The sequence below is a fragment of the Hevea brasiliensis genome, chromosome 17, assembly GCF_030052815.1.
Source record: "Hevea brasiliensis isolate MT/VB/25A 57/8 chromosome 17, ASM3005281v1, whole genome shotgun sequence".
NCBI classification, from domain to species: domain Eukaryota; kingdom Viridiplantae; phylum Streptophyta; class Magnoliopsida; order Malpighiales; family Euphorbiaceae; genus Hevea; species Hevea brasiliensis.
In genome coordinates this window covers 54,107,624-54,251,802 of record NC_079509.1, presented here as the reverse complement: position 1 = coordinate 54,251,802, position 144,179 = coordinate 54,107,624, and the positions used below count along the sequence as shown (strand labels likewise).

General features: G+C 34.6%; 3 protein-coding genes, 1 non-coding gene and 5 pseudogenes across 7 annotated transcripts; 7 read left to right on the top strand and 2 right to left on the bottom strand.

Moving 5' to 3' along the window:
* The first annotated feature begins 64,910 nt into the window (after positions 1–64,910).
* LOC110661983 (BTB/POZ domain and ankyrin repeat-containing protein NPR1) lies at positions 64,911–66,958 on the top strand. Its single transcript, XM_021820849.2, is given in 2 exon segments — positions 64,911–65,900; positions 66,103–66,958. Coding segments are annotated over 2 exon segments (1,425 nt in total). The 5' UTR covers positions 64,911–65,216; the 3' UTR covers positions 66,844–66,958.
* Positions 66,959–67,057: 99 nt separating this feature from the next.
* Positions 67,058–68,383, top strand: LOC110662029 (pentatricopeptide repeat-containing protein At3g14330-like; annotated as a pseudogene).
* Positions 68,322–70,175, bottom strand: LOC131175415 (BTB/POZ domain and ankyrin repeat-containing protein NPR1-like; annotated as a pseudogene).
* Positions 70,176–88,563: 18,388 nt separating this feature from the next.
* On the top strand, positions 88,564–88,671 carry LOC131175639 (small nucleolar RNA R71). The gene has a single exon (XR_009145832.1). It is a non-coding gene; the product is annotated as a small nucleolar RNA R71 (small nucleolar RNA).
* A 3,370-nt stretch (positions 88,672–92,041) lies between these two features.
* On the top strand, positions 92,042–94,255 carry LOC110651454 (BTB/POZ domain and ankyrin repeat-containing protein NPR1-like). Of its 3 annotated transcripts, none has more exons than XM_058140020.1 (3): positions 92,045–92,730; positions 92,896–93,141; positions 93,343–94,255. In XM_058140020.1, the coding sequence occupies exons 1-3, from the start codon at positions 92,458–92,460 to the stop codon at positions 94,093–94,095; spliced, it is 1,272 nt and encodes a 423-aa protein (XP_057996003.1). In that variant the 5' UTR covers positions 92,045–92,457; the 3' UTR covers positions 94,096–94,255. The 3 variants fall into 3 exon arrangements, with proteins under 3 accessions (XP_021662497.2, XP_057996003.1, XP_021662498.2); XM_021806806.2 differs by having other exon boundaries at positions 92,047–92,730; positions 92,947–93,141; XM_021806805.2 differs by having other exon boundaries at positions 92,042–93,141.
* Positions 94,256–121,163: 26,908 nt separating this feature from the next.
* Positions 121,164–123,521, top strand: LOC110661982 (BTB/POZ domain and ankyrin repeat-containing protein NPR1-like). 2 transcript variants are annotated; one of them, XM_058139898.1, is made up of 3 exons: positions 121,164–122,067; positions 122,284–122,478; positions 122,684–123,521. In XM_058139898.1, exons 1-3 carry the CDS (start codon positions 121,795–121,797, stop codon positions 123,404–123,406), a joined length of 1,191 nt encoding a protein of 396 aa, XP_057995881.1. In that variant the 5' UTR covers positions 121,164–121,794; the 3' UTR covers positions 123,407–123,521. The 2 variants fall into 2 exon arrangements, with proteins under 2 accessions (XP_057995881.1, XP_057995880.1); XM_058139897.1 differs by having other exon boundaries at positions 121,168–122,478.
* Positions 123,522–124,502: 981 nt separating this feature from the next.
* On the top strand, positions 124,503–125,998 carry LOC110662027 (pentatricopeptide repeat-containing protein At3g14330-like; annotated as a pseudogene).
* A 32-nt stretch (positions 125,999–126,030) lies between these two features.
* LOC110662026 (BTB/POZ domain and ankyrin repeat-containing protein NPR1-like) lies at positions 126,031–128,059 on the bottom strand (annotated as a pseudogene).
* A 3,248-nt stretch (positions 128,060–131,307) lies between these two features.
* Positions 131,308–133,979, top strand: LOC110661981 (BTB/POZ domain and ankyrin repeat-containing protein NPR1-like; annotated as a pseudogene).
* Positions 133,980–144,179: the final 10,200 nt, after the last annotated feature.

The window sequence follows — 144,179 nt, the reverse complement described above, 5'->3', positions numbered from 1 at the left end:
TTGAGCCTCTCTGTTATGACCCTCTTCTTTTGATCTCTCTCATATTGGGTCCCTCATTGCTTCTCGATCTCTCCCATTCTAGAACTTTCCTCTTTATCAGGCTGCCTTAGTCAAAGTAATTAATTCTTGATTCTGATGCATTAACCGGTTTACGTATGTAATAAATGCTCAGGCCCCTATATATATGCACCAGCGAGAAAAATTCTCCACACTTTATTTCTCTTTCTTATTTCTCCACTTCTCTTGTTCTAATTTCTTCGGTAACAATTCTGACCATGGTGACTATTTTTGATCTTTTTCCGATTGTTTTCTTTGCCCCTCGCCTAAAAATTTATGATCCCGGTGATCGGATAATCATGAGAACCATATCTGATGATAGTGAGGAACGGACTAATTCTGACCAAGATCGAAAATGATGATCATCGATCTCGAATCGGTCCACCAATATAATTGGTAGGCGATCTCGAGCAAATCTTCTGAGTTCGATCTTAATGTCGGTGACCGCCTCTTGAAGTTCATTGGGCCCCTCACCACATCGGGCGTCCCGACTGCAGCTTGGTTTTGGTCGATGACATCGACGATGACTCCACTCACCATCATAAGAGTCATAGTCACCCCATCTGAGTTGCACATCTATGTGATGCCTATAGGCGCTTTACGATCAAACACATCTTTTGATTCAACTACAAGACTAGGCTTTGACATAGGTCCTTACTAGGTAAGATGTAGTCTTGATCTTTAGAGATCGCCGGTGATGTCGATCTTTAAAGGTTCTATGATGTAATCGATCTCTTGAGATCGCCCAAATGATATGTCGACCTTTTGAAATGAAATGAAATTTATTTGAAGGTTATTATTTAATTATTGCATTAGTTATTTTCGATCTACGATGTGCATATTGATCGATCTCTAACTAAATCGTCATTAGCCGATCTGTGACTCGAATGTTTGCCCAATCGACCTAGCTAATTGATCTCATTTTATTGATTTTATTTATTATGTTTGGAACCTTCCCATGGCGTGTCGAGAAGCGGGTTGATTAGCTAACGATCGTTGCAGGACTCGTGACCATTGAATGCTCAAGCGGGTATAAATAGGGAAGGCTCCATCGGTTGCTCCCCTATGTCACTTTTAGCGCTCTGCTAGCTACTTCAACATTTTCGTTTCTTCAAGTTTTTGAACTTATCACATTAGGTAAGGTTTTGATCCTTTTCTTAGTTAAACCTCTTTTGTTTTTACTGTGAAAATGAGTGGTGCCAAGTCGAGGCGGCGAGCCCCCTCAGTCCATATCTCATGGATATCGAGGGCGAAGTTGAGGTGGTCGGGCCAAGTGGGCGACTGAGCCTCCTATGACCTCTGCTTGACCACGGTCGAGTGGCCCAATCAAAGCAGACATCTTCCTGCAGTGAAAATCTTCCGTGGATGAGTTACCATCAATCCTCGAAGCCGATATGCAATCCATTAGTCAAAGTACAACCTTGGATCGACTCTTATGAGCTTATCGGATACCATGGCGATCTTGGGCGATCACTTCTTTGAAGAAAATGATGCGATCATGGTGTATGAAGAGTAATTAAAAGTTGGGCTTGGTTCCCCCTTGATGACTTCTTTAAGGATGTTACGAAGTTCCACCACATATGTGTAGCCCAAGTGCATCCAGAACTCATGGCGGTCTGGTGGCTTTTAGAGGCTTATGCCGGGCCAGAAGCTCGAGCCTACGTGAAGGTTTTTGCAGGTTGCATGGGCTTACTCGTTGAAAGGACAACGAATCTGGTTCTTCCAAGCTAAACCGCACTATGGGCTTTTCTTGACCTCCCCTCTTCCTTTGAAGAATTGGAAGAATCGCTTCTTTATGTTGAGAGCAAGATTACGAATAGTTTTGAGGTTTCCCGTAGTTGGTAATATCTGGTCCCATCAATTCCAAAGAAGATGCATACACAGTAGGGATGAGGTGCCATGATAATGGAATTAAAGGATCGCAACCACTCACAAATATTCATGCTTATACGCCGTTATGGCCAAAGCGAGATGGTGGTTGATCGGATGATCGCCAATGAAGATTATGAGCTATGACTCTCAGACTTAGGACCGGAATCGGTATAACCTAAATCTTTAGTCTCCCAACAGGTAATCTCACTAATTGTTTTCTATGCGAGAAATGGTTGGAGGTGAAGCGCGAAGGAGAGCGCAAATAAAAGAGAAGTCTCTAGAAAGGTGCGAGAAATGAAGATCAGTGACATCCACGGACACCAAGGTGAGATTTGGGAGAAGTCTTGGGAGACTCGTCTGACCTTGAGACAGCCGATCCAGTAGAGGTAACTCCTTCCCCTCATCGACAAGAAGAACCACCATCACCACTGTTTCTTCAAGTGCGGAAGGGGGTCTTCCCAACCTACTATGAGGACCCTTTTTGTGGTGCCCAAGTCCTCATTCACTCTCTAGAGAAGAACCAATCGATTCGGGAGAATCGGGCTTGGCCAAAGTTACAGGTGCTACCATATGCCTCGGGAGGACCAAAGCAGTGACCGGATAGCGTGCGATCTCTGGCTCGGGCGATGAGTTTGAGCATAGAGAGCACTGGTGAATCGACATATAATCGGGAAAAGGCTCATCTTACGGCGAGGAAATTGCGAAGCGATCGAGGATCGGCTTCGCGAGCCCAACTTTCGTCGCGAGGACTATATTCTTTGAAATCGAAGGTCGAATGAAATCCTCTGAGGCTAAGTTGGCGAGCAGGCTCGTAAACTTGGAGAAGCTCGGGCACTCTGAACTCGGCGTTGCTCGCCTTGCAGAAGAACTCAAGCGAAAGAAGAAGAGGTGTGACGAGGAAGGCTGGTGCTTATGTGAATACACGGTGATCTTTTGGCAGAGCTTGAGAGGTGTTATCTTGGGAAGACTTCTCTTAGATGGTGGATCTTGCTCCTAGAGGCGAAGAGGGGGCGAGGAGAAGCAGAAAGAGAGAGAGAGAGGATGAGTGAAATGAAAATGTACCTGGAGAATAGGCTTGGGGTGACCCTCCAATCGAATGATTTGTAACTTTTATTTTAAGATGAAATGAAATCCCTTTTGTTCAATTTCTTGATGAGATCGAAAAGTGTCAAAATTGTATTATTGCTTGATTGTTTGAACACATTATAACATCAAACTTAAAGCGACTATTAATCTAAGTATAAGAGTCGGAAAAACATTATAAGCATAAGATCGGACTAAGCCATGACCAAACACCAGGTATAACTTTAGAACATTAGAATAGGAAAGACTTGACTCGAATTCATAAGAAAAGAATCATAATTGAATCAGACAGAAACCTTATCTTTATTTTAAGGAATATCTGGAACATACAAGTGAGGAATCTGGTGTTAGTATTATGCCCTAGAGCATATCATTTAGTATGTATCTTGTACATATTTTTATTAATAAAGGCATTTCCACTTTTAGTTTACATAATATATTTATGTGTAATAGAAAAGGTCCATTGATATTTTGTTAGAAATATTATTCTTAAGTTATTAAGAATATGAGTGACAATATTTCTATGCAGTATCATAAATAGGTTCTGTCGAGGATACTTCATAATAAGGACATGACTTATCGAGAAAGATTGTATTCATGTTTGTTTCCAAGTTATTTATATGAGATATAAATAAGATGGAATGGTGAGTCTCATGCCATATAACAAACATGATAGGCACTTATACATGATAAGTAGGCGAACCGGTGACACTTATGACAAGCACATGGAGTTTACTCTTGTCAATGTTTGTCATAAATCATATCGATGCATATAATCTTTAGACTGAGATATACGATTATCTTGTATATAGGTAGTTTGAGTTTGATCTGCTTTCATACTTGTCTGTGTATGGGTATATGGGCATGTGTTGGCTCCTACTAGTTATATATGGAGGTAGGTGTTGATCAAGATGGAATCTGTTCCTCTAAGTAAATAGAGATAAAATCCTATGTTCATTTAATTGTTCTTGATGTTTCAAGTTCTGGCAGGATAGATAGATTTATTGAAAAGAGTTTACGATGAGAAAATCTTTTAATCAAGCTGGAATTAAAGAACATAATATTCATAACAAATGGAGTTTGACCTTCATGCAGTTCTAGCATTAGCTAAACAACTTTCCATAATATTTATAAAGAGAGAGATCGGGAGGTAAGAGTGGAGGGTATGGAGACCTGAAATTAGTTTGAATCCCTCTGATAAGATATCGGAAAACAATTTATTAAGTGCAAGATCGGTTTATTTCACGATCGAGCAATCGATGTGTTTGGAAAAGTCATTTGTTGATCGAAGGACGTCGACTGGGAGTCAAATTAAAGTTCCTTGACCTCGGTGATAGTCCAAAATGTGGTGTCGACAGCTGCCCCTCTTTACATAATTTCTATTGAAGGAAATAAAATTTTCCTGTATAGGAATTATGTAAAGATTCAAACCCATATTTTTTGCGATTGGGGCATGAAAAATTAAAAACAACGAGAATCAAAATTTGACTTGGAAGTTAGCAGATTAAGGAACGAGAGGTTAATGGCGGGAATTTAAATGCAAGAATTTAAAATTAACTTGAATCAAGGAACGGAGGTTGATGACAAGAATTTAAATCGAGAAATTAAAATCAACTTGGATCAAGGAACAGAGGTTGATGACATGAACTTAAATGCGAGAAATTAAAATCAACTTTGATAAATGAACAAGAGTTTTATGAAATGAATTTAAATGCGAGAAATTAAAATCAACTTTGATCAAGGAATCAGTGGTTGATGACATGAATTTAAATCACGAGAAATTAGAATCAACTTGAATCAAGGAACAAAAGGTTAATAACATGAAATTAAATGTGAGAAATTAAAATCAACTTGGATTAAGAAACGGAGGTTAATGACATGAATTTAAATGTAAGAAATTAAAATCAACTTGGATCAAGGAACGGAGGTTGATGACATGTATTTAAATGCGAGAAATTAAAAATGTTGACAAAGCAAGCCTAACTTTGTACGAGAAGTTCTTCAGCGTCGAAGTGTACTTAATAGGATCGAACATAAGCGATTAATGGAGGACAAGTCTCAAGACTTAACACGCAACTTCCATTTCTTACTCACTTCTCGGGATGCCATTTGGTTCTCAACTTTCTTTTTATTTCCGAAAAGTGCCCTTGCAGGTTTTCACTTTCCTCTGCATATTTGACTAGAAAGCGCCCATACAGGTTTCACCCCTAGTTTTTTTGTTTTTGGCCTATCGATCATTTCTGTGAATCTCATAGCAAAGTACATGAGGTCATCGATATTCAAATCTAATCTTATGATAAAGTTTTATGATTAATAGCGCATAAAATAAAGATGTAGAAGAGAGATAACATTGAAGCATGGATATACGAGTGCAAGTATAAATTATACTGTAGGAAGATAAATTAAAGTGAAAGAATGATTTTATTATATCTTGAGAGAAAAAGGTACAGTCTCAAAGAAGAAGGGTACAAGAATGGATCTCACAGATTGCTTGTAGTTAACTTTGAAGTGCTTTAACTACCATTATTTCAAGTATTTTGTTGACAAACATTAAATGCGATGGTGGCTTATTTCCTTTCACAGTCAGTATGCCCTTCCTTATTTCTCCATTTTACGATTCTAAGGGTGCCCTTTCAGGTTTTTACCCTTATATTTTTTTTTAAGCTCGCTTTTTCAGGATGCCTTTTTGGGTTTTAACCATTTACTCATTTTATAGAAAGTGCCCTTGCGGGTTTTCGCTTCGCACAATTTGCTTGGAGCGCCCTTTCGGGTTTTCAGCTCTACCCCCCCCCCCCCCTTTTTTTTTAGGCATAATACCTTTTGACAGCATCTGCATTCACGGGTCGATTAACCGTCCAGGCCAACGTGCAATAAGTTTTCTCTAGGAACGAGTACCTTGACTCGCAATCATTGAATTTCTTGCTCAAGTAATAAATGGCCCTCTTCTTTCGACCTGTGTCATCATGTTGAACCAAAACACACCCCATTGAACCCTGTTGGACTGCAATGTATAGAATTAATGGCTTTACTGCCACTAGAGGAACCAATATCGGCGGGTTTGATAGGTACTGTTTAATTTTCTGGAAAGCCTCTTGACAAACTTGGTCCCATCGAGTAGTGTTGTTCTTTTTGAGTAGCTTAAAGATGGGCTCAGCTTTAGCGGTGAGGTTGGAAATAAATATCGATTGTAGTTCAGCTTTCCTAGGAAGCTGCGCACCTCCCTCTCTATTTTTGGGGATGGCATTTCCTGAATGGCTCGAACTTTGTCCGGATCCACTTCTATTCCCTTCTCACTCACTATGAATCCCAACAACTTTCCAAATCTAGCTCCGAACACACATTTGGCTAGGTTCAACTTCAGCTGATACTTTCTGAGCCTTTTGAATACTTTCCTCAGCTCTTGTACATGACTTTCTCCCTCCCTGGATTTAATGATCATATCATCCACATACATCTCCACTTCTTTGTGCATCATATCATGGAATAACGTGACCATAGCGCGTTGGTAGGTAGCTCGGCATTTTTTAACCCAAATGGCATGACCCGATAACAGAATACCCCCCATTAAGTGATAAAAGCAGTTTTCTCTTTGTCATCTTCATCCATGGGGATTTGGTTGTACTTGGATGCCCCATCAATACACGAACATCTACCCAATTTTGCAGCATTGTCTACTAGCACGTCTATGTGTGGGAGAGGGAAATCATCCTTTAAGCTTGCTTTAATGAGATCCCTGTAATCAACACACACCACGACTCTCCGTCCTTCTTCATTACGGGACAACATTAGCTATCCATTGAGGTACTTGACCACTTCCAAAAATTCAGCATCATCTTGCTTTTGACTTCATCCTAACTTTGAGCAAGGTGTGGGACTCATTCTTCTTAACCGCTTTACTAGAATTGTCAGGGAATTAGGGGAATCTTGTGCGTCACTATCTGAGGGTCTAATTCGGTCATATCATCGTAGCTCCATGAAAATACATCCAAGAATTCTTTGAGCAATCTGACCATATCTTCTAATTCTCCACTTCTCATAATCTTAAGTTCCCTCTTTATTTCTTCAATCCCTAGGTTTATGGTGTGAGTTTAGTCCCCGTAAGGCACCAGAGAAGGTTCATCTCTTTCACCCCATTCTTCTATAGGTTCTTCTTCAGAATCACTTGAAGCAATGGCAGTTATGGGAGTTTCAAAATTAACATGAGGAATTTCTAATTCTATTGAATTATTAGGCATTAATTGATGAGTGGTCCTGAAGAAATGAAAGTGGAGTATATTATAAGAATGGATTTTAAGAAAAAGAGAATTGGATGCAAAATGCGCTATTAATTCATTAACACTTAGATCATAAGAAGAGGGTCCATTTATAGCATTACACTTGTCATCATGGATAGAATGATCAAGTGTAAATAACAAAAGTACTTTACTCGAGATTGAGCACAGGAAGGTCTTCTTCTTTCCAATTATCTAGCTCTTTCCCCTCAGCAATTGGCGAGATCAGGGCTTCATATAGGGAGTCCAGTTGTATGACATCAATAGATGGTTCTTCAGGGAATTCTTCACCTTCCTCCCGATTCTCAATGGTTGATTTGGTGAAGATATCTGTGATTTTCGGGACAACCTTCATTTTCCCGACTCTCTGGTCAAATCTCTAATCCCGAAGGATATTCCTCCTCCAAAATCATCCATCCATAAGAGCATCTTCTTCAAATCCCAGGCCAAAATGGTCGATCTTCTGAATAGCTGGTATGGATTCAACAATTCCTTGCAATGCAGCACCCAATCCCTTACCTACATCGTATTCGCTCTTAAGCATTACCTTTGCAACTATAGCTGTAGCCCCTTCATCCCTCAGGGTAGTTTCTTGCAACTCTAGAGCCTGGAAAGAACTTTCCTAGGACTTTTTAGTTATTTACACATAAGGAAGTAATTGCGGCTTGGTGACCAGCATGGCTTCTTCCCCCCTTACAGTGATGATCCTACCGCCCATGATGTATTTAATTCTCTGGTGCAAGGTCAAAGTCGACATTTCTTTGAATGGATCTGAGGTCTCCTAGCGGCATGGTGTATGCGGGTTCAATGTCCATCACTTGGGCGTGGCGTTGAAAGTGCATGCCCCAATTTGGGCGGCAAATCGATGTCTCCCAATACCTCCCTCCTTGTGCCATCAAGGCTCTTACCACCATGGCACTTTGGCGTATGTTTGATCGGTCGACGGGTAGCCTTGCCAAGGTGGTATTGGGCAAGGCGCTAAGAGCGAGATCTATTGTCGATTAGAACCTTAGCAACTATGCACCCTTTACATTTATTTGTCACATGCAAAGCTTTGGTGTGCTTAAAGCGGTAGAGTCTATCTCCTCTTTCGATAAAGTGATGGCTGGATACTGTATTTGCCCAACTATTTTCTCGAATTGCCCGGCGTGATATCGGGGTTTACAAAGGCTGATCGAGGATCTTTTGTAGGGCTTGGCGATGCACTTAGAGCTCAAAATCGATGTGACAACAAAATCGAGCGGCGTCTTCCTCGGTTGTTTGAAAACATCATATTCACTCTACTTCATTATACGAAGCAACAACTCCTCTTCTTCCCTCGATTGATGGTTCTCCTTTCTCAACTTTTCAACCCCTTCTTAGTGTTCTCTTGTGGCTCTCTCATTTTACTTTCCCTTTTTCTTTTCCCTCTCATCATTCCAGTAACATCTCCGCTTGAGGTTATGAATTCTACCTCTTGCTCGGGTGGGGAGGTTCTTTGGCTATGTGAGTTTTAGGTTTGATTGGGGAGTAGCATCGCCAAAGGTCGGTATAAGTCATTTTGAAGTGCTCGTAGGGAGCGAAGCACGGTTTAGGAGGGGTCATGGGTGGAGAATAGGTAAGGTTAGGAGCTGATGTACTACTGGATGCTTCTTGAGTGAAGACTTGGAGATTGTAGTTCCAAAGCACTGCATGAGTGTTTGTGACTGGGAGTTGAGGCGGGGTTCGGATGACTATTATTGGAGGTGGTGGTGTTGGTGCATTGGGGGTAGAGGCATTCTGGCCAAATCTGGTTGTGTTCACTTTGCCCTTACCTTTGACCTTTTTGGCATCTCAAAATTTTGAGGGCGGCAAGTTACAGACCTCTTAGGAATCCCTCACGATTCTTGACTCATGATCATTGCTCCTCCATGGTAGGGGCATCCCGTATCACTTTCTAATCCTAATACCTGAGGGAAAAGGTAGCCTTCCCTTACTGCCATTATAAAAATTTCCTCCAAGTGAGGAATCAGTCAATCTACCTCCACAGTTGACTTTTCATCCTCAGGCTCTATCATGTTCACACCACTGCCCGTACCATGATTGGGCAGGGGTTGAAAATGACATTGGGGAAAGCTGTTTCCTTCAATCTTGACCACCCATTTCTAATTAGGGCTGTACTCTTCCCTAAGAGCCTGCGATTATCAATTGCGTGCTCGAGTGCCTCCATGATACTCACATGAACGCGGCATCATACCACAGGGTATGGTGGCTGAATCGGATGAAGGAGGAATTTGCACTATCTGATTTATACCGAGGAGGTATCGGTATATTTCGCTGAGTGGGAGGGGAAGGGGTGGATCAGGATTTCTCTGTGGTCTAGAATTATTTTGGGGTGGTCTTGATTGAATAGGTTGAGGAGGCGGTCGGGGTTGGTAAGGCATTTGTGGCGAATCACGGTGGGCGTGGATGAGGATAATTTGGAAAAGGGGTAGAGCGTTTGCAATTATCGTAGTGAGCGAGGATGATATAGTCGAGAAATTATTACGAGGAAGGAAGATTGGGTTTGTCGGGTGATGGAGTGCACATCACCTTCTTTCTTTACCAAAGCGGTAGTCTTCTTTGCGAGATTCTTAGTCAACTCCTACAATCGTCCTAATCGAGGTTAGCTTCAATTCTCTACGGCTTGAATGATGTGCGAGAAGTTGTTGGAGTGTTTCCAATCATCAGTTGAAATATGGAGCCTTTAATGTTTCAATGAACAAGAAGCGAGTTCATTGTTAATGTAGGAGGATACACCTCATTGCTTTCTCTCTCCACCTCTGGGCATACTCTTTGAAGCTTGCCCTCTCTCTCTGTACCAGATTTTAGAGGTCTCTCCTTGTAGAGAACAGCGTCACGATTGAATTTGTACTATTTGAGAAAGCGTCGGCCAAATCTTTCCAAAACCTGACTTGCTCCTATCTAGCCAGATGCACCATCTCGAGTACATCTGGAAAGACTCTCGTGGAAGAAATGGACCGAGAGTCTATCATCTTACATCGAGGGTGGACATCTTGGCGATGTAAGTAGCGGTGAATGCAGTCTAAGTTCGGTATATTTATTGAAGTCAGGGACTTTGAATTTGGGTGGCACTACCACATCGGCACCAATCTTAGTGACAACATGTCATTGAACTATACATGTTGAGCCCTCTGTGCCCTTAATCTTTCTTCAAGAGTGAAAGCTTCTCATTCTCTCTTGCTTTGCTCTCTCCACCTCTGCATAAGCTATTCCCCGATCGGAAATAAGGGAGGTGGTGGAGAATCGAGATTGAAGGGTGTGGCTCGGCATTTGAGGCAGTAGGGTAGTAGGGAAAGGTAGGTCATTACTTAGGGAGGTTGGATTAACGGTGATTGTTGGATTGAAATAGGTGGTGAAAAGTAAAAGAGGTTGAAGCTTGGTGAGAATCAGCGTTATAGGAGGTGGGGAGGTTGTGGCAAGTTCGGTTACGATGCGAGGCTTATTTTGGGAAATCTTCCTCATCGGTTTCATGAGCTCTAAGACTTGGTCTTTTAACTCAAAAACTTGTCCTTGTAGATTACGGACTTGCTCACGATCTTCCATTAGTTTTTAAGCTCGTGATCTTGTTAAGTACACTCGACTCGGTCGAGCGCCTTACTCAGTCGGGCTTGCTTTGCTTGAAGCAATGTTGATTTCCTATGTGAGGAATCATTAAATAAATTTCAAATTTTGTTAAAAATTAAAGGTCCTAATTTGGACAAAGGATACTATGGCATCTGCAAGCGGGGAATGGGATCGTAGAAGGATAATTGCATCAATTTTATCATGGCATCGCTCGATAGTCTAACGGTGAATGTTGGATCGAATGCGTGTCAATGATATTTGTCCATATGGCGCATTTGTCTTTTCGCATAACTCTAGCGGGGATAGTTCCTCACGAGTCATACTATTCATTCACAATTTTGCTAAACAATGGCCCAAAGTGATTTTATTAATCGAATAGTTCATACATAGCGATCTTTACATTGGCCTAGGCTCGGGAGACTTCTTATAATGCAATGACATCTTTTGAGATATTCATAGTGTCTTTCTTCTTGTCTAGCGGGGTTGAATGTTTCAAGGCATATTGATCGGCAAAAGCTCTTGTTTCCCTTGTGCCATCATTCTCTCGGTGGTCAACATTTTTCTCAACTCTTGATGGAGAGTAGCTTGTCTTTCTTTTTCCTTTCTTTCTTTGCACACTCCTTCAAAATATCGTTGATAAGTTGTGTTTGCTCCTTGATTCAAGCTTCTTCTTTTTCCCCACCTTATACTCTTCCATGAGTATCTCACAGTATTCCATTTTCTCTTGCGACTTTAGAACTCCTGCCTCTTTTATTGTAGCTTGGAGGAGATCTTTCCCTTTCCACCACGTTTCTTGCTCTTTAGACTCTGCTTTTTTTCAGTTATTACCTCTTCCCTGAGCCTTTTTACCTCTCTTTTGAGGATCTGCTATTGGTTTTCTAACTGCCTTATCCGTTCTTATAATTGCTGGTTCTCGATATCCGATTTTTGTAGGGAGCCGACCAAACGAGCATTAGCTTCTTCTGTAAGAATGTTCCAATGAGGGATCCTACCTTCAAGTTCTGTTGGCTCGGCAGTTTGGTGTCCTTGATCCCTGCTGGCCCTCCATTTAAGATAATCTTCCATGGCACCCGAACCTTTAGGCGATCTTTCCATCATAGTGATGTTTTTCCAGGATTTACGGACTACTTTCAATTCTTCCTTGCTACTGAGCTCATGATAGAAACGACCTTATTGGTATTCTTCACTACTGAGTGCGGACTGGGTTGAGCCGAACTACCTCATTACCAATGCTGGGATGTAACTCGTATATCTGGTCACTCTGATTAAAGATACTGAATAATTACTCCCCGTGCTGAACAAAATAGGTTGACTTGGCGCCCACAATTTCCTCCAGCAGTAGTTATGACTATTGAAACTTAGAATCCGCTCTCACCACTGCAGCTCGTTCTTTGGACTAATTACTAATCTGGCCATTTTCTCAATAAGAGGCTGATCGGGGTACCAAGTTAACCCCTTTGTCTCCAGAGGACACATGTGACTGAGGATCCAGAGGTGTAACAATTGAAACGACACTTAATAGATCCCATACTGTTATGCGACAATAAGTGCGAGTTAATAGAGTCTGCAAGGATCGCGGTATTTGGTTGACCTTACCTTTTCTCACGAGAACATCTCGTGACATTGCGGGTTATAATTCGAAGGCCAGGGGAATAATATCAATCCATAGATCCCCAAAGCTAGTGCTAATGAAGCTTGCTCCTATTGTTCATCCTGGATGTACAAGTCCAACCGCTTCATGAGGTAGGTCCACTACCACCCATGTGTGTTCCCTTTGATAGTTTCTCTTGCCTTTGCTTCCTGCAGGGGATCCCAATATATCGTGAACCGTTTCCAAATGCGCCTATGCTCGCGGTGTAGGTAGATCAGGTCTGTGGCTGATAAGGAATTTCTAGCTGCGCCTGTTATTCTTCCATAGTGGGAGTCGTTTCGATGTCGTTTAAGGAGAACACCCCATATTTGGGATTCAAGCGTGACATGACCTTTAGTCGAAATTTGGACTTTGATCCATATTAAGGTCGCAATCTTCCCATATTTTCCTCGAACTTTGCCTTAACGTGATCGGGAAGCGACATCCAACAACTGTATAGACCCTCGAGAACGATCAATCTGACTTCAACTGTGCTTAGCTCAAATGGAGTTAAGAGGCTCTTGTCTGCCCAGGTGACATCACTTTGCGGGGACACTGAACTATGAGTGATGCGGACCACGGTCTAGCATTACTGTTCTTGTCTAGGAACTTCTTCCGCAGTGACTCAAGGATGCCATGTTAAAATTGATGATTATTCTTTTCTGGACCCTAATTACGTGGTGCTGTGGGAGAAAACTTCGTTAGCAGGACAAATTCAGGTAATTTCGAATTATACCGTTAGTAGGGCGATACCTACACATCTATCAAAGTAGGAAGATGTGTAGATCGTTCTAACAGTATAATTCAAAATTACCCTCAAAATTAATAAACACAAGAAAACACAAACAGAGTAGGGTGAGAGCAAGTATGTCCCTTTTGTCCTAAAATAGGGAGAATCCTAGTACCGGGTAAGTGCTTCCTAGTTGAATAGTTCTATCCTATGAGATAGTTTGCTACGGCTTCCAGTTACTGTAATAGTTTAGCTCAAGGTCTAATTTTCTAAAAGCCACAAGTTCCCAAATTGCCCCCACTGTAAATAGTAGAGCCCCATTCCATCACCATGATACTAACGGGAGAATTCCACGGGTATCGCAGTAAATGGAACAAGTTTCAATCTGAGCAGAAGCCTTCACATATACTAATAGGGTAAAACCCACGGGTACCACTAAATGACTCCCTCCTACTTCCCTAAAGAGTCAGAAAGCCCGGGTATAGGGCTGAAGTGTGTGAGGATATTATATAAGTACTCAGTGTGTGAAGGGACATATTTACCTCTTCCCTTCGTGGGGGGGTTTATATATATATATATATATATATATATTTACGAAAGTTGCTGTGGGAAATAAGACATGTCACACCCTACTCCCCTGTACGATGTAACATGATCCCGTAGTACACCTAATGATTTATCGTACTTCACCTACCGATAACCCATTAGATATACTACAAGGGATTTTAAAATAATTTTAAAAAATTTAAATCATCGATTAAAATCGATGTGATAAATTTTTCAAAATTTGTGATCTTGTATTTTGAGAAAGCAGTTCTTCAATCTGCTAAGGAAAATACTCCCAATATGTTTTCTCAAATACAACTCCAATAAACTTCATTTCATCTCATTACTCAAATCTTAATAATCAAATCAATTCATTTTCAAACCAACCTCATCAAAAAATAAACATTTCATTGATTACAAGACTCAAAATTAATATTACAAAACTATTCAAGTAAATGAAATCTCAAATTTACATTTACAATAATTTACATTTAATTATATACCAAAATATTTTACAAGATTTTTTATACAAATGCTAAAATAATTTACATACATATTATTACATGCATAAATCAAAACCTTTGTACATGGGTATACCTATGATAAACACAGGTGATCTGAATGTGTCTTCAAAAGCTTACTCAATTGCTATATGCTCTTTTCACCTATGATAGCATACAAAGCTATTCTTTGAGTAGTGAACTTCGGTGGTGCACAACTATAATTTAAAATATAGTACAATATACATTGATAAAATTTACAGCAAATAATTTGGAAATCTGAATACTCATCAAATTCCAAAACTCTAAATATTCATTGCCAATAACATAAATCATTTGCATAAAATGAATTTGATCACAAATTTCAATTTATTAAATTACAACTAAACATTGAAGGTAATTCCAACAAAATCAATTATACATAATTCATAATTGAAATCAAAATTCTTTAATATTAAAAAACCAAAATTTATCTCAAAAGCCATTCTTTATCTTAAAAACAATTATTTAAATCAAAAACCATTCATTATCTCACTAACTATGCAAGACTAATCCAAAAGGGCCATCTTGGGGTGATTCTAACTCCCTATGGTGGGAGGTCGAATCGGTTTTAACTCCTATGGTCGAGGAGAATTCGAATCATCGTGCACAATACACATCAAAATAATGAAACTTCCGTAAGGGCCAAAACATAAAAAACTTAGATCTAACCTCTAATAAGAGGAGATCTAAGCCTATTCTCATACTATGGTAATCAACACACACCTATCTCCATTGTCTTCTCAACAAATGAGAGAGACGGGTAATAACCTAGTCAAGCATCTATAGTGAGATATAAAACAATATCACAATCCTTTTAGTGAGCATAAATCACAGTATAATTCGATTCAAAGTCAATTCTAATATCCAATAATTTTTATGCTCATCACAATTCAAACCATGAATTTGCATTTTCCATGCAAATTGCCCATCACAATTCAAAACATGTTCTATCATAATTTTTCAAAACATAATTTGTTCAATTCACAATAATGCTTAATACTTGTGGAAATACCATTTTACAAAGCTAAATTCATACATACTATAACAATTGCAATAATCATTGAATTAAATCCAATGCTTGTTAAACATAATACATAAGAAAAATATGTCATTTAATCATATGAAATATTCAAAAAAAAATCAATTAAAAACTAGTTATGCACAAACCTTATTTGATTCACTCCTAGGCCTTGACTCAATGTTCTTTATGCTTCTCAATATCCTTATCAACTGAAACACACAATTTAAAGTGTTTCAGTACTCAATGAATTTGTTTCCAATCATAAAATCCAATATTTAAATTTTCTTGGTACTATTCCCTTCAACTCATTTCATTAGTCAACCTATAATGTTGACCCTTGATGTACTCTAAGTGAGTCAATTCCAATGTTACCAATATGTCACATTTTATAGCCCTTTAGTATTGGTATATGTTACCAACTTCATTTTCAAGTGTATTGCATTTTATTGCAATTTACCAGATTTCGGTGTACTATTTTGACCTAGTCGGATGACCTAGTTCCCTTGGTTTTGGGTTCGGTCCAAACTACAAACTTGTGAGTCTATGTCTTATTGCATGCGAGGTAAAATTTCAGGTCATTCTGAGTTGTGTAGTCCAAGATATGGTCAATTTACCAATGCTGGACAGAATGCACTAAAATGGTAGGCTTAAGTCATTTTTAGGTCACTTTTGGTTCGGCTAGTTTTGGTACCTGAACTTGTGCAAGATATTTGGCTTAGTTCTGATCATTTCTGGGCTTTAGTGTCCTCATAAGAATTGTAGATCTATTTCTAAACTATTCATGGTAAAATTTTCAGGTCAATTGGACTTATTTTGAGTGAGTTATGGCCAAAACACTAACTGCTGCCCAAATGGTCAATTTTAAGGCTTTCAAATCACTAATCCGAATTTGGTCATTTTTCAAGTCACCTTATAGGCAGAATTTACGTAAGCTTCCTTGATGAAAGTTGACACTTTTTGTGCCTAGTTACACCTCAATTGGTCTCATACTAATTGAAGTCACACACTTAAGGTTCTAAGCTAAAATGTACCTTTATACTGTACATTATTCAACACTTACCAATTACACATTCAATACTTACCAAGTTTACCTTTAATGCCAATTCTGATTTGGTACCATAACATTAACACACTTTACATCACATTTTGGTCATTTGGGCGGCTTGTAACCACTCTCAAAATACACATTATAACTCAAATTTTCAAAGTCAATTACAATAATTTAACCACATGAACATACCCCATTTACATGTCCAAATCCAAACAATTATTCACATACATGCTGCCACCATAAGCAACATAATTCAACAATATTTCATGAACTTAGACACTTCAATCTTCTTCATGAGGCTGCCATAAGTTTACACATACCCATCAACTTCCACTTTCAATTTTCAAGCTTACAAATCAAACTTTACACATGGAATTCAACTTCAATACAATTAAACATTTAAATCAACATCCAAACAACCATTTACATGCAAGGACAAGCTGTTCATGGTGAGGTTCGTGGCTGCCAAAATGCTCTATCATCAATAATTCATCAAACCTCAAATTTCTCCCATAATTCAACTACCCACAACCTTAGTTACACTTTTAATGAAACAAGAATTGAAAATAACCACTTACCTCTTTTGGACTTCTTCAAAACTCGACCAAAACTTATCTTTCTTACTCCTTATTGCTGCCCAAGGGGTATACACCACTTTTAATGAAGGGAGTTTGAAGAAATATGGCTTGAATCATGGTAGATTTGAGCTTATGCATGAATAGCCATGGAGGAAGCTTGGAGAAAAATCACATTTGGCAAAGAAAAGAATGAAGAAGAAGATGAATCTTTTAGTGGAAAAATCTGTCCTAGTGGTCCTTATATACTCCACTAATGCCCCACTAATCATAATTAAAAATTTGATTAATTTAAGATTTTCTTTAATTGCAATTATGCCCTCAATTCCCTTAAATTACATGTTATCTTGAACTTCATTTTTCACTAAATTTTCAAAATATAATACCACTTATTTTCATGGACATTTAGGTCAAAAAGTCAACTTTAGGTGTCAAATGACCAAAATGCCCCTCTTGAGTCAAATTGAGACTTTTTCGATAACACCAATTTAATCCTTGTCCGTCGATTTTCTTAAATTTCGTTTTTATTTGTCTTGACTTACTAATTTTTCTTTGATATTTTCAAGGTCAATTATGCCTCATTAGACCATTAATTATGTCGAAAACATTTTCGGGTTCCATGATCCGAGGAGCTAGTCAGCGGTCCTCGTAGTAACTTCCGGTGTAGTCATATCGCTACGGGTTCGGCTCATTTAACTTAGTCACATTTATCTCTTTCATTTTTCTTAATTTTTCTCATCACATATTTCATTATTTTATACTTCTTCTTTGTCATTCTGTATAGTTCGGACATTACGACTTTCGGGGTAGGCATTGGCCGTTGGAGCGATGGGACGTACTCACAGAACATAGGGTGTTACAACAAAAGCAAAAATAGTTAGAACAATAACAAATCAACATATCAAGATTTTTGAATTTCGCAATTAAACCCCCTAAATTACAAATTCAATTTATATGAGCATATAACTAAATCTATTCTTGGGCCTCTAAATGATGGTAAAAAAAAAAATTGATCTCCCGATTGGGTGACAAAGGTATCATGAGTTATTTGCGTGCTTTGGATGAAACTCTTCAGAAGTGGGAAAAGTGAAGTCGCCACTTTAATTTTGAGGAAATTAAAGAAAACCATTTTGTGAAAATAAATTAAAAACCACTTTAAAGAAAGCAGAGATTCTAGGTTCGAGGTTAGTAGCAGGTGGGGAAAGGTGTTAGGCACCCACCTGCGTCCCTCAAAGAGGGTAAACAAAGTTAATATTATGCTCTTTCATAAATTAAAAGGGTAATTAGGGGATTGGGATAGTGATGATGTTAGTCCTTTGTGCAAAAATAAAGGAATATTTGATATTTCACTTATTTTGGGTTGCCCAAGAACACGAGTTTATGAGATGGCCCTTTAGTAAATAGGTGTTTGAGTGAAGTTGTCTCGTGTATTGGGGTTGTGTCGCTTGGTTTGGATTTTGCTAAGAGAGCTCGGGCGGGGAGCTTCTCTCGATTTCTAGATATTTTTTATCAAGGGTTGTAAGCAGGAGATTTCGGATAAGAACTCTCCTCTGATCTCCCTGTTTGATTTAAGCGAGAATCGGTAAGAACTCTCCTAGATCTCTTAAAGTGTTAGGCTTAAAATTTGAGGAAGGATCTGAGATAAGAACTCTCCTTCGATCTCAGTGTTTTAATTTGAATGAGGATCGGGTAAGAACTCTCCCAGACCTCTGTGTTTGGTTCAAAAATTTTAAAGAAGGATCTCAGTTAAGAACTCTCCATCGATCTCCATGTTTTTATTTGAATGAGGATCGGGTAGAACTCTCTCGACCTCTGCGTTTCGTTTAAAAATTTTAAAGAAGGATCTTAGATAAGAACTCTCATCCGATCTCTGTGTTTTTATTTGAATGAGGATCGGGTAAGAACTCTCCCCCAACCTCTGTGTTTTAATTTGAATGAGGATAGGGTAAGAACTCTTCACCAACCTCTTTAAGTGTTAGTGATAAAGAAGCAGAACTTTTCACGATCTAAGTATATGACTACCTTATGCGAACTCTTTGGTGAAGCTATATCAGATCTTTTAGGTTACTAATCTGAGGTCCAATCTTATCTTAATTCAGCTCTATTATGCTATCTTACGGGCTCGTTTAGTAGCCCGACCTCATAACTTTTCCTCTATTCTACTATTTAACCTTTTGTTATTTTTGTTTATTCGAAAACTTTCACGTTAAGATACTTCTACAGATATTTTTAGTTACCTACAATTTGCCACAACGAACACCTATTTTCAAAGGAAATGAAAACTAAGAAGAAATGAATAAAGTTTACAAATGAATAGAAGAAGTAAGCTCAAGGAATATCTATCGGCTGAATAATATATGTTGGGATTTTTAGTGCAAGAACTTAATGGAAATTTCGAGAATAAGCGGAGAAAAATAAAACACAAGCATTCGGTGAAGTGTGATCAAGACACTTACAATGGGAGCTTGAGGCTATTAAACTAATTTTGGGACCACAAATATTGTAGAGTTGAAAGTGATGGTCGGGGAACTAATGCTTGCTTCAAAATAACAAGAACAGTCGAGAATGCGGTTGGCCGGCGATGGTGGCCCAGGTCGGAATAAGATCAAGCTTGGAGAATAATATCTTTGATATCGAGGGTGATGAAGACAAAAGCTGAAAAAAAATGGTATCACGAGAATAATGAGCAGTGAAAATGAAGAATTTTAGGGTCCAAAACTCTTTCAAAGGAGATACTTAAGAAAACTAGTTTACGAGTTTCTCGATTTTATACAAGCTTAGAGCAGCGAGTAGCAAAATGAATTAAATTTGAGTCTTTCCACTATAATCACCACCACCTTTTTTTATTCGTCCCCTTTACGATGTGCATGCGGGTATTTATAGGGAGCGAGTGCTTCTAATGAAGGTCAAGATCTCTCACAGGGAGGCGGAAGGTTTGGATTCAAGGACACAATCCGATGTCAGAAATTAAAGAGAATCAAAATGGACGGCTGGGATCCTATTCATAATATCTGTCATTTCTCTTCTTAATCCAGCTCGGGATCTTGCCTTACAAGATGGATCAGAAATTTGGGAATGGCGCCGAACACATCGTATGCTTTTGATCCAAGGAGCTCTGGGTTAAATCCTTACAAATATGATCAACGGTGGAGATTGAGATGTACAGGCTGCCATGCTTGTTTTGGCGTGCATCCGACAATATGGGCGGTCGTAAATGAGGCATCGGTGAAGATTTGATCATGCTGCAGCGCTTTAACTACCTCGGCTACGATTATGTAGAGAGTTATTGGAAGCCACCTCATTTTCTTAGTGCTTCAGATCTCTATTCCTTCCAACCTCTTTGTTATGACCCTCTTATTTTGATCTCTCTCATATTGGGTCCCTCATTGCTTCTCGATCTCTCCCATTCAGAACTTTCCTCTTTATCACTGCCTTAGTCAAGTAATTAATTCTTGATTCTGATGCATCCCTTGGTTTTTGTATGTAATAAATGCTCGAGCCTATATATATGCACCAGCAAGAAAAATTCTCCACACTTTATTTCACTTTCTTATTTCTCCACTTCTCCTGTTCTAACTTCTCCGGTAACAATTACGACCATAGTAAGCGCTTTTGATCTTTTTGGTGTTTTCTTTTGCCTACTTTGAAAATTTATGATCCGGTGATCGAAGAATCATGAGAACCATATCAGAATGTGGTGAGAGCCAGGACTAATTCTGACCAAGATAAAAAATGGCGATCCGTCGATCTGAATCGGTCCACCAATATAATTGGTAGGCCAATCTCGAACAAAATCTTTGCTAATTTCGATCTTAATATCGGTGATCACCTCTTGAAGTTCATTTGGCCCCTCACCACATCGGGCGTCATTTGCGGCTCGATTACGGTTGATGTAGTGAGGGCCAAATGAGCGCAGAGGTGATCACCGATATTAAGATCGAAATTAGCGATTACTCTTGCGAGATTGGCTACCAATTATATTGGTGGACGATTCGAGATCGGCGTGATAAATCATTTTTATCTTGGTCGGTAAATTAGTAAGTTCCCTCACTTTGTCATTGGATATGGTTCTCATGATTCTTGATCAAGGATCATAAATTTTTCGGGCGAGGGCAAAGAAAGCAGTGAAAAAAGATCAAGCGATTACCATGGTCGAATTGTTACAGAAGTTAGAAGCAGGAGAAGTGGAGAAATAAGAAAGAGAAATAAAGTGTGGAGAATTTTTCTATTTGGTGCATATATAGGGGCTTTGAGCATTTGTGCATCTGGCAAAGTGGATGCATCGATAGCTGAAGAATTAATTACTTTGACTAAGGCGAGTCGGATAAAGAGGAAAGTTACGGAATGGGAGAGATCGAGAAGCAATGAGGACCCAATATGAGAGAGATCGAGAAAATAAGAGGTCATAACAAAGAGGTTGGAAGGAATAGAGATCGGAAAGCACGAAGAAAATGAGGTGGCTTCCAATAACTCTCTACATAATCGGCGAGGTAGTTAAAGCGTTGCGAGGCATGATCAAATCTTCACGCATGCCTCATTTCTGAGAATCGCCCATATTCTTGTGAGCCTTAAAAGCGATTATGGCGATTTTGTACATCTCAATCTCCGCAGATTGATCATATTTGTAAGGGCGAACCAGGCCCTTGGATCAAAGCATCTGACGAGTTGGCGCTTTTCATTCCGACCCTCGGATCCATCTTGTAAGGCAAGATCTGAGCCGTTGGATTAAGAAGAGAAAGGGCGATTTTATGAATAGGATCGGTAGTCCATTTTGATTCTCTTTAATTCTCGGACATCAGTTGTGTCCTTTGAATCCAAACCTTCCGTCTCCCCAGGAGAGATCTTGACCCTTCATTAGAAGCACTCGTTCCCTATAAATACCTGCATGCAATACTGTAAAGGGGACGAATAAAAAAGGTGGTGGTGATTATAGTGGAAAGACTACGAAATTTAATTCGATCTTGCTACTCTGTAGTTCTAAGCTTGCATAAAATCGAGAAACTTGAAACTAGTTTTCTTAAGTATCTCCTTTGAAAAGTTTTGGACCTAAAATTCTTCATTTGATCTGTTCATTGTACGTGATACCATTTTTTTGATTTTGTCTTCATCACCTGACACTTTGACATATTATTCTCAAGCTTGATCTTATTAGGCCGATTACCATCGCAGGCTCATTGCATTCGACACAGTTCTTGTTATTTTGAAGCAAGCATTAGTTCTGGACCATCGACTTTCAACTCTACAATATTTGTGGTCCCAAAATTAGTTTAATAGCCTCAAGCTCCACAGGTAAGTGTCTTGTTGTCACTCTACGAATGCTTGTGTTTTATTTTCTCACTTTTATTCTCGAAATTTCCATTAAGTTCGGTTGCACTAAAAATCCCAACATATATTATTGGTGATAGATATTCCTCGAGCTTACTTCTTCTATTCATTCATAAACTTTATTCATTTCTTCTTAGTTTTCATTTCCTTTGAAAATAGGTGTTCCAGTTATGGGAAAATTGTAGGTAACTAAAAAATATCGGTAGAAGTATCTTAGCGTGAAAGTTTTGAATAAACAAAAATAACAAAAGGTTAAATAGTAGAATAGAGGAAAAGTTATGAGATTGGGCTACTAAGCGAGCCGGAAGATAGCATAATAGGCGGGAATTAAGATAAGATTGGACCCAGTTAGTAGCAGAAAAGATCGGATATAGCTTGACCAAAGAGTTGGACAAGGTAGTCATATCTGAGATCGGTGAAAAGTTCGTTCTTTTATCACTAACACTTAAAGAGGTTGGTGAAGAGTTCTTACCTATCCTCATTCAAATTAAAACAGAGGTTGGGGAGAGTTCTTACAGATCCTCATTCAAATAAAAAACAGAGATCGGATGAGAGTTCTTATCTAAGATCCTTCTTTAAAATTTTTAAGCGAAGCGAGGAGTCGGGAGAGAGTTCTTACCGATCCTCATTCAAATAAAAAACATGGAGATCGATGGAAGTTCTTAGGAGATCCTTCTTTAAAATTTTGAACCAAACACGAGGAGGTCGGGAGAGTTCTTACAGATCCTCATTCAAATTAAAAACACGGAGATCGAAGGAGAGTTCTTATCGAGATCCTTCCTCAAATTTTAAGCCGAACACTTTAAGAGATCGGAGAGTTCTTACGATTCTCGTTTAAATCAAGCAGGGAGATCGGAGGAGAGTTCTTATCAGAAATCTCACCTTACAACCCTTGATAAAACATATCTAGAAATCGAGAGAAGCTCACTTGAGCTCTCTTAGCAAAATCAAAACCAAGCCACACAACCCCAAGACCCGAGACCACTTCCCGCAAACACCTATTTACTAAAGGGCCATCTCATAAACTTCGTGTTCTTGGGCAGCCCAAAATAAGTGAAATATCAAATATTCCTTTATTTTTGCACAAAGGACTAACATCATCACTATCCCAATCCCTAATTACCCTTTTAATTTATGAAAGAGCATAATATTAACTTTGTTTACCCTCGTTGAGGGCGAGGTGGGAGTGCTAACACCTTCCCCACCCGTTCTGAACCTCGAACCTAGAATCTCTGTTCTCTTTTAAAGTGGTTTCCTTTTAATTTATTTTCACAAAATGGTTTTCTTTAATTTCCCTCAAAATTAAAGTGGCGACTCCTCACTTTTCCCACTTGGTGAAGAGCTTCATCAGACTACATAAAATAACTACGATGACTTATGACTCAGGAGATCAATTTTTTTACCATCATTTAGAGGCCCGAGAATAGATTTAGTTATATGCTCATATATTTTGAATTTGTTATTTAGGGGGGGGGGGGTTTAATTTGCGAAATTCAAAAATCTTGATATGTTGATTTGTTATTGTTCTAACTATTTTTGCTTTTGTTGTAACACCCTATGTTGGTGATGCGTCCTCTTTGTTCCAACGGCTAATGCCTACCGGAAAGTCGAATATGCGGAACTATCTTGTAATGTGATGAAGAAGTATAAAATAATGAAATATGTGATGAGAAAAATTAAGAAAAAATGAAAGAGATAAAATGTGACTAAGTTAAATGGTAGAACGTAGCGATGGGTGACCACAAGGAAGTTCTGGCGAGGACCGTTGACTACAGATGCGGGAACCGGAAAATGTTTCGGGACATAATTAATGTTCTACTGAGGCATAATTGACCTTGAAAATATCAAAGAAAAATTAGTAAGTCAGTACAAATAAAAACGAAAATTTAAGAAAATCGACGGGACAAGGATTAAATCGGTGTTATCGAAAAAGTCTGAATTTGACCCGAAGAGGGGCATTTTGGTCATTTGACACCTAAAGTTGACTTTTGACCTAAATGTCCATGAAAAATAAGTGGTATTATATTTTGAAAATTTAGTGAAAAATGAAGTTCAAGATAACATGTAATTTAAGGGAATTGGAGGGCATAATTGCAATTAAAGAAAATCTTAAATTAATCAAATTTTTAATTGTGATTAGTGGGGCATTAGTGGAGTATATAAGGACCACTAGGACAGATTTTTCCACTAAAAGATTCATCTTCTTCTTCATTCTTTTTCTTTGCCAAATGTGATTTTCCTCCAAGCTTCCTCCATGGCCATTCATGCATAAGCTCAAATCTACCATGATTCAAGCCATATTTCTTCAAACTCCCTTCATTAAAAGTGGTGTATACCCCTTGGGCAGCAATAAGGGAGTAAGAAAGATAAGTTTTGGTAGAGTTTTGAAGAAGTCCAAAAGAGGTAAGTGGTTATTTTCAATTCTTGTTTCATTAAAAGTGTAACTAAGGTTGTGGGTAGTTGAATTATGGGAGAAATTTGAGGTTTGATGAATTATTGATGATAGAGCATTTTGGCAGCCACGAAACCTCACCATGAACAGCTTGTCCTTGCATGTAAATGGTTGTTTGGATGTTGATTTAAATGTTTAATTGTATTGAAGTTGAATTCCATGTGTAAAGTTTGATTTGTAAGCTTGAAAATTGAAAGTGGAAGTTGATGGGTATGTGTAAACTTATGGCAGCCTCATGAAGAAGATTGAAGTGTCTAAGTTCATGAAATATTGTTGAATTATGTTGCTTATGGTGGCAGCATGTGTATGTGAATAATTGTTTGGATTTGGACATGTAAATGGGGTATGTTCATGTGGTTAAATTATTGTAATTGGACTTTGAAAATTCTGAGTTATAATGTGTATTTTGAGAGTGGTTACAAGCTGCCCAAAATGACCAAAATGTGATGTAAAGTGTGTTAATGTTATGGTACCAAATCAAATTGGCATTAAAGGTAAACTTGGTAAGTATTGAATGTGTAATTGGTAAGTGTTGAATAATGTGTAGCAGGCGGTGTACATTTTAGCTTAGAACCTTAAGTGTGTGACTTCAATTAGTATGAGACCAATTGGAGGTGTAACTAGGCACAAAAGTGTCAACTTTCATCAAGGAAGCTTACGTAAATTCTGACTATAAGGTGACTTGAAAAATGACCAAATTCGGATTAGTGACTTGAAAGCCTTAAAATTGACCATTTGGGCGTGATTAGTGTTTTGGCCATAACTCACTCAAAATAAGTACAATTGACCTGAAAATTTTACCATGAATAGTTTAGAAATAGATCTACAATTCTTATGAGGACACTAAAGCCCAGAAATGATCAGAACTAAGCCAAATATCTTGCACAAGTTCAGGTACCAAAACTAGCCGAACCAAAAGAGAACTAAAAATGACTTAAGCATACCATTTTAGTGCATTCTGTCCAGCATTGGTAAATTGACCATATCTTGGACTACACAACTCAGAATGACCTGAAATTTTACCGCATGCAATAAGACATAGACCTACAAGTTTGTAGTTTGGACCGGAACCGAAAACCAAGGGAACTAGGTCATCAGGCTAGGTCAAAATAGTACACGAAATCAGTAAATTGCAATAAAATGCAATACACTTGAAAATGAATTTGGTAACATATACCAATACTAAAGGGCTATAAAATGTGAAATAATGGTAACATTGGAATTGACTCACTTAGAGTACATCAAGGGTCAACATTATAGGTTGACTAATGAAATGAGTTGAAGAGAATAGTACCAAGAAAATTTAAATATTGGATTTTATGTTTGGAAACAAATTCATTGAGTACAAACACTTTAAATTGTGTGTTTCAGTTGATATAGACATTGAGAAGCATAAAGAGCATTGAGTTAAGGCCTAGGGCGACTCAAATTAGGTTTGTGCACAACTAGTTTTTAAGCGATTTTGTTTTGAATAGTTCATATGGTTATATGACATATTTTTCTTATGTATTATGTTTAACAACCATTATATTTAATTCAATGATTATTGAAATTATTATAGTATGTATGAATTTAGCTTTATGAAATGGTATTTCAACAAGTGTTAAGCATTATTGCGAATTGAATAGATTATGTTTTGGAAAATTGTGATAGAACATGTTTTGAATTGTGATGGGCAATTTGCATGGAAAAATGCAAATTTATGATTTGAATTGTGATGAGCATAAAAATTATTGGATATTAGAATTGACTTTGAATCGAATTGTATTGTGATTTATGCTCACTAAAGGATTGTGATATTATTTTATATCTCACTATAAATGCTTGACTAGGTTATTACCCGTCTCTCTCATTTGTTGAGAAGACAATGGAGTTAGTTGTGTTTTGATTACCATAGTATGTGCATAGGCTTAGATCTCCTCTTATTAGAGGTTAGATCTAAGTTTTTTATGTTATGGCCCTTTCGGAAGTTTCATTATTGTGATGTGTATTGTGCACGATGATTCGACCTCCTCGACCATAGGGAGTTAAAATCTGATTCGACCTCCCCTACCATAGGGAGTTAGAATCACCCCGAAGATGGCCCTTTTGGATTAGTCTTGCATAGTTAGTGAGATAAAGAATGGTTTTTGAGATAAATAATGGTTTTTAAGATAAAGAATGGCTTTTGAGATAAAAAATGGTTTTTGAATAGTAAAGAATTGTGATTTCAATTATGATTTATGTATAATTGATTTTGTTGGAATTACCTTAAATGTTTAGTTGTAATTTAATAAATTGAAATTTGTGATCAAAGTCATTTTATGCAAATGATTTATGTTATTGGCAATGAATATTTTGAGTTTTGGAATTTGATGAGTATTCAGATTTCCAAATTATTTGCTGTAAATTTTATCAATGTATATTGTACTATATTTTAAATTATAGTTGTGCACCACTGAGTTCACTACTCAGCAATAGCTTTGTATGCTATCATAGGTGAAAAGAGCATATAGCAATTGAGTAAGCTTCTTTGAAGACACATTCAGATCAGCTCCAGGTTTATCATAGGTATACCCATGTACACAGGTTTTGATGTATGCATGTAATAATATGTATGTAAATTATTTGGCGATTGTATAAAAACTCTTGTAAAATATTTTGGTATATAATTAAATATAAATTATTGTAAATGTAAATTTGAGATTTCATTTACTTGAATAGTTTTGTAATATTAATTTTGAGTCTTGTAATCAATGAAATGTTTATTTTTTGATGAGGTTGGTTTGAAAATGAATTGATTTGATTATTAAGATTTGAGTAATGAGATGAAATGAAGTTTATTGGAGTTGTATGTGAGAAAACATATTGGGAGTATTTTCCTTAGCAGGATTGAAGAACTGTTTTCTCAAAATACAGTAAACACTCTGCGAAATTTTGAAAAAATTTATCACATCAGATTTTGTCGATGATTTAAATTTCTGAAAATTATTTTAAAATCCCTTGTAGTATATCTAATGGGTTATCGGTGGGTGAAATCGATAAATCATTAGGTGTACTCTGGGATCATGTTACATCGTCTGAGAGTAGGGTGTGACATGTCTTATTTCCCACAGCAACTTTCGTAAATATATATATATATATATATATATATAAACCCCCCCACGAAGGGAAGAGGTAAATATGTCCCTTCACACACTGAGTACTTATATAATATCCTCACACACTTGACCCTATGCAGGGCTTTCGACTCTTTAGGGAAGTAGGAGAGTCATTTAGTAGTACAGTGGGTTTACCTATTAGTATATGTGAAGGCTTACGCTCAGTTGAAACTTGTTCCATTTCTTTGCGATACAGTGGAATTCTCAGTTAGTATCATGGTGATGGAATGGGGCTCTCTTTTCTGATGGGGCAATTTGGGAACTTGTGGCTTTTAGAAAATTAGACCTTGAGCTAAACTATTACTGATGGCGGAGGCCGTAGTAAACTACCTCATAGGATAGAACTATTCAACTAGGAAGCACTTACAGGTACTAGGATTCTCCTATTTTAGGACAAAGGGACATACTTGCTCTCACCCTACTCTGTTTGTGTTTTCTTGTGTTTATTAATTTTGAGGGTAATTTTGAATTATCTTTGTTAGAATGATCTACTCATCTTCCTACTTTGATAGATGTGTAGGTATCGCCCTACTAGCGGTATAATTGAAATTACACAATTTGTCTGCTACTTGAGTTTTCTCCCACGGGCACCACAGAATTAGAGTGCAGCAAAGAATAATCATCAATTTTAACATGGCATCCTTGAGTCGGTCGGTGGAAGAAGTTCCTAGACAAGAGCAGAATGCTAGGCCGTGGTCGGACCGCCTCATAGTTCGGTGTCCCATGAAGTGATGTCACGGGCGGACACTAGCCTCTTACCTCCATTTGACCTAAGCAAAGTTGAAGTCGAATGATCGTTCTCGAAGTCTATCCGGTTGTTAGAGGTGGCTTCGATCACGTTAAGGCAAAGTTAGAGGAAAAATATGGGAAGATTGCGACCTTAATATGGATCAAAGTCAAATTTGGCACTAAAGGTCATCTTTGTCGGTTTGGAATCCCAAATATGGGGTGTTCTCCTTCAACGACATCGTCGACTCCACTATGGAAGAATATCGGTATTGCTAGAAATTCCTTATACGCCCGCAGAATCGGATCTACCTACACGCGAGCATGGCGGACTTGGAAGCAGTTCGCGCATATATTGAGGATCCCAGGAGGAAGCAAAGGCAAGAGAAACTATCAAAGGAACACACATGGGTGGTATTGGACCTACCTCATGAAGCGGTTGGACTTGTACATCGGGATGAACAATAGGAGCAAGCTTCATTAGCACTAACTTTGAGGATCTATGGCTTGATCTTATTCCACAGGCCTTGGGAATTATAACTGCAATATCACGGAGATGTGCAGGCGTGCAAGCGAGAAGGTCAACCAAATCTGGCGATCCTTGCGAGAGACTCTATTAACTCGTACTTATTAGCCGACAGGAGGCGGGGATCTATTAAGTCTTTGTTCTCAATTATTACACCTCTGGATCCTCGGTCACATGTGTCCTTTGGAGACAAAGGGGTTAACTTAGTACCAGACCAGCCTCTTATTGAGAAAATGGCAGATTAGTAATCACTCCAAAGAGCAGTGCGATGGTGAGAGTGGATTCTAAGTTTCAATAGTCATAACTCTGCTGGAGGAAATTGTGGGCGTTAGGTCAACCTATTTTGTTCGGCCACGGAGTAATTATTCAGTATCTTTAATCGGAGTGATCTGATATTCGAGTTACGTCCCAACATTGGTAATGAGGAAGTTCAGCTCAACCCAGTCCGTATTCAGTATTGAGGAATACCATCAAGGTCATTCCTATCATGAGCTCGGTAGCAAGGAAGAATTGAAAGTAGTCGCAAATCACAGGAGAGCATCACTATGATGGAAAGATCGCCTAAAGATGCAGGTGCCATGGAAGATTATCTTAAATGGAGGCGGTGAGGATCGAGACACAGCTGCCGAACCAACATAACTTGAAGGTAGCATCCCCCATGAAGCATTCTTTTAGAAGAAGCTAATGCTCGTTTGGTCGGCTCTCTACAAAGATTAGATCTGAGAACCAACAATTACTAGAGCAGATAAAGCGGTTAGAAAACCAATAGCGAGATCCTCAAAGAGAGGTAAAAGGCTCGGGGAAGAGGCAATAGCGAAAAAGCGAGTCTAAAGAGCAAGAAGCGTGGTGGGAAAGGAAAAGATCTCCTCAAGCTACAATAAAAAGCGGGAGTTCGGAAGGCAGAGAAAATGGAATACCGGGAGATACTCATGGAAGAGTATAAGCGAGGGGAAAAAGAAGAAGCTTGGGCGGAAGGAGCAAACACAACTTATCAACGATATTTTGAAGGAGTGTGCTAAAGAAAGAAAGGAAAAAGAAAGACAAGCTACTCTCCATCAAGAGTTGAGAAAAATGTTGACAGTGGAGAGAATGATGGCACAAAGGAAACAAGAGCTTTTGCGAGAATCTGAATATGCCTTGAAAACATTCAACCAGCTAGACAAGAAGAAAGACACTATGAATATCTCAAAGATGTCATTGCATTATAAGAAGTCTCCACGAGCCTAGGCCAATGTAAAAGCGCTATGTATGAACTATTCGATTAATAAAATCACTTTGGGCCATTGTTTAGCAAAATTGTGAATGAATAGTATGACTCCGTAGGAACTATCGCTAGAGTTATGCGAAAAGACAAATCGCCATATGGACAAATATCATTGACACGCATTCGATCCGGTCATTCACGTTAGACTATCGGCGATGCCATGATAAAATTGATGCAATTATCCTTCTACAGATCCATTCACGGCTTGCGGATGCCATAGTATCCTTTGTCCAAATTAGGACCTTTAATTTTTAACAAAATTTGAAATTTATTTAATGATTCCTCACATAGGAAATCAACATTGCTTCAAGCAAAGCAAGCTGACCAGTAAGCGATTCGGCCAGAGTCAGTGTACTTAACAAGATCACGGCGAAAAAACTAATGGAAGATCGGGAGCAAGTCCGAATCTACAAGGACAAGTTTTTGAGTTAAAGACCAAGTCTTAGAGCTCATGAAGCGATGAGGAAGATTTCCCAAAATAAGCTGCATCGAGGCAGACTTGCCACAACCTCCCCACCTCCTATAACGGTTGATTCTCACCAAGCTTCAACCTCTTTTACTTTCAGCCACCTATTTGAATCCAACAATCACTGTTAATCCAACCTCCTAAGTAATGACCTACCTTTCCCCTACTATGGTGTCTCAAATCTTTGAGCCACACCCTTCAATCTCGATTCCTCGGCTCACCACCCTTATTTCAGTAGGGAATAGCTTATCACGATGAGTGGAAGAGCAAAGCAAGAGAGAATGAGAAGCTTTACGCCCTTGAAGAAAGATTAAGGGCAATAGAGAACTGAACATGTATAGTTCGATTGACATGTTGTCACTAAGATTGGTGCGGATGTGGTAGTGCCACCCAAATTCAAAGTCCGGACTTCAATAAATATCAGGGAACTTAGACCCTCGCATTCACAGGCTGCTTACATCGCCAAGATGTCCACCACAGCAGAAGATGATAGACTCTGGTCCATTTCTTCCACGAGAGTCTTTCGGGACGGCCACGAGATGGTGCATTGATTAGATAGGAGCAAGGCATGTGCTCTTGGAAAGATTTGGCAGCGCCTTTACGAAATAGTACAAATTCAAGCTGTGGCGTTGCCCCTACAAGGAGAGACCTCCAAAATCGAGTGCAGAGAGAGGGAAAGCTTCAAAGTATGCCCGGTGGAGAGAAGCGGCAGAGGTGTATCCTCAGGTTACTGACAATGAACTCTGCTCTTTGTTCATAGAAACATTAAAGGCTCCGTATATAAATCTGATGATCGGAAACACCTCCAACAGCTTCTCATACATCATTAAAGCTGGCGAGAAGGGTGAAGCTAACCTCAGTTAGGGCGATTGTAGGAGTTGACTAGAATCTGCAAAGAAGACTACGATTTTGGTAAAAAGAAAGAAGGTGATGTGCACTCCATCACCAAACAAACTAATCTTCCTTCCCTCGGAATAATTTACGACTATATCATCTGCTCACGGCTCGATAATTGCAAGCGTTCTACCCCCTTTTCCAAATTATCCTCATCCACGCCCAAGTATACGCACAAGCGACTTACCAACCACTGCCGCCTCCTCAACCTATTCAATCAAGACCACCCCAAAATAATTCTAGACCACGGAGAAATCTGATCCACCTTCCCCTCCCACTCGTGAAATATCTGATACCTCCTCGGTATAAATCGAGATAGTGCAAATTCCTCCTTCATCAGATTGACCACCATACGGGTGGTATGATGCGATGCCGATGTGAGTATCATGGAGGGCACTCGAGCACGCAATTGATAAGCTGCGGGGCTCTTAGGGGAAAATCTGAGCCCTAATTAGAAATGGGTGGTGAAGATTGAAGAAGCGATTCTCTCCCCAATGTCACTTGAACCCCTGCCCAATCATGAGTGCAGGCGGTGGTGTGAACATGATAGAGCACGAGGATGAAAAGTCAAGCGTGGAGGTAGATTGGTGATTCCTCACTTGGAGGAAATTTTTATAATGGCGATGAGAAGGCTACCTTTTCCCTCGGTATTAGGATTAGAAAGTGATACGGGATGCACCTACCATGGAGGAAGCGGTGATCATGAAGCTGCATGGCTGTGAGGATCCGGCAAGAGGTCGAGAACTGCTGTCCCTCAAAATTTTGAGATGCCAAAAAGGTCAAGGTAAGGGCAAAGTGAACACAACGGTTGGCGAATGCCTCCACCCCAATGCACCAACACAATCACCACCAATATGATCATCAGAACCCGCCTCGGCTCTAGTCACAAACACTCATGCGGTGCCTTGGAACTACAATCTCCAAGTCTTCACTCAAGAAGCATCGATGGTACATCAACTCCTAACCTTACCTATACTCCACCCATGGCCCCTCTAAACCATGCTTCGCTCCCCACGAGCACTTCAAAATGACTTATCTAGGACCCTTTGGCGATGCTACTCCCCAATCAAACCCAAAACACTGTCATAGCCAGCAACTCCTCCCCACAGGCAAGAGGTAGAATTCATAACACAGCGGGAGATGTTACGGGAATGATGAGAGGAAAAGAAAAAAGGAAAGTAAAAATGAGAGCCACGAGAACACGGAAGAAGGGGTTGAAAAAGTTGAGAAAGGAGAACCTCTTGAATCGAGGAAGAAGAGGAGTTGTTGCTTGAGATAATGAAGTAGAGTGAATATGATGTTTTCAAACAAGCGAGGAAGGCCTTTGCCGGATTTTGTTCTTATCGCGATTTTGAGCTCGGAAGTGCATCGCGAAGCCCTACAAAAGATCTGGATCGGGCCTTTGTAAACCAGATATCACGCAGGGGCAATTCGAGAAAATAGTTGGGCAAATCTGGTATCGGTTTCATCACTTTATCGAAAGAGGAGATAGACTCGGTGGCTTTAAGCACACAAAGCTTTGCATGTGACTAAATGTAAAGGGTGCATAGTTGCTAAGGTTCTAATCGACAATAGATGCGCCCTTAGCGTCTTGCCCAATACCACCTTGGCAAGGCTACATCGGCCAGATCAAACATCGCCAAAGTGCCATGGTGGTAAGAGCCTTTGATGGCACAAGGAGGAGGTATTGGGAGACATCGATTTGCGCTCCAAATTGGGGCATGCACTTTCAGCGTCACGTTCAAGTGATGGACATTGAACTGCATACACCATGCTTTGCTAGGAGACCTCGGATCCATTCGGCAAATCTTTGTACCTTTGACCTTGCACGGAGAATTAAATATATCATGGCGGCGGGATCATCAACTGTAAGGGGAAGAAGCCATCTTTGGTCACCAAGCATAATCACTTCCTTATGTGCAAACAAGCTGAAAAGTCATTGGAAAGTTCTTTCCGGGCTCTAGAGTTACAAGAAACTACTGAAGGATGAAGGGGCTACGGTATGGTTGAAAGGTAATGCTTAGGCGAATCTGAGGTAGGCAAGGGATTGGGCGCGCATTGCAAGGAATTGTTGAACCCATACCGGCTATTCGGAAGATCGATCATTTCGGCACAGGATTTGAGGAAGATGCTCTTATGGATGGGCGATTTTGGAGGAGGAACATGCTTCTAGATCGGAAATTTGACGAGAAGTCGGAAAATGAAGGTTGTCAGAAAATCACGGATATCTTCACCAAATCAACCATTGAGAATCGGGAGGAAGGTGAAGAATTTCTGAAGAACCATCTGTTGATGTCATACAAGCTGGACTTCCTATATAAAGCCTATTCTGCCAATTGTTGAGGGTATGAGCTAGATAATTGGAAAGAAGAAGACCTTCCTGTGCTCAATCTCGAGTAAAGTACTTTTGTTATTTACACTTGATCATTCTATCCATGATGACAAGTGTAATGCTATAAATGGACCCTCTTCTTATGATCTAAGTGTTAATGAATTAATAGCGCATTTTGCATCCAATTCTCTTTTTCTTAAAATCCATTCTTATAATATACTCCACTTCGTTTCTTGAGGACCACTCATCAATTAATGCCTAATAATTGAGAGACTGAAATTCCTCGTGTTAATTTTGAAACTCCCATAACTACCATTGCTTCAAGTGATTTTGAAGAAGAGCCTATAGAAGAGCGGGGTGAAAGAGATAAACCTTCCACAGTGCCTTACAAGGATGAAACTCACACCATAAACCTTGGGACTAAAGAAATAAGAGGAAACTTAAGATTGTGGTGAGTAGAGAATTAGAAGATATGGTCAGATTGCTCAAAGAATTCTTGGATGTATTTTCATAGAGCTCTGACGATATGACCAGTTAGACTCTCGGATAGTGACACATAAGATTCCCTAATTCCGGGACAATTCTAGTAAGCGAAGTTAAGAAGAATGAGTCAGACACCTTGCTCAAAGTTAGGGATGAAGTCAGCGATATGATCTGAATTTTTGGAAGTGGAAAAATACCCTCAGTGGATAGCAAATGTTGTCACAGTAATGAAGAAAGACGGGAGAGTCAGGGTGTGTGTTAATTACGGGGATCTCATTAAAGCAAGCTTAAAGGATGATTTCCCTCTCCCACACATAGGCGTGCTAGTAGACAATCTGCAAAATTGGGTAGATGTTAGTGTATTAATGGGGCATCCAAGTACAACCAAATCCCCATGGATGAAGATGACAAAGAAAGCGCTTTTATCACTTAATGGGGGTATTACATTTATCGGGTCATGCCATTTGGCTTAAAGAATGCTGGCACTACCTACCAACGCGTTATAGTCACGTTATTCCACGATATGATACACAAAGAAGTAGAGGTATATGTGGATGATATGATCATTAAATCCAGAGAGGGAGAAAGTCATGTACAAGTGCTGAGAAAAGTATTCGAAAGGCTCAGAAAGTATCAGCTGAAGTTGAACCCAGCCAAATGTGTGTTTGAAGCTAGATTTGGAAAGCTGTTGGGATTCATAATGAGTAAAAAGGGAATAGAAGTAGATCCAGACAAGGTTTGAGCCATTCAAGAAATGCCATCCCTAAAAACAGAAAGGGAGGTGCGCAGTTTCCTGGGAAAGCTGAACTACATCTCAAGATTTATTTCTAACCTCACTGCTAAAGCTGAGCCTATCTTTAGGCTACTCCGAAAAAACAACACCACTCAATGGGACCAAGTTTGTCAGAGGCTTTGAGAAAATTAAGCGATGCTTGTCAAACCGTAGATATTGGTCCCTCTAGTAGCGGGAAGGCGTTGATTACGTATATGGTAGTCCAACGAGTTCAATGGGGTGTGTTTTGGGGTAGCATGATGACACGGTCGAAAGGAGAGGGCCATTTATTACGAGCAAGAAATTCAATGATTGCGAGTCAAGGTACTCGTTCTAGATAAAACTTATTCTGGCGTTGGCACAGACGGCTAATCGACAGTGAATGCGAATCTTTGTCAAAGGTATTATGCCTAAAAAAAGGGGTAGAGTGAAAACCGAAAGGCGCTCCTAGCAAATTGTGCGGCGAAAACCCTTGAGGGCACTTTATATAAAAAGAGTAAATGTTGAAAACCCAAAAGGCATCTGAAAAGCGAGCTTAAAAAAATATAAGGGTAAAACACGAAAGGGCACCCTTAGAATCAGAAAATGGAGAAATAAGGAAGGGCATACGGGACCAGGAAAGGAAATAAGCCACCACTGCACGAATGTTTGTCAACAAAATACTTGAAATAATGGTAGTTAAAGCACTTCAAAGTTAACTACAAGCAATCTGTGAGATCCATTCTTGTACCCTTCTTCTTTGAGACTGTACCTTTTTCTCTCAAGATATAATAAAATCATTCTTTCACTTTAATTTATCTTCCTCTGATTATAATTTATACTTGCACTCGGATATCCATGCTTCAATGTTATCTCTCTTCTACATCTTTATTTTATGCGCTATTAATCTGTTAAAAATTTATAATAAGATTAGGATTTGAATACTGATGACCTCATGTACTTTGCTATGAGATTCACAGGAAATGATCGATAGGCCAAAAACAAAAAAAAACTAGGGGTGAAAACCCAGAAGGGCGCTTCTAGTCAAATATGCGAGAGGAAAGTGAAAACCATAAAGGGCACTTTTGGAAATAAAAGAAAGTTGAGAAGCAGAAATGGCATCACGAGAAGTGAGTAAGAAATGGGAAGTTGCGAGTTAAGTCTTGAGACTTGTCCTCCGTGTCGTTTATGTTAGGGATCCTATTAAGTACACTTGGCGGAAGAACTTCGTGCGAGTTAGGCTTGCTTTGTCAACATTTTTAATTTCTCGCATTTAAATACATGTCCTCAACCTCTGGTTCCTTGATCCAAGTTGATTTTAATTTCTTACATTTAAATTCATGTCATTAACCTCTGGTTTCTTAATCCAAGTTGATTTTAATTTCTCACATTTAATTTCATGTTATTAACCTTTTGTTCCTTGATTCAAGTTGATTCTAATTTCGCATTTAAATTCATGTCATCAACCTCTGATTCCTTGATCTAAGTTGATTTTAATTCCTGCATTTAAATTCGTGTCATCAACCTCTGGTTCCTTGATCCAAGTTGATTTTAATTTCTTTCATTTAAATTCGTGTCATCAACCTCTGGTTCCTTGATCCAAGTTGATTTTAATTTCTTGCAGTTAAATTCGTGTCATCAACCTCTGGTTCTTTGATCCAAGTTGATTTTAATTTCTTGCATTTAGATTCCTGTCATTAACCTCTGGTTCCTTGATCTAAGTTAACTTCAAGTCAAATTTTGATTCTCGGTGTTTTTAATTTTCATGCCCCAATCGCCCAAAATATGGGTTTGAATCTTTATATAATTCCTATCTGAGGAAAATTTTATTTCCTTCAATAGAAATTATGTAAAGAGAGCATGTCGACACCATATTTTGGCGATCACGAGGTCAAGGGACTTTAAATTGACCCCGTAGGCGTCCTTCGATCAACAAATGACTTTTCCAAACACATCGATTGCTCGATCGTGCAATAAACCGATCTGCACTTAATAAATTGTTTCGATCTCTTATCGGAGGGTTCGAACCAATTTTAGGTCTCCATACCCTCGATCTTACCTCGATCTCTCTCTTTATAAATTTTATGGAAAGTTGTTTAGCTAATGCTAGAACGGATGAAGGTCAAACTCCATTTGCTATGAATATTATGTTCTCTTTTAATTCCAGTTCTTGATTAAAAGATTTTCTCATCGAAACTCTTTTACGAATAAATCTATCTATCACGGCAGAACTTGAAACATCAGAACAATTAAATGAACATAGGATTTTATCTCTATTTACTTAGAGAGCAGATTCCATCTTGATCAACACCTACCTCCATATATAACTAGTAAGACCAACACATGCCCATATACCCATACAGTACAAGTATGAAAGCGTTATCAAACTCAAACTACCTATATACAAGATAAGCTGTGCTATCTCGGGTCTAAAGATTATATGCCTTGATATGATTTATGACAAAACATTGACAGAGTAAACTCCATGTGCTTGTCATAAGTATCCTTTAGTTGACCTACTTATCATGTATAAGTGCCTATCATGTTTGTTATATGGCATGAGACTCACCATTCCATCTTATTTATATCTCATATAAATAACTTGAAACAAACATGAATACAATCTTTACGGATAAGTCATGTCCTTATTATGAAGTATCTCGATTGTGAACCTATTTATGATACTTACGTGCTAGAAATATTGTCACTCATATTCTTAACAACTTAAGAATAATATTTCTAACAAAATATCAATGGACCTTTTCTATTACACATAAATATATTATGTAAGCGGAAAAGTGGAAATGCCTTTTATTAATAAAAATATGTACAAGATACATACTAAATGATATGCTCTAGGGCATACTACTAACACAATTCCTCACTTGTATGTTCGGATATTCCTTAAAATAAAGCTAAGGTTTACATGCGATTCAATGATGATCTTGATCTTATGAATTCGAGTCAAGTCTTTCCTATTCTAATGTTCTAAAGTTATACAGGTGTTTGGTCATGGCTTAGTCAGATCTTATGCTTATAATGTTTTAGGCCTCTTATACTTAGATTAATAGTAAGCTTTTAAGTTTGATGTTCTAATGTGTTCAAACAATCAAGCACTCATACAATTTGGACACTTTTGATCTCATCAAGAAATTGAACAAAGGGATTTCATTTCATCTTAAAATAAAAGTTACAAATCATTCGATTGGAGGGTCACCCCAAGCCTATTCTCCAGGTACATTTTCATTTCACTCATCCTCTCTCTCTCTCTTTCGGTTTCCTCCTCGCTCCCCTCTTCGTCTCTAGGAGCAAGATCCACCATCTAAGAAGTCTTCCCCAGATAACACCTCTCAAGCTCGGCCAAAAGATCGTTGTGTGCATTCACATAAGCACCAGCTTCCCTCGTCTGACCTCTTCTTCTTTCGCTTTGAGTTCTTGGTAAGGCGAGCAACGTCGGTAGTTGAGTGCGAGCTTCTCCAAGTTCTGAGCTGTTAGTAACTTAGCCTCGTAAGATTTCATTCGACCTTGATTTCAGCAATATAGTCTGGGCGGATGAAAGTTGGGCTCGGGCGGAAGGCTGCATCTGGGTTGCCTTGAATTTCTGCTTGGAAGATGAGCCTTTTCACGATTATATCTGATTCACGGGCTCTCTATGCTCAAACTCATCGTGCGAGCAGGAGATCGTTAATGCTATCACAGGTCGACTGTTTGGTCCTCACAGGCATATGGTAGCACCAGAACTTTGGCCAAGCAGGATTCTCCGGCGATTGGTTCTTCTCTAGAGAGTGAATGAGGACTTGGGCACCACAAAGGGTCCTCATAGTAGGTTGGGAAGACCCCCTTCCGCACTTGAAGAAGCAGTGGTGATGGTGGTTCTTCTTGTCGATGAGGAAGGAGTTACCTCTATACAGGATCGGTTGTCTCGAAGGTCGGGCGAGTCTCGGCACTTCTCCCAAATCTCACCTTGGTATGCGTGATATCACGGTGATCTTCATTTCTCGTACCTTTTCTAGAGACTTCTCTTTTTATTTGCGGCTCTCCTTGGCGCCTTCACCTCAACCATTTACGCATAGAAAAACAATTAGTGAGATTACCTAAGTTGGGAGACTAAAGATTTAGGTTATCTGGAATTAAGGTCCTAAGTCGGAGAGCTGCAGTTCATAATCTTCATTGGCGATCATCTGCATCAACCACCATCTCAGTTTGGCCATAACGGCGTATAAGCATGAATATTTGTGAGTGGTTGCCAGATCCTTTAATTCCATTATCATGGCACCCTCATCCCTACTCAGGGCGATCTTCTTTGGAATTGATGGGACTAGATATTGTTAACTACGGGGGAAACCCTCAAAACCATTCGGAATCTTGCTCCTCAACATAAAGAAGCGATTCTTTCAATTCTTCAGTGAAGAGGGGAGGTCGGTAAAAAGCCCGCAGTGCAGTTTGGCTTGGAAAAACTAATATTCGTCGTCCTTTCAACGAGTGAGCCTATGCAACTCGGCAAAAACCTTCGCTGTAGGCTCGAGCTTCTTGGCCCGACATAAGCCTCTAAAAGCCACCAAAATTCGCCATGAGTTCGGATGCACTTGAGCTACACATACGTGGTGGAACATCAGAATGTCCTTAAAGAAGTCATCAAGGCAAGCCCAACTTTTAATTACTCTTCATACACCATCATCAAATCATTTTCTTCAAAGAAGTGATCAGCTCGAAGATCGCCATGGTATACGATAAGCTCATAAGTCGATCAGAAGGTTGTACTCTTGACTAATGGATTGCATATCGGTTTCTGGAGGATTGATGGTAACTCATCAGGAAGATTTTCACTCCCGAGAGGAAGATGTCTGTCTTGATTGGGCCACTCGTGGTGAGTGACGAGAGTCATAGGAGGCTCGGGTCGCCCGCTTGGCACGACCACCTCAACCGTGCGATATCCATGAGATATGGGCGGAGGAGGGCTCGCCGCTCTCGACCCTTGGCACCACTCATTTTCACGAGAAAAACAAAGAGGTTTAACTAAGAAAAGGATCAAAACCCTTAGGAATGTGATAAGTTAGAAAAAACTTGAAGAAGCGAGAAAATGTTGAAGTAGCTAGCGGGCGCTAAAAGTGACATAGAAGCAGCGATGGACCCTCCCCCTATTTATACACGTTTGAGCATTCAATGGTCACGAGTCCCAAACAACGCATCGGTTAGCGGAATCAACCGCTTTCGACCGTCATGGGAAGGTTCGAAACATAATAAATAAAATCGAATAAAATGAGATCAATTAGCTAGGGTTGTCAGTTAGGCAAACATTGAGTCACGGATCGGCTAATGGCGATTTAGTTAGAATCGGATCGAATATGCACATCGAGATCGAAAAATAACTAATGCAATAATTAAATAATAACCTTCAAATAAATTTCATTTCATTTCCAAAGGTCGATTACATCATTTAGGCGATCTCAGAGATCGGATTACATCATAGAACCTTTAAAGATCAGATTACATCATCAAGGTGATCTCTAAAGATTAGCACTACATCTTACCTAGTAAGGACCTATGTCAAAGCCTAGTCTTGTGGATGAATCAAAAGATGTGTTTGATCAGAAAGCCAGCTATAGGCATCACATAGATGTGCAACTCAGATGGGGTGACTATGACTCTTATGATGGTGAGTGGAGTCATCGTCGATGTCATCGACCAAAACCAAGGCTGCGATCGGGGCCTTGGATGTGGTGAGGGCCAAATGAACTTCAAGAGCGATCCGCAGGCATTAAGATCGAAATCGGCGATACTCTTGCCTGAGATCGGCCTACCAATTATACTGGTGGACCAAGATCGGCACGATCAACATTTTTAATCTTGATCGGTAAATTAGTCCGGTTCCCTTACTGTCATCAGATATTGTTCTCATGATTCTTCGATCACCGGGATCATAAATTTTTAGGCGAGGGGCAAAGAAAATAGTCAGAAAAAGATCAAAAGCAGTCTCCATGGTGAGGTATTCTGAAGAAATTAGAACAAGAGAAGTGGAGAAATAAGAAGAGAAATAAAGTGTGGAGAATTTTCTCATTTGGTGCATATATATAGGGGCACAGCATTTGTTACATCTGACAGCAGGCGAATGCATGATGGCGAAGAATTAATTACTTTGACTAAGGCGGTCGGATAAAGAGAAAGTTCTAGAATGGGAGAGATCGCGAAGCGATAAGGGACCCGATGTGAGAGAGATCGGAAAAGAGTCATAACAGAGAGATCGGAAGGAATAGAGATCGGAAAGCACTAAGAGGATAAAAAGACTTCCAATAACTTTCTTCATAATCAGAGCCGAACTAGTTAAAGCGTTGGAGGCGTGATTAAATCTTCACCGCACGCCTCATTTGCATAATCGTCCACAATGCTGACAGACGCCAAGATAGTTATGGCAGGCTTGTACATCTCAATCTCCATCATTGATCTTACTTGTAAGGACGAACCTGAAGCCCTTGGATAAAAAAGTAGATGACAGGAGCGGCGCCTTTTATTCCCGGGCTTCGGATCTGTCTTGACAGGAAAGAACCTGAGCCGTTGGATTAAAAAGAGAAAGGACAGATATTTTGAATAGGATCTCAGCCATCCATTTTGATTCTCTTCAATTCTCAGACATTGGATTATGTCCTTTTAAATCCAAACCTTCCGTCTCCCCAGAAGAGATCCTGACCCTTCATTAGGAGCACCCGTTCCCTATAAATACTTGCATGCAATACTGTAGAGGGATGGATAAAAAGAAGGTGGTGGTGATTATAGTGGAAAGGCTGTGAAATTTAATTCAGTCTTGCTACTTTGCCATTCTGAGCTTGCATAAAATCAAGAAACTTCAGAAACTAGTTTTCTTAAGTATCTCCATTGAAGGAGTTTTCGAACCCTGAAATCATTCATTTTCAGTCTGTTCATTACTCTGCGATACCATTTCCGCTCAGTTTCGTCTTCATCACCCTAATATCGGCGTATTATTCTCCCAGCTTGATCTCATTCTGACCCGGTTTTCGCCTCTTCGGCTCAACTACATTTTGACCTGGTTCTTGCTATTTCAAAGTAAGCATTAGTTCCTGTACCACCAGCTTTCAACTCTGCAATATTTGTGATCCCCAGAGTTAGTTCGATAGCCTCGACCCCTCACAGGTAAGTGTCTAGACTGTCACTTTACCGAATGTTCTGCTTTTATTATCGAAATTTCCATTAAGATCGGTTACACTAGAAATCCCAAGGTAGATTATTCAAGCTGATAGTTATTTTCTTGAGTTTACTTCTTCTGTTCATCCGTACACTTTATTTATTTCTTCTTATTTTCATTTCCTTTGAATATAGGTGTTCTGGTTGCGGGTAACTTGTAGGTAATTTAATAAAATGTTGGTAGAAGTATCTTAACGTGAAAGTTTTTTTTTTAATAAATAAAAATAATCAAAGAATGAATAGGGAATCAGAGGAAAAAGTTATGAGGTCGGGCTACTAAACGAGTCTAGGAAATAGCATAATAGAGCAGGAATCGAGATAATATTGGACCCCAGATTAGTAACCAAAAGAAATCGGATATAGCCAGCCAAAGAGTTCGGACAAGGTAGTCATATACGAGATCGGTGAAAAGTTCGGTCTTATATCACGAACACTTTAAGATGTCGGGGGAGAGTTCTTACCCAATCCTCATTCAAATAAAAACACGGAGATCGGAGGAGGTTCTTATCCGAGATCCTTTATTAAAATTTTAAACCGAATACTTTAAGAGGTCGGGGGAGAGTTCATACCCGATCCTCATTCAAATTAAAACACGGAGATCGGAGGAGAGTTCTTATTCGAGATCCTCCATTTAAAATTTTGAACCAAACACTTTAAGAGGTCGGGGGAGAGTTCTTACCCGATCCTCATTCAAATAAAAAAACGGAGATCGGAGGAGAGTTCTTATCCGAGATCCTTCATTAAAATTTTAAACCGAACAGTTTAAGAGATCGAGGGAGAGTTCTTACCTGATTCTCATTTAAATCAAACATGGAGATCGAAGGAGAGTTCTTATTCGAAATCTCCCGCTTACAACCCTTGATAAAACATATCTAGAGATCGGGAGAAGCTCCCCACCCGAGCTCTCTTAACAAAAATCCAAACTAAACGACACAACTCAAATTACAAGACAACTTCACTCAAACACCTATTCACTAAAGGGCCATCTCATGAACTCGTGTTCTTAGGCAACTCAAAATAAGTGAAATATCAAACATTCCTTTATTTTGCACAAAGGATTAACATCATCACTATCTCAATCCCCTAATTACCCTTTTAATTTATGAAAGAGCATAACATTAAATCTGTTTACCCTTATTGAGGGATGAGGTGGGGTGCCTAACACCTTCCCCGCCCGTATACGGACCCCGAATCTAGAATCTCTGTTTTCAAAGTGGTTTCTTTTTAATTTATTTTCACAAATGGTTTCTTTAATTTCCCTCAAAATTAAAGTGGCGACTCCTCACTTTTCCCACATCGGTGAAGAGCTTTCGTCCAGGCGACCGCAAAACCCCTTGCGACAGAAAGGATAAAAGTAAAAAGGCAATGGCTACAACATGGAGCGATAGTGACTCTTCATCAAATGATGAAACAAGTGACAAAGATGTTGCAAATACTTGTATGATGGCAATTGAAGAAAAAGGTGAAAGCTCGCACATTGAAGATAGTAAAAATGAGGTAAATCTTGAACCTTCTAATATTTATGAGTTATAACTCGCATTTGTAAAGACATATGATAAATATAGATCTTTTAAAAAGAAATGTAAAATTTTGATACATGAAAATTGTGCCTTAAGATCATAAAATATTTCCTTGAGTGTGGCTTCAAAGGAAAATGAATTTTACAAATCTCAAATGAAATTATTTAAAGAAGTTAATAATGAGCTTCAAAGATCAAAAGAAGTGTGTGAACAACTTCTTGAGAAAAATAGAATTCTTGAAGTAAAAGTTGAATCTTTGATAAGAGATTTAACTAAATTTACAAAAGGAAAAGAAACACTTGATATACTTCTTGGGAATCAAAGATCCACAAATGAAAAATTTGGAATTGGTTATGATGGATTTATGAAATATGGAAAATACAAACATTATTTTGTTAAAGCTTCATCTTCTTCTCAACCAAATATTACATGTTTTTATTGTAATCATAAAGGTCATATGATTAATGCTTGTCCTATTAGAAAAGGAACCTTTAAGGCAAAGAAAGTATGGGTGCTAAAAGGAACCCTACCTAATATTACTAACATACAAGGACCCAAAGTTGCTTGGGTACCTAAGGACAGTTTACTGATTTCAGGTCTGCCTAAGGAGTATGCTAGAAACAGAACACTAGTACGTAGATAGTGGCTGCTCTAAGCACATGACAGGAAATAAAGGCAAATTCTCCTCTCTTACTTTCAAAGAAGAAGGTTATGTCAAATTTGGTGATAAAAGTAAAGCTAAAATTATTGGATGTGGAACTATTGGTAAAAATCCCTGCATTGAGAATGTTGCATTAGTACAAGAATTAAAATATAATCTTTTAAATGTTAGTTAATTGTGGTATAATGGTTTTAAAGTGATTTTTACTTCTATACATTGTGAGATTCATGGAAACAATGTTATGTTTGCTGGTGCTAGAATAGATAATATTTACCTACTTGATTTAACAAGTCTTGAAGAAAATTATGAAACATGCTTTATGACTTCAGATGATAGTTTATGGTTGTGGCATAAAAAATTAAGACATGCTAGCATGAATATACTTGCTAAACTTTCTAGAAGAAATCTTGTTAGAGGCCTTCCAAAGTTCAGATTTGAAAAAGAGTTTCAATGTAAAGCATGTGCACTTGGTAAGCATACAAAATCATCTTTTAAATCAAAAAATGTTGTAACTACATCTAGACCATTAGAGTTATTACATCTTGATCTTTTTGGTCCAATCACACCTAGAAGTCTAGGAGGCAAGGCATATACATTTGTAATTATTGATGATTTTTCAAGATTCACATGGACTTTCTTTCTTGCTCACAAAGATGAAACCTTTGATATATTTGAAGCATTTTACAAAAGAATTCAAAATGAAAAAGGCTATTGCATTACATTTTTAAGGAGTGATCATGGAAAAGAATTTGAACATAGTTTGTTTGAAAATTTGTGTTCTCAAAATGGTATTTATCATACATTTTTAGCTCCTAGAACTCCACAACAAAATGGAGTTATTGAAAGGAAAAACAGATCTTTGCAAGAAATGGCAAGAACAATGCTGAATGAAAACAGTTTACCAAAATATTTCTAGGCAGAAGCTGTAAATACAGCATGCTATATTTTGAACAGAGTTTCCATTAGAGCTATTTTGAAGAAAACTCCTTATGAACTTTGGAAAGGAAGAAAACCTAATATTGCATTTTTTCATGTCTTTGGTTGCAAATGTTACATTTTGAATAACAAAGACAACAATCTCAAGAAATTTGATGCTAAATCTTGTGAGGGAATATTTCTAGGTTATTCAACAAATAGCAAAGCATATAGGATTTTCAATAGAAAAACCTTGACCATGGAAGAATCAATGTATATACTTTTTGATAATACTAACACTTTCTTGCAAAGGAAAGATTCTTGTGATGATGAAATTGAGCAGATTCTAAATTCAAAGAATTCAAATAAAGATAAGCTTGATTCAAAACAACTAGTAGAGGATGATCAAAATGACAAAGAAGAAGAACTTCCTTGTTCCACAAATTTTGAAATTCAAGAAGACTCCCAACCAAATGTGGAAGAATTACAAATTGAGGAACCTCAACATCAAGACATTCCATAAAAATGGAGGTACCATAAAAATCATTCCAAAGATGACATTCTTGATAGTCCATCACAAAGAATGATGACAAGAGCTCAACTTAGAAGATATTTTGGTAAAGTTGCTTTTGTTTCTCAATTTGAACCAAAAACATATGATGAAGCTCAAAATGATGAAAATTGGCTTTTTGCTATGCAAGAGGAATTAAATCAATTTGAAAGAAATAAAGTGTGGAAACTTGTTCCTAAACCTAAAAAGCATTCTATTATTGGAACTAAATGGGTATTTAGGAATAAGATAGATGAAAAAGGACATGTAATTAGAAATAAAGCTAAACTAGTAGCTCAAGGATACAACCAAGAGGAGGGTATTGATTTTGATGAAACCTTTGCTCTGGTTGCTAAAATTAAAGCTATTAGAATGTTGTGTGCATTTGTATTTTTTAAAAATTTCATGCTTTATCAAATGGATGTTAAAAGTGCATTCTTAAATGGATATATTGATGAAGAAGTTTATGGGGCTCAACCTCCTGGTTTTGAAGACCCTCATTTTTCAAATCATGTTTACAAGCTTACTAAAGCTCTCTATGGTTTAAAGCAAGTTCCTAGAGCATGGTATGAGAGACTTAGTAAATTTTTGCTTCAAAATGATTTTAAAAGAGGAAAAGTGGATACTACGCTTTTCATTAAGAAACTAGGAAAAGACATGCTTATTGTGCAAATCTATGTAGATGATATTATTTTTGGTGCTACTAACCATTCCCTTTGTAAGAAATTTTCTAATATGATGAAAAGTGAATTTGAGATGAGTATGATTGGTGAACTTTCTTCCTTGGATTGCAAATCAAACAAATGAAAGATGGAATTTTTATAAATCAGTCCAAGTACATAAGGGATATGCTAAAGAAGTTCAAAATGGAAGATATGAAAAGCATTGGAACTCCCATGAGCTCAACAGTTAAATTAGAGAAAGATGAGAAAGGTAAGGAGATAGATAATAAACTCTATAGAGGTATGATTGGTTCTTTACTCTACTTGACAGCATCCAGACCAGACATTCATTTTAGTGTATGTTTATGTGCAAGATTTCAATCATGTCCAAAAGAATCTTATCTTGTAGCAGTTAAAAGAAATTTTAAGTACCTCATTGGCACACACAACATTGGCCTTTGGTATTCAAAATGTGAATCATTTGATCTTATTGGTTATAGTGATTCAGATTTTGCTGATAGTAGATTGGATAGAAAAAGCTCTTCTGGAACTTGTCAATTTCTAGGTCATGCATTAGTTTCATGGCACAGTAAAAAGCAAACTTCTGTTGCACTTTCTATAGCAGAAGCTGAATATATTATAGCTGGAAGTTGTGTTGCACAAATTTTATGGATGAAACAACAGCTTAAAGATTTTGAAATTAAATTTGATCACATTCCCATAAGATGTGATAACACTAGTGCTATAAACTTGTCAAAAAATCCTGTCCAACACTCTAGAAGCAAGCATATTGAAATTAGACATCATTTTATTAGGGATCATGTTCAAAATGGTGATATTCAAATTGAATTTGTCCCTTTTGAAAAACAGCTTGCTGACATTTTTACAAAGCCACTTAATGAGGAAACTTTTTGCAAAATAAGAAGAGAACTTGGTATGGCTGATGCTCTTGCTTAACTTTTGATGCATACTCATGTTCCTATATGAAAATAAAGTGATATATGTTGGTTTGTGGTGTTAAAAATGTGTTCTGATATTTCTGGTGCAATTTGAAAATTTCTGGGCCTGATTTGACGTGAACAGTATTCTGCAGAATTTGATTACAGTGGCATACTAATCTGTTTGCTAATTTTCTTGTTTGCTAAGTGCTTTACCACTGCTCCTAATTCTTCGTTGGCAAACTGGTAGTCAGGTTTGATTGTACTAAAATGCGGGACTCAAAAATTTTTGTAGAACCATCAGTCTTCTCTGCTTCTCCACTGGTACACGGTATCCATCACTCTACAAAATCTCCATTTATGTCTTTTCAAGTTTAAAATTCAAAATTTCTTCTCTTTTTCGACGCATCGCCTCCCGAAACTCGATCGAATGCATCTTCTCTCCATTAACCCATTTCACTCACAACCCTTTCAACCATCATCTCCCTTCGTCTTCTTTAAATTTTCGAAACCCATTGGCTCTAAATCAAAGCGATTGTTCCACATTCTTCAAGTTAGAAAATCCCTAAATTCTTCCTATTCATTCCCTGTTATCTCTCTCAATCTGTCGAAAGAAATTATACAAAGTGATTCTCATTGGATTAAAATTTTTCGACGCATTCTCTCCTGTCATCATTGATTTATATTCTCTCTCTACAAGTTTCAGGTATTGAATTCGAAACATTAATGGAAACATGTTTTACATTTTTTTTTGTGTCTGTTCTGTTTGTTTCGCTTTCGTCTCTCACTCATGAAATTAGTTGATAGATTTTCTTATTTTGAGTATTCGCATTACGCAAAAATGAGCTATATGATAAAATCATGAATTTGTTGTTGTTGATTCTAAAAAAACCCGGATATTTCTTACTGTTAGTCCTAAAATTTTTTTTAATACATAACATTGTGTTAAAAATGTATTGAAATGCTTTTAATGGTTATACGTTGACTGCTCACATTGTTCATTTTGTGAACCTAGCTTTCTGTATCCTTACTGCCAATTTTCTTCTGGTTTGTTCATGGCACGGTCAAAAGGAAAAGGCAAAGAAAAGGTCACCACACCCTCATCATCTTCAGACTCTACTGATACGAATGTCCCTGTATCACCTCCTCTACAGAGAGAAGTTCCTCTAGTAATTGGAAAATCAAAAGAAAGGTCCAAGAAAAAGACCAGTGAGCCTGTCCAAGAAAAAGGTTCCAAGAAGAAAAAGACTTCAAAAGCTCCAATTGCACTTATGGAAAGGGCCATTCACGAACCACGGCACATTCACTAGCCTGCTTTTAATGAAGTCTCTGTTCCTTTACAGTCTCTGTTTGAATATAAAAAATGCAACAGATTATGCTCTAATACTAAGGGAATATATGTGGATTTAGTTCAAGAATTTTATAGAAATTTAAAAGTTGATGATGCTGAAAGAGATGAATCTTTTAAGGTTAAAATGAAAGGAAAAGTTTATGAGGTGATAGTAGAAAGGTTAGCCAAAGCCCTAGGCATCTCAAACAGTGGGAATAGAATCTATTCTCACAAAGAAGTATTTGTTATTGGAGGGTTCTGTCACACCTTACCCCTCTGTAAGGCATAACATGATCCCGTAGAATACTTAATGAACTACCGAATTTCACCTACCGATAACTCATTAAGTACCCTACAAGGGATTTTAAAACAATTTTCTTACATTTTGAAAATGGTGAGCATTTTTGGTAGGAATTAAAACCATTTATTCAAAGTTTAAATACTAGTAAAATTTTTTTTATCCATTGAAATTTTGCCGCAAATTTTATAAAAATTTTAACAGAGTTCCGTTTGTAATTAGAGAAAACAGTTCTTCAAATACCTGCGAAAAACACTTCCAAAAATTTTTCACAACTCCCAACCTCCAATAAAACTCAAATCAACCCAATTCAAATCACTTCAAAGCAAATTCCACAATTTAATCAAAATTAATCATCACAAGATATTTAATAATTTCATTCGCATGGCATAAAATATGAAATTCATAAGTACAAATATTTAATTTACAGAAGAAAATCCAAAATAATATTTTTACAATTTATTTACAACTACTCAACTTACATTGATACATACACATTTCTATATTTACATCAAAATTATTTACAAGGGTATAAGATAATACCCGTACAAAATGATCAGAGTAGTCATCGATTTAATAGCAGCTCACTCTGCTGCTTTCTCCTTGCTCTTATCTGCGACAGCAAAATAAGCTATCGCTGAGTATAAAATACTCAGTGGTGCACAATAAAAATTTAAAATGCAATACATAAATCATTCATATCAAAACACAGTTTAAATATTTTCCAAACACATTTCGCAATTTAATAAAGCTCACAATAACACAATTTTGTCAAATAATCTATTAAACACAGTTTAGTCAAACAATTTCATAAACACAGTGTTGCCAAAGTCATACACAACTTAAGCCATGACACAAAATTTTCGATCAATGCTGTGTTGTACACCACGACAAAGAAATCTACAACCTCACTAATCGAAATCAATGAGGGAGGTGGCTAGCTAGCTAATGAGTACTCATCCGATCTCAACTTCAACTGGCAAGCCAGAGAGGGAGGAAAATAAACGATCTCAATCCCATAAATGGAGGAGGAATAATGTGATACTGTCATGCTAAGTGTGAACATAAAATCAATTCAAAACAATTTATTCAAACAATTTATGAGAAATCTGATCAATTCCCAAAGTCACAGTTACGATTATAAAATGACAACACAGTACATAATTAATCAAAGAAGTCAAATTTTTGAGATTAAAATTATTTAAACAATTATTATTGTGCACAAACCTGACTTGAGTCGCCTTTAAGCCTTGACTCAGTCTCTTCGAATTTTCAAGTCTTTTTCAGCTGAAACACACAGTTTCACAGTGTTTCAGTACCATATCTTAGCATAAATCCAAAAATAAATTTCACTCAATTTTTACCTAGCTTTAATGTGCTAATTTCGACGTTCTCTAAGTTTTTGTGTTTCGGGTTACTATTCACTACACTATTCAAGTCAAATTGTTGACTTTTTAAGGCTTAATAGGTATGGGAACTCCAACTTCACCCACATACCACATTTTGGTCATTAAATTTGTTGGTTTTGGTCATTTTCTCGAAGCTTAAGTCCTTTTGGCCAAATTGTCAAATTTTCAGTTTTGGTGCTCCAAGTTGCACTGTTCCATTGGTCAATCTACTGTTGGAATTTGACAAAACTTCCTTCATAGAAAATGTTACTTATTGTCTTAAGTTTATTCTCATTTTTGGATCACCTCAATCGGAGTTTTGTAGCTCAAGTTATAGCCAAAATACAATTACTGTTCACGTGCACTGTTCATGCTGCAATTTTGGTTCTAGCAGATTTTTGATCCAACTTCGTTCAGTAATTTGATCAAGTTAAGTCCATAATTTGGTCTAACTTTCTTCATATGAAATGTTCTACTATGTCTTAGGTTTCCATTGGTTCAAGAATCACCTAAATCGGAGTTTTCTAGAGAGAGTTATAGCCATTCAAACATTACTGCTCAATGGCAATTCTGCAGTTTCGCAGGTTCAGTAACTTAACTTTGCTCAATAATTTGAATGGGTTAATGGCATAATTTGGGTTTATGTTCTTCATGAAAGTTTTAGGTCTATATGTGATCTAACTACTAGTAAAATTTCAGGTCAATTTGACCTGCCTAGCTCGAGTTATGACCAAATGAACAAATACTATTCATTTGGTTAGTTTGTACAATGGCAGCCTGCTCTCATTTCACTTTGGTCAATTGGTTCACTAAGTTTTAGTTAGTTTTTGGCCATGGTTCCTTAATGAAAATTGTGTCATTTTATGTCTATTTTCATCCCCAATTGGTGGCATATCAATTGGACTTGTAAAATTTCCGTTTTGGTCCTTCAAAGTTGGCTTGGTCATGCTGCCAGCAACATGACCATTTACCTCCGAATTTAGCTTAATTTCCTATCATTCCCACACAACTTATTTGGTCATAATTGACCATTATTTCACTTCACAATAGGTCAAAGTCATCATTTATGCATTTCTCCAAATTTTGGTTCACAAACCCTAACATTCAAACCCTAACTCATCCATCTCATGCATTTAATCGCAATTAGTGCACTTAATCTTAACCATTCAACTAATCAAAGCTTTTAAACTCATTCTAATGCATCAAACCATTCAATTTCATACTCCCCTCAACCAGGCCGAATTTCATTTTGGTCCTTCTCCCATGTTTTTATTTCATTTAATCAAGTTCTAAGCTCACTTTCACAACTAATTATGCATTTAAAGAAGTAAAATGGTAAGTTAACACACTAACCTTTCTTAAATCCTCCAAACCCTATCTTTAACTCTTCTTTCTTCTTGTAATTCTTCTTCTCAAGTTGTAATAACAAGCTTTAGTGAAGTTTTTTGAGGATTTATGAAGGTTGAGTGGAAGAATTAAAGCTTGAGTGCAAGCTTTAATGGTGGATTTTCATGGAGATGAGAGGGAGAAGGTGGGGCGGCAACCAAGGGAAAGAAGAAGACAACTCTAAATTTTTTTTTTCTTTTTATTTTCTTTTATCTTTATCCCTTTTAGAAGACCAAAAATCCAAATTAATAAATAATTTAATAAATTTAGTTATGGCATCATGCATGAGGTCATGCATGATGTCATCACCTTTTTACTTTTTGATTTTCCTCTCTTTTTTTTTCTATTTTTCTATTAGTTCTTTAATTTAATTCTCGATTCCGAAATTTTCTTTTCTCCGTTTTTATTTGTGATTAGGTCGAGTCACTCGGGGTCAATTGACCAAATTGCCCCTCGCCGGTTCATCCCGGTTTGCAAATAATTTCATATTTCTTTCGGCTCCCTGACCTAATTATTTGACTGGCTTAACAGTTCTTTTTCATGATTTTCTCTTTTCCACTGTGTTCATAAGGGTCCTAAGGACCACGGCGTCACATTTTACGGTTCGAAATTTAAGTTTAAAACGACTTCGCAATCGTTCCCGAGAAGGTCACCCATCGCTGTGACTCTCGGCTCGTTTAACTTCTTATGTTCTGTTTTTCTTGTTTATACTTAACTGATTGAACATTACTAATTATTTGTGTTTATGGTTTCTCTAGTTGTCTTAAATATGGTTCTAACCCCCTTAATTGTCCGGACCGACACCGGTCACTGGAACAGTGAAATATACCAGGCTATGCAAACGGGGGTGTTACAATTCTCCCCCCCTTAAAATAAATTTCGTCTCGAAATTTTTACCTGGTATCAATCTTTGAACAGCTGTGGGTGTTGTCTCCTCATGTCCTCCTCTCGTTCCCAAGTAGCTTCTTGGCCCGAATGATGGTTCCACAGCACTTTTACCAATGGTATCTGCTTGTTCCGTAGCTGCTTCACCTCATAAGCCAGAATCTCTATGGGTTCTTCTTCATATGTGAGGTCTGGATTCACTTCAATTTCTTCTACTGGTAGTACATGAGATGGGTCTGATCGATACCTCCTCAACATAGACACATGGAAGACGTTATGTATCTTCTCCAACTCTGGAGGTAGTGCCAAACGATAAGCCAAAGGACCCACTCTTTCCAATACCTCATATGGCCCGATAAAACGAGGACTTAGTTTTCCCTTCCTGCCGAATCTCATAATCCTCTTCCAAGGAGAAACCTTGAGGAAAACTTTCTCACCCACTGCATACTCAATATCCCTTCTTTTCAAATCAATATAGGACTTCTGACGGTCTGATGCAGCTTTAAGTCGATCTCTGATCACCCTGATTTTCTCTTCAGTCTGTTGAACAATTTCGGGTTCGATCATTTTTCTTTCACCCACGTCATCCCAACACAACGGGGTTCTACATTTTCTGCCATACAAAGCTTCATATGGAGGCATCCCAATGCTTGATTGGTAGCTGTTGTTGTAAGCAAACTCAATCAAAGGCAAGTGTGTATCCCAACTACCCTCAAACTCAATCACACAAGCCCGTAGCATGTCCTCCAAGATCTGAATTACCCTCTCAGACTGGCCATCTGTCTGTGGGTGGAATGCCGTACTGAAGTTTAATCTAGTTCCTAGGGCTCTCTGAAGACTACCCCAGAATCTAGAAGTGAACCTAGGATCTCTGTCTGATACAATGGATACTGGCACTCCATGACGTCTCACAATCTCATCGATGTACAACCCGCCAACTGTCTAAAGCGTAGTCCATTCGACCGCGTAAAATGAGCAGACTTAGTTAGTCTGTCGACAATGACCCATACTGCATCATGACTCTTCTGTGTCCTCGGAAGTCCCATTACAAAATCCATAGTTATTCTTTCCCATTTCCATTCTGGCACTGACAGTGGATGTAACAACCTAGTAGGTACTTGATGCTCTGCCTTTACTTGCTGACAACTCAGGCATTTGGATACAAACTCTGCCACATCTCTCTTCATACCCATCCACCAGTAATGCTCCTTTAGCCCTCTATACATTTTTGTACCACCAGGGTGCATAGCAAAAGGAGACTCATGTGCTTCCTTCAAAATGATCTGCCTCAAATCAACATCATTAGGAACACATATTCTACCCTGGTGTAGCAGTAGACCATCATTTCTGATTAAGAACTCTGGTTTCTTACCCTGCTGAACTTCTTCTAATAACTTCTGATACCTTTCATCATTCTGAGCAGCCATTCTGATATGATCAATTAACACTGGCTATACATGCCATGCAACTGCTGTCTGCCCCTCATCATTAATCTCTAAACTGGCATGTAATGATCTCAGTTCATGTACCAAAGACTCAGGAGTAACCTGTAGACTCGCCATAGTCTTGCGACTTAGGGCGTCAGCCACAATATTAGCTTTCCCTGGCTAATAGTCTATCAGACAATCATAGTCTTTTATCAACTCTAGCCATCTCCTCTGTCTCAAATTCAACTCTTTCTGGGTGCCCAAATACTTCAAACTCTTATGATCTGTGTAAATGTAGCACTTCTCCCCATACAAATAATGTCTCCAGATCTTAAGAGCAAACACAATGGCTGCAAGCTCCAAGTCATGTGTCGGATAATTCCTCTCATGCGGTTTCAGCTGGCGTGGTGCATAGGCAATGACATTTCGATCTTGCATCAACACACAACCTAACCCATTATGAGAAGCATCATCAGAATCGTATATTCTTTACCCGTGTAGGTAAAGTCAGGACTGGAGCCTCTGTCAAACATCTCTTCAATTCATCAAAACTTTGCTGGCATTTGTCCGTCCACTGAAATTTCACATCCTTTCTAAGTAGCTTGGTCAATGGAGATGCCAACATGGAGAATCCCTTCACAAATAGACGGTAGTATCCAGCTAATCCCAGAAAACTACGAATCTCCGTGACATTTCTGGGTGGCTTCCAATTAAGGACAGCTTCAATCTTTCTAGGATCTACCTTAATACCCTCTGCTGATACTATGTGCCCCAAAAAGGATATCTCCTTCAGCCAAAATTCACATTTAAACGATTTGGCATATAGTTGTTTCTCCTCAAAGTTTGTAGTACAATGCATATGTATATCATGCTCTTACGCATTCCTCGAATAGACCAATATATCATCAATAAATACCACAACAAATCGGTCGAGGTATGGTCTCAAGATAGTGTTCATCGATCCATAAAAGCGTGGAGCATTAGTTAACCCGAATGGCATGACCAAGAACTCATAATGGCCATAGCGGGTTGTAAAGGCGATTTAGAAATACTCGCTCTTGTACCCTCAATCGATAATAACTCGATCTCGTGTCAATTTTGAGAACACACCGCCCCTCTCAACCGATCAAACAAGTCATCAATACGGGCAATGGATATCATTCTTTTTATTGTCACCTTATTCAATCGCCGATAGTCAATGCATAACCGAGAGTGCCATCCTTCTTCTTTACAAACAATCTGGCGCTCCCAAGATGACACACTAGGGCGGATGAAGCCCTTGTCAAGCGACTCTTGCAATCGCACTTTCAATTCTTTTAGTTCTCACTGGTGCCATTCTGTATGGTGTTATGGAGATTGGGTCCACACTGCATAACATCAATTTCAAATCGCACTTCTCTTCTCGGAGGTAATCCGGCAATTCATCAGAAATACATCAGGAAAGTCACATCTGAGGAATGTCTTCCAATCTTTGGACTCCCACTTTGGTGTCTATCACATGTGCCAAGTACGCCTCACACCCTTTTCTAATCATTTTTCCGCCAAATTGAAATGATGTTTGAAGGCAATAACTGCCTCTCCCCATGTATTACTACATCACCATACTGAGAAAGACCAAAAGTGACTGTCTTCAGTCTACAGTCAATCATCGCATGATGCCTGGCTAACCAATCCATGCCCAAGATAATATCATAATCTCTGAAAGCATTTCAATTAAATCAGACAGAAAAGTGTGTCCTTGGATCACCAAAGGACAGTCCCTATATAGCCTATTTACCCTGACCTCCTGGCCTAATGGACTAGTTACTAGCACATCATAGTCCATTGGTACACACTGAATAGCAGTAGAACACATCATACTAGCACTAACATAAGAATGTGTGGAGCCAGGATCAAATAACACATGCACATCTTGGTCAAGGATGGAAAATTTACCAGCTACAACGTCTGAGGTTTCAGCTTCTTCCCTCTGACGCATGGTATACACTCTGACTGGTGCGCCACTGGATGCTGGCTGGTTAACAGTGCTTTGGCTTCCAGGAGTGTTACCAGGACCCCTACCTCTACCTCTACCTCTACCTCTAGCAGCTGACGGTGACCCTCTAGGTGCAGAGACTTAGGCTAATCCCTCAGATGTAGCAAAAGATCCAGACCGGCGCGGACTAGTGCAATCTTTAGCAAAATGTCCGCTCCCTCCACAGTTAAAACATGCACTAGTAGCTCTGAAACAAACCCCACCATGAGTTCTACCACAAGTTTCGCACTACTGCACTGATAGAGCTCCTCGGGGTGTCTGCTGGGTCTGCTGACCAGACCGGGGTGGTCTTTGGCCAGAAAATCTACCTCTGCCAGATCTACGGGAGCTGGATCCCCCAAACTGTTTTCTCTTTCCAGAACCACTCTCAGATGTTTGTCCCGTAGTCTTTTCACTTTTCTCTTGTGTACCCTTCTTCACTGCCCCTTCTGATTCTATTCTTTCCAGTTCCAGGGCCTGTGAGATCAATTCAGCAAAATTCTGATGTCTGAAACCCACGACTTGCATTCTCAAATGTGCATAACCTGCACTCAAACCTCTTGCATCTATCTCTCGGGTGGAGACTAAGCTTCCAAAGATAATGGCTTAGCCTTGAGAAGTCTCTCTCATACTGCTATGGTTCACCCCTTGTTTGGACTCAAAAATTCTTGTAATTTCATATCTACATATGCATCAGGAACCCATTTCTGCCTGAATTCCCTCAGGAAGTCTGTCCATGTCAGCACAGGTGGCTCAACCAGGCTGTGGGGATGGTCTTCCACCATTCATATGCATCCCCTTGGAGAAGAGATACTAAATACTCGAACTTCAGCTCTTCCGTACATTGCAGCTTCCTAAAAACTCGTTCCATTTTTTCCAACCACTGTTCTGCCTCCAGTGGATCCACAGTGCCTTTAAACTCGGTGGCCCCAAATTTCATCAATTTTTCATCTTTGCCGAAATGGGTGTGGTTGTGATCTGATCGGCATCCGAGCTTGGGGTGGCACATTACCCGTCATTTCTCGGAAAACGCAGCCATCCATTGCATACAAATTGAGCAGGAAACTGCAGTGCTAGAGCAGGAGCTGGAATGGCTGACCCACTCACGTTCTGGAGTGCTGGGGCTTCCCCTTGAACCTCAGCCTCAACAGATTGTTCTTCGGAATGATCTCCTCCTTCCATTCCGTTTTCCCAAATTTTCTACTTCCTGAGATCAAAGACAAGGAGGTTGACCTCCGTTAGTGCATATTCATGATGTAAATATGTCATATGTATCAATTAAGGACACTTGAGCAGTTGTACTTATCAATAAAATATTCGTACACATAGTTAAAATTTATTGAAAAACCATGCTCTGATACCACTAAAACATGTCACACCTTACCCCTCTGTAAGGCATAACATGATCCCGTAGAATACTTAATGAACTACCGAACTTCACCTACCGATAACTCATTAAGTACCCTACAAGGGATTTTAAAACAATTTTCTTACATTTTGAAAATGGTGAGCATTTTTGGTAGGAATTAAAACCATTTATTCAAAGTTTAAATACTAGTAAAATTTTTTTTATCCATTGAAATTTTGCCGCAAATTTTATAAAAATTTTGACAGAGTTCCGTTTGTAATTAGAGAAAACAGTTCTTCAAATACCTGCGAAAAACACTTTCAAAAATTTTTCACAACTCCCAACCTCCAATAAAACTCAAATCAACCCAATTCAAATCACTTCAAAGCAAATTCCACAATTTAATCAAAATTGATCATCACAAGATATTTAATAATTTCATTCGCATGGCATAAAATATGAAATTCATAAGTACAAATATTTAATTTACAGAAGAAAATCCAAAATAATATTGTTATAATTTATTTACAATTGCTCAACTTACATTGATACATACACATTTCTATATTTACATCAAAATTATTTACAAGGGTATAAGATAATACCCGTACAAAATGATCAGAGTAGTCATCGATTTAATAGCAGCTCACTCTGCTTTCCTTGCTCTTATCTCATGATAAAGAAAATAAGCTATCGCTGAGTATAAAATACTCAGTGGTGCACAATAAAAATTTAAAATGCAATACATAAATCATTCATATCAAAACACAGTTTAAATATTTTCCAAATACATTTCGCAATTTAATAAAGCTCACAATAACACAATTTTGTCAAATAATCTATTAAACACAGTTTAGTCAAACAATTTCATAAACACAGTGTTGCCAAAGTCATACACAACTTAAGCCATGACACAAAATTTCCGATCAATGCCGTGTTGTACACCACGACAAAGCAATCTACAACCTCACTAATCGAAATCAATGAGGGAGGTGGCTAGCTAGCTAATGAGTACTCATCCGATCTCAACCTCAACTGGCAAGCCAGAGAAGGAGGAAAATAAACGATCTCAACCCCATAAATGGAGGAGGAATAATGTGATACTGTCATGCTAAGTGTGAACATGAAATCAATTCAAAACAATTTATTCAAATAATTTATGAGAAATCTGATCAATTCCCAAAGTCACAGTTACGATTATAAAATGACAACACAGTACATAATTAATCAAAGAAGTCAAATTTTTGAGATTAAAATTATTTAAACAATTATTATTGTGCACAAACCTGACTTGAGTCGCCTTTAAGCCTTGACTCAGTCTCTTCGAATTTCCAAGTCTTTTTCAGCTGAAACACACAGTTTCACAGTGTTTCAGTACCATATCTTAGCACAAATCCAAAAATAAATTTCACTCAATTTTTACCTAGCTTTAATGTGCTAATTTCGACGTTCTCTAAGTTTTTGTGTTTCGGGTTACTATTCACTACACTATTCAAGTCAAATTGTTGACTTCTTAAGGCTTAATAGGTATGGGAATTCCAACTTCACCCACATACCACATTTTGGTCATTAAATTTGTTGGTTTTGGTCATTTTCTCGAAGCTTAAGTCCTTTTGGCCAAATTGTCAAATTTTCAGTTTTGGTGCTCCAAGTTGCACTGTTCCGTTGGTCAATCTACTGTTGGAATTTGATAAAACTTCCTTCATAGAAAATGTTACTTATTGTCTTAAGTTTATTCTCATTTTTGGATCACCTCAATCGGAGTTTTGTAGCTCAAGTTATAGCCAAAATACAATTACTGTTCACGTGCACTATTCATGCTGCAATTTTGGTTCTGGCAGATTTTTAATCCAACTTTGTTCAGTAATTTGATCAAGTTAAATCCATAATTTGGTCTAACTTTCTTCATATGAAATGTTCTACTATGTCTTAGGTTTCCATCGGTTCAAGAATCACCTAAATCGGAGTTTTCTAGAGAGAGTTATAGCCATTCAAACATTACTGCTCAATGGCAATTCTGCAGTTTGGCAGGTTCAGTAACTTAACTTTGCTCAATAATTTGAATGGGTTAATGGCATAATTTGGATTTGTGTTCTTCATGAAAGTTTTAGGTCTATATGTGATCTAACTACTGGTAAAATTGCAGGTCAATTTGACCTGCCTAGCTCGAGTTATGACCAAATGAACAAACACTGTTCATTTGGTCAGTTTGTACAGTGGCAGCCTACTCTCATTTCACTTTGGTCAATTGGTTCACTAAGTTTTAGTTAGTTTTTTGCCATGAATCCTTAATAAAAATTGTGTCATTTTATGTCTATTTTCATCCCCAATTGGTGGCATATCAATTGGACTTGTAAAATTTCCGTTTTGGTCCTTCAAAGTTGGCTTGGTCATGCTGCCAGCAGCATGACCATTTACCTCCGAATTTAGCTTAATTTCCTATCATTCCCACACAATTTATTTGGTCATAATTGACCATTATTTCACTTCACAATAGGTCAAAGTCATTATTTATGCATTTCTCCAAATTTTGGTTCACAAACCCTAACTCATCCATCTCATGCATTTAATCACAATTAGTGCACTTAATCTTAACCATTCAACTAATCAAAGCTTTTAAACTCATTCTAATGCATCAAACCATTCAATTTCATACTCCCCTCAACCAGGCCGAATTTCAGTTTGGTCCTTCTCTCATGTTTTTATTTCATTTAATCAAGTTCTAAGCTCACTTTCACAACTAATTATGCATTTAAAGAAGTAAAATGGTAAGTTAATACACTAACCTTTCTTAAATCCTCCAAACCCTATCTTTAACTCTTCTTTCTTCTTGTAATTCTTCTTCTCAAGTTGTAATAACAAGCTTTAGTGAAGTTTTTTGAGGATTTATGAAGGTTGAGTGGAAGAATTAAAGCTTGAGTGCAAGCTTTAATGGTGGATTTTCATGGAGATGAGAGGGAGAAGGTGGGGCGGCAACCAAGGGAAAGAAGAAGACAACTCTAAATTTTTTTTTTCTTTTTATTTTCTTTTATCTTTATCCCTTTTAGAAGACCAAAAATCCAAATTAATAATTAATTTAATAAATTTAGTTATGGCATCATGCATGAGGTCATGCATGATGTCATCACCTTTTTACTTTTTGATTTTTCTCTCTTTTTTTTTCTATTTTTCTATTAGTTCTTTAATTTAATTCTCGATTCCGAAATTTTCTTTTCTCCGTTTTTATTTGTGATTAGGTCGAGTCACTCTGGGTCAATTAACCAAATTGCCCTCACGGTTCATCGGTTTGCAAATAATTTCATATTTCTTGGCTCACGACCTAATTATTTGACTGGCTTAACAGTTCTTTTTCATGATTTTCTCTTTTCCACTGTGTTCATAAGGGTCCTAAGGACCGCGGCGTCACATTTTACGGTTCGAAATTTGAGTTTAAAATGACTTCGCAATCGTTCCCGAGAAGGTCACCCATCGCTGTGACTCTCGACTCGTTTAACTTCTTATGTTCTGTTTTTCTTATTTATACTTAACTGATTGAACATTACTAATTATTTGTGTTTATGGTTTCTCTAGTTGTCTTAAATATGGTTCTAACCCCCTTAATTGTCCGGACCGACACCGGTCACCGGAACAGTGAAATATACCAGGCTATGCAAACGGGGGTGTTACAGGTTCAATAAAAGAGATTTTGAGGTTGAAGTGTTTAAAAGAGAAGTGAAAGATAAGACTAGCATTACCCATGCTCACCAACACATCAAAATCCTTCATAGCTTTATCATCTATGTGTTGAATCCTAGAACTGGTAGTCCAAACTATTTAAGCACACTTGATCTCTGCATAATTTGGCACATTGTGAATGAAATTGAGTTTAATCTTGCCTACTTTATGCTAAAGCAAATTATGATATGGAAACCACCTTACAAACTTCCATATGCCCATCTTCTTAATGGCCTATTTAGAGACTTTGGGATACCCTTAGAAACTGAGAAACTTAGAACAAATATGATCTCAATTATAAGTCTGCAGAAAGATGATGATGGCAGAAAACTAAGGTTTGAACAAGGTGTTAGTTCTAAGGATAGTGCAAGTGGTGCTTTTAATGTTGAAGAAATTCTGGAAGAGGTGAATAATTTAAGACAATTTCTAGAGATTGAATTTGGAGAAATACAGAAATTTAGATCTTTTCAAACTGTTCTTATGAATGCACTTGATTCTAAGATTGATGGAACTTTGATGCTGATGTATAAAATTGTGGAAGAACTATTCAAAATCAAAGTTTATTTGGGTATTTCAAGCACTGAAGCTGGAGAAACCAGTAAGGCTACTGCTACTAGTTCTGTTCCACAAATAGAAAAAGAAAAGAAAACAGAAAAAGAAGAAAAAGAGGAAGAAGAAGAGGAAGAAGAAGAAACTGAAAAAGAGGAAGAAGAAAAGGAAACTGAACAAGAAGAAGAGGAAGAGGAAGAAGAGGAAGAAGAGGAAACTGACGAAGAGGAAGAAGATTCTGATAATGGTAATGGAAAAGGAGGCAGCAAAGAAGGAAATGACGATGACATGAGTGACTCTGATTCTGAGCCGAAACCTCAGACTCCTGCTCCTACTGCACCTGCAAAAGAAAAGGCAAAAACAGCTAAAGAGGAACAAAGAAGCAAGCAGAAAGAAGAAACTGGTAAACCATCTGGCAAAAAGGCTAAAACTGGCAAAAAGCCTACTGCAGAATCCGGTTCTACTGCTGCATCTGAGTTAGTTATTGGCCCTATTGTTCCCTTAACACGTGGAACTGCAATGGCTACTGAAATCCTTCAAACCTTGAGTGATAAACCTGTCAAGCCAAAAAGGGTGAAGATGGCTGCTCCAAGACAAATAAGAAGAAACTCTAGGCTGAAAGGATAAATCCCCATATTGGATGTTTACTGATTTTAATTTTGTCTTACAGTCTGTCTCTTAGTTTGCTACTTCGTTTGCTATTTTTAGTTTTCTGAACTTTAATTAGTTTGCTATATTATCTACTGTTTTGACTATTTTGTTCACTGCACTTAAACTAAATTTTGGTTTATACACATGTGCATGTTTTCTCCCATGTTCTTTTGATGCTGACAAAAAGGGGGAGAAATGAATGAGTGATCTTGTTGATATAGCTTGTTGATATAACTTACGAGAAATGATGAGTGATCTTGTTTATATAGCTTATGATTAATATATTATTGATATAGCCTATGAAAATATATTATGGATATTTAGTTAGTATTTTAGTCACACTTATCTAAAACTCCTTGTGACAGAAAATGCTTATGAATATTTTATTGAAATTATTAAGGGGGAGTTATTTGTTAATATGTGTTGATATAGGCACATACATAGGGGGAGTTATTCTCACATATACATTCATACACATACTCACACTTGATTATTACATGGTGATTTAATTGAGTTTTGTCATCATCAAAAAGGGGGAGATTGTTGACCCCATAAGCTCAAAGGAGCATAGATTTTGATGATACCAAAGCTCAACTAGAATCAAACTAATCTTATTTTAAGTATTGTGCTTCTCAAAGAACAAAGAAAAAAACTCAAGAAATTCGTGATGGATTCGTGCTTTTAAAGAAAGGATGACATTTTAAGATAACATAGGATGAATCAAATGAGATAAAGGAAGAAAATGTTAACTTCCAAAGCTGCATTGAAGACCAAATTTGAAGGTACATGCAATATAGAAGTTAGTTTTAACTTTTAGGATTACTTGTGAAAAGAATTGAGGATTAGAAGCCAATGATACTTATTTTTAATCTCTCAATTATTTTCTTTTAAATATCATAAATGGCCTAAAAGCATTTGATTATGATTTGGTGTAAAGTTTTAAAGTTTTCAAAGTTATGCAGAAAAGTTTTCCTGGTATGCTAACTAGTTTGCCACTTGTTTTGGTAAGCTAACTAGTTTGCTACTTTTTCTGGTATGCTAACTGTCTCAACTCTGCACAACATCGCAAAAAAAAGACAAAATAACGGCTATTTTCTTGAAATTTGAAATTGTAACGTTCAAATGAGTTCTCAAACGGTCAAAAACGTTCCAAAGCTATAAATACACATATCCTTGGCCATTTTTCACTCAATGAAAGTCTCTTTACTGTTCTTAACCATTTAAGATCATTAAAGCTTTCATTCAAAGTGCTCAAATTGCTTTTATTGCTCATCATTGGCTTACCTACTCATCTCTTCTTTATAGATTCTGTTGTATTGAGTGAGATTGAGTTTTAAACACTTTCTTATCATTAATGAGAGGTCATTCAAGCACCTATTGAAGCTTGATTATGAAAAGTGTTTGGGATAACACTTGGTAGAAGTGTGAAGCTGCTTGTAAAAGGTTTAGTGAGAAGATTTGTAAAGGGCTTTTGTCTCTTGCCTTTAAAAGAGAAGATTAGTGGAGTGAAAACTCAAAGTGGGATCTTTGAGAGAGTGAATGTAGGCTAGTTGAGCCGAACCACTATAAAAATTCAGTGTTCAATTTTCTCAACCCTTACCCTTTACATTTATGCATTTTAACTTTCTGATTGAAGTGTCTTTGTTGATATGAAAATTGATACTATTTAATGTTTACCTTGCTGCAAAATGAAAAATTTGATTTACTGCTGAATCTGCTGATATCTGATTTAATTTGCTTATTGTTTTATTTGCTGTCCAACTAATACATCCGTGTCTTTGCTCTTGTCGTGTTGTGAACTTATTCAGACATCGAAATTTTTTTGAATGCCAATACATTCTGTTATATCAGTATACTGATTGCTTATGACCCAACTTTGAATCAACTTATCAATTGAGCTCTATTATACATATTTCACATTAGAAAATTATGTTGAACCAAACTGCAATTTTTTAAAGGTTTTGAGTAAGAACTACAAAATTATTTTTAAAGTCCAATTCACCCTCCTCTTGGACATATTTTGCGACATGAGACCAAAACTTGCTTGCCTCAAAGTTAAGGAGGGGAATTTGACCTTTTCCAGAATAAGTATTATCCGGGTGTGTTTAATTTCTTTATTTTTTGCCTTAGAGCTCCACAAAACCATCGGGTCAATAAAGAAGTGCTAAGGAAACCTCCAAAAAATTTCTGCAGGTCTTCTTTGAAAGCAAAAAATTGAAGTTTCCAGGAAACACCGTCGGAACTTGCACATGGATTCATCTTTAGTCTTTACCTACTTAGACTCTTGCTGTCCCTGTCCTCTCAGTTTGTCTTCCTTGGAAACACTAAAACGGAAGGCTCTCTCATAGTTGTGGTGGTGCTTCTTGTTTCAGTTTTACTTCTGCTGTGGGTATATCTTGGAGAGATCTGGTTTCATCATTTAAGTTTTCTGGTGTTTTTTCTTTCCGGGTTTTCTTGATCAATGGATGATGTTTTTTATTTTCCTCATGATCCATCACAACCTGTGAACTTTTCTTCATCTTCTAGCTTTACTTCATCTTCTTATGAATTTAATGACTCAATTAGTCAAAGCACGTCCATTTCATCTTCTTATGCATCAAATAGTTTGACCAACCAAAACATATCCACCTTCTCAGGTTCTGAAGCCAGGCGTAGTCAGAACACATCCACTGCATTTTCTTATGCATCAGATCATTTGATCAGCCAAAACATATCCTCCCCCTCAGTCTCTGAGGTGAGTTCTAGGCTTGAGATGATTAATTTACTTCAGCTTAGCTCTAATTTGGAGCAGCCGTTGATCGATTATAATGCTGCTGAAATTGTTGTTGACGAAATCCCTGTTAGCATTAATCGTGGTTTTCTAGCTGAAAATAACAGTTTTTTCCGTGAAATTTTTAAGAAAGATGAGAGTCCAAGCTATCTATTGAGTAATCTGTTACCTTTTGGAAAGGTTGGATATGAAGCATTCCAGTTTTTCTTGAGGTACTTGTATACTGGAGAACTCAATCCTCCTCCGTTGGAGGTATCAACTTGCGTTGATGAAGAATGTGCTCATGAAGCCTGTAGACCTGCAATTGATTTTACAGTGGATTTGATGTATGCCTCATCCATATTCAATTTACCAGAGCTAGTTGTACATTTCCAGGTCAATTCCTTCAAATTCTGCACTGATAAAAGACTTTAATGGTGTATTTGTAATGCATGCTGCTTAATTTATTTGCTTCTGGTTTGGTGCTAGTTCACGAACTGAATTTGTAACTGTTCAATATTTCTGTTGTGCTTACTAGACTTTGACTAGATTCCATATTATATATATGGTTGTAATTTGATATTCTATATGTTTGCAGGGACGCCTTGTTAACTTTGCTGATAAGGCTTATGTCGAGGATGTAATCCCAATACTTTTGGCTGCCTTCCATTGTCAATCAGATGAACTTGTAAATCAATGTGTAGGTAGAATAGCAAGGTCAGATCTTGACAGCATCTCAATAGAGAAGGAGCTTCCCTATGAGTTTTCAAAGAGAATTGAACTTAGTCGTAAAAAGCCTATGTCTGATGATGAACAGGTGTCTGAGGCTGTGGAACCCTTGCATGAAAAGGCTATTAGGAAAATACACAAGGCATTAGACTGGGATGATATTGAACTGGTAGGAATTCTCTCGCGGGAATCTAATGTAACACTGGATGATGCCAATTGTCTTCATTATGCTGTTGCACACTGTGACGACAAGGTTGTGCACAAGTTGCTTCACCTTTGATTTACTGATATCAACCGTAGAAATTCACAAGGTTACACACCTCTTCACATTGCAGCAATGCGAAGAGAACCATCAATCATTGTGTTTCTCCTAGAAAAAGGGGCTTGTGCTTCAGACTTAACATTTGATGGGCGACGTCCTCTTAGCATCTGTCGAAGATTGACTAGCATAAAAAATTATAATGCTAAAACAGAGCAGGGTCAGCTAACAAATAAAGACCGACTATGCATTGATATTTTAGAGACAGAAATGCGGAGAAACCCCATGGCTGATGATGCTTCCATCACTTCCCAAGATGCTGTAAATGGTACTTTTGATTTGAATCTCTAGCCTGTTTGCTAAAGATGATGTATGTCTTTCTTTGTTAGCAACGTGTACTACTACTCGGGTAGTAAACCAAGCTGTTCTATTTGATTTGTTTATGAGACCAAGTCATGTTGTTTGATTTGCATTATCCAATTAAATTTAAAAATAAACAATATATATATATATTTCCCTCTAATCTGTGCAAATTTTCCTTGTTTGAAAAGAATTTGTCCTTCATATGACTCAACATATCTCTAATTACTTGAAAATATTCACCAATAATTCTGAAGTTGCTAGTTTTCTCCATTGTAGCTAATTGAATATATAGAGTGAGAGAATGATAAGAATTCTTCCTTTTCTTAATGCGAGTCAAGGAACCCCTCTTAAATGGTTTAGGGTAGGCTGAGCAAAACGTATGCCTTCCTTCTTCATGCTTGTATCTCCCATAAATCATTAGACTATGGACAAAGAATCTATCTGCAACTCCTCTCTGAAAGCCAAGAAGGTCACAACCTTATTCAAAATCCCACTTTAAAGAGCAAGCTCATTACCCTTTTCTCCATCTATGGCCGTCTCGAAGTGGCACGCCATATTTTTGAAGATGGCCTTGAGAATCATGGGGCGCTTGAGTCGGTTTGGGTGGCAATGGCAATTGGGTATTCCAAAAATGAGCGTTTTAGAGAGGCTTTGCTTGTTTACATTGACATGTTGTGGCATAATATACAACCAGGTAATTTCTCTTTTTCTGTGGCTTTGAAGGCGCGTGTCAATTTGAAAGACTCAAGGCTTGGTAGAGGGGTTCATGGACAGGTGATAAAGTCTAGTGAAGAGCCTGATCAGGTGGTGAATGACGCTCTCTTAAGCTTGTATGCACAATGTGGGTGTTATAGTGAAGTGTTGAAGATGTTTGATGAAATGCCTCAAAGGAATGTTGTTTCGTGGAATTCTTTGATTGGAGGTTTTGCAAAGCAAGATCAATTGTTCGAGGCACTGGATGTGTTTAGAAAAATGCAGAGTGAGGGAACGGGATTAGTTGGGTTACCATTACAACAATTTTGTCAAATTGAGCACGATTGACAACTCTTCATAGTGGAAAAGAGTTGCATGCACAAATAGTTAAACCAGCAAAACGACCAGATGTCCTAGTGTTAAACGCACTTATTGACATGTACGTTAAATGTGGAATGTTTGATTATGGCAGGAGACTGTTTAATGGAATGAGTTGCGAGGACTTGGCAACTTGGAATGCAATCAATGGGCGAATGAGAGAAGCAAGGGAATTGTTTGATGAAATGGTTTCATCTGGCTTGAGACCAGATGAGGTTACCTTCATTGCATTGTTATCAGGTTACAGCCATGCTGGGCTTACAGAAGATGGGATGAAATTGTTTGATAAAATGGCATAGATTTTGGGGTCTCGCCATGTTTACAGCATCATGCTTGTTTGGTAGATATCCTGGGTAGGGCTGGAAGAATTGAGGAGGCCATGGAAGAATTGGGTAGGGCTGGAAGAATTGAGGAGGCCATGGATATCTATCGGCTATCAGTTACACCCAACAAGTAAACTAAACACTTCCCAAGTCTACTTGCCCCATACCAAACAAGTTAGGAATGAAAAGTAAAATTCAGTACAAATAACAAAGAGAGACGTATATCATCTTTAAAAAAAGCTACATATTCAAATCAAAAGTATCATCTATAGCATCTTGGGAAGTGAGAGCATCTCCAACCAAGAGGTTTCTCTGCATTGCTCCCTCTAAAATATCAATGCATAGTCGGTCTTTATTTGTTTTCTAACTCAAATCTATTTTAGCATGATAATCTTTTGTCCTAGTCAATCTTTGGCAAATGTTAAGAGCTCTTTGCCCATCCAATGTTAAGTCTGAAACACAAGCCCCTTTTCCCAGGAGAGACACAATAATTGATGGTTCTCTTTGGATTGCCAGAATGTGAAGAGCTGTATAACCTTGTGAATTTCTAAGGTTGACATCAACAAGACCAAGGTCAAGCACCTCGGACACAACCTTGCAGTCACAGTATGCAACAACATGATGAAGAGAATTGGCATCAACCAATGTTACATCAGATTCAATGAGGAAAAGTCGTACCAGATCAACATCATCCTAGTCTAATGCCTTACGTATTCTCCTAACAGCATCAGAGATCTGTTTATCGTCATGCATAGGCTCTTTAGGACTAAGTTCAGTTCTCTCTGGAAGAACATTAGGAAGCACCTTCTCTATTGCTATGTTATCTAACCTAGATATTCTAACTACACACTTATATGTAAGTTCAACTGATAGATATTGAATGGCAGCCAGAAGTATTAGGCTTACATCCTCCACATAAGCCATATCAACAAAGTTAGCAAGGCGTCTCTGCAAACATATAGGATATCAAATTACAACAACTTAATATGGAATCTAGTCAAAGGCAGCTTAACACATGAATATAATCAAGGGCCCTAAACCAAATCATTGTTGTTCTCAGATTCATCTAATGAAGCCTCCATGAGGAAAGAACATACCATAATCAATTAACAAAATTAGGACTTAGAGGGTAGAAAATTTTAGTCCTAAAAAGTCTTGTTACCACAACAGGAATAAATTAATTAATTAACCATCATGCATTGTGAACACACCATTAAATTCTTATACCAATATAGAATTAAACATTATAAGCAAGGAACTGACCTAGAAAAATACAACCAACTTTGGTACATTGAATATGGATGAGGCATACATCAAATCCACTGCAAAATCAATTACAGGTCCACAAGCATCATGAGCACATTCATTATCAACACAAGTTGATACCTCCAACAGAGGTGGATAGAGTTTTCCAATATACAAGTAGCTTAAGAAGACCAGGAAATCTTCATATCCAACCTTTCCAAAAGGTAACAAATCACTCAATAGATACTTTGGTTTCCCATCCTTTTCCAAAGAACCCTTTTCTTGCTTAAAAAATTCATTGAAAAAACTGTTCCTTTCAGCTAGAAAACCCCGATTAATGCCAACTGGGATTCCCCCAACTTCAGCATCATGATAATCCAAACTGTTATTGATTAGGACCTGCTCCAAATTGGAGATAAACTGAGGTAAACTAATCTCCTCAAGACTAGGACTCACCTCACAGACCAAGGGGAAGATATTTTTCGGAGTAAGGTGGAGGATATGTTTTGGCTTACCGCAGTGGATATGGATCGACAAGGCCATGCCTTAAGAGTCTGAGGAGGTGGATATGCTTTGATTAATTGAGTAATCAAATTCAAAGGAAGATGAAGTAAACCTAGAAGATGATGAAGTAAAGTTCACTGGTGTTGATGGCTCGTTAGCAAAATAAAAATAAGCCATTGATCTAGAAAACCCAGAAAGAAAAAACACTGGAAAACTTTAAATGATGAAATCAGATCTTTCCAAGATATACCCAGAGCAGAAGTAAAACCGTAACTAGAGAGTAGAACTATCTTTTGTTTTAGTGATTCCAAGGAAGCGAGATAGGGAAGACAGCGACAGCAAAAGTCTAAATGGGTAATGATGAATTCATGTGCAGTGCCTAACCGTGTTGCCCGAGACTTCAATTTTTCACTTTCAAAGGTGATATGCAGAAAATTTCCGGATGTTTTCTTCGCATGTCATTATTGGCCCGAATGTTTTTTGGAGCTCCAAAGCGAAAAATAAAGGAATTCAGACGCATTATTATCCTGAATTTATGTTGTTGTAATATTATAATTTTTTAATTTTTAGATAAAATATAAAATTTTTTATTTTTTAAATTTTATACAGTATAATTTTTTTGACTTTTAATTACTGATTTTTTTTTTAGTTAGAAACTGATGTGAATAACTACTGCATGATACTTAGTTAATATTTCTCTCTCTTCTCTTATGCAAAGTATAAAATTACTCTTTATGCATAAATAATTATTCTGTCTATAAAAAGAAGAAGGATTCAATTTACACATGACTTGAGAGAGAAAAGAGAAATACTGACTAAGATCTATATTGAAACTGTTTAGGTCAGCGTCTAACTAAAAAACTAGTAATTAGATATTAGAGAAATTTTACTATGCAAAATTTGAAAATTAATGGGGTTTTATGTTACATTTTTTAGTTGAGAAACTGTAATGTTATAACTAGATAAGTTCAGGGACAGATGTCAAAATTTATCCTACATTCTTGAGAATACTATTCCTTTCCTAACGTCAATTTTCAATAGAAAAAATATTGTTTTAAGTAAAGAAAACTACTTAATGCTGAGGAAAAGTGAAATATGACATTTTATTTATAAGAAAATTAATTTGCTTATATGGAAAATATTTTTTATAAAAGTTATTAAATTTGAATTTTTTTTATAAGTATTATTGTGATTGAAAGTTAAAAGTTTCAAGTTAACTTATTGATTTATTAATTAATTTACAAATAAAACAAACTCATTTTGTTAGGTTTTATTTAAAAAAAAAAAAGATACATAAAACGCATTTAACTATCGCATTGCTATTAAACCCTTCCTTTTTTCCATTTCTCGTCCACCAACAATCATAATTAAGTAATTTTATTTGTAAAATAGTTGGCAAATCAGTAGGTTAATCTGAAAACTTTTAATCTCATATTACAGTGACTTTTATGAAATCAAATTAAAATCCGATAAATTTTATGAAAAAAATTAAAATTTAATAATTTTTATGAAAATACTAATAAAATTAAATAATCGTGTTTGATAACTACCTCTTTGTTTTAACTAGAAAGAGTAGGGCTTTGCTTTTTCTCTATAAACTCCCCCCTTTCCAACTTTCTTCATCAGTTTTCCTTTTTTTTTTTTCCCCTTTTATTCTTCCTTTAGATCTTCTTTTTGGATAGTTATTAGTGTGTTTTTCGCCAATGATTACCCCCAAATTGTTTTCTTTTGTTGTTTTCTATTTTTTTTTTAATTTTATATCTATTTAAAATATATATAAATTTTATCTCTTCAAATTAGTGTTCATTAAAAAAGAATGAGTTTTTCTCCTCAATATTAAAATTCTACTCTCTCATTATTAAGAGAGTTTCTTTCTCCCATTAATAGGATTTTTTTTTATAATATTTGATGGAGCTTTCTTTCCATGACATAAGCAGTGTTATTAAATTCATATTAATTCGTTTGGTTGATTTGATTAATCGATAACTTGGGCACTAAACATTGAACTAAACAAAGAATTGATATGTTAAAAACTATTTGATCCAGTCCAATTTTATTGACTTGTCTAATTTGACAGATTGGCCCGGTAAAAAAAAATGTAGGAAATTTTATTTTAAAAAATTACAATTATTTATTTACATTAAATATCTGTAATATTTAATTAATTTTTAAATAATTAATCGGTTGAATAAGTTATCCATATTTTTTCAGGCCTTAAATTTGATCAAAATTCAGTCTGTCTCTGATAACTATGAACATAAGAGTAAATCATTTTTTTTTCAATATTTCTGAAATTTTTTTTTTGCCACCACGTTCTACAGTATGGCTTATCCTTGAGTTTGTCATTGGCCTGAACGAGTAATCCACTGTTAATTTTTCAAAATGGCAAGTTCTATAGCTTTTTAATTTTCCATTGTCAGGCTTATAAAATGTCGTTTTAGGTAAAATTCCTTTATGGGGCTTGAGGAATTTCATAGTGGTGAACAATTTTCTAGAGATTTTGGAATTCTACTAGATAAATGATTGAAAGAGAGGTTCGAGGTATTAGGTAGAGACATGGTATCATTGGAGATCAATTCATTGAATTCATTAGATGAAAGATCGAGTTGAACTAAATTATCCAATTTTGACTAAATTCCCTTTGAAATTTCGCTGAAGAATTTATTTTATGCTAAAATTAGCCTCTGTAACTACTTGTAATTATTTTGCACTAAAATTTATTTCCTTTGATTTGTATGATTGATAATGATGATTTGAATAATTTGAATGAATGAGCATCTAAATATTATTTTTATTTCTTGATTTGTATAATTTGGATGAGGGAGGGACGGGGAGAGAGATAAGGAGGTAGACAGAGATAAACCAATGGGGGATAGAAGGAAACATAGTGAGAGATGAGGAGAGAGAGACAAAAACATCCAAGAAGTATAGAAACATAGAAGTAAAGAAAGAAATAGGGAGAGAAAAAGAAACAATGAGAGAAAGGGAGAGAAATGTTAGGGGAGAGAGACAAACAGAGAGAGAGATAGAAATAGGTGAGAGAAGGAGAGAAACAAGAAGGTGGAGAAAGAAACATTGAAAGAGAGAGGGGGTAATTTAGGAACTACAATACCTTTTCTCTCATCAAATTATTACAAAAGGATTTCATTAATAAAACATTTTATTTGATTATTGACCGAAATAATTGCAAAAACTAAGTAATCTAATTTCTAAGATAAAAAAAAAAACCAAAATATTAATACAATAAAACTTAAAGAGGTAAATAATAATTTATCTTAAGAATGTGATTGGTAGAAGATTAAAAAATTAGCGTTTGATATGAAGTTAATAAGGGGTAATTTTTACTCTTATAATTTTTAACTCTTCATTAATATTATTTAAATACTTAAAAAAACTAAATTAACTTTAAACTTTATTAATAATTATATCTTTTTAAAGAGTTAAATGTATGAAGTTAATAATTACCTTTTTTAAAAGTTAAAACTTAAAAGAGTAACATTTAATCTTTAATTTTTTACCCTTATACTATATTAACAAATATTAATCTAGACCCCAAGGTTAACATTTAACGCTTCCTCAAAAAGGTATAAATATTAATGAAGTTAAAAATTAACTTAGTCTTTTTTAATTATTTAAATAATATTAATGAATGATTAAAAATTATAAAGACAATAATTATCTTTTATTAATCTCACACTAAACACTCTCTAAGTTATGAGTTTTCCCTCTCTCTTTATAGTATATGGACTTAAAGCTAAACTTCCTCCATCTCACAGTGGAAATAAGTTCGAATATGCCCCTCAATTTTTTAGAGAAATACAAATGAACTCTTTTCTAATTTTTGGGTCAAATTAATCCCTGTTTCTGTAAGTTTAAATTAATTCTATCATAATAAAATCCTTATAAATTATAATAAAATATTATTTTTCTATTTTAAATATTAAAAATTACTTATTATTTTAATTAAAATATAATTAAAAAAAATTTACATAGTGTCTTGGAAAATAAATCTTTAATTCTGCATTTATTCCAAATATGATTTTATGAAGTTTAACTCAAATATATGATTTAAATTTCAGCATACCACACATGAAAATTTATCTGCAAATGATTCTATCATTTTGAATTCAAGCGGGGTGTTAAGAACATGAATTACAAATCCATAAACTAAGAATATGAATAACAAACCCAGCAACTAATAACAAACCCAACAACTAGATCAACGCAAGAATGCTTTCTTCTTCTTCTTCTTCTCTACAGCATTTACTAATTCTCCGTCGACGCCATGGTTTAGAGTTGGGAGAGACAAAGAAATGGGTCAACAAGGAAGTTCGATTCCTCTCTAGTTCTGTGCTGTCAAAGCCATCAAATACTGGATTATTGACTCAAATAGGTTCAACTCCAGCACTGATTGAAATATCGTGAGTCAAATAAGAGATGCAAACAAGTTGTTTGATAAAATCCCTGACAAAGACTCTTTTTCTTGAAATTCTATAATGTCGGGTTATTTCCGAAATGGGAAGCCTGAGGAGATTCGGTCTCTTGTGGTGCTCTTGGTTACGTCAAATTGGCATATCAATTACATGGGCTTTGTGACAAATTGATTTTGGAAGTGATACATCAATTGATATGGTTAAATGGCCCTGCGGTGATACACGCAGAGCCAGTATTTTTCAGGTTGAGTATCCCAAATGAGAACTCAAATCCAAACTTGTTCTGCTTTAGCAGAATGATATACTGTTATTAATAAAATCCAGATATGCAGGCATTTTATTAATACTTGTTCTTGTTTTGCTAGTCATTTTGTTTTCGGGTTATTGCTCGTGTTTTTAGTTTAGCCTTTGTAGAAAATAATTTATATATAAAAAATATTTTTAATGAAAGTTGCTTTTTAAAAAAAAAAAAATTCACTGTTATTTAATTACAATGAACTAATATATATATATATATATATATATATATATATATATATATATATATATATATATATATATATATATTTTAATAAAATTATTAAAATTTAAAAAATAACTTCCTCTTTAAAAAAAAAGTCAATTTTTTAAAATATTTATCATTGATTAATCTTTACGAGTGTCTAAATACTAAAAAATATAAAAAATATTTTTTCAAAACAAATGGAGCTAAATAATTGTTTGTTTGTTTTATGTTATAGCTAGTGTGTTCTTAATGTTTTTATTTTTTTAAGTTTTTTATTTTGATTAAAATAATAAATTAATTTCTAATATATAAAAATTAATATTTAATTAATAAAAATATAAAATATAAAAAAAATTAGGCTTAAAGTGGAAAGTGTGGGATTTATTTGGCCTAATGAACTTATTTTAACCTCTTAAAGAAGTCGAAAGGCGAAATTTGAACTTTATTCCATCTCACGGTTTGCCTCGCCGGTCTGGAATTATGGAAGCCGTGGATTTGATTTCAAGCTGAATACCCAATCGAGTAATTAAATTAATTTTTTTAATTAAATAAAACTTTTTCTTAAAAAAAATAATAAATCAAACTATATTAAGAAATTGAATCAGAATTCAACTTATTATAAACTAAAGTGAATTAAACTAAAAATTGAAATACTTTAATTTAATTCAATTTAATTTTTTATTAAAAATATTTTTTATTTTATATATATAATATTTATATAAAAAAATATAAATATATAAATTTTTATCAAGTTTATTATTTTAGTTTAAAAAAACAAACTGTATAAATTAAACATTTAAAAACTTTACATTAAATTAAACCTTTAAATAAACTAAACCAATAAATTTGATTCATGTTTTCAATTAAAATCAAAATTTGCTCAAACTAGCCACTAACACTCATTTCTTGATAGGGATGATAACATGTAAGGTAATTGGAAAAATTGCCCTACTTAACCCAAATTCGATTAATATTTTCAAAATTAAACTCGTCTTAAATTTAATTAAAATTTTTTCTTAAATATCTGAATCCGTCTTAAACCCAATTATTATTACTTGTAAAATTATTTTTATTAATAATTTATATTTTAAAAATTTAATAATTTCATAAAATATTTTAATTTTATTTTATAAAAATAAAAAATATAAAAATTTCTACATATTATAACAAACATATGTTTTATATTTAATTAAATATTTATATAAATAAACTTGGATAATTAATACCCAATATGTAAAAATTAAATTCAACTTGAACTCATTATAGATATTAAATTTTAAATCCAAATCATATCAACTCTAATTATATACTATCTCAATTTATTTCATCAAAATTAGATCAAATCAAATACCATAAAAACTAAAACCATTGCAAACCCTATCTCAGGACAAAACTTGGGCACAAAGTACTTTTTATTGTAATAAAATATTATAATTTATTTGGGAGGAAATTGATGAACACGTGGCTAATTATTATAGGGTGTTAAAAAGGTATTTCCAAAGGAAAAAGAAATTCTTTGCAGTGTTTTCTAAAGAATGGTGGTCTAATGATGCGTCCCTACCGTAAGTGCACGGGTCATACAAGTAGTATAGAAAAGATATCGATCCCACGAGGAGTTGTGTTAATAATTGAATTTTTAATATAAAAAGTTGAGTAAATTGAAGTATTTTTTTGAAATTCAAGTAATGGAGTATGAAATCTAAATATGCAAAAATTAATATTCTATTCAACAATGTATTAATTAAACTAAAATTGCATCAAATTGAAATAAGCAAGTTCAAATATAGCAATATTCAAAATGGCAAGTAATTAAATTCGATTAGAAATTAACAATGGTAAAAAGGCGATTCCGGAGTTCGGGATTTCATATTCGAGCTATTTTGGGATTTTAAATTGGTTATTCAATCTTATGAAACTTATGGGTTTTAAGGAGATTAATTCTTAAATCCTTTGAATTCCCTTTCGAGTGAGACAAAGAGTGCCTTAATCAAACTAATCCTACTTTCGTGGAGTTAGAATTAATTAAGACCCATTAAGTTCTTTAATTAATCTGTGAATCCTCTTAATCCTTAGCCTATTTCGAGGTCTAAGTTAATTAAGTCCAATTTCTTGATTATCTATCACAGGGCCTTCTCCTTTCGGTGCTTCAACCATGGATTAAGAACATCACTTAATGGGATCCTACACTAAGCATGTCATTAAGCATACAAGAAATGAATAAAACTCATTAAGACCACAAAATATGGATTACCCAATCAAAATCCACAAAATATCTCAAATATTACAACCCTTACTCCAGAATCAAAAGTAAACTACTCACTATCCATAATGCTTACAAGATATATTGAGTTTAAATGGAAATAAAGCTTTAATCTAAGCTAAGGAATAAGAAATTAAACACTAGAAATGTAGAAAAATGTAAGGGAAGAAAGAAATCTGCAAATCTTGGTTGAAAATGGTGTGGAAGGTGAAAGTGACTCCTCAAATTCTGCCTCTACTCTCCTTTCCTTTTCTGCTCCTTGTCTTTTTTTCTCTAAAATGAGAAAATGGGACTATTTATAGCATTTTTCTGACATGGAGCCCTAAAATGGTATGTTCTAGGAGGAATTATTTGAGGGAATCTCCTGCCAGCTCATTAATGAACTATTTATGGATCAGATAAGTGGATCGCATAAGTTATGCACCCTTATGCGCTTACTGGTTCGAGTCACTTATGCGAAATCGCATGACTTGGTGCATAGGTTATGCACAATTTCGTGAAGGTGCATAAGGGAGGCGAGAATGTGCATAAGCTATGCGATCTCCTTATGCACATTTCTGGTTCTGAATGCAGTGATCTTTCTCCTTATGCAGATCTGCATAGCTTATGCGGCAAGTTATGCACAGTTTGGTCAATGCATATTTCAGCTTGAAAACTTATTTTTGACATCTTTGGCTGTAGAAGACACTCCTCAATGGCAAAATTCTCTTCAGTCCTTCAAAAACACCATTTTTCCTACAAAACAAAGTAAAAATTACAAATTAATCCAAAATTGACAATTATGAAAAACTAACTAATTAACTAATGAAATTAGCTAAAAATGACTAATAATCAAATAAAAATGGTTATAAAATTAGACCTAAATGACTATGCAAAATGTATGCATCAAATACCCCCAAACTCAAGCTTTTGCTTGTCCTCAAGCAAACTTTAAAATGTAATGCAAAAATTTTTAGGGGTGCCTTGTCCAAAGAGCTATGAAAATTACCAATTGAAGTAACTTAACACCCCTTCAGCCATACCAGCAATCCATATACCCATCCTTCAAAATGCAAAGAATTTAATGCTTATCCAAGCTTTCACCGCTTAGCCATCAAGTCAATTATCATTCAAAATCCCCAAACCAACCAATCAAAAGAGAGGGTCATGCTCAAAAGGAATTCTAGAACAATCAATAGTCAAAGTGTCTCTATATGGAATGATGGAATTGAATGAATGAATGAATAGTTTTCCAATCCCATAGGCAAATTCCCTACTCCTATCTCCACTAATGTAGCAAGTACTATCAAGAGATCAAAGGTCTTTTTAGGGATGTAATGGGGCCATGGGATTCAAAAAGAGGCTAAGAAGAAAGATGGGTAAAAAGTAGTCAAAGCATGAGAATATTTTCAATTTTGAAACATAAGGTACACTTTATTAAATCTTTTTCTCTTTTTTTTTATATATATAGGAGAAAGAAATACACAATGAAGATTGTCAAGTGCTAGCATATTTTACAAGACACATAAAATGGAGGGACATTTTGATACTTTAGACTTGTATTTTGCATTTTCTTTTGATGCTTGTCCCTAGAATTTGCCACCCCCAAACTCATTTCTTTTAATACTTTGGGTGGATTTCTTTCATTTTGAATGACAATGGTGAAAAGCACATATACTAGCACTTTTTACAAGATGACAAGCATTTCTTCTCCCTTTTATTGTATATTTTTTTCTTCTTTTTTTTTCATTTTTATTTCTATTATTTTTAGAAAGTATACCTAATATTCAATATTATTCTCATGAAAAGGGTTGGAGTGTTTGGTTCATTGGCTAGGTAGCAATAAGGGTTTCAAGAAAAATTAGGAATAAAAAGGTTCAAAGGGGTTTGCAAGGGTTAATTTTAATTAGGAAAAAGGCCAAAGGTTTAAAATGAGAGGGTTTAAATCAAAGAATGCCTAATCATCTCTCTTTTCAAGTACAAGCTGGTATTTCGCCTTGAAAGGTTTAGAAAATTTGTTCTAGGATTGGTGAGACATCATTTGACTACCTTATATCCAATAACTCCCTCTAAACACTTCCTTCTCCAAATGACTAGTTGGGTGGCTTTTTGGCTAAGAAGATATAGGCAAGGGATAGACACTTCAAAACCTTGCACCTTTTAGGAAACTTTCAATCCACAATCCCAACTAAAGGGTGAGTCAAATCACTCTCATAGGTAACTTTTCAAAACTCAAGGGATTTGGCAAAAGATTTTAATGCATGGTGCATGATTCTTAAAATGAGTAATGCATTACTAAATGGAGGGAGTCTATTTGTATGCAATGTGTACAATTTCTAAGTGATGTATAATGTGTGTGTAAATGTGTTATGTATATGTATGTGTGGAAATATATGTAAAATATTTACAATATATGTAAATGAAATGGGATGAGATGCTCCTATACTCAAAATGTGAAAAATAAAGCCAAGAATCAAAATGTGCACCCCCAAACTCAAAATTGGACATTGTCCTCAATGTCTCAAGTAGTGGATAACCAAAACTTAAAGCAAATAATATGGACCAGGAATTGTAAAAATTAAGAGCAAAAAGAAAGAGTTACCTGGGTGCAGAACATGTGCATAAGTAGGATGCATAAGCCGTGTGGTTCTGCATAAGAGGCAATATAGGTTGCATAGGCTATGCAGGACATCTGCATAAAGGGAATACAACCTGTGCAGTTCTGCATAAGTAGCAGAAAGGGTTGCACAGGCTATGCAAAATATTTGCATGAGGAAATTCATAGCCTGTGCAGTTCTGCATAAGTAGCAGAAAGGGTTGCACAGGCTATGCAAAATATTTGCATGAGGAAATTCATAGCCTGTGCAATGTATACAAAAGCTGCTGCATGGGAATTGGCAAAGGGAAATGTACAACCAGCAGTAGAAGCATTAAAATATATGCAGAGTATGGGCAAATATGTACAAAAGGGGAATAAGTGCAATGAAAATTAAAGAAGATTAATGTAATAGCTATCCAATAAAACTTCAAGAAACACAGAATTTAAAACAAACTAATTCAAAAGAAACATAATTCAAAGCAAACTATAAATGTATGAACATATTTACAAAGAAAAGGTCCTACAAGTTTGAACAAAAGTAAAACAGAAGTTAATCTAGTTCTATTGTTTTGCCCTTGTCCAAAGATGTTGCTAAGGGGCTGGTGGCTTCTGCCGGCTGTCGAAATGATGGTGCTGGAGGAGGTGATGGAGGTGGGGGTGGCATGCCCAGAAAGATCATGAGTTGCTTCACCATTTCCTTCAATTCTTTCTGCTTGTCCCTGGTTTCCATGACAAGGTCAAATAGGTGATCATGACGATCCTTGAGTGTATCAAGACCAGTGTCAAGCTTCCTATCCACAAAGTATATATCATCACTAAGCCTATCAAGATAGGTGAATAAGGCTTTAGTGTTGAATGCAGGAGGGGCTGTGGAAGAGGAAGGTTCAGCTGTAGGAGGTATGGGTTGAGCAGAGGCTGCTGGGATGTCCTGTACAGGCTGAGGGGGTGGGGTAGGTGTAGTAGGGTGCTGTGGGACTGATGGGAAAGGTTGTGTTTCTGGTTGTGCAATGGGCCCGCCACTGCAGTTGAGCAAGATCAAAATATGACAAATTGAACCTGCTTTGGTTAAGTGTGTAGTATCAAAATATAAAGTGTCCACAAGTGCTGGTATTGAGTGCTCTGCAGGATTAAAACCAAAATGCTTGGCTATGACAGTGATGAGCCCACCCAAAACAATGTCACCTATGGATTTGGTGGCAATATGCAGCACATGCTCACAAAAGAAATAACTAGGAGAAACCTTAACTTTGTGAAATGCACACCATAACATAAATAGTTCAGATTTTCCCACAGCACCAGAACTAGTCCCTCTGCCCAATATGGTGCTAGCAATCAGCCTATAAATAAACCTAAGTGCAGGGTCAAGTATTTGGGATGTTTTTGATCTTCCAGCAGAGAAAGTTTGAGGTTGGTTTGTGATGATTCTCAAAAATTGGGCAGCATTCCAAATGACCTTGTTGGCTACCTCTACTCCAAAGATGTGGTACTCTAAATAACCCAGCAATTGCAAAACCAAAAATGCTATGAAATTGGTCCAATGACAGCTCTCTATTTTGCCCCAAGCATCTAAATTTCATAATTGGTTTATGATCTACATCATGCAATTTAAGGGTAGCAGAGAATGAAGAAATAAACTCCAAAACTAGAGTTGGATAAACTATCTCCTGTTTATGCACAAATTCCATCCAACCCATACCGTCAAGATATGCAACTACATTGTCAAATAAACCAAGAGATTGTAGAGAATCAGCAGATATATACCTAGTGGGTTGTACCCTTCTATCCTTGAGTCGCTTAAAAGCTGCTTTTTGAATTGTATCAGGAAGAGGCCAGGGTAGCTTTGATACATGTGAGGCCGTCGAAATTGTCTTTTTGCTGGAAGAGGGTGTAGAGGCTGGAGCTTTTGGCTTTTTGGGTGGCGGTTCCGACAATGGGGTGGGTGGGTCTTTGCGTTTGGACAGAGGAGGGGCAGAGGACATGGGTCGCATGATTTTAACCGGATTTTACGTTTGTACGTGGTTGGGGACGTGGTGGGGGTGTCGCTTGTGGAGGAGAATTGGGCGTGGGGGTTATCGTTGACAATGGCGAGACTTCGAGAGGAGAAGCTGGACGGGAATGGGGAGGCGACTCCATTGCCGATGGAGAAGATGGAAGAGATAAGGGGAAAAGAAGAAAATCGAAGAAGAATGAGAATTAGGCAAATGTAGTGAGAATCGAAATGGAGAAGAAGGTGTGAGGAGGAGTTATGCCGGAATGAGGATTGTGAGAGAAGAAGGACAAGGAGTGGTTTATCGGGGTGAAGGTGGGAAAGAAAAAATTTTTGCGAAAGGAAAAATTTGATTTAAACGGTTTGTAAAAGATCGCATAAGGGAAAGTGGATGTGCATAGCTTATGCACCACTTATGCAAGTGTTGCCCTGCTTTAAAGTTCGAAAAATATGTCATGCGTATGCATAGGCCATGCACGCCGCTTATGCAGTCTCGGCAACTTTTGGTGTTTGGGGAGTGAAGCGCGGAGTGCATAAGTCATGCACTCCCCTTATGCACCTCTCGGCAGCTTTCAAAATTTGGAATTTTCAGTTATGCAGTAATGCATAAGCTATGCACTCTGCTTATGCAGGTCTCGGCAACTTTTGAAATTTGGGTTGGTGGTCATGCAGATGTGCATAAGCTATGCACTCTGCTTATGCACCCCTCGGCAAGTTTGGTTTTTCTGGGTTTCTGGTCATGCAAAAGTGCATAAGTCATGCACTCTGCTTATGCACCCCTCGGCAGCTTTGGATTTTTGGAGTTTCTGGTTATGCAGAAGTGCATAAGTCATGCACTCTGCTTATGCACCCCTCGGCAAGTTTGGAGATTCAAAGTTTTTGGTCATGCGGAAGTGCATAAGTTATGCACCCTCCTTATGCAGACTTCGGCAGAGAGAGAAAATGCAGAATTTGAAGTTGTGCAAATGTGCATAAGTCATGCACTCACCTTATTCAAGTTTTGACAGATATGAAATTTAACAAAATGAGGTTATGCAGAACTGCATAGGCTATGCACTCTCCTTATGCACTTGCAATAAGGGTGAAAAATGGCAAGAATTGTGGTTATGCAGGATTGCATAAGCTATGCAGTTGCTTATGCACAATTCAACAAGATTGAGATTGCAATGGAACATGAATTGCAAGGGTGAAAAATACCCTAGAATGAAGAAATATAATTCCATGAAGTATAAACCATGAGAAATTTTCACCAAAAACACATCAATATAGACAAAGTTCATCAAAAATGCATCACACAAGCATGTAAAAATGGATCCTACATAAAAAACCTTTGAGAACTATGCCATTTTGACTCAAATTCTGCAAATCAACATTTAGCACATAAAAAACTCAATAAAATCTGCATGAAGTTGCATCTATTCACAAGTGATGACCTCTCCAAGTTTTGCTAAGAAAATGCAGCATTTCTACCTTGAATCCTACAACCCAAAGAAGCTCAAAACTGCAAAAATGACTCACTTACCACCATATTAAGATTAAAGGCACATATACTTAAAAGTTACACACCCAACCTCACCAAGAACATAAGCCATCTGCTGCAAACACCCTTTTTGCTGCAGATTCCATTTTTCCTCTGCATAAACCAGATAGCAGCCCAAGGATGAGATCTATCTGCTGCAGATTGCACTTTGCCTCTGCATAAACCAGATTGCAGCTCTGACAAAGTTATGCAAAGAAAAACCAATCAGTTCTTTTGAAGGATAAAATTTTCAAGTTAAGAATCACTTCCCTAACAGTTCACCAGCCTTTCTTTATTGAATTACATCTACAAGGGACAAGATTTAACAATGTCAAAAATTGAATTTGGGGAGATTTAAGATAAAAACAAAATCAATGAAAATGAAAGTAAATTAGCAAAAGCAAAATAAAAGGACTTGGGATGCCTCCCAAGAGGGCTAATTTATAGTCCTTAGCTGGACTTTTCATGAATTTCACTGAAAAGAGGTGAGGGATTGGAGAGCTTGTAACAGCTTGCTCCCTTTATTGGGTCTCCAGATATGTAATGTTTCAATCTATGCCCATTGACCTTAAAATTCCCAGATTTTTCACTCCAAATTTCAATTGCTTCATAAGGAAAAACCTTAGAAACTCTATATGGACCAGTCCACCTTGACTTGAGTTTTCTAGGGAACAATTTCAATCTTGAGTTGAACAACAAAACTAAATCACCTTCTTTGAATTCCTTTTTCCTCAGATGCTTATCATGCCAAACTTTAGTTCTTTCTTTGTAAATACGGGCACTTTCATAAGCATCCATCCTCAATTCCTCAAGCTCATTAAGTTGTAACAACCTTTTCTCACCAGCTTGCTTAAGATCAAAATTCAAGGTTTGAATGGCCCAATATGCTCTATGTTCTAGCTCCACAGGTAAATGACAAGACTTACCATACACCAACCTAAAGGGAGTAGTTCCAATAGGGGTTTTGTAGGCAGTCCTATATGCCCATAAAGCATCATCTAGTTTGATAGACCAATCTTTCCGAGAATTGTTCACTGTTTTCTCCAAAATATGCTTGAGCTCTCTGTTAGAAATTTCAACTTGTCCTGAAGTTTGAGGGTGGTATGGGGTAGCTATCTTGTGCACTACACCATACTTCCTCATTAAGCTCTCAAATTGCTTATTGCAAAAATGGGAACCCCCATCACTAATTATAGCCTTAGGAGCTCCAAATCTGCTCAAGACAAATTTCTTCAAGAATTTCACTACCACTCTAGCATCATTAGTTGGAGTTGCAATAGCTTCCACCCACTTTGACACATAGTCAACCCCAACTAAGATGTATCTATTACCATATGAAGGAGGGAATGGCCCCATAAAATATATTCCCCAAACATCAAATAATTCCACTTCAAGAATATTATTTAGGGGCATTTGATCTCTTTTTGACAAATTTCCACTCCTTTGACATTTATCACAATCCAACACAAATTTCCTCACATCCTTAAAAAGATTTGGCCAAAAAAAACCAGCTTGCAAAATTTTACTAGCTGTTTTAGAGATTCCAAAATTTCCTCCATAATCAGAAGCATGGCAATGATGCATAATACTCTGTATCTCCTCTTCAAGAATACATCTTCTTATTAAACCATCACAGCATCTCCTAAAGAGTAAAGGATCATCCCATCTATAAAATTTCACCTCATGCAAAAACTTTTTCTTTTGTTGCCATGTCATACCTAGAGGTAAAACTCCACAAGATAGATAATTCACAAAGTCTGCATACCAAGGTAGTTTAGCAACAAGAGAGAAAAGTTGTTCATCCAAGAAAAACTCATCAATAGGGATTTCATCCAATTCTTCGCCATCCAATTTCAACCTACTAAGATTATCAGTAACTACATTTTCAGCTCCCTTCTTATCTCTAATCTCCAAATCAAACTCTTGTAGCATCAGAATCCACCTAATGAGCCTAGGTTTAGCCTCCTTTTTACGGAGTAAATACGATGGTCGCATGATCCAAAATATAACCACCTTTGAGTCAATAATGTAAGGTCTGAATTTTTCCAATGCAAAGACAATTGCTAAAAATTCCTTTTCAGTTGTTGCATAATTTGTTTGAGCCTCATCCAGTGTTCTACTAGCATAATAAATAGCATAAGCCTTTTTGTCCTTTCTTTGACCAAGAACAGCCCCAATTGCATAGTTGCTAGCATCACACATAATTTCAAAAGGTAGGCTCCAATCAGGTGGTTGCATGATTGGTGCAGTGATAAGAGCTTGCTTCAACCTGCAAAAGGCATCCAAACACTCTTGGTCAAATACAAATGGTGTGTCATTACTTAACAAATTAGACAAAGGTTTGGCTATTTTAGAAAAATCCTTGATAAAGCGTCAGAGAACCCGCATGTCCTAGGAAACTTCGAATTCCTTTGACATTGGTAGGAGGAGCCACCTTCTCTATCACTTCAACTTTGGCTTTATCAACCTCTATTCCTCTGTTAGACACCAAATGTCCAAGCACTATCCCTTCCTGAACCATGAAATGACACTTTTCCCAGTTTAACACAAGGTCAGTATCTGCACATCGCTGCAAAATTTTAGAAAGGTTAGCCAAGCATATATCAAATGAAGATCCATAAACAGAAAAATCGTCCATAAAAACCTCCATTATGTCTTCGATGAAATCTGAGAAGATTGCCATCATGCACCTTTGAAAAGTGGCTGGTGCATTACATAATCCAAATGGCATTCTCCTATAAGCAAAGGTTCCATATGGACAAGTAAAAGTGGTTTTCTCTTGATCATTTGGATGGATAGGGATTTGAAAAAAACCTGAATATCCATCTAAATAGCAAAAGTAAGAATGCCTAGCTAGTCTTTCCAACATCTGATCAATGAAGGGAAGTGGAAAATGATCTTTTCTAGTAGCAACATTTAATTTTCTGTAATCTATGCACATCCTCCAACTAGTCACTGTTCTAGTGGGAATTAATTCATTATTTTCATTTTTGACAACTGTCATTCCACCCTTTTTTGGGACAACATGTACTGGGCTCACCCAAGTACTGTCTGAGATGGGATATATGATCCCTGCATCAAGCAACTTCAAAATTTCCTTTTTAACAACTTCTTTCATATTTGGGTTCAACCTCCTCTGATGTTCGATAGATGGCTTACAATTTTCTTCCAAAATGATTCTATGCATGCAAAAGTGTGGGCTTATTCCCTTAATGTCATCTATGGTGTATCCTAAGACTTTTCTGAATTGCCTCAACACTCTTAACAACTTATCAGCCTCCAAAGTACTCAAATTTGCATTTACAATTACTGGACAAGTGTTATTAGTGCCAAGAAATTCATACCTGAGCTGAGAAGGAAGTTGCTTAAGTTCTACCTTAGGTGCATCTTCTTCCTTGAATGATGGTTGCTTAAATTCAACTTTTTCCTCTTGTGTGAGTTGAAAAACTGGAGCAGAAATGAATGGTGGACTTCCCTCTAAGTGTTGAGCATATGCAGCTACATGAGGGTTGTCATAGTCTATGCCTCCTCCATGAACCAAACAATTTTCAAGTGGATCTTCTGGATATTTCTTTCTGAAGTGTTCTTCAACCAGCTCATCAATAATATCAACTCTCAAGCAAGTATCAGCTTCAGAATTATGCTTTTTCATAGTGTTATTAATATTGAAAACCAATTGCTCTTCACCAACCCTAAGAGTCAGCTTTTCTCCCTTAACATCAATCAATGCTCCTGCTGTAGCTAGAAAGGGTCTTCCCAAGATAATTGGAATATTAAAATCTTCCTCCATGTCCAAGATGACAAAGTCAACAGGTATATAGAACTTCCCAACCTTCAGAGGCACATTCTCCAAAATCCCTTCAGGATACTTAATTGACTCACTGCCTAATCAAGAGAAATGTGGGTTGGCTTTAGATCCCCCATGTTGAGCTTCTCATAAATGGAAAGGGGCATAAGGCTAACACTAGCCCCTAAATCACATAAGGCTTTTGTAGAACATGATTCTCCAATGTGGCATGGAATTGAAAAACTCCCTGGATCCTTAAGCTTTGGGGGAAGTTTCCTTTGAAGGATGGCACTACATTCTTCTGTCAAAGCTACGGTCTCATGGTCTTCAAGTTTCCTCTTGTTTGAAAGAATTTCTTTCAAGAATTTTGCATAAAAGGGCATTTGTGAAAAAGCATCAACAAAAGGCACATTTATGTAAAGCTTCTTCAAAACCTCTAAAAACTTCCCAAATTGCTTATCAAGCTTGGCTTTGTGAAATCTTTGTGGAAAGGGAAGCTGTGGCTTGTAGGGCTTAGGAGGTATATACTTCTCTTCCCTCTCTTCAATTTTCTCTTTACATTTTTCTGCACTCTCTTGTTTTTCACTCTCATCAGTTCCTTTCTCATTTTCTCTCTTCTCACTGTTTTCACTCTTCTCATCATTTATAACTTTCCCACTTCTTAAAGTAATAGCTTGACATTGCTCTCTTGGGTTTTCTGGTTGACTTGGAAGTTTTCCAAAAGACTTAGCACTTGAGGAAGATGCTTGTTGTGCAATTTGGTTTTCCAGCATTCTGTTATGTGTTTGCATCTGTTCCAGCCTTGCTTTCATCTCTCTCATCTCCTCATCATGCTTATTTTGGTTAGCAAGAATCTGTTGCAATAAAGCTTGATGGTGGAATTTCGTTCTTCTGCTTTTGGTGGAGGGTTCATATTTTTCTGAAAATTAGGCAGTGGTTGCCTATTTTGCTGATATGGAACTCCTTGTTGCTGTTGTGGTTGAAAATTCTGATTTTGAACTTGATTTTGCTGATTTCCCCATGAAAAGTTGGGATGATTCCTCCAATTTGGATTGTAAGTTTGAGAATAAGAATTCCCCATTTGTTTGTTTTCATAATTACCAACATATGCTGCTTGTTCTCCATAATCTACTCCACAGCTGGTTGTTTCCTCTGCATAAGCCACTTGTTGTGAACTTCCAGCTGATGATGATGAACTAACCAACATACTCAAATCTTCCATCTTCTTAGCAAGGACATTTGTAAGTGCATCAAACTTTGCATTAATCATGTTGAATGAATCAAGATCATACATTCCAGCAGCTTGCCTCTTTTGAGTTGGAGCTGGTCCTCTTGGACTACTCCAAAGATGAGTATTCTTTGCAATTTTCTCCAATAGCTCATAAGCTTCATCTTCATGCTTCATAATAAATTCTCCTCCTGTTTGAGCATCAATAATTCCTCTGATTGCAGGAGTGACATTGGTGTAAAAATTCTGGTTTATCATCCATTTCGGAATGGCATGATGTGGGCATAATCTCTCTAATTCCTTCCATCTCATCCATGATTCATAAAGAGTTTCATCTTCTCTTGGTCTGAAAGCTGTCATTTGATTCCTCAACTCTTGAGTTTTTTCAGGTGGAAAATATTGTGCAAGAAATGCATCAGTGAGTTGCTCCCAATTTGTAATGGAGTTGTGAGGTAAAGAATCAAGCCAATCCAATGCTCTATCTTTCAAAGAGAATGGGAATAGCTTCAGTCTTACTGCATCATCAGATACTCCAGGTTGTTTTTGCATGTCACAAATCATAGCAAACTTCTTCAGATGTGTGTGTGGATTTTCAGAAGGATGACCCCCCAAATTGAGAATTCTGAATCATTTGAAGGACTCCAAAATCCATCTTGTAACTATTTGCATCAATTCTTGGTCTCGCTATGCTCTCTCTCAAGTCATCAAAACGAGGAAAAGCATGATCCATCATACTTCCCCTAGGCACGTTTGCATTAACAACGTCTTCCCCTTGGGCTTCATTTTCATTGTTTTGACCATTTCCAGCATTACCAACACCAATTCTAATTCTTTCATCAGCCATGTCTTCTTCTAATTCAGTTTCTCTCAAGGCTTCTTTTCTTTTTCTGATTTCTTTCTTGTTGGCTTTACAAAATTTCTCAATTTCAGGATTGAACAATAAGGATGTGTCACTTGAGCTTCTAGCTCTTCTCATAAAAGATTAAAAGTACCTGAAAAAGAACAAACAAACACAAAATGAAAAGATAACAAAATAAAACTAAAAACAACTAAAATAATCAAGAATTCAATCTTAAACAAACAACTCCCCGGCAACGGCGCCAAAAACTTGATGCGTCCTTACCGCAAGTGCACGGGTCGTACAAGTAGTATAGAAAAGATATCGATCCCACGAGGAGTTGTGTTAATGATTGAATTTTTGATATAAAAAGTTGAGTAAATTGAAGTATTTTTTTGAAATTGAAGTAATGAATTGATGGGTAATGGAGTATGAAATCTAAATATGCAAAAATTAATATTCTATTCAACAATGTATTAATTAAACTAAAATTGCATCAAATTGAAATAAGCAAGTTCAAATATGGCAATATTCAAAATGGCAAGTAATTAAATTCGATTAGAAATTAACAATGGTAAAAAGGCGATTCCAGAGTTTCGGGATTTCATATTCGAGCTATTTTGGGATTTTAAATTGGTTATTCAATCTTATGAAACTTATGGGTTTTAAGGAGATTAATTCTTAAATTCTTTGAATTCCCTTTCGAGTGAGACAAAGAGTGCCTTAATCAAACTAATCCTACTTTCGTGGAGTTAGAATTAATTAAGACCCATTAAGTTCTTTAATTAATCTGTGAATCCTCTTAATCCTTAGCCTATTTCGAGGTCTAAGTTAATTAAGTCCAATTTCTTGATTATCTATCACAGGGCCTTCTCCTTTCGGTACTTCAACCATGGATTAAGAACATCACTTAATGGGATCCTACACTAAGCATGTCATTAAGCATACAAGAAATGAATAAAACTCATTAAGACCACAAAATATGGATTACCCAATCAAAATCCACAAAATATCTCAAATATTACAACCCTTGCTCCAGAATCAAAAGTAAACTACTCACTATCCATAATGCTTACAAGATATATTGAGTTTAAATGGAAATAAAGCTTTAATCTAAGCTAAGGAATAAGAAATTAAACACTAGAAATGTAGAAAAATGTAAGGGAAGAAAGAAATCTACAAATCTTGGTTGAAAATGGTGTGGAAGGTGAAAGTGACTCCTCAAATTCTGCCTCTACTCTCCTTTCCCTTTTCTGCTCCTTGTCTCCTCTAAAATGAGAAAATGGGACTATTTATAGCATTTTTCTGACATGGAGCCCTAAAATGGTATGTTCTAGGAGGAATTATTTGAGGGAATCTCCTGCCAGCTCATTAATGAACTCTTTATGGGACTGCATAAGTGGACTGCATAAGTTATGCAGTCCCTTATGCGCTGATTCAGTTCTGAGTCACTTATGCGAAACTGCATGACTTGGTGCATAGGTTATGCACAATTTCGTGAAGGTGCATAAGGGAGGCGAGAATGTGCATAAGCTATGCAGTCTCCTTATGCACATTTCGGCTGGTTCTGGAACAGTGATCTTTCTCCTTATGCAGATCTGTATAGCTTACGCGGCAAGTTATGCACAGTTGGTCAATGCATATTTCAGGTTGAAAACTTATTTTTGACATCTTTGGCTGTAGAAGACACTCCTCAATGGCAAAATTCTCTTCAGTCCTTCAAAAACACCATTTTTCCTACAAAACAAACTAAAAATTACAAATTAATCCAAAATTGACAATTATGAAAAACTAACTAATTAACTAATGAAATTAGCTAAAAATGACTAATAATCAAATAAAAATGGTTATAAAATTAGACCTAAATGACTATGCAAAATGTATGCATCATCTAATTGTCCCAAAGCATTAGTGGCCTTTATTTTTAAAATTTTCTAGTAACACTCTTGGGGAATTCTGTTTGGAACGAAGAGGAATTCAACCTTTTTCATCTGCCTTTCGGTGAGTGTATAGTGTCTCCAATCCTTTGAGACTTCTAGAAAAAGAAATAAAGAAAGAAAAAGTGTAGTATGGGAGAAAGTTTGTAACGGGCAAGAGCAAGAGATAAGTGGCTCTGGGAATTTTCTCCAAGTTATGGCAAAAAGCTTTGATGTTCTTTATCTGCATGCATCTTCTCTACAATGTCCCTTAAATTTTAAGTTATAGTTTCAATATGCTAGAAATCAGTTTACGTTTGGGCCTTTACCCTTTATTTTCTCCCTGTAGAGTTAGTGTTTCCTTAATGCATTGAAAAGCTTTTTCCATATTCTGCTTATCTATATATCCTGCTGCAATAATAGACCAATCTATTTGGAGTTGCAGTCTTCTGTTTTTTCACTATATATTGAAGCATCGCTTCAGCCTTTTCAATTAATCCCTTCTGACAATAATCAATAAGGAGGACATTCGGAACTCTGAAATCATAGTACAAGCAAGATGATTCTCTCTCTTGTAGCAATTTCTCAACTTCTTCAAGCTCCCCAAGCTTGACTAGAGAACCCAGCATGGTTATATAATCTCCGTTGACTTGCTTCTTACACTTGGCTTTTGCAGGACCCCATAACCTTATCATGTCATCTTTATTGCCAAAACTTGCATAAGGTGAAATCAAATTACTGTAGCCTAGTACATGAAATGAAGCTGTTTCTGTAGCAAAAAGTAAAGGTTTGGGCCTTGTGTGAGGTTTTATGCATGAAATGCAGCTGTAGTTGTGTCTTCTATGGACAAAATGCAGGGTATTGGATATTTCCCCGCTGTCTTTTTTAATTATTTCCTATGCGCGTTTCTTTCAAGCACTGGCCTTCAAAAAGAGAAGAATTATTCTGGCCTTAAAATAAAAGTTTTAGACTTATTTAGACCAAAACTTGCTTGCCTCAAAGTTAAGGAGGCGAATTTGACCTTTTCCAGAATAAGTATTCTCCGGGTGTGTTTAATTTCTTTATTTTTTGCTTTACAGCTCCACAAAACCATCAGGTCAATAAAGAAGTGTGAAGGAAACCTCCGGAAAATTTCTGCAGGTCTTCTTTGAAAGCAAAAAATTGAAGTTTCCAGGAAACACCGTCGGAACTTGCACATGAATTCATCTTTAGTCTTTACCTACTTAGACTCTTGCTGTCCCTGTCCTCTCAGTTTGTCTTCCTTGGAAACACTAAAACGGAAGGCTCTCTCGTAGTTGTGGTTGTGTTTCTTGTTTCAGTTTTACTTCTGCTGTGGGTATATCTTGGAGAGATCTGGTTTCATCATTTAAGTTTTCTGGTGTTTTTTCTTTCCGGGTTTTCTTGATCAATGGATGATGTTTTTTATTTTCCTCATGATCCATCACAACCTGTGAACTTTTCTTCATCTTCTAGCTTTACTTCATCTTCTTATGAATTTAATGACTCAATTAGTCAAAGCATGTCCATTTCATCTTCTTATGCATCAAATCGTTTGACCAACCAAAACATATCCACCTTCTCAGGTCCTGAAGCCAGGCGTAGTCAGAACACATCCACTGCATTTTCTTATGCATCAGATCGTTTGATCAGCCAAAACATATCCTCCCCCTCAGTCTCTGAGGTGAGTCCTAGTCTTGAGTTGATTAGTTTACCTCAGCCTAGCTCTAATTTGGAGCTGCCGTTGATCGATTATAATGCTGCTGAAATTGTTGTTGACGGAATCCCTGTTAGCATTAATCGTGGTTTTCTAGCTGAAAATAACAGTTTTTTCCGTGAAATTTTTAAGAAAGATGGCAGTCCAAGCTATCTATTGAGTAATCTGTTACCTTTTGGAAAGGTTGGATATGAAGCATTCCAGTTTTTCTTGAGCTACTTGTATACTGGAGAACTCAATCCTCCTCCGTTGGAGGTATCAACTTGCGTTGATGAAGAATGTGCTCATGAAGCCTGTAGACCTGCAATTGATTTTACAGTGGATTTGATGTATGCCTCATCCATATTCAATTTACCAGAGCTAGTTGTACATTTCCAGGTCAATTCCTTCAAATTCTGCACTGATAAAAGACTTTAATGGTGTATTTGCAATGCATGCTGCTTAATTTATTTGCTTCTGGTTTGGTGCTAGTTCACGAACTGAATTTATAACTGTTCAATATTTCTGTTGTGCTTACCAGACTTTGACTAGATTCCATACTATATATATGGTTGTAATTTGATATTCTATATGTTGCAGGGACGCCTCGTTAACTTTGCTGATAAGGCTTATGTGGAGGATGTAATCCCAATACTTTTGGCTGCCTTCCATTGTCAATCAGATGAACTTGTAAATCAATGTGTAGGTCGAATAGCAAGGTCAGATCTTGATAGCATCTCAATAGAGAAGGAGCTTCCCTATGAGTTTTCAAAGAGAATTGAACTTAGTCGTAAAAAGCCTATGTCTGATGATGAACAGGTGTCTGAGGCTGTGGAACCCTTGCATGAAAAGGCTATTAGGAAAATACACAAGGCATTAGACTGGGATGATATTGAACTGGTAAAACTTCTCTTGTGGGAATCTAATGTAACACTGGATGATGCCAATTCTCTTCATTATGCTGTTGCATACTGTGACAGCAAGGTTGTACGCGAGTTGCTTCACCTTGGTTTTACTGATGTCAACCGTAGAAATTCACAAGGTTACACACCTCTTCACATTGCAGCAATGCGAAGAGAACCATCAATCATTGTGTCTCTCCTAATAAAAGGGGCTAGTGCTTCAGTCTTAACATTTGATGGGCGAAGTGCTCTTAGCATCTGTCGAAGATTGACTAGCATAAAAAATTATAATGATAAAACAGAGCAGGGTCAGGTAACAAATGAAGACCAACTCTGCATTGATATTTTAGAGACAGAAATGCGGAGAAACCCCATGGCTGATGATGCTTCCATCACTTCCCAAGATGCTGTAGATGATACTTTTGATTTCAAACTATGGCTTAAACTTTAATTTGTTAGAAATTTATAGAAGAAAAAAATGTCTAAGAAAAAAAAAAAGGCCTTAGAGAGATTTGAGGAGTTAAGTTGAAATATAAACACAAATCCACTTTTGTATTAAATGCAATTAAATGAACTCTAAAACTATACTGGTTTGGACCTGGTTTAAACAATTCCCTTCATATCTGATTGTTTTGTTTTGTATTTTATTACTGTTTTTGATAAATGAGACGCACTCTTGAGAATACTATTCCCTTTCTAACGTCAATTTCCATTAGAAAAAAATATAGTTTTATGCAAAGAAAATTACTTAAGGCTGAGAAAAAGTGAAATATGATAATTTGTTTTTAAGAAAATTTTAGATTAAGTTTATTTTACTAAACGGAAATTAACCTCCTTATGAAAAATATTTTTCATAAAAAATTATTGTCTATAAAAATATTTTTATTATTTAGTTATAATGTTAAATTAATAATATATATTTATTTCATATATTTATAAGTGTTTTCATATTTTACTAAAAATATCAAAATTTAAAATATAAAAAATAACTTTTTTTTTGAAAAATATAAGTATTTTTTTTAAATGACTTAATTTTTCATTCGATCAGGAAAAAATTATCTGTTGATTAATTTTTCTGAATACTCTAAATATTAAAAAATGTAAAAAATATTTTTTAGAAAAATATTTTTCGTAAAACAAACGGAGCCTTAATTATTTAAAAATTTAAAATTTTAACAAATAATACAAAATAATATAAATATATTATATTTTATAAATATGTAATGCATATTATATGATTACAATATAAAAATATGAATTAAAAAATTATAATATTCTATTGTAATACAAAACATGTGCCTTTTATGTGATGTCATTTTTTTTAAAGGTAAATAACTAATGATCCCCCAATTTTTTAATATTTCCATAAAAATTATAAAATTTATATACTTTTTATAAAAATCATTAAATTTATTTTTTTAATAAAATTTATTATAATCAAAAATTAAAAATTTCAAGTTAATCTACTAACTTGTCAATCATTTTATAAATAAAATTATTTTATTTTGTTATATTTTCTTTAAAAAAAAATAATACATAAAACGCATATAACTACCTCATTATTATTAAACCCTCCCCTTTAACACTCCCCTTTCTCCATTTCTTATCCACCAATAGCCATAATTAGGTATTTTTATTTATAAAATAATTGACGAGTTAGTCAATTAATCTAAAAATTTTTAATATTCGATCACTATAATTTTTACAAATCAAATTAAAATCTAATAAATTTTATAAAAAAAAATTAAAATTTAATAATTTTTATGAAAAACACTCGTAAAATTAAATAATCATGTTTAATAATTACCTTTTTGTTTTAACTTAAAAATGTAGGCTTTGCCTTCTCTCCATAAACTCCTCCATTTCCATCTTTCTTCATCATTTTTTTTTCTCTCTTATTTCTCCTTTGGATCTCCTTTTTTTTGGCAGCCATTGGTCTTTTTCACCAATGATTACCTCAAAATTGTTTTCTTTTCTAATTTTCTATGATATTCATTAAAAAAGAACATGAGATTTTCTTCTCAATATTAAAATCCTACTCTCTCATTATTAAGAAAGTATCTTTCTCCCATTAATAGAATTTTTTTTTAAATAATATTTTATGGAGCTTTCTTTCCATGAAATAGGCAGTGTCATTAAATTCATATTAATTCCTTTGGTTGATTTAGTGAATCGATAACTAAATATTGAACTAAATAAAGAATTGATATAAAAACTATTTGATCCGGTCAAATTTTGTTAACTTGCCTAATTTGACAGGTTGGCCCTGTAAAAAAAAAAAAAAAACCGCCATGTCATCTTCAAGAAATATATATATATATATATATATATATATGAACTTGAACTTAGGTTCTCATTAGTGATAGGTATACTGTATCTATTGTTATTTATGGAAATTTTTAAGAATTAATTAAGATATATGTAAATATAATTTAATGAATGTAGAAATTTTTGTTTTAAAAAATTAAAATTATTTATTTATATTAAACATGTATAATATTTAATTAAATTTTTAATAATTAATCGGTTAAATAAGTGGCACATATTTTTCCGGGTCTTAAATTTGATCAAAATTTAGTCTAGCTCTGACAACTACAAACATAAGAATAAATCATTTTTATTGTGTCAATATTCCTGATTATTTTTTTGTCAACACGTTTTACAGTCTGACTCATTCTTGAGTTTGTCATTGGCACGAACGAGTAATCCACTCATAATTTTTCAAAATGGCAAGTTCTATAGCTTTCGAATTTTCCATTGTCAGGCTTAGGTTAAATTCCTTTCTGGGGCATGAAGAATTTCACAGTGATGGATAAATTTTCTAGAAATTTTGGAATTCTACTAGATAAATGATTAAAAGAGAGATTTTAGGTATTAGGTAGATTCATGGTATCATTGGAGATCAATCCATTGAATTCATTAGATGAAAGATCGAGTTGAACTAAATTGTCTAGTTTTGGCTACATTCCATTTGAAATTTCACCGAAGAATTTATTTCGTGCTGAAATTAGCCTATGTAACTGCTTGCAATTATTTTGCACTAAAATTTGTATCCCTTGATATGTATAATTAATAATGCTGATTTGAATGATTTGGACAAATGTGCATTTAAATATTATTTTTATTTCTTGACTAGCATAATATTTATGCTATGCATGGGTAATATATAATTTTTATTTTTTAATTTAATTTTTAATTATATTTTATATATGATAAATTATTATTATTAAATTAATTTTAAAATTTATTTTTTATTTAATTTAATTTCAATAAATTTTTACTTGTTATAATAATAATTTTTTTAATTAATTTATGATATAATTAATTAAAATATCTATTTAATTCTTTTTATACATATATTAATAATAATTTTCATGATTATTTCATTTAAAATGTAATAAAAATATTTTATTCAAATAATAATTTAAATTTTATAAAATTTTTATATTTTATCTCATAGTTTATGCAATCAATATATAATTTTTATTAAATACATTAAATTAATGAGAAAATAATATTATTTAAAAAATATATAAATATAATATTTTTTGTTATTAATATAAAAAAAATTAAATTATTAATAATGAATTGAATAATTTAATTTTAATAATAAAAAAATATATGACATTATCATTAATTAAAAATAACGTTCTATCATATTATTTTTTAAAAAATGAGCATAAATTCTTTTTTATGAATCTGATATATTTTTTATAAAATAATTTTTTGACAAAAATAGTTATCACTTTATATAAATTTATAATATAAACTAAATATATTTTATAAAAATTAAAATTTTAAAATATCATCATTTTCTATTAATTTAATAAATATTAAAAAATATATGTTATTTTTCAAAAAACAAATTCTATAATTTTAATATTATAACTTTAATTATTTTTAATCATCTTTATTTGTATATAAATTTTTGATGCAATTATATTTACAATTTATCTTTTAAATTCTGCTTCTATATACAAATATAGTTGAAGATAATTTATGCATAATATATATATATATATATAAAATTAAAATTTAAAGATAATTCTATTGAAAATTAATAATAATAAAATATAAATAATCAAAATATTAGTTATTATTGCTTTCGATATATAATTAAAATAAAATAAAAGATTCAAAAGTTCAAAAAAATTAAATAAGAAAAAACTAATAAATTTTAAAAGAAATATTAAAAAAATAGTGCAAATAGAAAAAAATTTAAGAATATTTAGGTAAAATGAAAATGCTTGATAAAAAAAGAGTGCTTGATATATATTAAATATCTCATATAACATGCTATATATGGACTAACAAATGAAAACTATTTAAATAATTAAATATTGTTTAATTGAAAAACGATAAAAAAATTCAAAATCAATTTTTATAATAATAAAATATTTCCTATTTATTTGATTATTTCAATTAAATCATCATAAGTTGATCATAATGATAATAATAATAGGTATTAATTAATATTAGAAAATTAAAATAAAAAGAATATTAAATTATTAACATAAAAAATAATACATATTAATTATAAATATGTTAAATCTCTATATTTTATTTTTATAATTTTTTATGTAAACTATAATTTTTTTTCACTCAAATTTTTTAATAAAGATTTTATAATAAAAATAATAGAAAATATAACAATATAATAAAAATATTTATTAAAGATGGAGAAATAACATTTTGTTCGGACCAGAAATAATTTTAAAAAAATAAAAATAAAATAAAATAGAAAAGTAAGGAAGAAAAAGAAAAAATAATCAATTTATTTTAAATTTTCGGTTTCAATTTTAATTGACATTTTTTATTTCAATCTTTCCTTTTTTATTTTATTTTCTTTTTTTTTCTGGTTTTGGTTCTCAAATAGTAATTTTATTTTTATTATTTAATTAAAAGTGCAAATTAAAAGGTTTGTTTGGATTCAATTTTGATTTTAATTTTGATCTTGAAACTAATTTTACATTTTCAATTTATTCTAAATTTTATTTATTTATTTTAGGAAAAAGAAATATTCTATTTGGTTTTAATTTGTTGCCATTAATTTTTAGATATATATATTTTTTTTGAAGAAATAAAAGAAAATAAAATCAATTAATGAGGAATTAATTTTATTAAATTTCCTAAGCCTTTTTATCTACCTGTACAAGGAAACTCTTCCTTTTTCCTTTGATTGCTCTAACTCAATTTCACGTGAAAAGAGGAACATTTCTCTTCCTTTGACTAAATTGTCTAAGCTTTTTATCTACCTGTACAAGGAAACTCTTCCTTTTCTCTTTGATTGCTCTCTTGAAAACAACCTAGTTTCATGTGAAAAAGAGGAACCTTTCCTCTCCCTTTGATTATCTTGAAAGGACAGAAGCCTCTCTTTAAAAGGGGAGAACGAATCCTCTCCTGAGGAATATGGAGAGCAATGTCATTAGCTTTCCTAGAAGGGAACTCATCTTCTTTCATCTCAAAGGTAAAAACGTTGTATCCTCCAAGATTTGATTATCGCATCAGCTGTCTTCTGTCTAATTCTTAATTTTGCTCCAAGGATTAAGGTCTCTTTCTTGATCCTAAACAACTTTGTTAGATTAATTTTCATTCAATCTTAATGGGTTTTGTTAAAATAAATAAATTTATGGCTTTGATAAGATGATGTTTGAAATTTGTATCTTTAAAATTTATGTTGTTTTGAGTTGTTGAATTGATTTCTTTTTGCTTTGATAGTAATTGAGAAAATGAAACCTTGATTGTTATTTGTTGGTAATCAATTATGGGGTAAATTGAAAACTTACTATGCTAGATGATTTATTGATATATGAATTGATTGTTCAGTTTTATATGGGTTTAAAGATTGTCTATTATGTTGAAATGAGATGTAAGTATTCGGATTATTTGTAATTTACGGACTGTAGAAAACTTGTTAATTCATTTTAGATCTCATCAATTAATTTTTATTCATTTATTTTATTTTATTTATTTTATTATTTTATTTTATTTTTTTCTTTTTTGTTGAGTCCAAATATAAGGCCTTCAAGTGGTATTATGTTAGTAGGGAGTAGTCAGACATTTTTTTTTAAAGAATGGGTTTTTACATCGGGTTGTAGTTTGGATAGATAATTTTTTTAAAAAATAGTGACAGTTCCATTGTAAATACTGAAAATAAATATTAAATAAACAAAATTAAAATTAATTAAATTTTTGAATTTACTAATATTTTCATCATAAATCTTGAAAAACAAAGTAAATAAACAAATTAAATTAAAGTAAAATTTAAATATCGGAAATCTAATGATAATTTTATCTTAGGTCCTGTTTGTCATGAATTTGAGATTAATTATTCTAGATCTATTGATAATTGCATCTTAGACCTTGTAATTAAAAATATTAATTAAAAGGTTAGTTGGGATTTATTGATAATTTGATCATAAATCCTAAAAACAAAAAATAAATTGGAAACACTACAAGAAATATTAAAAATAACTACGAAAATTACCGACTACAGAATTTCGTGGGTAATTTACCGATGAATTACCGACGCTTTACTGACAAAAAGAGAAATAAAATTTAAACTAATTTTTACCGACTAATTACCGACTAAAACTTTACCGACGATGTAATTTCGTAGGTAAAATTAGCGGCAAAATTAGCGACCAAATAATAAAAATAACGACCAAATGTTTCGTCGGTAATTACCAACAAAACGCTTTTCGTAGGTAATAGTAAGAAAAAAATAGAAAATAAAATTTTAAAAAAAATACCTACGAAAAATTTTTCGTCGGTAATTACTAACAAAAAATTTTTCGTAGGTAATATTAAGAAAAAAATAGAGAAGAAAATTTCTAAAAAGCTAAAAAATTTTATCTACGAATTTTTTTCGTCGGTAATTACCAACGAAATGTTTTTCATAGGTAATATTAAGGAGAAAATAGGGAAGAAAAAAATCTAAAAAGCTTGAAAAAATTTTAGCTATAAATTTTTTTTGTCGGTAATTACCAACGAAACGCTATTCGTAGGTAATATTAAGGAGAAAATAGAAAATAAACTTTTTTTAAAAAATACCTACGAAAAATTTGTCATCTGTAATTACCAACGAAAAGTTTTTCGTAGGTAATATTAAGACAAAATAGAGAAGAAAATTTCTTAAAAACTAAAAAAAATACCTACGAAAAATTTTTCGTCGGTAATTACCAACGAAAAGCTTTTCGTAGGTAATATTAAGGAGAAAATAGGGAAAAAAAATTTAAAAAACTAAAAAAATTTTACCTACAAAAAAATTTTAGTCGGTAATTACCAACGAAAAGCTTTTCGTAGGTAATATTTAGAAGAAAATAAAGAAAAAAAATTCTAAAAAACTAAAAAAATTTTACCTACAAAAAGTATTTCGTCGGTAATTACCAACGAAATACTTTTCGTAGGTAATATTAAGGAGAAAATAGGGAAAAAATTCTAAAAAACTAAAAAAATTTTACCTACGAAAAAATTTTAATCGATAATTACCAATGAAAAGCTTTTCATAGGTAATATTTAGGAGAAAATAGAGAAAAAAATTCTAAAAAATTAAAAATTTTACCTACGAAAAGTATTGTCGATAATTACCAACGAAATACCTTTCGTAGGTAATATTAAGAAGAAAATAGGAAAAAATTCTTTAAAAACTTAAAAATTTTAGCTACAATTGTTTTTGTTTGTAATTACCAACGAAATGATTTTCGTAGGTAATATTAAGGGGAAATTGAAAATAAAATTTAAAAAAAATACCTACGAAATATATTTAGTAGGTAATTCGTCGATAAATCACATAAAATGTGAAATTCCCACATCGTTTGATAATAGATTTGAGGGTAGTGAGTTTGTCTATAAAAAGAGAATTACTCTCTAACATAGAGTAATTGTGGCATAGTCACATATATGGGGCCTACGTTGGGCTCCACTAGTAATTTTTTTTAAGTCAATTAAATCTTAAAAAATTATAAATTAAAATAATTAATATTTAATATTTAATTTAAAAATTAAAAAAATTTAAAATTTAAAATAAATTAAAAAATTAAAAATAAATTAAAAAAATTTGAAAATTAAATTAAATTAAAAAATTTGAAAATTAAATTAAAATTTATTTTAAATTAAATTAAATTAAAAAGTTAATTTAAATTAAAAAAATTAAAAATTAAATTAAATTAAAAAATAAAAGACTAAATTTAAAAATATTAAATAAAAATTAGCTACAAAAATTTGTTTTCACAGTAATTACCAATGAAAAATTTTATCGGTAAATAATCGGTAATTTATAAGAGCAAAATCTCCTACTAAATTATCTACAAAAAATTTAAATTTACCTACAAAATAATTCATCGTAAATTTAGCGACAACATTTTTTAATCGGTAAAAATTACCTATGCTAGTATTTGTGGACGAAAAAATTTCGTAGGTAATTCGTTGGTAATCATTGATTATCTACGAAATTTCAGTATATTTGGTCGGTAATTTTTATAGCTATTTTTTTAATTTCTTGTAGTGAAATGAGCGAATTGGATTAAAGGAACAAGATCTTCGGTCTAATGATAATCGATTCGAGACCTCACAAAATCATATTAATTTGTTAGGCTTATTGATAATTTTATCATAAATTCTAAAAATAAAAATCTAAATTAAAGCTTTGGGGTTAATCGTAATTTCACTTTAAATCCTATTTAAAATAAAATTTTATAATTAATTCTTTAGGTTTAATGGTAATATTACCTTAAACCTATTAAAATAAAATAATTAATCTAAATTTTGGGTTTTAATGGAAATTTCTTCTTAAGCCCTATTAAAGTCCAATGGAAATAAATTAATTAAACCTTTGGGTTTATTGATAATTTCATCATGGACCCTAATTAGTATTTGATGGTAATTTCACCTTAAACATATTTAAAAAAAATCAATTGTTAATTAAAATTTGTTGGGTTAGTTGATAGTTTTATCACCTAAATATAAGTATAACCTTAAACCCCATAAAATGCACTAAAATATAAAATTAAAATAATTAGAGGTCTAATAATAATCTCATCTTAGACCTTTTAATTACAAAATTTGAAATTAATTATTTCGAGTCTAATGATAATTGCATTTTAGACCTTAGGATTTAAAATTTAGAGTATTATTAGTATTTAATGATAATTTCATCTTAAATCCTACAAACTTGAAATAAAGTATATAAAATCTTTCAGGGTTTAATGATAATTTTATCTTAAATCTTATAAGTCATATAATAATCAAGATTTTAGAGTTTAATGATAATTTCATCTCAAGCTCTATGAATAAAATAAAACTAAAATAATTGGAGGTTTAATGATAATTTCATCTTAAATCCCATAAAATAAGATAAAATAAAGATCATAGGTTCGATGATAATTGCTTCTTGGACCTAAAGAAATAACAATTAATTGTTTGTTGGGCGTAATTATAATTTCGTCTTATACCCCATAAAATAAAATAATTAGATTAATTTCTCTTAAACTATTCTAAAGATAATAATAAATTCAAATAGAATATTATTCTTGTATAGGAATTATTTAACTGATCGAAAGTTATGAATTTTGGAAAATCCAGCTTTTGGGGGCATCTCACTAAATCTCTCGGTCAACTTATAAGTAATATACGTGTTCAACTCATAAGTTGCATTCGTATATAATTAGGCACACCACACACATAACACCCTCGATCATTCAGACACCAATGATGGGATCAACAAAGGAGAGTTGAAAGTTTTCACGATCTATTGAAATCTCTAGGAACTGAATAATACCTTTCTCAGATAAAGTTTTAATCACGGAAAGGGAGAAAATTAATAAAATGTTAAATGGATATCATTTGCATCAAATATATGCTTGATTCCTTTTAGTAAGATTATATTTAATGTCTCAAAATATGTCTAAGAGGGGGGTGAATTGGACAAAAATAATTTTTTGGTTCTTGCTCAAAACCTTTGAAAAATTGTAGCTCAGTTCAACCTAATTTTCTACTATGAAATGTGTGTGTGATACTGCTCAAATAATTAGTTGATACAAAGTTGGCTTAAAAATATTCAGTATACTGATCTGATAGAATATATTAGTTCTCAGTAAAAATTTTAGTAATCTGAATAAAATCACAGCACAACAAATAGAGCCGTAAACAGAATATATCAGTTGACAGCATATATAGCAGTAAACAAATTACATCAAATTCCAGCAGATTCAATAGTAAACAAATTATCTCAGTTTGTAGCAGAGTTAACAGTGTATTGTATCAATTATCAACTCAGCAAAAAATGATTTCACCAGAAAATAAAAGTGCATAAATTTAAAGTGTAAGGGTTGAGATAATTGAACATTGAATTTTTATAGTGGTTCGGCCTAATTAACCTATATCTACTCTTTTAAAGATCTCACTTTGAGTCTTCACTTCACTATTCTTCTCTTTTAAAGGCAAGAGACAAAAAGCTCTTTATAAATCTTTATACTAAAGCTTTTACAAGTAGCTTCACACTTCTATCAAGTGTTATCCCAAACACTTTTCGCAATCAAGCTTCAATAGGTGCTTGAATGACCTCTCATAAATGCTAAGAAGGTGTTTAAAACTCTATCTCACTTAATACAATAGAATCTATAAAGAAGAGATGAGTAGGTATGCCAGTAATGAGCAATAAAAATAATTAGAGCACTTTGAATGAAAGCTTTAATGATCTTAAAAGGTTAGGAACAGTAGAGAAACTTTCATTAAGTACAAAATGGCCAAGGATAGGTGTATTTATAGCTTTGCATCATTTCTGACCGTTTGAGAACTCATTTGAACGTTACAATTTAAAATTTCAAGAAATAGCCATTATTTTATCATTTTCTGTAATATTGTGCAGAGTTGAGTCAATTAGCAAACTAGTTAGCATACTAGAATCAGTAGCAAACCAGTTAACATACTAGAAAGGCTTTTCTGCATAACTTTGAAAATTTTAAAACTTTACACCAAATCATAATAAAATACTTTTAGGCCATTGATAATTCAAAACAAGTTTTGAAAACTTAGGATAAGAATTTGAGGGGTTAAAAATAAGTATCATTAGCTTCTACTCCTAATTCTTTTCACAAGTAATCCTAAAAGTTCAAACTAACTTCTATACTATATGTACCTTCAAATTTAATCTTCAATGCAGCCTTGAAAGGTAACATTTTCTTTCTTCTTTGTTTTTAATTCATCTTGTGTTATCTTAGAATGTCATCCTTTCTTTAAAACACAAGTTCATCATCAATTCCATGAATCTCTTTCTTTATCCTTAGAAAAGCAGAACACTTAAAACAAGGCTAGTTTAATTCTAGTTAAGTTTTGTTATCATCAAAATTTATGCTCCTTTGAGCTCATGGGGTTAACAATCTCCCCCTTTTTGATGATGATAAAACTCAATTGAATCACCATGTAAGAATTGAAAAGTGTGAGTATGTGTATGAATGTATATGTATGAATGTATATGTGTGAATAACTCCCCCTATGTATATACCTATATCGACACATATTAACAAATAACTCCCCCTTAATAATTCCAATGAAATATTCATAAACATTTTTAGTCACAAGGAGTTTTAGGCAAGTATGACAAGAATACTAACAAGATATTTTCACAAACAACATATTAGTCACAAGCTATATCAACAATATCAATCATTCACTTCTTCCCCTTTTTGTCAACATCAAAAGAACATGGGAGAAACTATGTACATATGTATAGACCAAAAATCTATTTAAGTGCAGTGAACTAAAACATAGTAGATAACATAGTAAACTAATTAATGTTCAGAAAGCTAAAAATAGCAAAGAGAGTAGCAAAATAAGAAATAGACTGTCAGACAAAATAAAATCAGTAACCATCCAGTATGGTGATCTGTCCCTTCAGCCTAAAGCTTCTTCTAATTTGTCTCAGAGCAGCCATCTTCACCCTTTTTGGCTTGATAGGTTTATCAATTAGGGTTTGTAAAATTTCAACAACCATTGTAGTTCCAAGTGTTAAAGGTATAATAGGGCCAGGAGCCAACTCAGATGCAGCAACAGTACTAGATTCTGTAGTAAGCTTTTTGCCAGTTTTAGCCTTTTTGCTAGATGGTTTGCCAGTTTCTTCTTTCTGCTTACTTCTTTGTTCCTCTTTAGCCGATTTACTTTTCCTTTAGCAGGTGCAGCAGGAGCAAGAGTCTGTAGTTCCTTCTCAGAAGCAAATCCACTCATACCATCTCCATTTCCTTCTTTACTACCTCGTTTTCCATCACTATCAATGCTAGAGTCTTTATCATCTGATTGTTCTTCCTATCTTTCTGTTTCCTCTTCTTCCTCTTCTTCCTCTGCTGTTTCCTTCTCTTCTTCCTCTTCTTTTTCTTCTTCTTCTTCTTCTTCTTCTTCTTCTTCTTCTTCTATTTGTGGAACAGAGTCAGTAGCAGCAGCCTTACTAGTTTCTCCAGTTTCAGTACTTAAAAGACCCAAATGGACTTTTATTTTTGTTAGTTGATCCACAATTTTATACATCATCATCAAAGTTCCGTTAATCTTAGAATCAAGTGCATTCATTAGAACATCTTGAAAAGATCTAAATTTCTATATTTCTCCAAATTCAATCTCAATAAACTGCCTTAAATTATTCACTTCTTCCAGAATTCCTTCAACATCAAAAACATCACTTGCACTACCCTTAGAACTAACACTTTGTTCAAACCTCAGTTCCTGCCATCATCATCTTTCTGCAGGCTTGTAATTAGGATCATATTCGTTTTAAGTTTCTCAATTTCCAGGGATATCCCAAAATCTCTAAATAAGCCATTAAGAAGATGGGCATAGGGTAGTTTATAAGGTGATTTCCATTTAATGATTTGTTTCAGCATAAAGTAGGCAAGATTAAACTCAATTTCATTCACAATATGCCAGATTATGAATAGACCAAGTGTTGGACTACCAGTTCTAGGGTTCAGTACATAAATGATGAAGCTGTGAAGAATTTTAATGTGTTGGTGAGCATGGGTAATGCTGGTTTTATCTTTCACTTCCCCTTTAAAAACTTCTGCTTCAAAATCTCCCTTATTGAAACCCCCAACAGAAAAGACTTCTTTGTAAGAACAGATTCTATTCCCACTGTTTGGGATGCCTAAGGCTCTGGTTAACCTTTTTACTGTCACCTCATAAACTTTTCCTTTCATTTTAACTTTAAAAGATTCATCACTTTTAGCATCATCAACTCTCAAATTTCTATAGAATTCTTGAACTAAATCCACATATATTCCCTCAGTGTTAGAGCATAATTTGTCCCATTTTTGGTATTCAAATAGAGACCGTAAAGGAACTGACACTTTATTAAAAGAAGGCCAGTGAATATACCTTGGTTCATGAATGGCCCTTTCCATAAGCACAATTGGAGCTTGTGAAGTCTTTTTCTTTTTAGAACCTTTCTCCTGGACCGGTTCACTGGTCCTCTTCTTAGACTTTTCTTTTGTTTTTCTAATGACCAGAGGAGCTTCTTTCTGTGTAGGAGGAGGTGATGAAGGGACACTGGCATTGGCAGAATCTGAAAATGATGAGGGTGTGGTAACATTTTCTTTGCCATTCCTTTTGACCATGCCATGACCAAATTAGGAAGTGTTGGGCAGTAGGGATAGATAATGCTAGGTTCACAAAATAAGCAATGTGAGCAGTCAACGTATACTCATTAAAAGAACAACAACAAATTTTTGAAGCATTGTTATGTAACATTCAAATTTTCAGGACAGACAATAAGAAATTAGGGTTTTTGAAAATCAACAATAGATTCATAATTTTAACATATAGTGCATTTTGTTGTCATGAGAATACTCAATATAAAAAAGCCCATCAACTAATTTCAAGAAATATTGAAGATGTATCATAAAAAAAAATAAATGCCGCAACAATTTCACAAAATAGAATACCTAATGCTTGTAGAGAAGACACAAGTCGATGAAAACAAGAGAGGATGCTTCAAAAAACTTAACCCAAAAAGAAATTAACTTGAGTGATTTCCTTTGGCAGTAAGAGATATCAGAGAATGACCAAGAAGGATTTAGGGATTTTTTGTTTTAGAGAATGCGGAATGAGGGTTTTTTTACAGAGCAAATGGGTTTCTGACATTTTAAAGAAAATGAAGGGAGATGATGGTTGAGAGAGTTATGAGTGAAACAGGTTAACAAGAAAATGGTTTGATTTTTAATTAGGTTTCGGGAAGAGATGCATCATAAAAGAAAGAAAATTTGAAATTTAAACTTGAAAAGATAGAAATAGAAGTTTTACAGAGAGATTGATGTTGTGTATCAGTGGAGAAGCAGAACAGATTGATGGTTTTGCAAGTTTTTGAGTCTCGCGCTAGAAATTATGTTCATTAATATATGAAAAGTTTTTTTTTTCCCTCTAAACACATAATGAAACATAGTTTTAAACAAAATGGGTATTTAAGTAATATGACTATTAAAACTACAAAACAGGTGCTCAAGAAAAGAGAAATAATTTCTTAATTTCAGTACCATCAAACTTCACTACCAGTTTGTCGACAAAAAATTAAGAGCAGTGGTAAAGCACTTAGCAAACAAGGAAATTAGCAAACAAGTTAGTATGCCACTGTGATTAAATTTTGCAGAATACTGTTCATGTTAGATTAGACCTAGAAATTTTCAAATTTCACCAAAAATTTCAAAGCACATTATTAGCACCACAAATCAACATATATCACTTCATTTCATATAGGAACACAAATATGCATCAAATATCAAGCAAGAGCATCAGTCATTCCAAGTTCTCTTCTTATTTTGCAAAAAGTTTTCTCATTAAGTGACTTTGTAAAAATATCAGCAAGCTATTTTTCAGAAGGGACAACTTCAATTTGAATATCACCATTTTGAACAGGGTCGCTAATAAAATGATGTCTAATTTCAATATGCTTGCTTCTAGAGTGTTAAACAGGATTTTTTGATAAGTTTATAGTACTAGTGTTGTCACATCTTATGGGAATGTGATCAAACTTGATTTCAAAATCTTCAAGCTATTGTTTCATCCACAAAATTTGTATAACACAACTTACAGCTGCAATATATTTAGCTTCTACTGTAGATAGTGCAACAGAAGTTTACTTTTTATTATGCAATGAAACTAATGCATGGCATAGAAATTGATAAGTTTCAGAAGTGCTTTTTCTGTCCAATCTACTACTAGCAAAATCTGAATCACTATAACCAATAAGATCAAATGATTCACATTTTGGATACCACAAGCCAATGATTTTAACTTTACTCTTATCACCAAATTTGACATAACTTTCTTCTTTCAAAGTAAGATAGGAGAATTTTCCTTTATTCCTTGTCATGTGCCTAGAGCAGCCATTATCTATGTACCAGTGTTCTGTTTTCAGCATACTCCTTAGGCAGACCTAAAATCAGTTAACTGTCTTTAGGTACCCAAGCAACTTTGGGTCCTTGTGTGTTAGTAATATTAGATAGGGTTCCTTTAGGTACCCACACTTTTTTTGCCGTAAAGGTTCCTTTTTTAATAGGATAAGCATTAATCATATGACCTTTATGATTGCAATAAAAGTATGTAATATTTGGTTGAGAAGAAGATGAAGCTTTAACAAAATAATATTTGTATTTTCCATATTTCATAAATCCATCATAACCAATTCCAAAATTTTCATTTGGAAGTCTTTGATTCCCAAGAAGTATATCAAGTGTTTCTTTTCCTTTCGTAAATTTAGTTAAATCTCTTATCAAATATTCAACTTTTGCTTCAAGAATTCTGATTTTCTCAAGAAGTTGTTCACAAATTTCTTTTGATCTTTAAAGCTCATCATTAACTTCTTCAAACAACTATATTTGAGATTTGTAAAATTCATTTTCCTTTAAAACCATACTCAAAGAAATATTTTCTGATCTTAAAGCACAATTTTCATGTCTCAAAATTTTGCATTTCTTTTTAAAAGATATATATTTGTCATATGTCTTTACAAATGCAAGTTCTAACTCATCAACATTAGAAGGTTCAAGATTTAGCTCATTATCACTATCTTCAATGTGTGAGCTTTTACCTTTTTCTTCAATTGCCATCATACAAGTGTTTGCAACATCTTTATCACTTGTGTCATCATTTGATGAAGAGTCACTATCACTCCATGTTGCTGCCATTGCCTTTTTATTTTTATCCTTTCTAAGCTTGTTTTTCTTCTTTAATGTAGGGCACTTTGGCTTGATGTGGCCTGGTTTGTTACACTCATAAACAAAAAATTTCACTTAAGTGATTTGGAGTTTTTGGAGCATATTTCTTTGTGATCTTTTTGTATTTGTTTTCTCCTTTTCTAAATGCCCTTTTGAACCTCTTGACTATCATAGCCATATCTTCATCATCATCACTTGAAGCACTTGAGTCATCACTTGAATTAGCTTTGAAAGCAACACTTTTCTTTTTCTCATCAACCTTTTCGAATATGAAGGCTATACCTTTCTTTTTCTTTTGATCACCTTCATTTTCATCTTTCTTGTACATCATCTCATGTGCAATGAGAGAACCAATTAGCTCATCATAGTTATAGTGGTTTGGCCTAACTAGCCTACATTCACTCTCTCAAAGATCCCACTTTGAGTCTTCACTTCACTATTCTTCTCTTTTAAAGGCAAGAGACAAAAAGCCCTTTACAAATCTTCACACCAAATCTTTTACAAGTAGCTTCACACTTCTACCAAGTGTTATCCCAAACACTTTTCACAATCAAGCTTCAATAGGTGCTTAAATGACCTCTTATAAATGCTAAAAAGGTATTTAAAACTCAATCTCACTCAATACAACAGAATCTATAAAGAAGATATGAGTAAGTATGCCAATAATGAGCAATAAAAATAATTAGAGCACTTTGAATGAAAGCTTTAATGGTCTTAAAAGGTTAGGAACAGTAGAAAAACTTTCATTAAGTGCAAAATGGCCAAGGATAGGTGTATTTATAGCTTTGGATCATTTCTGACTATTTGAGAACTCATTTGAACGTTACAATTTCAAATTTCAAGAAAATAATCGTTATTTTGTTGTTTTCTGCGATGTTGTGCAGAGTTGAGTCAGTTAGCAAACCAGTTAGCATACCAGAATCAGTAGCAAACCAGTTAGCATACCAGGAAGGCTTTTCTGTATAACTTTGAAAAATTTAAAACTTTACACCAAATCATAATAAAATACTTTTAGGCCATTAATAATTCAAAACAAGTTTTGAAAACTTAGGATAAGAATTTGAGGGGTTAAAAAAAATTATCATTGGCTTCTACTTCTCAATTCTTTTCACAAGCAATCCTAAAAGTTCAAACTAACTTATATACTATATGTACCTTCAAATTTGATCTTCAATGCATATTTGGAAAGTAACCTTTTCTTTCTTCTTTGTCTTTGATTTGTCTTATGTTATCTTAGAATGTCATCCTTTCTTTAAAACACAAGTTCATCATTAATTTCATGAATCTCTTTCTTTATCCTTAGAAAAGCATAACACTTAAAACAAGGTTAGTTTGATTCTAGTTGAGTTTTGTTATCATCAAAATTTATGCTCTTTTGAGCTCATGGGGTTAACAGTATTTAATAAAATGACTGATACCTTTTAAAATTAAAATTAAAATTCATTTGGCTTCTATTTTCAATAGTGTGGTTTTAAAAAATATATGAAAATAAAAATAAAAATAAAAAACTCTTAAAATAAAAATATATTTTAAGATTCATCATCCGTTTCAATCATTTTTTTTTAATTTAATTTTTCAAGTTAATTTCATTCCAAACAAGATTTTATTCTAACAAATTTAATTTTCAAAGAACAATTTAATTTTCAATCAGAATTTTGTTTTTAAGCCAAATTTAATTTTCAAATAAATTTTATTATCTGTCAAATTTAGAAGCCTCCTTTAAAATAAAAATTTTCAAATAACAAAATATAGAGTAATAATTCACTTTAGGGTATTTTCACTTACTTGTGTATTTGACTTACCCTAAAAGTGAGTGTAAAGCGTGGGCGTGAGGCGAAATATCATCCACTAGAATTATGTAAAATGCACCAAGTAATATCCAGGAAAGATGGTGGAGTCACAATGGTCTCACTTAAGTACCACCTCCTTAGACAACATTTCCTAGACATGCACTTCATACAATTCTAATAGAATCAAACCATTGGTAAGTACTGTCTTCCCATAATACTACCACGGTACTAAGGATTTATGCCACGAAGGCATAGATAGACAGAAGTTGTCACCCGGGTAATAACCAGGACATATTCAGTATTTCTTCAGAGGGTCATGGATGGCAACTTACTTCTTGCAGAGTTTCCACAATCGTCATTACCATAGCCCAATGTCTAGGTTCGGGATAGTGGGTACGTAAGGGGAAGGTGTTAGGCACCCCTTACGCCTAGTCTAACCTCGTTAATTCGAGTACCAGTCATCTACTAATGTTTCTATAAGTCTTATTTATTATTCATCTATTAAACTTTATCCTAAAAATGCAATTCTAATCCTATACAAGCAAGTAATTCACAAAAGGTTTATTATCTATAAACAATTTTCATACATAAGTAATTCTTAACTCTGAGGTTGTTAATTATTTAAATGATATTTACCGAATGACTAAAATTAATTTATTATTGAGAATTTAATTTACAAAAAAATTCAATTTTAAACAATCATAAGTTTCTATTTAACCTAATTAATTAATTTTTCACTAAGTTACCCTAAGGACAATTAAACTAAATTAATTATGTACATGTGTAATTTATTCTAATATCACATAAGGCCCAAACAATCACAACCTAATAATGATTTCTAACATGCAAATTTATTTTATAACTACCAAGTATTAAATTAAATTTATTTTACATGCCAAGGTTAGTTTAATTTACAAACAATATTAATTTTAATTTACTAAGTATTTATTTAAATTAATTACATGCAAAAGTCAGTTAAATTAAAAACAAAGTTAATTTTAATTTACGAAATAAAAATCCTATTATTACTACATTTACATGCCAACAATTATTTTAGGAATTTAGGACTACTTACTTATCGATAATTACAGTTGCCATTGGGACAAGCTACCCTTAAAAAAGGGCATTCTTTTCTAGCATGGCAATGATATCCCTGGCTTACTCCCGTTTAGCTCCATGTAAGCTCCACGCAAATGCCCTCTTTGATACTTACCTTAGTGCTATCTACCAATTTTGTTTGTAATAAAAAAAATAAAGAAACTAAAGAAAATAAAGAAAATAAGAAAATACAAATAACAATTCACATTGAAGTCTAAATCTAGTCTTCTAAAGGGATTAAAATTCCTAATCAATTACAACTAACTAATGGTCTAAGTCTTCTAACATAATCCAAATACTTCATAACACCTCTTGAATTAAAATAACATAGAAAAATAGATCAAATATCAATTAAAACCCAAGAACACACAAGAACTTCCATAAACATACAATTTCAGATTTTGGCAGATTGACAGTAGTAAGAAATCCGATTTTTGAAAAATAGTTAAACATGCCTAAAATCATGAAAAAATTACATAAAACAGCCAAAACATTATACAAGATCATAAAATTTATAGACCAAAACAAAACCCTTGCCAAATGGTTGACACAAATTATAATTTTTTCCAGTAACAGAATCGTACCACTTTTTTGTAAAATTCATAACTCATTAACCACAATAGATATGAATACAAAACCAATTGGAAAAAATTCATAAGACTTTGAACTTAATTTTAGATACCTGATTCGCATAAAAACATAAGAAACAAGAGAGATATGGGCTTTACAAGTCGGGTATGCTGCAAATCAGATTTTGCAGGAACATTAACTTTAAATAGCCATAACTTATAAAATACAAAAGCTTTTTTAGTGATTCTTGAGCCTAAAGTTAATAAAATTTCGTGGAAAATTCAAATATAATTTTAATAAAATTTTTACAGATTCAGAAAATAACAAAAAATAATAAAAACATGAGAGATAGAAAACTAAATATATGCAGAGTTGTATATCTCCTTAAATTAAACATGATTACATGATTCATATGAACATGCAAGATGAATTAAAAGACAAAGCATATAAAATTAAATATTACGTGGCATAGATCTTGAAAAAAAAATAACAAAAACTAACCTTTGAGAAATCATGTAAGAAAATCTTCTTGAAGAAAAGAAAAGAAATAAGAAAGAACTGAAAGAGTTTCTGAATATATCTAAATCTTCTATAGCTCTAAGGTATCTCTAAATAGTCTCCCCCCTTCTCTTATCGGTATTTATAGGGTTTTGAGAGAGAGGTATGATAGCGTTTGGAGTCCTATGGTGATAAGGTTCAGATAACTTAAACAACTGGGATTGAGGAATTTGGGTGAGACTGCGATATGGGTAAGGTGTTTCAACCAATAGGAAGAGAGAAAAAAAAATGGGCAGCACCAATAGGGAGTGAGGAAGAGAGTGGAGCCAAGGGGGGGGAGAGAGTTTGTATGGGAGAGGGATAGAGAAAATGATATTTTCTTATTTTAATTTTCAGAAAAAGAAAAATTAAATGGGTTCTATTTAAAATTCCTAACTAGGCTTTTTTAGGCTCATGAGGCCTAATTAAACTTAATTAGGTCCATTTAATAACTACCCATATTAAATTTAAACAAAAAAAAATATTTAAATTTAATTAAATTAATTTTCCAAAAAAATATATTATTATTCTTTTTCCAAGATCATGCCATAGAATTAATAATTCAGTTCCATGCCTCTAATTACATCTTACAATCATATAATTTTTTTCATCATCGGGTTCCTCACGGCCTCAATGCACATACTTATAATAAATCACAAAATAAGGGTCAACAGTGAGACATTAAAGTGTTCCAACCTTTTCGATCTAAATAAGGAATAGATATTGTAAATTAATCTCCATTTCAAATCATTGAAATTAATTTATTTGAGCATATTCTTAAATCCATCTACCATTTTGGGACGATGTGGGGTGCCTAACACCTTCCCTACACGTATAAGGAGCCCAAACCTTGAATATCTGGAATAGAAGTTGATCTTTTTCTTTAAAACAAAAGTTTCAAAAACATAATAAAAGGTTTTCTCTATTTTTTCCATAAAATTAGAGTGGCGACTCCTTACCTTTTCACTTCTGTATGAATTGTCTAGCAATTGCAAAACACATTGCGACAAAAAATATGAAATAATTTAAGGTTGATTAAATTATATGATAGTTGATTATGAGATCATAAATTAATAGTCAATTTTCTTTAAATTAATAGCCATTAATGACCTTTTATTATTATTATAGAAGGTAACATGTAGCAAATAATGACATTCATAAATGAATTTATAAAAAAAATAATATAAATAATTTTTCAATATTACATTTAATCATAAAAAATCTTAATTTTTTAAAAATTAAATTTTAAAGAAAATAATAATTTAAATCATAAATGTTAAAGTTGTATTATAAATAATAATGACAACTAAAAGATAAATAAAAAATTAAATAATAATTAGTATTTGTAAAATAATATAAATAATTTTTAAATATTATATTTAATTACAAAATTTCTTAATTTTTAAAAATTAAATTTAAAAAAAATAATAATTTAAATCATAAATGCTAAGGTAGTATTGTAAATAACAACGATAATTAAAAGAGAAATAAAAAGTTAAATAATAATTAGTATAAAAGAGAATATTTATGATTGATTCTAATATTATAAATTAATGGTTAATTTTCTTTAAATTATTAGCCATCAATTACCTTATTATTATTATTATTATTATTATTATTATTATTATTATCTTTTAAATTATTTATTATTATTATTATTAAGGGTAACATGTGATAAATAATATTTTTACGTAAATAAATTTATAAAAAAAATAATATAAATAATTTTTTAATATTAAATTTACTAATAAAAGGTCTTAATTTTTTAAAAATTAAATTTTAAAGAAAATAATAATTTAAATCATAAAAGTTAAAGTACTATTGTAAATAACAATGATAATTAAAAGAGTTAATTAGTATTTATAAAATAATATAAATAATTTTTAAATATTACATTTAATTATAAAATGTTTTAACTTTTTAAAAATTAAATTTTAAAGAAAATAATAATTTAAATTATAAATGTTAAAGTATTATGTTAAATAATAATGATAATTAAAAGAGAAACAAAAAAAAAACTAAATAATAATTAGTAAAAAGGAAAGTTTTTTTAAAAGGTGACACGTGACAAACTTTTCAAAGGAAGTGTTACGTATCATTTTCTTGGAAATACCACTTCATATATATATATATATATATATGTGTGTGTGTGTGTGTGTGTGTGTAATTTGGATGAGAGAGGTACGGGGAGAGATAAAGAGGTAGAAGAAGAGAAACCAATGGGGGATAGAAAGAAAGACAAGGAGAAAGAGACAGGACATCCAAGAAGTATAGAAACAAAAAAGTAGAGAAAGAAACAATGAAAGAAAGGGAGAGAAATGGGTTGGAGCGGAGGGAGAGAGAGAAAGAAACAAAGAGGGAGGGAGAGATAGAAATAGGTGAGAGAAGGAGAGGAACCAGAAGGTAGAGAAAAAAACATCGAAAAAGAGAGAGGGTAATTTAAGAACTATAATATCTTTTTTCTCATCAAACTATCACAAAGAGCTTTGAGTAATAAAATATTTTATTTGATTATTTACTGAAATAATTGCAAAAACTAAATAATCTAATTTTTGAGATAAAAAAAACCAAAATATTAATACAATAAAACTTAAAGAGGTACACAGTAATTTATCTTAGAAATATGTTTGGTAGAAAGTTTAAAAATTTGCGTTTGGTATGAGGTTAACAAGAGTAATTTTTATCCTTATAACTTTTAACCTCGTTAATGTTGTTTAAATATTTAAAAGAGACTAGGTTAACTTTTAACCTTACTAATAACTATATCTTTTTAAGGAGTTAAATGTTAACTTTGGGGGACTAGATTAATAATTACCTTTTTTAAAAGTTAAAATTTATAAGGATAATATTTAATTCTTTATTTTTTAATCTTCTACTAAACACATTAACGAGTATTAATTTAGACCCCCAAGGTTAACATTTAACCCATCCTCAAGAAGGTATAAATATTAATGAAGTTAAAAATTTTTAACCTAGTCTTTTTTAAGTATCCAAATAATATTAATGAATGATTAAAAGTTACAAGAGTAATAGTTGCCTCTTATTAATCTCGCGTCAAACATTATCTAAGTTGTAAGGTTTTCCTTCTCTCTTTCTAGCATATGGACTCAAAGCTAAATTTCCTCCATCTCACAATGGAAATAAGTTTGAAAATGCCTCTCAACTTTTTTGAGAAATTCAAATGAACTCTTTTCTAATTTTTGGGTCAAATTAATCCCTATTTCTATAAGTTTAAATTAATTCTATCATAATAAAATCCTTATATATTATAATAAAATATTATTTTTCTATATTTTAATATTAAAAATTATTTATTATTTTAATTAAATTATAATTAAAGAAAAAAGAAATTCACATAATATTTGGAATGATGAATTCCACAAAATTTTATAGAATTCATTTCCAAATATAAAAGTTTGTGTTTAGAAAAAAAAATTCAATTCTATCATTTGAATTATGTAGAATTGAATATAACTATTCCAAATTCCATCAAAGTAGGTGAATTTCTAAATAAATTCTACAAAATTTGGTACAAAAATTATTATGACAAAACTACTCATACTTAGACCCATATTTTCACCCCCAATCTTCATATCACTGTTGCCTGCCCAGACTACCCATTTTTTCAAAATAGGTCAGAAAGAACAATATAACACTGGTAGGCAACTGATGATATGACACAAATTTTTAAAATCTTTATCCCACAACTAAAATTATAAATAACATGTATGAACAAAATTCTTATAGTATCAAATAAAGGCAGCAAGTTAAAAAAATATAAAAGATTATTAAGGTAAGTAACATAAATATAATTATGAATTTATTATTTAGTTTATAAGATTAACATGTCAAGATAATTTAGAAAATAAATGTAAATGAATTTTTAGTTCTACATTTATTCAAAAATAAAATTTTATGAAATTCAATGCAACGATATGATTTAAGTTTCAGTATACTTACATGAAAATTTATTTGCAAATGAATTCTATCCTTTTGAATTCAAGTGGGTGTTAATAACATGAATTACAAATCCATAAACTAAGAACATGAATAACAAACCCAACAACTAGATCAACATGAGAATGCCTTTTTTGCCCCTCGTCCTTCTTCTTCTTCTCTAGAACATTAACTAAATCTCCGTCGACGCCATAGTTTAGAGTTGGGAGAGACAAAGAAATGGGTCAACAAGGAAGTTCGATTTCTCTCTAGCTCTGTGCTGTCAAACCCATCAAATACTGGAGCATTGACTCAAATAGGTTCAACTCCAGTACTGATTGAAATATCGCGAGTCAAATAGGAGATGAAAACAAGTTGTTTGATAAAATTCCTGACAGAGACTCTATTTCTTGAAATTCTATAATGTCGGGTTATTTCCGCAATGGGAAGCCTGAGGAGATTCTGTTTCTTGTGGCGCTCTTGGTTATGTCAAATGGGCTTTTCAGTTACATTGGCTTTGTGAACAAAATTATTTTGGAAATGATACATCAATTGATTTAGTTAAATGGGCTTGCGGTGATATATGCAGAGCTAGTATTTTTGAGGTTGATTATCCCAAATCAAAACTCAAATCCAAATTTGTTTTGCTTTAATGGAATGATATACGGTTATTAATAAAATCTAGATATGCAGGCATTTTATTAATACTTGCTCTTGTTTTACTAGTCATTTTATATAATTTTTTAATGAAAATTATTTTTCTAAGAAAATATTTTTTACCGTTATTTAACCACAATGAACTAATATATATCTATATATTTAAAAAACTTATCAAATTTTAAAAAATGACCGACTGTTTTAAGATGTAAAAATCATTTTTCTTTAGGCTATTAGTAAAAAAAAGTCAAATTTTTGCGTGTTTATTAAATTTATCTAATCCTTTAAAATTTAATAAAAATTACTAAAAATTCAAATTTTGTAAAAGTTTTAACCACTTTTACATCACTTGACCTTCTTATTCATTTGAAAAATGACTATAACTTTTATAAAATTTAAATTTCTAATCATTTTTATCAAGTTTTAAAGAATTAGATAAATTTATCAAATACGCAAAGGTTTGACTTCTTTTATCAATAGCCATTTTTCTTTTAATTAAGAAAATATTTTTCATTGATAATTTTTATGCGTGTCTAAATACTAAAAAGTATAAAAATTAATTTTCAGAAAAATATTTTTCACAAAATGAATAGAGCTAAATAATTGTTTATATGTTTTTTTTGTTGTAGTTAGTGTGTTCTTAATGTTTTATTTTTTTATTTTTTGTTTTGATTAAAATAATAAATTAATTTCTAATATATAAAAATATAAAAATTAATATTTTATTAATAAAAAAAATTATTTTAATTTCATTTTTTTTTAAAAAAAAATAAGGCTTTAAAGTGGAAAGTGTGGGATTTATTTGGCCTAATGAACTTATTTTAACCTCTTAAAGGAGTCCTAAGGGGAAATTTGAACTTTATCCACCTCACGGTTTGCCTCGCCGGTCTAGAATTATGGAAGCCGTGGATTCGATTTCAAGCTGAATATCCAATCGAGTAACTAAATTAATTTTTTTTAATTAAATTAAACTTTTTCTTAAAAAAAAAAAAATAAATCAAACTATATTAAAAAACTGAATCATAATTCAACTTATTATAAACTAAAGTGAATTAAACTAAAAATTAAAATATTTTTTTTATTCAATTTAATTTTTTATTAAAAATATTTTTATTTTATATATATAATATTTATATAAAAAATATAAATATATAAATTTTTATCAAGTTTATTATTTTAGTTAAAAACAACTAAATTTTATAAATTAAACGTTTAAAAACTTTACATTAAATTAAACCTTTAAATAAACTAAACCAATAAATTTAATTCATATTTTCAATTAAAATTAAAATTTGCTCAAACTAGCCACTAATACTCATTTTAGGATAGGGATGACAACGTATAAGATACCTGCGAAAATCACCATATTCAATCTAAATTCAATTAATACTTTTAAAATTAAACTCATTCTAAATTTGACTAAAATTTATTTTCAATTATCTAAATTCGTCTTAAACTTTATTATTATTATCCTAAAAATAATTAAATTAAATTAATTTTTATATTTTAATTAATAATTTACATAAAAAATTATTTTTATTAATAATTTATATTTTAAAAATTTAATAATTTTATAAAATATTTTAATTTTATTTTATAAAAAATAAAATATATAAAAATTTTTAAACATTATTATAATAATCATATATTTTATATTTAATTAAATATTTATATAAATAATTTAAATAATATATATCTAACATAAAAAAATCAAATCTGACACAAATACATTATAAATATTAAATTTTAAATTCAAAACGTCTCAAAGTCTAATTATATACTATCATTCACATGGTACTTTTTATTGTAATAAAATACTATAATTTATTTGGGTGGAAATTGATGAACACGTGGCTAATTATTATAGGGCATTAAAAAGGCATTTCCCAAGGAAAAAGAAATTCTTTGCAGCGATCTCTGAACAACGGCGGTCTAATTGTCCCAAAGCATCAGTGCCCTTTATTTTTTAAATTTTCTAGTAATGCTCTTGTGGAATTCTGTTTGGAACGAAGAGGAATTTAACCTTTTTCATCTGCCTTTCGGTGAGTGTATAGTGTGCCTCCTCTCCTTTGAGACTTCTTGAAAAAGAAATAAAGAAAGAAAAGCTGTAGTATGGGGGCAAGTTTGTAACGGGCAAGAACAAGAGATAGGTGGCTCTGGGAATTTTCTCCAAGTTATGGCAAAAAGCTTTGATGTCCTTTATCTGCATGCATCTTCTCTACAATGTCCCTTAAATTTTAAGTTATAGTTTCAATATGCTAGAAATCAGTTTACGTTTGGGCCTTTACCCTTTATTTTCTCCCTGTAGAGTTAGTGTTTCCTTAATGCATTGAAAAGCTTTTTCCATATTCTGCTTATCTATATATCCTGCTCCAATAATAGACCAATCTATTTGGAGTTGCAGTCTTCTGTTTTTTCACTATATCTTGAAGCATCGCTTCAGCCTTTTCAATTAATCCCTTCTGACAATAATAAATAAGGAGGATATGCGGAACTCTGAAATCATAATACTAGCAAGTTGATTCTCACTCTCGTAGCAATTTCTCAACTTCTTCAAGCTCCCCAAGCTTGACTAGAGAACCCAGCATGGTTATATAATCTCTGTTGACTTGCTTCTTACACTTGGCTTTTGGAGGACCCCATAACCTCATCATGTCATCTTTATTGCCAAGACTTGCATAAAGTGAAATCAAATGATTGCATCCTAGCGCATGAAATGAAGCCGTAGCTGTAGCAGAAAATAAAGGTTTGGGCCTTGTGTGAGGTTCTACGCATGAAATGCAGCTGTAGTTGTGTCTTCTAAGGACAAAATGCAGGGTATTGGAGATTTCTTCGCTTTGTCTTTTTCAATTATTTCCTATGCGCATTTCTTTCAAGCACTGGACTTCAGACAAGAGAAGGATTGTTCTGGCCTTAAAATAAAAGTTTTAGACTTATCTGGACCCAAACTTACTTGCCTCAAAGTTAAGGGGCCAATTGGACCTTTTTCCGAATAAGTATTCTCGGGGTGTGTTTAATTTCTTTATTTTTTGCTTTACAGCTCCACAAAACCTTCAGGTCAATAAAGAAGTGTGAAGGAAACCTCCGGAAAATTTCAGCAGATCTTCTTTCAAGGCAAAAAATTGAGGTTTCCAGGTAACACCGTCGGAACTTGCACATGAATTCATCTTTAGTCTTTACCCACTTAGACTCTTGTTGTCCCTGTCCTCTCTGTTTGTCTTCCTTGGAAACACTAAAACGGAAGGCTCTCTCGTAGTTGTGGTGGTGCTTCTTGTTTCAGTTTTACTTCTGCTGTGGGTATATCTTGGAGAGATCTGGTTTCATCATTTAAGTTTTCTAGTGTTTTTTCTTTCCGGGTTTTCTAGATCAATGGATGATGTTTTTTATTTTCCTCATGATCCATCACAACCTGTGAACTTTTCTTCATCTTCTAGCTTTACTTCATCTTCTTATGAACTTAATGACTCAATTAGTCAAAGCATGTCCATTTCATCTTCTTACGCATCAAATCGTTTGACCAGCCAAAACATACCCTCCTTCTCAGGCTCTGAAGCCGGGCGTAGTCAGAACACATCCACTGCATTTTCTTATGCATCAGATCGTTTGATCAGCCAAAACATATCCTGCCCCTCAGTCTCTGAGGTGAGTCCTAGTCTTGAGTTGATTAGTTTACCTCGGCTTAGCTCCAATTTGGAGCAGCCCTTGATCAATTATAATGCTGCTGAAATTGTTGTTGACGGAATCCCTGTTAGCATTAATGGTGGTTTTCTAGCTGAAAATAACAGTTTTTTCCGTGAAATTTTTAAGAAATATGGGAGACCAAGTTATCTATTGAGTGATCTGTTACCTTTTGGAAAGGTTGGATATGAAGCATTCCAGTTTTTCTTGAGTTACTTGTATACTGGAGAACTCCATCCTCCACCGTTGGAGGTATCAACTTGTGTTGATGAAGAATGTGCTCATGAAGCCTGCAGACCTGCAATTGATTTGACAGTGGATTTGATGTATGCCTCATCCATATTCAATTTACCAGAGCTAGTTGTAGATTTCCAGGTCAGTCCCTTCAAATTCTGCACTGATAAAAGACTTTAATGGTGTATTTGCAATGCATGCTGGTTAATTTATTTGCTTCTGGTTTGGTGCTAGTTTTCGAACTGAAATTATAACTGCTGTTCAATATTTCTGTTGTGCTTACGAGACTTTGACTAGATTCCATATTATATATATTGTTGTAATTTGATATTCTATATGTTTGCAGGGACGCCTTGTTAACTTTGTTGATAAGGCTTATGTGGAGGATGTAATCCCAATACTTTTGGCTGCCTTCCATTGTCAATCAGATGATCTTGTAAATCAATGTGTAGGTAGAATAGCAAGGTCAGATCTTGATAGCATCTCAATAGAGAAGGAGCTTCCCTATGAGCTTTCAAAGACAATTGAACATAGTCGTGAAAAGCCTATGTCTGATGATGAACAGGTGTCTGAGGCTGTGGAACCCGTGCATAAAAAGGCTATTAGGAAAATACAACAGGCATTAGACTGGGATGATATTGAACTAGTATATCTTCTCTTGCATGAATCTAATGTAACACTGGATGATGCCAATTCTCTTCATTATGCTGTTGCATACTGTGACAGCAAGTTTGTATGGGAGTTGCTTCACCTTGGTTATGCTGATGTCAACCATAGAAATTCACAAGGCTACACACCTCTTCACATTGCAGCAATGCGAAGAGAACCATTAATTATTGTGTCTCTCCTATTAAAAGGGGCTAGTGCTTCAGACTTAACATTTGATGGGCGAAGTGCTCTTAGCATCTGTCGAAGATTGACTAGCATAAAAAATTATAATGCTGAAACAGAGCAGGGTCAGGTAACAAATAAAGACCGACTATGCATTGATATTTTAGAGAGAGAAATGCCGAGAAACCCCATCACTTCCCAAGATGCTGCAGATGATACTTTTGATTTGAATCTCTAGCCTGTTTGCTAAAGATGACGTATGTCTATCTTTGTTAGCAAAGTGTACTACTACTCGGGTTGTAAACCAAGCTGTTCTATTTGATTTGTTTATAAGACCAAGTTATGTTGTTTGATTTTCATTATCCAATTAAATTTTATTTATTAGGAATCAAGATACAAAATATGTGAAATTTATATATTTAATAGGTAAGTTTCACCTTACATTTAGTATCTCAAATTTATAGTGAATCAAGTTTAAATAAAAAAAAAATTCTATCGAAAAATAAACTCCTAACATGTCAAACTATCCTAGTAGTAGGTCATTTACCCTAATAATATGATTCACCAAATGAACCAAATAATATTTAGTATCAATAGGATTCATCTCGAGATTCTCTCTTAAGATTTATTTGACATTATTATTAAAACTGTTATTGAAAAAATTACTTTTTTAAATATATTAATTAGTGAGTATTAAAAAAATAATTTAAAATTAAATTTGATAAGTTTTAATTGTTAGAACGTAGAAAAAAAATCTTTTTCAAATTACTTTTATAGTAATATTTAGAATGATACTTTTTTTCCTTAACAACAGTTGTAGTCTCAAATCCTTAATGCTAAACAAATACTCAATAGAATAGTTAGGAATAGTTTTGGGGTTCACACAGCAAAATTTTCTTTAGAAAACGTTTACCATTTTTCATAAAAATGATAGACACGCAAATAAATTAGTTTTGGTGGCATAAAAGCCCGAATAAATAAATAAATAAATAATTTTTTTATAATTTATAAAATTTTTAAATAATTAAATAATATTTATTTAAAGATTATAAAAAAAAATTGTCATCAATATTTTTTGGTTATTATTGCATTTGAGCTTTCCTGCTAGCCCAAACGACATTGCACTTACCCAGTATTAAACGGTTTGATAATATATTTTAAATTAATAGAATTTAAGTATTTAAGAAATATTAAATTTAAAATATTTAAAATATTAATTATTAATAAAAAATACAAAACTAAACCGATTTATTTTATTTAATAACATTAAAATTATTTCTAAAATTAAAAATTTTAAATTTTAATATTAAAAAAAATTATAAATTGAGAATTAATTTAGACTTTTCACCTATTTGTTCTCGCTCTTGTGACTATTTGGTACGAATAGCTCGAGTCCAGCTACTAACGGTGCCCCGTGCACGTTCTGATAATGATTCCCGCCATTTCCATTTTAAGCAGCACAGCTCGCCCAATCGAAGCAACGGTCATCTCAGGCCCCAGATCGTCCAAACCACAAAAGCCTCTCCTCAATCAAACCCTCAAATCCCTCTCCAAATCAGGCAAACTCGACGAGGCAATTCGTCTGATCGAATCTTCATCGTCAAAGTTCACGGATCCTGAGACGTATGCCTTCCTTCTACATGCTTGTATCTCCCATAAATCATTAGACTATGGACAAAGAATCTATCTGCAAGTCCTCTCTGAATGCCAAGAAGGTCACAACCTTATTCAAAATCCCACTTTAAAGAGCAAGCTCATTACCCTTTTCTCCATCTGTGGCCGTCTCGAAGTGGCACGCCATATTTTTGAAGATGGCCTTGAGAATCATGGGGCGCCCGAGTCGGTTTGGGTGGCAATGGCAATTGGGTATTCCAAAAATTAGCGTTTTAGAGAGGCTTTGCTTGTTTACATTGACATGTTGTGGCATAATATGCAACCGGGTAATTTCTCTTTTTCTGTGGCTTTGAAGGCGCGTGTCAATTGGAAAGATTCGAGGCTTGGTAGAGGGGTTCATGGTCAGGTGATAAAGTCTAGTGAAGAGCCTGATCCGGTGGTGAATAACGCTCTCTTAAGCTTGTATGCTCAATGTGGGTGTTCTGGTGAAGTGTTGAAGATGTTTGATGAAATGCCTCAAAGGAATGTTGTTTCCTGGAATTCTTTGATCGGAGGTTTTGCTAAGCAAGATCAATTGTTTGAGGCACTGGATGTGTTTAGAAAAATGCAGAGTGAGGGAACGGGATTTAATTGGGTTACCATTACAACAATTTTGCCAATTTGCGCACGATTGACAACTCTTCGTAGTGGAAAAGAGTTGCATGCACAAATAGTTAAAACAGCAAAAAGACCAGATGTCCTAGTGTTAAATGCACTTATTGACATGTAAGTTAAATGTGGAATGTTTGATTATGGCAGGAGACTGTTTAATGGAATGAGTAGCAAGGACTTGGCAACTTGGAATGCTTTGTTGACTGGATACGCAATCAATGGGCGCATGAGATAAGCAAGGGAATTGTTTGATGAAATGGTTTCATCTGGCTTGAGACCAGATGAGGTTACCTTCATTGCATTGTTATCAGGTTACAGCCATGCTGGGCTTACAGAAGATGGGATGAAATTGTTTGATAAAATGGGAGTAGATTTTGGGGTCTCACCATGTTTACAGCATTATGCTTGTTTGGTAGATATCCTGGGTAGTGCTGGAAGAATTGAGGAGGCAATGGATGTCTATCACCAATCAGTTTACATCCAACAAGTAAACAAAACACTTCCCAAGTCTACTTGCTCCATACCAAACAAGTTAGGAATGAAAAGTAGAATCCATTGCAAATAACAAAGAGAGACGTATATCATCTTTAAAAAGGGTTACAGATTCAAATCAAAAGTATCATCTACAGCATCTTGGGAAGTGAAAGCATCTCCAGCCAAGAGGTTTCTCCTCATCGCACCCTCTAAAATATCAATGCATAGTCGGTCTTTATTTGTTTCCTGACTCAGATCTATTTTAGCATGATAATCTTTTGTCCTAGTCAATCTTTGGCAGATGTTAAGAGCACTTCGCCCATCCAATGTTAAGTCTGAAACACAAGCCCCTTTTCCCAGGAGAGACACAATAATTGATGGTTCTCTTCGGATTGCTGCAATGTGAAGAGTTGTGTAACCTTGTGAATTTCTAAGGTTGACATCAATAAGGCCAAGGTCAAGCACCTCGGACACAACCTTGCAGTCACTGTATGCAAGAACATGATGAAGAGAATTGGCATTGACTGATGTTACATCAGATTCAATGAGGAAAAGTCGTACCAGATCAACATCATCCAAGTCTAATGCCTTACGTATTCTCCTAACAGCATCAGAGATCTGTTTATCGTCATGCATAGGCTCTTTAGGACTAAGTTCAGTTCTCTCTGGAAGAACATTAGGAGGTGCCTTCTCCATTGCCATGTTATCTGACCTTCATATTCTATCTACACACTTATATTCAAGTTCAACTGATAGACATTGGACGGCAGCCAGAAATATTGGGCTTACATCCTGCACATAAGCCATATTAACAAAGTTAGCAAGGCGTCTCTGCAAACATATAGGATATCAAATTACAACAACTTAATATGGAATCTAGTCAAAGGCAGCTCAACACATGAATATAATCAAGGACCCTAAACCAAATCATTGTTGTTCTCAGATTCATCTAATGAAGCCTCCATGAGGAAAGAACATACCATAATGAATTAACAAAATTAGGACTCAGAGGGTAGAAAATTTCAGTCCTTAAAAGTCTTGTTGCTGCAACAGGAATAAATTAATTAATTAACCATCATGCATTGCGAACACACCATTAAATTCTTATACCAGTATAGAATTAAACATTACAAGCAAGGAACTGACCTGGAAAAATACAACCAACTCTGGTACATTGAATATGGATGAGGCATACATCAAATCCACTGCAAAATCAATTGCAGGTCCACAAGCATCATGAGCACATTGATTATCAACACAAGTTGATACCTCCAACAGAGGTGGATAGAGTTTTCCAATATACAAGTAGCTCAAGAAGACCAGGAAGGCTTCATATCCAACCTTTCCAAAAGGTAACAAATCACTCAATAGATAATTTGGTTTCCGATCCTTTTCCAAACACCCCTTTTCTTGCTTAAAAAATTCATTGAAAAAACTGTTCCTTTCGTCTAGAAAACCCCGATTAGTGCCAACAGGGATTCCCTCAACAAGAATTTCAGCATCATGATAATCCAAACTGTTATCGATCAGGACCTGCTCCAAATTGGACATAAACTGAGGTAAACTAATCTCCTCAAGACTAAGACTCACCTCACAGACCGAGGGGGAGGATATGTTTCGGCTTACCGCAGTGGATATGGATCGACTAGGCCATGCCTTAGAGTCTGAGGAGGTGGATATGCTTTGACTAATTGAGTAACCAAATTCAAAGGAAGATGAAGTAAACCTAGAAGATGATGAAGTAAAATTCACTGGTGCTGATGGCTCATAAGCAAAATAAAAATAAGCCATTCATCTAGAAAACCCAGAAAGAAAAAACACCGGAAAACTTTAAATGATGAAATCAGATATTTCCAAGATATACCCACAGCAGAAATAAAACCGTAACAAGAAAGTAGAAGTATCTTTTGTTTTAGTGATTCCAAGGATGAGAGAAAGGGAAGACAGGGACAGCAAGAGTCTTAAGTGAGTAAAGATGAATTCATGTGCACTTTCTAACTGTGTTGCCCGAAATTTCAATTTTTCGCTTTCAAAGATGATCTGCAGAAAATTTCCGGATGTTTTCTTCGCATATCATTATTGACCTGAATGTTTTGTGGAGCTCCAAAGCGAAAAATAAAGGAATTGAGACGCACTCTTGAGAATACCATTCCTTTCCTAACGTCAATTTCCAATAGAAAAAATATAGTTTTACGCGAAGAAAACTACCTAAGGCTGAGGAAAAATGAAATATGACATTTTGTTTTTAAGAAAATTAATTTGCTTATAGAAAATATTTTTCATAAAAATTATTAAATTTTAATTTTTTCTCATAAAAATTACTGTAACTGAAAGTTAAAAAATTTCATATTAATTTATTGATTTATTAATTAATTTATAAATAAAAAATTTCATATTAATTTATTGATTTATTAATTAATTTATAAATAAAATAACCTTATTTTGTTAGAATTTATTTAAAAAAAATTAAGATGCATAAAACGTATCTAACTATCTCATTGTTATTAAATTCCTTCCCTTTCTCTATTTCTTATCCACCAATAACTATGGTTAGATAATTTTATTTGTAAAATAATTGATGAATCAATAGGTTAATTTAAAAATTTTTAATTTTCGTTCACGATAATTTTTATGAAATTAAATTAAAGTCTGATTAATTTTATAAAATATATTTAAATTTAATAATTTTTATAAAAATATTCATAAAAGTAAATAGTCATATTTGATAACTACCTTTTTGTTTTAACTAGAAAGAGTGGGGCTTTGCCTTCCTCTATAAACTCCATCTTTCTTCATCCGTTTTTTTTCCCCCTCTTATTCTTCCTTTAGATCTTCTTTTTGGATAGATATTGGGGTGTTTTTCACCAATGATACCCCCAAATTGTGTTCTTTTGTTGTTTTCTATTTCTTTTTAATTTTGTTTATGTTTAAAATATATATAAATTTATCTCTTCAAATTAGTGCTCATTAAAAAAGAATGAGTTTTTCTCCTCGATATTAAAATCCTACTCTCTCATTATTAAGAGAGTTTCTTTCTCCCATTAATAGGATTTTTTTTTTATATATATAATATTTGATGGAGCTTTCTTTCCATGGCATAAGCACTATTATTAAATTCATATTAATTCGTTTGGTTGATTTGATTAATCGATAACTTGGGCACTAAACATTGAACTAAACAAAGAATTGATATGTTAAAATGATTGAAAGAGAGGTTTGAGGTATTAGGTAGAGACATGGTATCATCGGAGATCGATCCATTGAATTCATTAGATGAAAGATCGAGTTGAACTAAATTATCCAATTTTGACTAAATTTCTTTTGAAATTTCGCTGAAGAATTTATTTTATGCTAAAATTAGCCTCTATAACTGCTTGTAATTATTTTGCACTAAAATTTGTTTCCTTTGATTTGTATGATTAATAATGATGATTTGAATGATTTGGATGAATGTGCATCTAAATATTATTTTTATTTCTTGATTTGTATAATTTGGATGAGGGAGGGACGGGGAGAGAGATAAGGAGGTAGAGAGAGAGAAACCAATGGGGGATAGAAGGAAACATGGTGAGAGATGAGGAGAGAGAGAGAAAAACATCCAAGAAGTATAGAAACATAGAAGTAAAGAAAGAAATAGGGAGAGAAAAAGAAACAATGAGAGAAAGGGAGAGAAATGTTTGGGGGGAGGGGGGAGGAGAGAGACAAAGAGAGAGAGAGATAGTAATAGGTGAGAGAAGGAGAGAAACAAGAAGGTGGAGAAAGAAACATTGAAAGAGAGAGAGGGTAATTTAAGAACTATAATATCTTTTCTCTCATCAAATTATTACAAAAAGCTTTCATTAATAAAACATTTTATTTGATTATTAACCGAAATAATTGCAAAAACTAAGTAATCTAATTTCTAAGATAAAAAAAAACCAAAATATTAATACAATAAAACTTAAAGAGGTAAATAATAATTTATCTTAAAAATGTGATTGGTAGAAAGTTAAAAAATTAGCGTTTGATATGAAGTTAATAAGGGGTAATTTTTACTCTTATAATTTTTAACTCTTTATTAATATTATTTAAAAACTTAAACAAACTAAATTAACTTTAAACTTCATTAATAATTATGTCTTTTTAAAGAGTTAAATGTACGAAGTTAATAATTACTTTTCTTAAAAGTTAAAACTTAAAAGAGTAACATTTAATCTTTAATTTTTTACTCTTATACTATGTTAACAAATATTAATCTAGACCCCAAGGTTAACATTTAACACTCCTTCAAGAAGGCATAAATATTAATAAAGTTAAAAATTAACTTAGTTTTTTTTAATTATTCAAATAATATTAATGAGTGATTAAAAGTTACAAGAACAATAATTATCTCTTATTAATCTCACACCAAACACTCTCTGAGTTATGAGTTTTCCCTCTCTCCTTATAGTATATGGACTCAAAGCTAAATTTCCTCCATCTCACAGTGGAAATAAGTTCGAATATGCCCCTCAATTTTTTAGAGAAATACAAAGGAACTCTTTTCTAATTTTTGGGTCAAATTAATCCCTATTTCTGTAAGTTTAAATTAATTCTATCATAATAAAATCCTTATAAATTATAATAAAATATTATTTTTCTATTTTAAATATTAAAAATTGCTTATTATTTTAATTAAAATATAATTAAAAAAAATTTACATAGTATCTTGGAAAATAAATCTTTAATTCTGCATTTATTCCAAACCTGATTTTATGAAGTTTAACTCAAATATATGATTTAAATTTGAGCATACCACACATGAAAATTTATCTGCAAATGATTCTATCATTTTGAATTCAAGCGGGGTGTTCAAGAACATGAATTACAAATCCATAAACTAAGAATATGAATAACAAACCCAGCAACTAATAACAAACCCAACAACTAGATCAACGCAAGAATGCTTTCTTCTTCTTCTTCTCTACAGCATTTACTAATTCTCCGTCGACGCCATGGTTTAGAGTTGGGAGAGACAAAGAAATGGGTCAACAAGGAAGTTTGATTCCTCTCTAGTTCTGTGCTGTTAAAGCCATCAAATACTGGATTATTGACTCAAACAGATTCAACTCCAGTGCTGATTGAAATATCGTGAGTCAAATAGGAGATGCAAACAAGTTGTTTGATAAAATTCCTGACAAAGACTCTTGTTTCTTGAAATTCTATAATGTCGGGTTATTTCCGAAATGGGAAGCCTGAGGAGATTTTGTTTCTTGTGGCGCATTTCTTTCAAGCACTGGACTTCAGACAAGAGAAGGATTATTCTGGCCTTAAAATAAAAGATTTAGACTTATTTGGACCCAAACTTACTTGCTCAAAGTTAAGGGGCCAATTGGACCTTTTTCCGAATAAGTATTCTCGGGGTGTGTTTAATTTCTTTATTTTTTGCTTTACAGCCCCACAAAACCTTCAGGTCAATAAAGAAGTGTGAAGGAAACCTCCGGAAAATTTCTGCGGATCTTCTTTGAAAGCAAAAAATTGAAGTTTCCAGGAAACACCGGAACTTGCACATGAATTCATCTGTAGTCTTTACCCACTTAGACTCTTGCTGTCCCTGTCCTCTCACTTTGTCTTCCTTGGAAACACTAAAACGGAAGGCTCTCTTATAGTTGTGGTGCTGCTTCCGAATAAGTATTCTCGGGGTGTGTTTAATTTCTTTATTTTTTGCTTTACAGCTCCACAAAACCTTCAGGTCAATAAAGAAGTGTGAAGGAAACCTCCGGAAAATTTCTGCGGATCTTCTTTGAAAGCAAAAAATTGAAGTGTCCAGGAAACACCGGAACTTGCACATGAATTCATCTTTAGTCTTTACCCACTTAGACTCTTGCTGTCCCTGTCCTCTCACTTTGTCTTCCTTAGAAACACTAAAACGGAAGGCTCTCTTATAGTTGTGGTGGTGCTTCTTGTTTCAGTTTTACTTCTGTTGTAGGTATATCTTGGAGACATCTGGTTTCATCATTTAAGTTTTCTGGTGTTTTTTCTTTTCGGGTTTTCTAGATCAATGGATGATGTTTTTTATTTTCCTTATAATCCATCACAACCTGTGAACCTTTCTTCATCTTCTAGCTTTATTTCATCTTCTTATGAATTTGATGACTCAATTAGTCAAAGCATGTCCATTTCATCTTCTTATGGATTTAATAAATCAATTAGTCAAAGCATGTCCATTTCATCTTCTCATGCATCAAATCGTTTGACCACCTTCTCAGGCTTTGAAGCCAGGTCTAGTCAGAACTCATCCACTGCATTTTCTTATGCATCAAATCGTTTGATCAGCCCAAACATATCCTCTCTCTCAGTCTCTGAAGCCAGGCCTAGTCAGAACCCATCGCCTGCATTTCCTTATGCATCAAATCGTTTGACCAGCCAAAACATATCCACCTTCTCAGGCTCTGAAGCCAGGCGTAATCAGAACACATCCACTGCATTTTCTTATCAATCAGATCATTTGATCAGCCGAAACATATCCTCCCCCTCAGTATCTGAGGTGAGTCCTGGTCTTAAGTTGATTAGTTTACCTCGGCTTAGCTCCAATTTGGAGCAGCCCTTGATCGATTGTAATGCTGCTGAAATTATTGTTGAGGGAATCCCTGTTAGCATTAATCGGGGTTTTCTAGCTGAAAAGAGTAGTTTTTTCCATGAAATTTTTGAGCAAGAAAAGGGTTATTTGGAAAATGATGGGAAACCAAAGTATTTATTGAGTGATCTGTTACCTTTTGGAAAGGTTGGATATGAAGCATTCCGGTTTTTCTTGAGCTACTTGTATAATGGAGAAATGCATCCTCCTCCGTTGGAGGTATCAACTTGTGTTGATAATGAATGTGCTCATAATGCCTGTGGACCTGCAATTGATTTTACAGTGGATTTGATGTATGCCTCATTCATATTCAATTTACCTGAGCTGGTTGTACATTTCCAGGTCAGTTCCTTGCTTATAATGTTTAATTCTGTACTGATATAAGAATTGTGAATGGTGTATTTGCAATGCATGATGGTTAATTTTTTGATTCTGGTTTGGTGCTAGTTTACGAAATGAATTTATAACTGCTGTTCAATATTTCTGTTGTGCTTGTGAGACTTTGACTAGATTCCATATTATATATACTGTTGTAATTTGATATTCCATATGTTTGCAGAGACGCCTTGTTAACTTTGTTGATAAGGCTGATGTGGAAGATGTAATCCCAATACTTTTGACTGCCTTCCATTGTCAGTCAGATGAACTTGTAAATCAATGTGTGGATAGAATAGCAAGGTCAGATCTTGATAACATCTCAATAAAGACGGAGCTTCCCTATGAGCTTTCAAAAAGAATTGAACTTAGTCGTAAAGAGCCCATCTCTGATGATGAACAGGTGTCTTAGGCTGTGGAACCCTTGCATGAAAAGGCTATTAGGAAAATACACGAGGCATTGGACTCGGGCGATATTGACCTGGTAAAACTTCTCTTGCGGGAATCTAATGTAACACTGGATGATGCCAATTCTCTTCATTATGCTGTTGCATACTGTGACAGCAAGGTTGTGTACAAGTTGCTTGACCTTGGTCTTGCTGATGTCAACCGTAGAAATTCACAAGGTTACACACCTCTTCACATTGCAGCAATGCAAAGAGAACCAACAATCATTGTGTTTCTCCTGTTAAAAGGGGCTTGTGCTTTAGACTTAACGTTTGATGGGCGAAGTGCTCTTAGCATCTGTCGAAGATTGACTAGCACAAAAACTTATAATGCTAAAACAGAGCAAGGTCAGGTAACAAAAGACCGACAAAGCATTGATATTTTAAAGGGAGCAATGCGGAGAAACCCCATGGCTGAAGATGCTTCCATCACTTTCCGAGATGCCGTAGATGATACTGATTTGAATCTCTAGCCTCTTTGCTAAAGATGATATATGTCTCTCTTTGTCAGCAACGCGTACAACCACTCGGGTAGTAAATCAAGCTGTTCTATTTGATTTGTTTACAAGGCCAAGTTATCTTGATTGATTTGTGTTATCAAATTAAATTTAAAAATAAATAATACATAATATAATAATAAATTCAAATTTTAATCACACACACACACACATATATATATATATATATATATATGTATATATATATATATATATTCCTTCTCATCCTTACAAACTTGTCTGTTTGAAAAGAATTCGTCCTTCATATGACTCAACATTTAATCTCTAATTACTTGAAAATATTCAGCAATAATTCAGAAGTTGCTAGTTTTCTCCATAGTAGCTAATTGAATATGCAGATTACAAAGTCAGAGCAATACGAATTCTTCCTTTTCTCAATGCGAGTCAAGGAACACCCTATTATGGTTAGGCTGAGCAAACCTTGATGTTAGGCTGAGCAAACCTTGATGCTTTTTTAAGAAAATTATTGCCTAAACTCAGTCTATTATGATTCAAGACATAAATAAATAGAATTTATATATTTAGTACTTATTTAACATTGAGTTTGGAGGACCCTAACTACTTTTCTCAATAAAAGCACCATTTAGATACTATTTAAAAAAAATAATTTGAAAAAAGTTATTTTGTTATTTTAGTATTTTTATGATTAAAACTTATTAAATTTAATTTTAAATTATACTTTAATATTCTTTAACTAATATATTTAAAAAAGTGATTTTCTTAACAGTAGTTTCAATAACAATGCCAAACAGACGCTTAATAGGTGAATCCTATCTTATATTGAGTGTCTCTAATCTATAGTGGATCAGATTTAAGAAAAAAAAATCCTTTATTTTTCCTTGTCAAAAAACAAACTCCTAATCTGTCAAACTAATTTTTTATTAGGCCATTTATCCTAATAATATGGTTCACCAATTGAACCAAATAACTATTAGTGTCAATAGGATCTATATCAAGATTATCTCTTAAAGACTGCTTGGCATTATTATCAAAACTGCTATTAAGAAATTTGTTTTTTCAAATATACTAGTTTTTACTTTAACATACATTGCACATTGATTTACTTGTTATATAAACTCATGATTTAAAATTTTTTTTATATAATATAATATTATCATGTTACTTTCAATAGTCAATTAAATTTAATTATTCATTAGTATGATTGTATTTTACTTCTAATTAAAGTTTATTCAAAAAGTTATAAAAAAAATAAAATTAATAAGTTATATTATTTTAGTCAATTGAAATATTATAAATAAAACACATGAAATAAAATTTTTAATATACATTACTTTAGTGATAAAATATCATAAATATGATAAGGGAATATGAATATTTTGATTTTATAAATTAAAATTTATTATTTAATAAAAGTTATTTTCAAAATAGTTTCAATTTTTTTAATAAAATTTTTATAATGCATTTAAAATAGAGATTGTAAAGCAAAAAATACGTGTTTTATTGATTGACTTTATTTTATTGCAATAAGAGTTTTAGAACTACAAACATTTTTTGTACTTTTGTAATAATAAAAATAATAAAGAGTATTTTTTAAAATCCTGATATTTCCTTCTTCCCAACTTTTAAATTTTCTTTTGAACTTCTTATTATTATAGTCAATTTTTTTAATTTTTGAGAATTATAGCTTGATTTTAAATATTTATTTTTTAAGTGAATAGTAAAAATTGAAATAAATTGACTGTCAAAATTATGACTGTAAGAGAAATCAGCAATCAAAACTATATCACATTTTAACTATAGGTTAAAAAGAAAACTTTTAAAACCATACGAAAATTGTTAAAAAATTAGCTACAATTATAAAATTTGAAAAAAAAATAATATTCAGCTTTTAAATTACATGTTATCATTTACTATTAATGAAATTGTTTATGAGTTAGGATTTTTATCTATATAAGTATGTTTTTGAAATAAGATTTATGATAAGATTAAAATTTTAATATGTCAATTATTATTTATTGTAAATTAAAAATTATAAAATAATTTGTTTATTTCATGAATTCTTTTATTCGTATTTTTATATTTATTAATTAATTATTACAAAAGAATATAATAGTATAAGTAAAAAGTTAGATTAATGATTGAATGAATTTTTATTATTTATTAATATATATATATATATATATATAATGTAAATTAAAAATTAAAAAATTTGAAATATTTAAAAAAAATATTGTAAATATGCAACATTCTCAATTCTAACCTAAAATTTTATCTATTTATGTTGCAAGAGTTATCATATTGACATTGAAACTTTAACATGAAAGTTATCTATAAAGAGTAATATGTACATTTTTTTTTAAGAAAGAAGGCACTTGAAGATGACATTAAAAAGTTGAGGGGTAAATTAAAAGAAATAAGGACTAAATTGAAGTAAATAAAAAAGTTTTGGGGTAGAATGTATAAGGGGGATTAGGACTATTGAACAAAAACTTATTTTAACCATTGGATAAATGAAAATTTGGCCTTATCTACCTCACCATTCTGCTGCCCCAATTGAAACCCTCCTCTCTCATTTTTCTTTCATCCCTCCATAGCCAAACTCTCTCAAATTGAAGAAGAAGAAGACTAAGAAGATTAACCTAGCTGATTTCTACCTTAAACATCATCAATTCAAGCCTTAGGAAGAAGAAGAAAACTAGTTTTTGAAGAAGTTGAAGGTAGACATCTCCTTCTAGGGTTTTGAGTGGAATAGTTGAAGAGAAGTGAAATTAAGTGATTCTACTAGAGGTTAGTGCTTAAACTCATCCTTATTACCATGTTTATATATGTGATTTCTTGTTATTTGCTAATTAGATGAAATTAGGGTTTGAGGGATTGAAATTGGGTGAGGCTGCTGGACAGCCACTTTCAAAAATTCATTAATTGAGCTAGGGAAGTCAAAATGAGTTGATTCTTGTGGCAAATGAAACTTTGAAGAGTGTTCGAAAACTTTGTAGTTCAGTGTTAGCCTTAATTTTGATGATAGAATAGAGTTTGAAGCCAAAACATTTAATTGCTCAATTTTGAAACTAGTCTGGCAGATTCCAGCAACAGGAGACCTGATTTTAAAAATTCATAACTTGAGATAGAAAACTCTAAATAGGGTAATTCTTGCGGCTTTGGAAATCTTAAAGAGAGATTTAAAACTTTGTAGTTATGGCCAGGAATTAATTTCGCTGTTTTCCTATTGGAATTCATACTTTTCTGTTGCTATACATACTAAAACAGATTTCTAGATAGCTTGTATACTTTTACTTATATCTTGAGTTCTAAAATATATTTTGTCATGATTCTAATTGAAAATCAAAATAGACATATGAAAGTTAATTTCTGTAAAATTTGGCATTAAAATTCTATCTCTATGAATTTTGATGGAATTTTAAATGTTACTGTTCACGTGGCTAATTTTCTGCAGAAAGTGATTTTAAGCTACACACTTCTCATGTAGGTTTGTTTGAGTATTTCTCATCAAATTGTGAAATAAACTTTGTTTGAAATGAATTAAGTGAAATTTTGGCTATGTATGGTAAATATGAGCATATGAAATAAGTATATGAACTTGATAATTGTAAAAGAATATAATATGTATTCTTAGCCCTAGTAAACTTCGGTAGAGGTCGTAGGTTAATATAAGGTGTGGCATGCCATATGACTTAGCAATACTACAACCACAGAATACATGATATTGGCATATAGTGCCCTACAGTTCTTGGCTTTTGAGCTCTACAATTTTGGCATTTTGTGCCCTACAGTTGTAGTTTTTCCTTATCTAACTAAGCGATCCTGCTAAGAGTTTATAGGGGTTGAGACATAAGTAATATGATGTAAATTGATTAATATTTGTCATATGATATGTTTTCTTTAATATTTGTCATATGATATGTTTTCTTTAATATTTGTCATATGATATGTTTTCTTTATCTCTTTGCATCTTGTTCATGAATATGTATGGCTGTTAACATTATAGAAATTGTTGTTTCAATCTGCATATTAGTTTCATGCTTGCATATTTTTTTTTTATGGATGAGTTTAGCATCACTAAGTTTAAGCTTAGCGAGTTGGATTTTCCTACACACAGGTAGCAGAGAGCTGCCATCAGCAGAGGGGCCACTGTAATTACATCTGTTTCAAATCATATCAGACATTTTGTAAAGTTTCTTTTCCATCAAACCTTGAAAAGGTTGTAAATTATTGGCATGTACATTAGAAATAGTTATTGTAATTAAGTAAACCATTTTGTACCAAACTTTTTACTTTTTGTATAAATTATAATGTTTATGGTAAACTTTATCTTTTCAATAATTTTATCTTTATTATGGATGGATTTAAAATGATGTTAATATAATTTGAATTTGATGATATAATTTTTGAAGTGTTTGAGTTAGTTGATCTTTTGAAGAAGTTTGGGAACTGTAGACACCATATTTTGGCCGATCCCCAAAATTAATAAGACTTTGAAACCGATCCCCAGTACTTAGTCTCCTTTGACAGCTAACTACATTTCCGATCTCTCTTTGTTAGATAATTACATTTCCGATCTCTCCTCACAAAGGATTAAATCAATGCTAAGTCCTCACATCGGTTAAAGCCTTACCAGTCTATTAAATCACTCATCGATCTCTCAAACCCATTGTCGAATCTCCCACTACCAAGTATATTCATGATCTCTGTTGACAAACAAAATGAACTGACACTTGATCTTTTCTTACCAGTTTTATTGCTGATCTCCCTTAGGAATAATCAAAGGTTTCATTCCGGCTCAATGATGATCTCGATCTTAAATGTTCAAGCCAAATTTTCGATTGAGTTCTATTTAACTTTGGTTCCTTACCAATCTCATTCATACTGTGTTTTCCGATCTCTCACACTTAGGATAATAATCGCCTCCAGTTATTTCAATATACTCAGACAAACAAGGGTCTAGAAATTTTCCGATCACAACCATTCGTTAAACAAAAAGGCATTCTATTTCATTTCATTGTAAAATTTGTACAAGTTATTCAGTTGGGGGATCACCCCCAGCCTGATCTACATTTTGCTCTTCCTCTCCCTCCTCTTCACTATCCTCACCCTCGCCCCCAGGAGCCAGGTCGGCCATCCAAGAGAAGTCCTCTTCAGGGTAACGCTTCTGGAGTTCGGCCAAGAGGTCCTTGTGAGCATTCACATAGGCACCAGCTATCCCTGTCACCATTTCTTCGTCTTTTGCCTTAAGCTCCTCGATAAGTTGAGCGACCTGAGAAGCTTCGTTAGCCCGAAGCGCCTGGACTTCCCTGAGAGCATGATCCTTTTCAGCCAGAATATGATTCTGTTCGGCCAGCTTGTCTTCATGGAACTTCGCCCGCCCCTCAACTTGAGATATATAATCCTGAGCGGATGAGAGTTGGGATCGGAGGGAAGCTACTTCCTGATTTTTCTTCTCGACCTCCTTACCCAGGCGATGAGCCTTTTCCCGAACTATGGTCTAGTTCACCAGACACTCCACGTTCAGGCTCATGGATCGGGTCAAGATATCGTCAAGGTTGCTCGGGGACAGTCTGTCCCGATCCTCCCGAAAGCAGATGGTAGACCCCAAGACTTTGGCAAAACCGGGGTTCTCCCGAACAGTCCGATTATTCTTCAGGGAGTCGATCAGTATTTGAGCGCCACGAGAAGAGGCCCTCACAGAAGATTGAGAAGGACCCCTTTCTGTGCTTGGAACAATTGGAAGAGGTGGAGGCTGCTCTTCCGATCGAGGAGGAGATCGGACAGCTTCTGCGGTCGGCGGACCCGAAGGTTGAGGCGGGTCTCTTTGTATCTCCCCAGGTTCATGACCGGGTGTTCGAAGCATTTCCGAACGCTTCATCTCCTTTATTTTCCAGGAGATCTCTCTTTCCTTCTTTCGCTTCCTAGAACCCTCACCACCCGCCATACCTGCACAAAGAAGAGGTCAGTGAGATCGCTAAGGTCCTGAGATCTGAGATATAGAAAATACCAATGCCGAGGTCAGAGAGCGGAAGTTCGCGATCTTGGCCGGTGATCAACTGAATCGTCCAATGGTGCAGCTCAGCAGTCACCGCATTTAAATAGGAATACTTTTGAGTGGCAGCCTGACTCTTCAGATCCATCACTATTAAGCTTTCCTCCTGGTTCAGGGTAATGCGCTTCGGAAGCAAGGGCCCCTGGTGCCACGATTCTGAGGGAAGTCCTCAAAGCAGGTCGGATTTTTGCTCCTCAGAATGAAGAAGCGGTTCTTCCAATTTTTAAGGGAGGAGGGCAGATCGGTGAAGAGCCCGCAATGAGGCTTCGCCTGAAAGAACCAGTGCTCATCGTCCTTTCGGCGAGTTAGCCTGTGCAGTTCGGCGAACACCTTAGCCGTAGGTCTGATTCCCTTAGCTCGGCATAGGCCTCGGAAAGCTACTAAGATCTGCCATGAGTTGGGGTGAACTTGAGCAATACATACTCGGTGAAATTTCAAGACCTCCTTGTAGAAGTCATCTAGAGGGAACCGAAGACCGGCCTTTAACTGTTCCTCGTATACCATGAACCTATCATTCTCTTCAAAGAAGTAATCGGCTCGGTGATAGCCGTGACACTGGATGAGTTCATACGAATCGGGACGAATATTGTACTCCTGGCTAAACGATTGCAGATCGGACTCTTGCAAGATTGATGGCAGCTCGTCCATAGGGAGAGTCTCTCTCCTTGAAGAAGGTGCATGCCTTGATGGTGCGATCCGCCCCCGAGCTGGAACAGAGACCCTGGGAGGTTCTTGTTGAACGCTTGGCCCGACCACCTCTTCTTCGTCAGACGACCACGAGAACTGAATGGAAGGAGGGCTCGTCGCTCTCTGACCTTCGGCGCCGCTCATTTTCAAAAGAAATAAAGAACTTAAACTAAAAAGAAGATCAAAGCCCTTACCGGAGTCTGATCGGCGTCGGAAGAACTTGAGAAAATGAGAGAACTTTGAAGTTGTGAGCAAGAGGTTGAAAATGACATACAGGAGCGAATGACTAACCCCCCACCCCTATTTATACTAGTCCGAGCATTTAATGCTCACGAGGTTCCAGGCAGTGCATCGATTAACGGGATTCGCCAGCTGTTCTGACACGTCTCTCGAACATTCCGAGATCGGTTAACGGGAGATCGGCATAATAAGTTAAATATTTTGAATAAAGGATTAGTTAAGAGTCATTTTGTTAGGAACCAGATTGGACAAATATACCAAAGATCGGAAAATAATCAAAAAGATAATAATTGGAGAAATAAGATTTTTATTTCTAAAAGATCGGATTACATCATTTGGACGATCTCTAGGGATCGGATCACAATAAAGGTCTAACTACATCATTTGGGCGATCTCTAGAGATCTGATTACATTGACGAATTACATCATTTGGGCGATCTCTAAGGATCGGAATACATTAGAGATCTGATTACATCAAAAGGCCGATCTAAGGATCAGCGGAACATCCTATCTAAAGAGGCCCAAGTTTATAACTGATCCCAAGGATGTCGCCGACCGGAAGCTTAATCCGCTGTCGAAACACCCAATGTGGGAAGGAACCGCTGTCGGAACACTCAATGTGGTGAGAAGCCGAATGAACTTGAGGAAGCAACCGCCAAGGGTCAGCGGAGCATCAGCAATTTGCTCGGCCAAAATCAGTTTGTCGATTATGCCAGTTGAACAACTCGGGATCAGCACGGTCGAGGTCCGCAACCCAGATCGGTCAATTAACCCAATCCTCTCACCATCATCAGACAAGGTTATGCAATCACCGGGGTCGTAAATTTTCAGTCGAGGAGTAAGGAAGCCCATCGGAAAAGGATCAAAGCCACGGTTATAGCCGGAACTTCCGCCGGAGCAGCTAGAACTGGGAAGTAAGAAGGAAGGGAGGAAAATCAGATGAAGGAAATGTCTCTGTCGTCAGGGGTATATATAGGGGGAAAATGGGCATTTATTGCTGAGCAGAAAATGAAGCGGACGCTTCAGGAATCGAGGTGCAATTAATGCTTTGACCGGACCCAGGCTGATTAAGGGATAATGGAGATCGGAAGATAGGAGATCAGCATGAGAGATCGGAATAGGAGCGTGTCAAGAAGATCGAGAAGGGGGAGGGATCGGAAGACAAAAAGAATAAGAAAAATCCCAATAACCGTCGTCAGAATCAGAGCCGAGGTAGTTAAAGCGTTGCAGACGAGATCTCCACCGCACGCCTAAGAATCGCCCGCAGTGCTGACAGGTGCCAGGGTATGTCATGACAGTCTTGTACATCCCCATCTCCACCGTTGATTTCACTTGTAAGGACGAGCCCAGAACCATTGGATCAAAAGAGAAGACGACAATACCAGCGTCTTTCGCTCTTAGCCCTCAGATCGTTCCGGACAAGAGGATTCAAGACCGTCAGATTGAAAGAAGAAAAGGACAAATATTCTGAAGAGTGATCTCAGCCATTCATTTTGATTCTCCTTAATTCCTGAACACCCGATCATGTCCTTCGAAATCTTGACCCTCCATCTCCCTCAAAATAAATCCTGACCCTTCACGGAGAGCACCTGATTCCTATAAATACCTGCATGAAAAACTGTTCAAAGGACGGGCAAAAAGAAGAGGTAGTTATTATAGCGGAGGAACTCTGAAACTTCATTCAGCTTGTTACTCTGCTACTTAGGAGTGTTGATTAAAAAGACTTTTGAAACTAGTTTTCTGAAGTGTTTTCATGAAAAGGATTCTGAATACTGGAACTCTACATTTTCAGTTTGTTCATTATCTGGTCACACTCTCACTTTCAGCTATTTATCATCTCTGTTTTCATTCCCATTACCCAAGCTCAACTTCCTTCCACTCGGTATCTATCTTAATCTGATCGCATTTTAGCTAAGCAACCTTCAGTTCACGACGAACATCAGCCCTCAGGCTAATCAGTCCGCTGTTTTATCACTATTCGTCACCCCGTAGTTATTTCAATAGATTTGGCTCCTCACAGGTAAGAGCTCATATTGCTGTTTTATTAACTGTTTACGTTTACTTTTCGCACTTTCTTTGTTCTTCTTACGCATGCGACTTTCTCCAAGTTCATTTTGTACAAAAGAATCCCAAAGAACGTTACTCTCAAATATCTCTTTAGTGATCAGTCCATCATTTTATTAATCTCCGTCATTTCTGAATGCAAGTTTTCTAGCTCCTAGTAGCGTGTAAGTGGTTGGGTAAAACGCAGGTAACTGCAACTTAAGGGTCTCTTTTAAAAGAGAGAACCTGAATAACACATCAGGAAAATGGCCAAACTATTAGGCTGATGTAAACGGCAATTCAGCAAGATACCATAAAGTAGAATAAAACTAAAGTAAACGAAACAGAATAGATCGGATATTAATAGGTATTGGTAAAATGACTACCTGAAAGGTCGGTAAGTCAAGTCTGTATCCCCGTTTAGTCACAAGGTATCCAGAAGCCTTACCCCCAGTATCTTTGAATGCCAGAATCCTTAACTTTAGGCTCTTATGACATGTAGCTGAAATTAAAATTCGGGAGATCGGAAAAGTCCCTTGCAGGCTCCTGTTAATTTAAAAGAGATCGGAGGAGAGTTCTTATCCGGTCTCAACTCAAAATCTTAATAAATATTAAATAGAGATCGGAGGAGAGTTCTTATCCGGTCTCAACTCAAAATCTTAATAAATATTAAATAGAGATCGGAGGAGAGTTCTTATCTGGTCTAAACTCAAAATTTTAATAAAAGAGATCGGAGGAGAGTTCTTATCCCGTCCCAACTCAAAATTTTAAAAGAGAGCGGAGGAGGGTTCTTATCTGGTCTCCACCCAAAATTTTAAAAGAGATCGGAGGAGAGTTCTTATCCGATTCTCACACCAAATCTTAACCTGTATGCAAATAATCCCAAAACCAAAAATGATTCGCGACGTCAACTCACTAAGGTTGTCTCATTTACTTATGTATCTGGGTGATCCGAATTTAGTGAAAAATCAAAATTTCCTTTTGATAAAAGGACTAACATTTCCATCCGAGCCCTCTTAACTAATTTGTGAAGAACGAGAAATTAAGTCTACTTACCCTCATTAAGGGACGAGGTGGGGTGCCTAACACCTTCCCCACCCGTTTACGGACCCCGAACCTAGAATCTCTATTTTGAAGTGGTTTCATTTTTTTATTTGACTTCTCAAATGGTTTTCTTTAGTTTCCCTCAAAACTAAGGTGGCGACTCCTCACTCTTTCCCACTTCGGTGAGAGATCGTCTGGGCGACCGCAAAATCCCTTGCGACAGCTTGGCGACTCCGCTGGGGACGCATTAAAAACTGACTTAACCCCGGTCTAGTGGTCCAAAAGTAGATTTAATTTTGTCAGATCAA

Coding starts and splice junctions, on each gene's coding strand:
- LOC110651454 (XM_021806805.2), top strand. CDS start 92,458: ATGGATGATGTTTTTTATTTTCCTCATGATCCATCACAACCTGTGAAC. Junction 93,142..93,342: donor AGCTAGTTGTACATTTCCAG/GTCAATTCCTTC, acceptor TATATGTTGCAG/GGACGCCTCGTTAACTTTGC.
- LOC110661982 (XM_058139897.1), top strand. CDS start 121,795: ATGGATGATGTTTTTTATTTTCCTCATGATCCATCACAACCTGTGAAC. Junction 122,479..122,683: donor AGCTAGTTGTAGATTTCCAG/GTCAGTCCCTTC, acceptor ATATGTTTGCAG/GGACGCCTTGTTAACTTTGT.